The sequence below is a fragment of the Atractosteus spatula genome, chromosome 19 (assembly GCF_055471065.1).
Source record: "Atractosteus spatula isolate fAtrSpa1 chromosome 19, fAtrSpa1.hap1, whole genome shotgun sequence".
Lineage (NCBI taxonomy): Eukaryota > Metazoa > Chordata > Actinopteri > Semionotiformes > Lepisosteidae > Atractosteus > Atractosteus spatula.
In genome coordinates, this window is record NC_142724.1 from 11,741,810 (window position 1) to 11,885,988 (window position 144,179).

Here is a 144,179-nt window from a genome sequence, read left to right on the forward strand (position 1 = left end):
GTATCTTCAAGGCATATGTCTCTTATTCTGTTTACATCGTTTACAGAAACCTCTATAGAATGACCCCAAAGGGCCATTTCTCCCAGAAATGTCTAAGGTACTCGAGTATCCCAATGACAGAGTCAAAACATTGCTTGCAACTGCTAATTTTGAGGTAGGTGCAGAGAACATTAATTACATACAGTAAGCTTCACCAATGAGCTTTTGTAAGGAAACTAACAAAGCAATATTGCTGCCTCTCTTAGTATTTCCCATTTAGGTATGTGCAACCCCGTTATACTCTGCTTTGTAATTTTCTGTAATTAATGTTTATCATTGTTCATGCATGTCCATGTTCATGTCCAAACTGAAGCGTGTCTTCACTCCCAATGTTAGACATCCCTAAAGAAGCTGTGTCTGATTGAAAAGTAATTTGACATTGCATTAAAACAAAACCAATCAGGAGTAACAGAAATCTCAGGGGCACAGAAGCTATAGCATGGTGACGCAGTGGTTAGTGTTGCTGCCTTACAGCTCTGGAGCTCAGGGTTCAAATGCTTGGGTGCTATCTGTGGAGCTTGTATCTTCTCCCCATGTTTGTGTGGGTTTCCTCCCACTGCCCAAAGAAATACTGGTAGATTTAATTGGCTTCTGGAAGATTGGCCCTGGTGTGTGTGTATGTTTGTATCTGTGTGTGCCCCTCAATGGACTGGTGTAGTTTTTGGTAGATTACAGTAGTATTTTCTAACACTGTATTTTCTTAAAATTTATTATTATTTTTAAATGTATCCCTTCTCATTCTCCCCAGACTGGGGGGGATGTCTTGCTCATTAAAAAAAGAAATCAAAGTGCATTTTTTAAAGTTTGCCTGAACATAAGACATACAGTAAATACGCTTTCAATTCAGGAGTTTGTTAAAATAAACAAGATTCCTACCTTATGGTCAGATAGTACTGCATTCCATTAGAACTGTTTTGCGGTCAGATTTCAGTGTGAAAAGGCATCAAAAACTCTTTCTGTGAACTTTTATACACCTTTTCGTTCACGCATCCTCTCTCTTTTCAGTGTTAAACAAAAGGTCTCAAACTGACAGCTTGACACACAATTCCTCCTAACCTTAAAAAACAACAACAACAACAACAATAAATAATGCTAAAAAATGGGTTATCTTAACCTTATCTTTTCTTCATGAAAAAACTAGGAGGATACCTGTGAATGAATTTAGGCTCGGTTGTTCTATGTTATGATCATTAGGAGGCGTGTTCACGCTGCGTTTGTCTGTCGCTGTATATATTTACTTTATGAAAAGGGTACGCCTTATCAGCATGTGGTTGATTTGAAACAGGAAACTGCCACTGTAAGCCTTGTCAAATTCACACTTTTAATGTAGAAGGGAGTAGTTCAAGCCATTTAGCTGTACAAGACATTGCATTTGTCGGGAGACCAAAGCTAAAAAGGTTCTGTTATTAGTTGCGTTGACGATCTTTAAAGAAAGAACAAAAACAGATTCGGATTGCTCTCTTTTTTTTTAAAAAAAGGGATTTCTTTCTTAAAAAAACTTCCTCGTTTTAAGCTTGGGAAATAAGAGCAGATGACCTCCCTTTACGAAGACAAGGAACCTAACCCTAATACTTTAGGCATAACCGAAGACCTCAATCCTGTGAACTGTCAAGATGAGTTAGACTTCTCTATTCTGTTTGAATACGACCCACCTTGCAGTGAGTACCTTGAACAAGGTTTGTATTCTCCATGATGTCCAGTGCTGTCTGATGAAGACGGTTCTCCTGTTTAATTTGATTTATCATATAAATAATGTTCCTGCAAGATATGTGCTTTGTTATAGGGGTAAACACTACTACTGTACGTGTTTAAAGAATACATCTTTTTCAAATTACTTTGTAACAAGAAAAATGGTAATGTTTAAAGTTCCACAGTTACGAGGCGCTAACAGACATGTCCCGGTGCACCTGCGAATAAAAAAAAAACACTTTTAATTGCTTAATGTGCAGCCTGTGTTTATATTTATTCATGTTGTATTCCAGACACTTAAAAAAAGTTTTAGAAATTCCCATTTTGTAACCGCCGAGTTAATTTTAATATCAATTTCAGTTTGTCATCGACAGATTTAATTAATTCATAAGGACTGATTCAAAGGGTTTGAATTTTTTTTAGCAGTGCAATATTTGGATCCATCACGGCAAGGAATGCATTTGTTAAAAGAAAATCGTAAAAGTACGTTTATTCTAACAGATGTGTCGCTAGTAACTAGAGTTTAAACGTCACGCCGCTTGTTACTTATTACACCGGCTGAACTCATTAACTCTCGTTAATCCCAAGAGAGATGGAGACTGTCAATTTATGAGACTGTACAGTATGTCTAACATGATCTATTAAGTGTAGTAGATAGCGTTTGGAAAAGTATAGATCACTATACTTTCTCTTCTAGGTTTATATCTCTTCTAGGTTTATTGCACTCATTAGTTCTCCTATACGGTTGTAGAAATTTTCTGGCGGTTTAAACGAAAGTGTGTGACGAATTAATTCTATAGAAGTACAGTTTGTTGTGATGCCTTTGGCGACAACTAAAAGTGATATGAGAGGAGCTTTTTTCTTCGTGAAGTCTGCATATTTGTGTGTTTATTGGGAAGTCTGGGTCATATTGAATTTAAAAACCATATACTTACACAGTAGGTCAGGTTTGTTGACTGTCTATGGGCAGGACTGATTAAGTTTTTAATACAGTACTAATTTGAACTAAACTGGATTTGTTGATCAGACAGTTACTCATAAAAGGATCAGTATTTATTCTGAGGCCTGTTTGATTGTATTTACTTTTTTATTGAGTTTAGAAAACAGGACCTTGCTTTTTGCCTTAAAAAGTCTGGAAGTAAAACTGCACCAAAGTGCCTCTACATGTAAGGATCCTCAACTGCTGCCTGTTTTGTCGTTCAGAAATAAAAACACTGAGAGACTCCATGCTTTCCTTGCTAGATATTTGTATCACTTTGCATAAAAAAATAAAATTAAAAAATTTAACAAAATACATAGAATTTGCCAGATTACCTGATTCCCTACAACTTCAACTTCAGATCAGTGTTGTATTGGTTATCAGATTAAACATGATTTTGGTGTTTACATGAAGAAAATTTCAGCAAGTTTAAAGGGGATGGGTTGTCTAGGGATTCCTAGGGAAGAGAAAGCTGGATCTAAATCAGTGATGTGCCAAAAATGGCACAGCACATGGCGAAATTAGTTTTCTTGTCCTGTTTATGGCAGTGTCCCCAAATACTTTTTATCTGTTTATTGGATTGATGGTGGCAGTGGGCTGTGAAGGTCACTGAAATTTAAAGCAGGAAGGACAATAAAGAGTCACACGTGCGCCATGGAAAATAAATAACAAGATTTCTTTGTGTGCTCCTCCAAAGACAATGCAATCTTATCTCCACCATGTCATTTTCAATGTATCCATCAAAGTTTGAAATATTTCAGCTGGGGGCAGAAGCCAGTGTGATATTCACACTGTTGTGGAAGATTTGCTTTTCATGAATTAGTCTCCACCTCTTCTTTGTTCACTGTAGTTTCCTACTCTGATGACACAAGTCCATATATCATAGATGAGGAGTGCCCTACTATGGTGGTTTTCTGCAGGAAAACTGCAGAAGTAGCACTCTTTCATTTTTAGCCTTTCCAGGCATACTCTCTAATAGCTATTGATCATGTCTGTGAGAGCTGAGATATTGAGCTACAATGTGAGTCCACATGGAGGACATATTAATCAGGCCAGAGGCAGGAAAACCTGGTGAGGATTAGTTTGAGAAAAAAAGTTGATGGCACACTAATGCAACAAGGAATCTTTCCTGTGTCCTTCCTGTATTTTATATAATCTTTCTAGTGTTTAAAAAATGCAAGTACCTTGCTGGCAAAAAAAAAATTCTAACTGGTCCAGAAAATGAAGTGGAGCCTGTTTTGGGGCATCTTTTATCAGAGTGTGTTGGTTATTCTGTGTCAAAGGTGGCCTGAGATCCACAATCCTGTACGTCATAGGTTACACCACTAACTCCATCGCTAAAGACTTGGTACTTTTTTTATGTCAACTAGGTACTTGCATTTTTTGAGTTATTTAGTCATCATAAGCACTAAAATAAACCAACTGTATTAAATCACAATCTTCATTCAGTTCTTAGAAATTGATGATTTACGACAGGGCTGCTCAACTTGAAGCTCACTCCAATCCAGAATACTGATGCAACAACCTCCTTAATTCCTGTATTGAGCTTGCTGATTATCAGTTAAATAATTAAGCAGCTGGTTGAAGCTGAAATCTAAAATGGAGCAGATTGGAAGGGGCTCAAGTTGAATAGACCTGATTTAGGGTAAGCTAGGAACCCTGCTGGACTGTGTTGTCATGGATGTGCTGGCCATCTCTAAGTTGTAGCGCTTTCTCCATGTTTTTCTTGCAAACTCTATCCAGCCTTCAACAAGGGCATGCAGACCAAGTGTTCCCTATAATGATGATCATTTTCCCCTGAAAGTCTCTTATTTCCTTTCTTCAGATGAGCCAGATATTTCCTCTCAAAAAGCCATCAGCCATCCCTCTGGGGTTCCCTACCCCCACGAGGAGGCCTCTCACTACGCCATCAAGCCCTGCAGCCCATCCCATTATACTGAGCTTCCTCCAGAACACCTCGGTGGGTATGGACATTTGGAGAACAAAAACTACTTGGACCAAGGCAGGCCTGGGGGCCCCTCTGCCCTGAGCCCAAGAATCGAGATCACCCCATCCCATGAGTTCTATCACCAGGGCCGGGAGTCCTTACAGGGGCACCCATTCAACGCCAGCCCAAGGTCGACGTTACAAGTTGATAACGTAGTGTACCGGGAACCCCAGTGCCTGAGCCCAGCAAGCAGCAACTCCTCCACCAGCTGGCAATCGGAAAGCAACTACTCCCCCTGGGCATCCCCCTGCGTTTCCCCCAACAACGGGCAAGCGGAAGACCTCTGCCCTCGCTTCCAGAACATCCACACCAGCGGCTCTCCCCGGACCTCCCCCGGCACCTCGCCGCGGACCAGCATCATCGAGGAGAACTGCATGAGGCCGCGCTCCCCGTCTCCCCGCCCCGGCTCCCGCTCCACCTCCCCGCAGGGGAAACGGACCTACGACGAGTACAAGAACCCCAGCCTGACGGCCACCAAGCATCGCTCCAGAAGCCCGTCTCCCCAGAACTTCGCCGAGCTTACCCAGCCTCCCCCGACCGCGTCTTCGGCCTGGTCGGTCAGCCTCACTGACGCCATGAATGGCCTCAACATTCCCCACAAGATCGGCAAAACCAGCCAAGCTTACCAAGTTTACTCTCTGGACAACCTGCAGGAGGGATACCAGAATGTCTGCGAACAGGATGTGAAGAGAAAGCCTTGCTCAGATGTAAGCTATCTTGTTCCACCTACAAGCTGGACCAAACAGTTGGTGTCCGGAATCCCTTTTTACAGGTAACTACCCTGCCAAAACTCCTAAGCCATAACTTGCACTCCAGGCACATCATGCAATGGTCATTAGGATTCTGTAGTGAATGATCATAATAAGGCCATAGGTTTAGTGAATCCTTTGAGTAACAATTTAATTGTCTAAACCAGGGGTAGCCTGTTTCTGTTCGTACAGAAAATGAGTTCGTACACCAAATGAGGGCACTAGGTCAATTAAATAGTTTAGAAATCATTAAGAATGATTTAAATATTGAAAGCCGCAAGGCACTGGGGTGTTCATCTCACGTCCTTGTGGGTTCCACCAGATGCTCAAGTCTCTTCCTGCTTTACATAGAGAGGTTGACTAAGTTAACTGGTGTCTCTAAATTGTTGCTGTATGCGCGCCCTGTGCTGGACTGGAACTTCACGGCCAATGAAGCACTAAATGGATCCAAATAAACTGAATGAATAAGATTTTTCCCTTTTAGTTTTGCCTTTTGCCCTCAAACACCAGATATCGAAAGGTGCAAAGTGGGTTACTTATTAACAAAGACAGTTAAGGAAAATTCTAAGAGAGACAAAGCAGAATCTGAAAATGTTGCTAATGCTGTATGAACATAATTTTAAATTGATGGTAAAATACTTGTTTATAAATTGCAAAATTGACATTTGAAATTGCAAATTGTAAGAGATCATTCCTGCGGAAAATGAGTGAGAGGATTGTGGAGTTCAAGACTTCTGGCAAGCTGGACTAATTGTTGCAATCGTGTAACACAAAGGAGTAAGAATGTTAGAGCTGGTTTTAGTTTTCCTAGGAGATCTTCACATCTGTGATCTGGCTTTGCAGCATTCCTGTGGCTTCTCTGCCTCCTCTGGAGTGGCCTGTCCCCAGCCGATCAGACCAGTTTGAGCTACACATTGACGTCCAGCCCAAACCTCACCACCGTGCCCATTATGAAACTGAGGGCAGCAGGGGGGCAGTGAAGGCACCGACCGGAGGGCACCCTGTTGTACAGGTACATCTAATCCCAGATCTGCTGTCTGTGTGCCATCATACTTCCTAACATCTGCACAGTGTGTGGGAACACTTTCACCCACACGGTTGTACATACCATATGAAAAGGCTGTCTGCCATCTCCAGTCTCCCCCTTTGTTTCCTTTCCACATTTCAAATGTGCTCAGATCTCTGGTCAGGTTAACGAAGGATCTGTAGTCTAGAGCCTATTTTACTTTAAGGAGCAAGTACTCAGTGAGCAAGATATTGTACACTTCCAGGTGATGTTTCACTGTAAAAGAGTAAGGCTCCAGGAGACTGTGTAAACCTTCTGTTTAAGTGCTGCATGGAGGGTTAATGTTAAGGGTTAATGTAATATTTATGGTTAGGCATGATATTGGGATGTTTGGATAGTCCAGGAACCATGCGTGCACCTGGAAAAACTTTAAGTGGTCAAGTTGAGGATAGGTAAAGGGTTTTTTCCATTGTAGGAAGATATTGCAGATGCTCATACACAGTTCCTGCTGTTAGAAGAGTTTCTACCGAAGCCTTAGTTAAGAAAGGCGTTGGTTGAGTGAATTATTGTTCATTAAACTTCATTAAGTAACAATATTATCTATATCGGGGTAGCCACCACTGTTTTTACAAAAGAAAAACAAATTGTAAAGTGTATTTTCCTTTCTTGATAATACACTATAGTTTGATGACAGGGCTCCTCAGAGATGATCGTTGGGATCAGCTGCAGGTTCTGATAAAGTAACCATGGGAACAGCTACAATCTGTTGTCATGATGTTGGGGCTGTGTTTTATTTGACTTCTAATATTACAGCTACTGTAGCAATACACCGTGTTTACCAAAGCGGTTAGATTTAATCTATTAAAGAAAGCTAACCCTTTAATGAACTTCTATTGACCAAATCTGTGTGTCATTAGAACTTCATATTTGCTAGCATTAAAATAATTTGGCTTAGGAAATTAATTATGCTGTGGCAATTTAATTTATGTACAGTAGATGTAGGATGCTTTGATTGAATAACATTTTTTTCAATATGTTTCCTTCTGTGACAAGTATCCATAGTTTTGTTACAATTTCATTCAGTATTCAATAATGCAGAAGCTTTACAATGTTAATTATTCATGACAAAATACCAGATCTTTATTGTCGTACAGTTCTGTTCATATTACAGTTCTGAAGATGTCCTACGAAATGGGCTGCCGACAGATTTTTTTTTTTAATTAGCCTTCTGTAACTCAAAAAAAGTTGTCTGTCTCATCTCAAAATTGATCCACCTGTAAGGGAACAAGCTGCAGTTTCAGTATTTAAGGGTTGTGGCTAAAAAGTGATTTACCAATAAGTGAAGGAGGTATCATGTACTTCATGTGTGTACAAGCACTAATATGTGCTTTATGTAGATTTGAAAAATGTTTTGCTTGAAGGAGTTTGGAGTGTTTTTAATGTGATGTTTTTAAAGTCAAAACTCTCACTGTCTATTATCCAGGCACTTATGTAATACTGTATGTGGTGGGCTATGACTCAAAACTACACGCTCACTGTGTGATGCTCAACATGTATGTCTACTTAATACAATCCTGTAGGTCCATCTACCAACGGAAGAATTCCTGATAAAAAACTTCACAAAATATTCTAACAATGACACTGTATTTCCTTTTCTTTAATATTCCTATTGAAATAAGCATTGCAATAATTTATAAGACTCCCTTTCACTTCACATAACCTCGGGCGCAGATTTACAGCTGTAGAACAACCTTTTACAAAACAAAATCTTTGTTGCTGCTGTACTGTATGTAAAGTTTTTTTAATACAACAAAGAAAGAATGGCCTTGAGTATTCCTGCTTTCTGTTTGTAAATCTTTTATGTTGGAAAAGAATAATATTTTATAAGTTTTTTTGCTCAGGGCTATTTGTGCTTTTTGGGAATGTATACAGTATTCAGTTGAAACAAACACTTTGTAAACCTAGCTCTAAACTCTGTGCATTGATAAAAAAAAAATAGTTGTGCTCGCTTATCTGTTTTTGTAAATATAATTTTTAAAAAAATCTAAATTTAGAAGACTTTCTTTCATTTTCATTTTTTAGCCAAATAATACACTCAGATAGGTCCTAATTATTACAATTACAATATACAATCGTTTTAGTAAACAGCTTTGAAAAACAGCATTATTGTTTCAGACTAAGAGTAACATAACAACCCCATTTACAACTGGTCACGTAATTACTTGAAAAGATTTGAAAAATACTTAACATGACATACAGTATACTGTAGGTACTGTAAGTGTATAGGGGGTATTTCTTTGTTAATTAACATAGAGTATATCACTTTTAAACAGTTTCACATCATTCAGTTTTTTAAAGTTTACACCTTTTAAAATAAATTTCCAGAATACTTTCTATCTAAATAAACACCCCAAATTGGATTTTATTTATGTTGATGTCTCAAAATGTCTCAAAATACAAGGGGCATGGCCTTCACCTTACAGTATGTCTATTACCTGCATAGCCAAATGTATGCTTGGGTCTGTCATTAAAGGTAAGATTCCAGATATTGTTCACTAGGTGGGGAGATCTCCATTTAATTCCACCAATAAACAGACCATATTATACAAATGCTGCATTATTTCTAAGATAAAGAAGCAAATGTGCATTATTCATGTGATTTGTCTTTTCTGATCCCAAAAAGAACTGTTGACTCATGACAGTTACACAGTACATGACAGTATATTTCTAAAATGGATTTTAGCTACAGTTTCACAACACTTTGTCTTTATAGTCTTTACAATGTTTGTCCTGCTGTTTTTTGCCGAATCACTCCACTGCAGTGTGAACCTTTTTGGCAAAAGGGCTTATTTCTGAAGTCCAGTTCCCCTTTTCTCTTTGCAGACAATAGGAAACAGGTGGTGTGCTTTGTAAGCCTATGACAAGGTAGCAACTTTGCTTTCATATGCAAATTGGACAGAGAGGAGAAGTAAGAGCAATCTCTACCTCATCTCAGAATGGACTGCGAGCGTAGGTTCAGAAATGCTGTAAGCAGATACTCCTAATTCCAGTCGTTGGGTTTGTAGATTGTTTAGGAAACTGCCATTTCTTTAATATGCCAAATGAGACAAATATGACCAGAATCAAGTAGTTATTTTAAAAACGAAACATACTGTAGCCTGCCTTACACTTTATTAATTAGCATGGCTGTGGAAAACATCAGAGATGCTGTTCAAAGGTCACTTCCCCTGTGCTTGACTGTCTCCCAGGATATTGCACAGTGTGTGTCAGCAGTCAGAAAAGATTATTGTCGTGTTTCATTTTAATGTGTTTAAGAGTGTAATTCCAATGTGTAATAAGAGTCTCTCCCTCTGGCTATGCAAAGTGCTTTATCTCTGATTCCCATCAAGAGTGACCTTTGAGTGATTAGAAAAGGGCATTAGAAATTGGAAAGCTGCTAATTGCGCTCGTATCACATGTCAGAAAAGCTGTGATATGTGTCGGATGGTCTCTTGTTTGTAGTCTTTCTAAAGAAGGCATTTCTGATCCAGAGGTTGTCGTTTATGAACCACAAAGATGGGCTCAGGTTGGTAGTGAAAACAGCTGGGTTCTTGGGATTGGGGGTGAACAGTGAGCTTTGTGCCCAAATTCATTAGAAGCTCAGCGAGCTGAGTAAAGGAAGGGCAGATTTTTATTAACTATGATTAAATTCCTGCCCCTCCTGTCAGCTGGAAATGAATGCCTAGTTTTTAACGCGAGGCACGCGCTCTCCTGTCTTCCTCTTCTGCTCTGTCAGTGACAGCGACAGGCTTCACGGAGGCAGCGAGGGCTCAAGTCAGTCATTTACTTTTCCCTTGTGTGCGCAACCAGCAGTGACACATCTTGCGGCCCAGCCTTTCCAAATCCTCCTCCCTGACTTGAAAGTTAGGCTTTTAAAAATAGCTGCACACGCTAGCTGTCTGTGCCCTCAGGATAGGCCTAAACTTGGTTGCTGAATGGTTCTGTTGTAAACAATTGAAAGCCAGATGGATGTTAAGGTCTGCCTGTGACCTTTTTTTTTTTCCACAAAAACGGCCCCTGAAAAGACACCTGCTTATTGTGGTAACAGGGCTGGCAAAACATCGGCACTGTCATTTTGTTTGTGTTGCTCTTGAGATTTGCAGCTGAGGTCTGATGAAATGACTGGTAATGTTTGGGTTCCCTCACAAGCTGTGGTTTTGCTCATTGAAAAGCCACGCTGAGACTGGTAGTGACTGAATCCACAAGAGGACTTCAACATGAGAGAGTTTCACACATCTTCATGCAAAAGCTGAGCTGTGTTAGCCATGTCCAGTATTGACTGTGACACAAAACCAAGCAGAAACAAGCATCTGGTAATTAAACCTTGTTATGTAGCGTAGGGCCCAATACAGGTGCCCTTGCTCAATGCTGCTAATTACATCACAAATTGTGTAGGTGGTGTTGTAAAGTCAATTATTTCCTGCAATACAGGGACACCCATTTGAATATGTCAGAGACTTTGAATTGAGCTACAACCAACGAAAATAATGAAATAATGACAACCAGCTTTTACAATTAGGTGTTTTTACAAGATTTGACCACTTCCATACCATTATTACTCTGTTCTATTGTACCGTTTTGAGTGTATGTTAATGCACAATGGCTGTTTCTCTTTCTGTTTACTCAAAGTGTCTGAATAGTTTGGAGTGAATTGGTTAAAGAAAATCCACATCTTAAGGATGAGTTTTGAAAACTACCATATGTTCCAAGTTAAAACTACACACTGATCCAACAATCATGTGAAATCATGTTGCACACATCGTCAGATAATTATTTGAATATAAATAGGCATTATAAACCATTATGTTTAGATATTTTAAATTGATCTCATTCTGGTATAGCATGTTTCCTTGAATGCTGTAACACCATTGATGCACTGTTATTTTGTAATTTTAACTATGTTTTGGCCTCTTACTGATGAGAAAGTTACTATAATTACTGAAAACTTTCCAAGATTCAACTTTTCACGTCTCAATGTATGTGCGTGTGTTGTGTGAAAGCAGCCTAACTACTTTTCTCAGTGATCTTTTTTGTTTTCCAAATCTGTCATGGCTTGTCACCAAGGTAACGGAGTTTACAGATGTTATCTGGAAGCTCTATTGCTACCTGTTTGTTGTGTACTTCCTGCCTTAACTACTTGTCAGCTTACTCCCACAGACAGCTTCTTACCTGCTTCACATGTGCTTAAAAAATATCAATCCCGCCCTCACAGAGGACGATTCATTGAGAATAGGTTGGGAGAGGTTGTGAAGCTTGGATTTTCCTTCAGCAAAATCTTGTCTAAATCTTTTCTTTTTGCCCTTTTTCAAATCTGTCCAGGGATAGACAGACCTGAGAAAAAGTGTCAACTCACTTTCTGTTATTTTCACACTTCACTCAACTTTTCTGATGAGTGTGACTTTTCTTCATCTTGTTCTCAGATGGCCTCTATCATACTATAAAGTAACACAGGTGTGAACTGAGATGTGTTTCTTTCTAAGTTAATGGTAGCTCTTCCCTGTCTCTGGGTTTGGTGACCTGCTTTAAGCTTTCCCTATACTTGATTCTACTGGAATTCTTTGTATTGTACACGTACCTAGCCTAACTCTGACATTAAACAGTGTTTGCTAGATATATTGTGGAGAAATTAGACAGCACTGGTAATTGAGCATGACTGACAACAACAATTAATTGTAACATTTTCAGATAGCCATGAAATAAATCAAAACACAATTTTTAGAAAAATAGAGTGGTTGCTAACAAATCTTAGAGTTGAAATAAAGTAACTCATTCAATTATAATGATTAATAGTTTTAATCTACACTGTATGTGTTTGCCAGTGATGCCCATCCTAATTGATTTGAACTATCAGTTGTCCCAGCTAGGTAAAAGCATTGTAGTGAGTCGGCTGATTTCATTTGCAATACGTCTGGAGCTTAACTTTGGTCAGAGAGACAAATTTCACAATTAATGCTGTTGAACATGATGTGCTATCTATACTACACTGTGACAGCCCTCAAAACAATTGTCAGAATGTTGCATACTAGGTTAATATTGATTTGTGGGATTTGTTTTTTCTGTTTTCTCTGACATTCTGAGGTTAGAAATCCTTTGTGCACAGAATAGCAGAAGTTTACCTACAAAGCATGCAGTTTTTGCTATTTTTTGACTATTTCCTTCCGTTTTGAGTGTTTTGCCTTGCTGCACCCGAAATAATTAGAAGCTGTGTACTGACTGTCTGTCTACGGTTCACTTCTTTTTTCACATATAACCTGTGTGCTCTGGACAGGGGATTTTGTCATGTAACTGCACAGCTCAGAGACACCTGTAGCAAAGATTAAAGGATGGAAATTGAAACACTGCTAATGTTACACTACAAGTCAGGTTATTGACAACCTTGTTTTTTCTGTTTCTAGTTTGAGACTTTTGAGAAAGCCCTCATCCTTAAAAGGACAGCTAATGTACAGAGCAAAAGGCTGTCGAGGAAAAGATTATGTCAATGTTGTCTGTAGGGTCTTCAGACCTTTGATGTCTTAAGACCAGTATTTTGAAGCAGCAGCACAGGTTGGTTCTTAAGATAATATTACTCATGTCAGGTGCTGTGCCGTGCTTTGGGTAGGTTTTAAGTGATGCTGAGATAACGGTCTGAAACCAGTAATTTCCTTTTTTCAATCTCTCTTAATATACATAGTTATTTGTATAAGGTAATCAATTTAAAGCAAACTCAAAACTGTTTTCTTTAGTCAAGCAATTTGTCATGAGATTATCATAAATATATTCATATATATATATAGTTCAATATACATAGAATTTTAGAATATTTCCATTCATATTGTACTTGCTCATTTTGAGCTGCTTGTTACAGTTTAAGGCAATATATGGTTATATATCAGTTTGAGACAATTGAGGCAATTTGCTGGAGTAAATTTGAGTTTTTCCTTATTCTTGGGGTGCTCCAATTTTATTTTTTTCCTTTAGCATGTTTTGGATTTTTACAGGTTGAGATTGGTGTGACGAATCTAAGATTTCCCTTCCCTTTTTGTTTCTTCTGATGAACTCCTTGAATGCATCGGTATGTTTAGAGTGGCTGTCAGGCTGCGTGAAGCGCTGCCCAATAAGTACAGAAGCATTTTCTCTACAAAAGCAGGCAAAACGTTTCCGTAAGCTTCTGAATTCATTCTGCTGCTGCCATCATTTCTTACATCATCATTAATGATGATTGAGCCACATCCAGAGGTGGCCGCGCATGCCCAAGGAGAACAAGAATTGGGACGCCACAATTCCCTTAACAAGCCCTGCTGAGAACTTTCTTTATTATAGAGAAGAATTGCAAATCAGAAATAGTTTTGAAAACTGGGGATGATTCATGGTTTCTAATGTGCGTTTCTAGTGTGCGGATCAATGTCTTTCTGCCTCATGGGTACTAACCATTGCTCTTCCACTGTCATGACAGCTTCCTCTTGGACAGCTGCGTTCGGTTTTCTTTGGTTGATCGACATTACATTTTGGGGGTTACTTGGGTTTCTTGATTGCCATCACTTTAGTAATATCACCTGTATTTATAATTGTAGTGAACTCATAACTGCTCCAAACTGCTCCCCTCTCACCCAAGCCTTTGTTTCAACTGCTCCTCCTGTTAGAGTAATTGAACAAATAGTCATTGCAGTAGCAGATGAAGATCTAATACAGTTAACAATAGTTGTGAAAAATTAGGTTCTTCCCAAATGGTGTGCTGTTTTATACATTTGCAAGGACTTCCTTGGTCCTTAACCCAGCTGTTAGCTTTTTATATTACATTTCATACGTATTTCTTTAGCAGTCAATGCTGCAACTAGCATTTTGAGTGACTTGCCACATGCACACACAGCTACACAGACTGACACACACACCGCTGCTGTTTAATACCTTGTGGCTTCTGCATGCTTCCTTCAGGCTTTTATGGCCAGAGATGTCAAGCAATTTTGCAAGCAGACTGTGCAGTGAAAATGAAAGAAAAATAGCTTGTTTGTTCGAGGGCGGGCATGCCTTATATTTTACAATTAAATAACTTCTTGCTCTTTTTCAGACTGAACTGTATGTAGCTCTGCCAGATACTCTTCATAAAAACAGCTTTCACCAGTAGGAACCTAGAACTGCGCCCAAATCACATTCACAATCACAAGGTGGAGAAGTAATTTTCTTTTGCCTGTGTGTAACATAAAAATAAAAAGTTTAAAAACTTTTTGTCACATGCTCCTGCAGTTTTATGCCCTGGATTTCTGCAGAATATACAACCACAAGGATGTACAGTGAATATAATGGCATAATTATTAAAAGGTCAACAAATAAAAACATTCCAAGAGGTTATACTGTACATTTATTTAATATGAAACATCCTTCCGTATTTTAATTCTGAAAGCAGTGGGCTTGACCTTGATTTGAATTCTGCTCCAAATGCAAGTCAGAGCACAAGAGATGAAAACTCAAACGCTGATTGTCGATCAGTTTGGTCTGTCATGGTTTTGGACATGAACCGATGACAAATGTAGTCTAGTGTTGGAATAGTGATAGAGAGTGAGAGCATTGATAGCTGTGATTTGTCTAGCTGTTGTGTTAAAGTGGCAATACTAATCAAATCAAATCAAAGTTTATTTATCAAATGCACAACAATACAGCGTGCAGCAGTAGTTGCTGGCAATGAAATGTCTTTTCTGCGAGCTCACAAAAATCTCAAAACTATGGTGACGAAAATAAGGTTACATAATAATAGATAATAATGTAATAGAAATTGAATAAAACGCAATATGAATAGAGCTGCTATGTGTCCACGGTGTGTGCAATATGTTTGGTAGCTCACAGCCAGTAATGAGCTGCGCTGACTTCACCACCCTCTGCAGTACTTTGCAATCCCGGGTTGAGCAGCTCCAATACCAGGCAGTGATGCAACCATTCAGGTGCTCTCAATAGTGCACCTGTAGAAGTTGGCCTGGATATGTGATGGCATGCCAAACGTCTTTAGCCTATGGAGAAAGAATAGGCACTGCTGTGCTGGTTTTACCACGGTGTTGGTGTGGTGGGTCCAGGTTAAGTCCTCTGAGATGTTAACTCCCAGGAACATAAAACTGCTGACCCCCTCCACTGCAGTCCCATTGATATACAGTAGATAGGTGTGTGATCTTCTCCCTGGTGTTTCCTATAGTCCACAATCATCTCCTTAGTCTTACTGATGTTCAGAGAGAGGTTGTTCTCCTGGCACCATGCTGCCAGGGTTTCAACCTCCTCCCTGTACGCAGACTCTTCACCATCTGTGATCAGGCTGATGACTGTTGTATCGTCTGCAAACTTTTGCTTTTGCTTTTACTATTGCTTTGTTTACAAATCAGATAGATTAGATCTTTACTGTATATCATTTAATAATAATGAAATAGATAGATTAAATGGCCTCACCTCAATTATAACATTGTTTTTAGAGTATTCTAAAGCTAACAGCAATGCTACAAGGTAAAGCCATGGTATAAGCATGGTAAACTCATGGCAAAACTATAAAGCTCTGTGTCCATTTAAAGAGGTGGACTTCTATTAAGGTAGGGAATTTATTATACCTATTTCACTAATATCTCAGCACATTTATCAAGGGTCTCGATCGCTGTCTTCACCTTCATTGACTGTAGGTTCCCTGGTCAATGTTTTCCTCACACGTCTATATGCCTGCTCATGGTTTATATGCAGCTGGGGCTTCACATGTGTTTCATTCTGCCAGCTGCTCCGAGTGCACCGCCTATACATGGTGCGTTACTCTTTCTTTCAGGCTTTTAAAAATAAACCTGGCACTTTTCCATCTCCTTTGCATTTCTCTCTCACCCTCCACTCCTACTCATCGGGTTGGAGCTGTGAGGCGCCAATTGTCTCGTTTCGGAAGATCCACCACTGTAAAAGAATGATTTGTTTATGGAAATGTTTGCGCCTTTAGAGCTAATGAGAGGTGTGAAAAGAGACGAGAATATGAGACAACACGCTGCGTTGTTTTCTGGAGACTTTGAAGTTTTGAATCTGACTCCAAGCAGTGTAATACAAGAGCGCCAAGAAATTGAGTCAGAAAATGTATGAAGCTGAAGTTTAAGATTTACTTTTCACTAAACTCTGGGGATTAAATTGCTGGGTTATCTTTTATTTATTTATTTTTGTGGAAAACAACACAGGCTTTTGTCTTTTTGATAGCGTAAAATAAAAAGTAATCCCATCTTTCAATCCAAATGGAGCTGGCCAATAGTTACAAGTGACACACATTAGGTTTTAGGACTGAATGAAGGTGCACTTGCTGGAATTGGAATTCCATTTAAAACGGATAACAGGAGACATCTTTCTACTCATAAGGCCGTTGAACTGTGTAACAGGTGACAAAGCCATGTTGTTGAAGCCAGTTCCCTGGCTTCTTTCAAGAAACAATTGGATGAGATATTTGGATTAATTAGCCACTAACTACCAAATAGCCTAGGTGGGTCAAATGGCTTACTCTCGTTTGTAACCATCCTTATAGTCTCGTGTCTGCGCGAGTATTTTATGGATGTTTTAATAAAATTGCTTTTGTAGTTGCAGTATGTTCTTTCTTTCTGAAAGGTGAGAACTTGCAGTTTTATGCAGTGAATAATAGAATGGCAAAAAAATCCTCTAGTTCACACCAAAACTGTTTTGAAATAATCTCAGCCAGCAGTGAAAAGTCTGGCATCTGCCAATTAAATGTGAATGAAGAGCTGAATTGTTCATCCTTAGCTTGACATTTTTCTGTGAATGTTTCTGTGTGATTATTTTAGATTTCTGTTGCCTCCGTTAGTTCAGTTTCAGAAGCAGAATCTTTGCTCTCTGAATTACAAAAGATGCTAATGTCTTAGGTAGTGTCTATAGGACCAGGACTGAAAAGACTATCTAGACACCAAACTCAGATCTAGGCCAAAGATTGACAAGTATAGAACGCCTACATAAACATTACTTTCAAGGATTCACGTGTAACTTTACTTAAAGGGTTCTTGAGTTTGTAAGATGTTTTTACCAGGAGTCTCATTTGTGAGCCCTGACACACGTGGAATCTGTTGCACCTTCAGTTCTTTCACAAATTGTACATTAGCCATTTACCACAGGAATTGTCTCTTGAGCTGATGTGTTCTTATTGACCATTGATAACACATTTAGCAAAAATTATAGATTTATTTGGAGTAAAAGGAAATCAGTAATGAAGTCATACGTGTTGAAATGCGATTGAGATTTCTTGCAAAGTTAACAAAAAAAAGGTGCGTTAAATATATTCCGAAAATACTTCTTCGCATTTGGTGATGGTGGATTAGTGCTTACAAGGCTATCTGTTCCTGTAAACAATCAGTTGGGTACCACAATTACAGCACTTTTATTCAGAAATCTAAATGTTGAGCTCAACTCCAGACCAGACGCCAATACGAATCAGGCAGTAGAAAAGCAGAATGTTAGTTCTCATACAAAAAAGGCAGAAGTTAAAAAATGCACAAGCTGTAGATGCAAGCAAGATGTATTTTAAGAGGGCAACAGGTTCAGACAAGATAACAGCCCTTGAGTGAACCTGCTGCCTGTTTCCGGTATATATAGTATACAGTTTACACATTTTATGGCTTATTTGCGCATGCACTTTCACACATATTGCATATATATACACAGTATATTATTCACATGTATCAAATGAAATTGTGCAGAGTCGTTGCCTACCTTATTAGAAAATGTATTGTTTCCAGTTACATTCTGGCGGTATGGTGGCACAGTGGTTAGCATTACTGCCTCACGGCAATGGGGTTTAGGGTTCAATTCCACACCTGGGGTGCTGTCAGCGTGGAGTTTGTATATTCTCCTTGTGTTCATGTGGGTTTTCCTCCAGGTGCTCCAGTTTCTTCCCAGATTAATGGGCTTCTGGGAAAATTTGCCCTGTTGTGAGCGTGTATGTGACTGTGTCTTTGTGTGCCCTGTGATGGACTGGCATCCAGTCCAGGGTGTACCCTGCCTCATGCCCATTGCTTGCTGGGACAGGCTCTGTCTCCCCTGCAACCTGAATCAATCGAGATGGGTGAAATTCTCCTTATTATTAAATAAAATAATGGATGTGATCCCTGGACATAAGTTTAGAAGTTCTGTGGAAAATCCAGAAGTTGTGAATAAAGATGGTAGTGTTAAATCTTTTCCACCAGCAGTGCATCGCACTGTACACAGAGCACAGTGCCCTGTTTATTTACAGCCAGCGCTGTCCATAGACCACTGCTGTTTGCCTGTTGCTTCAGAGGCCTCTTGTGTGTCTCCAGCTTCATGGCTACAGGGGCAAGGAACCGCTGGGGCTTCAGATTTTCATCGGGACGGCAGACGAGCGGATCCTGAAACCACACGCCTTCTACCAGGTCCACCGCATCACCGGCAAGACCGTCACCACCACCAGCTACGAGAAGGTGATCGGCAGCACCAAGGTGCTGGAGATCCCGCTGGAGCCCAAGAACAACATGAAAGCAGTGTAAGGAAAGCGGCTCCAAAAAACCTTGGTCTGCAGGGGCACTCGGTTGCACGGGCTCAAATACTAAGCCAACCTGGGTTTACATTACAGCTCAGAGGAGAAGGAGCCCGAAATTTGCTTCGTGTGAATACTTTCCAGTATTTTAAAACCTCATGCCCGCCACCACTTGTGCAGCATCTGTGGAGGGGCTTTAATCTGATCAAAGGGGGTAGTTTAAGGCTTATGTGATATTTTGTGTGTCGGCATAGAACATTTCTTGTCCATTAAAATGGGGAAAGGTGCTGGAGGCAAAGTCAAGAATTAAATTAAAAGAGGTAATTGCTTTGCATACAAATGTCTGACTAATTTGGCCCGGCAAACTGAATGAAGTGAAAGGGTGGATTGTGTGTTGCAAGGAAAAGAATCGGTGTTCGCAAATAAGCCAAACTAAGCCTCCTGAAAGCCTTCTTTCAGGGTTATGAAGAAAAGGCCATACTTGCATTAATTTAGCAGATGTTTCAGGGTTTCACTGGGTAGATATGTTGTGGTGTTTGGGATTAGTACTGTATAAAAAATCAGCTTGATGATCTCATATACAGTAGCTTTGCAGTTGAGGTGGACAGCACTACATCTAGGATCCGCCAAGTCTGAGTTCAAAGTATTACCTTGGCCAACTCCTTTCCAGGCCCTTGACAGCTTCCTCCTAGTTCATGCCATGTTTCTCTGCAGAATTGACTGTGCCGGCATCCTCAAACTGCGAAATGCGGACATTGAGCTGAGAAAAGGGGAAACGGACATCGGCAGGAAGAACACAAGAGTGCGTCTGGTCTTCCGCGTCCATATACCCCAGCCGGGGGGCGCTGTGGTGTCTCTCCAAGTGGCCTCCAACCCCATAGAGTGCTGTAAGTCTTTCTAAAGCCTACCTCGTCTCTCTTACAAGCACATCTGTCATTGTAGGGCTTTGATGTACAGCCTTAAATTGTCCTCTTGTATTGTAAGCTGAATTGGATTGATATCAAGGCTTTTCCAGGGTATACAATTTCCATTGCAAAGCAGTTTTATCCATTTTTGTCTTTTTTTTTTCAGCCGCACACTGTCCCTCATGTTGTTGCTGACAAAGCAACAAAACGATGTGATTATGTAGCATTATTTGAGCTGCACACACCGGTCTCCATATTAGTCAGTACTCTAAAAATAAATGGGCTTAAAAATAACATCTGAGTAACAGGATCTTTGTGTGTTTCTTAATTCTGTCTTTCTCATAATAAGAACAGTAAGGATAGCATGATAAATAAAGGCAGGAGTAAATATATTTTTGTTACTTGCTTTGATATACAGTATCTATGGGAAAACACAGTTTATAAATAGATACTGTACACTCTGTAGTATTGGCTTGCTCACAGTATAGTCAGGATTTGACCGACTCAGACAAAGGTTTCTTCAGACTGCATTCAGCTGTGTGATAGTGGCTTTGTGATTCTTTAATTCTGTCAACTGAACAACCCTGAGAATTGAGAATATGAAACAGGTGAATCTTGAATTAACGCCACATTTGTTATATGGATAAACTTATTTGCTGGCATGGCATTATGGCACAGAGATTAGCACTGCTGCCTCACAGCGTTGGGGACCTGGGTTCAATGGAGTTTGTGTGTTCTCCCCATGTTTACATGGGTTTCCTCCTACAGTCCAAAGACAGGCTGGTAGGTGAACTATGTTCTGAGAAAACTGTACCTGGTGTGAATGTGTGCATGCCCTGCAATGGATTGGTGTCCTGTCCAGGGTGTATCCTGCCTTGCGCCCATAGCCTCTAGCCCCTCCACGACCCTGACTTTGAAAATGCAGAGAAAATATGATGAAAGGATTATTTTCAGGCCTTGCATGGCTTTTTGTCATAAATAATTTGCAGTCATTAATGAGATCTTCCGTGTCATTTTTGAAACAAGACCAATCCCTAAGTGTCCATCACAGGGGACTCATAGACACGCGCACACTCACACAGGGGCCACTTTTTCCAGGAGCCAATTAACCTACCAGCATGTCTTTGGACCGCGGGAGGAAACCAGAGAAGCTGGAGGAGGACATACAAACTTCATTCAGATAGCACCCCAAGAATTGAACACAAATAAGCCCCAAGTTAAATAAAGTCATCAGCGTGAAGCTTCATTAAATAAGTCCTGAATGTACTGTCCTGTGAGATCTGTTAGGAAGACACTTGTCGGTTGTTTGTGCAAGTGGTAGTTTTTATAAAGTGTCACTCAACACCTAAGAAAAGCTTTAAAATGTCTGACGGATTGTCTACAGTGTAGAGCTGTTTTATTACATTAGTGGCATTATTATGTCACTGAGCCTAACCTTAATATGTCTAATTCTGCCAGCATAATCCTGGACAATTCTTTCAAGGTCAGCCTTAGTTCCTCTTTCTTCGTTCGGTAAATGAACATTTCGTCACACACACGCCATTTCGAAATTCATGGTGGTAACTTTGTCTGCTTTGTCTGTTCCTAATCCCATTCTGGAAATGCAAGGATAGGACCTGACATAGCAGTGTGACTTCTGAATGACATGGATGAAAGATGCCAGATTTGGGATTGATGGCAGAACTCACAAAATATACTGTATACCTGTGACACTTTTAAAATTGATGTATTCAATTAATAAAGAAAGAAAAAGTCTGTGAGTAGAAAAGCTCACAAGATCTTAGGTCCTGCATTGAATGGATTTGTTAGGAAAATGCTGTATTCTTCTGAGTGTTTTGAATCCTTTAAGTTAAATCCAGCCTTTCATATTCTAATCTCGAGTCTTAGGCTGAAGTGACCACAAACATTTCAGTGATGTTTGACGGTTACTGATATTCAAAAACTGGCAAAGAATAACGTCAATCTTTTCTGTGCTTTTGGCATCCATGACCAAGTGCAGAAACTGCCATGTGTAGTTTAAGAATCAGGTTGTTTAATGGAAAGGCTGTTGAAAACCAAAAGCGCTGTCCTATATGGAAAGTGCTCAAGTTCTTAGAAAAGGTTGTCTGTGACGATGATGCACCTCTTAAATGAGTCACAAGGTAAAGAAGGTGCTAGTTAAAGAAGAGACATCAGCAACATTTGTCTGCTAATCAAATTCCATAACACCACTGATGTCACAAGCACAACTGCAAATGTGTATATGTGTGTATATAAACACGCCGTGCTTAAGCTGAATGCTTTGGTCTGTATTGGAAAAAACACTCCTGTTAAGTTAAAACCTATTTATTCCTTTTCAGAAAATAACCTGATACATACTCTACTAATTTCATAGTTTTTTTTTAACTTTTATTTTGTCCCATTGGGAGTTTGCATTTCCAAACATCTGGTGGTAAACTGAATACAGTGTCAAAGTTTAATGAATAATGTCCTGTGAAAGGAAATTATGGTGAGTTAAATTCTTTACAGCATAGTGTAAAGATAGTGTACAGTTCAACCAGAATTTTCCATTGGCTGCTCAGTTTATTTTCAGACCTATCTGCTGTTGCAAAATTCAGTTCTATAGCAAAATCAGTGAAAGGAAATTTAAAATTTGAGAAGTAATGAAATCACTTGTATTTCTGAGTAAAGCTATGTGAGTTGATTAACTCCATCAAAGTTTAGAGGAAGGAAAAAAGTAGAAACATACCATGATGAACAACTGCTAAAGTGCAAAGGCAGTTTGGCAAAGTTTTCGGTTTTCAAGGCCTCTTCTTGTATCTTTGCAAACATTTTCGTTACTAAGGCTGTGTTTCATTGAAGAGCCTTCACGGTTTCTCATCCCCTAGAGCAGAAGGCAATAAACATGGTTTAAATCCATTAACCTGTCATCGGCCATTAGGTTCTACTGCTCTATACTTTCCAGGGGTGGAAACACAGCCATGGGTTGTTGCAGGACTGAGGAGCACAGTATCCTCACAGGATAATGGACAGTGCAGCTCTGGGCAGAGCACTCCGAGGTTAACTCCATGGTGTATCCACCTCATAAACTGCCTTGAAGGATTTATGGTTGTTACCTTGGTTGGGAGAGTCAGCATTCGGTGAAAGATCTTAGTCAATGCAGAAAGAAAATCGTAACATCCCTGTTAAACATAGATTCTGTTGGTGTTAATTTACACCCTCGGTTTTGTTTATTTCTACATATTCAGGTAATTGGAAATGATTGTGATCTAACAAGACAAGAAACAGATATTAGTAGAAGTCTTGTCACTCAGTCTATACAGAAATACCTACAGCGTATGTGTTTTGCAGATAACCCTTGTGTCTCAATGCAAAGGAGTCCTAATAAATTCTGCTTCAGAAAAGTCCAGAATATTAAAAGAGGTTTTGAGTTTCACTATGGGCATTCTTTAAAAAAAATAATAAAGTACCATTTTTTATTGCCAGGTCAAAGACTCCTATTTGGATGACAGAGCATAAAATACGGAGTTCTTAAAAAATTATTAACTTCTTACTATACTTTCTGTGACATCGAATTAAATACGATAGAGTTTTTAGGATCCTAAAGTTGCAAGACTGGGGTATGAGCCGTCTTAAGGCATGAACATAGTAACAGCCAGTTGGTCCAAGGCTTTCTCTGGAGAAGAGTCTCAGGGAGCTCTTGCTATGGACTTTGCTTGGTCTCTTACCACTCTCTGGTCTGCGTTCACAGCTCAGAGATCTGCCCACGAGCTCCCTATGGTGGAGAAGCAGGATACAGAGAGCTGCTCCGTCCTTGGGGGCCAACAGATGATCCTGACGGGGCAGAATTTTACCTCGGATTCCAAGGTAGTCTTCACAGAGAAGACACATGGTGAGCCCCGTTTTTTTTTGTCTCGGGAAGCCCCTGCATTGAAGGAGACATTTTAGGGAAAAAAAATGCTTTTGAAACAAGACCCAAAAACAGTGGTCAAGTGATTTGCTGGTTGCTTTCCTTATGCTGAGTTAGAAAAGGCTATGCTGGAAATCATGCAAAGTGCACTACCACAGTGAAATCAATGTTCATATGGAGGTGTGTGTTATTCTGTTGACACAAGCAGTGGAAATCCATGGGTAAGTGCTGTAAAAACATTATTTAAACACGAGCATCAGAATGTGGTAGTGGTAAAATACAGCACAGGTCTTCCTAATTCTAATAAAACAAAAATATTTTAGATGCTGGTATTGCCACTCATAATCTCACTGAATTGTTGTCAAAGTAAAAACAGTGTATATCATTTTTTCGTCTTCATTAATTCTGTCCCAGGGGGAATGGTGGCATGGCAATTAGCCCTCCTGCCTCAAATCTCATGGTTTCAGTTCTGGACCAGGGATCCTTCTGTGTGGAGTTTGCACATTTTCTGTTGATAATGCTGCGTGCTGCGTCATTCACTTTCCTCCCACAGTCTAAACACACACTGCCTAGGCTCTCTGGCATCTCTAAAATTGTCCCCATCCTGTCTGTGTGTGTGAGTTCATGTAGGGGTGTATGCACTCTTACTTGTGCCCACTGTCTGCCAGGTGGGGATCCAACTCTCCTACATGCTGTATTGAACTACACAGTTATTGAAAATAGACGGGTTTAATTTGATCTTTCCCACAGTTATTGACAGCAGACTTGTGCAATCATTTCATGGCAATGCAATGTCATTGCTTCTCAGGTCGTTGAAGCAGTTAATAGTAATTTGTCACGATACTAAGTGTCTCATCATGTGCAACTTCTGCAGATAACACAATTTAGATGTGAAAAACACTGTAAAAAGTCAAGGTTCCAATGTTCCTTTACTTTACTGTGATACATATTCTCCATTTGAGCTCTGAATGTACTGCATTGCACTTGTCTTTGATCTGGCAAAGTGAACAAAGCAGGGAAAGAGGAAGCAGTGTTTAATGCAAATCTTATCAAAATCTACTTTTTCTGCAGCGCCTTCCTTTCACAAAAGATCTGTTTTGAGTTCAAATGATAGATTTGAGTTCTTTTCGATTTTTGATCCTGGTATGTTCTGCTGTGTCGCTTGGCAGTTTCCACAACCAGCTAGCTGATTTCTTTTTATCCCCTTAGAGGACGAATCCAGTGGTTTACCTCTAAGCTGACTTTTCATCCACATGAGGGGTGGAGTGGTGATTTGCGTTCTCTACAGTATATCAAAGGCCATCCCTGGTGGAGTGCTTAAGTGAACAAGGGTTGACAAGGTGCTTTGTGAGCCTGAGATTCGTTGGCATAGGACCTGAGCTTAGCCGGCTGTAGAAATCCACAGCACATGGTGCCACAAGCTGTGGTATTGGACAAGAGAAAAGAAAAGGCAGCAAACTGCAGATGATTCAAAGACACCGTTTCAAAGGGCAGAACGATTGTGAGTATAGGCCAGCATAAGTGAAACAAGCAGTTTCAGCGGGTTTGTTTTCACACATGCTGTATATCGGTGCTGGCTTGCACCGAAATCAATAGGTGATAAACTATTTTTTGTGTGTGGCTAGAATTAAATGAAAAAAAAAATGACTGTGCTGGGGGTGAATATCGCAAGCAAAATAAAGATCTGGCATGTCTGACATCACCTGCTGTATAAATTGCCTTGAGGCGGGATGTGTGACCAGCAAGTTTTCTCTCTTTCCTGCTCCTGTGCCTACACGTCTGTAACGGCTCAAAGAGGAATATTCAGCATTTCCACTTAAGCAAAGGGATAGAAAAGGCCAGGACACACAGTTTACGGCAGGATTTGCATACATCTGATATGAGTGAAGTTTCACTTTCCTTTGCCCTTTCAGTCCAGTCTGGATCCAGGCGTTATCATTGTCTCTTTAATTTTTTATCTTGAAATGAGTTGATAGTTGATAGCATGTCGTCTGCTCTTTATTGGATCGACACAATGTAAAACGAAGATATACATTAAAAAAAAAAGTTGTATAACAACTGTGATACAGCTATGGTCACTGCCAAATAAAAATGTGGCCAAAAAAATGAAGAAGTCTAACGCTAAAGTGTGGTAATAGAGAAGACATAAGGGGGTGACAGATTCGTCTATGTTGTGTCATTTCTCATTCATTCAGAAGCCATTGCTTTAGAGTGCCACATAGCTCTTGAGGGATGTACAGTAATCCGTGTACCAACTCCTTATGGGGATTTCTCTCAGAGAATACAGTTCACTAGCAAAGCTTATATCCAGTAAAGGAGGTTGACACTGAATCTGGGGGTGCAAACTTGCACAGAAGTTTAGTTATTGTCTTGTTTTATAAGCCACAATCTAGTAGATAGTCTAACAGCAGATGCTGGATATTGTTATACTACTGTACATACGTTTGCAGAAAAAGGCAGGTGATATACAGTATAGGGTACATATTAAATTCTTGAGCTGTTCTTCTTTATTAATGTAATTTGAATTTGCCTGCAGTTTTCAAAACTGCCACGTAAAAGGGAATCTCGTTCCCTTGGGTTGCTGAACAATAAATTAAACTAAGATGTCTGGCACCGCGCTTTAAAATTTGATCTGAGGCGTTCAGACATTTTTGGTTATCTCTGCGGTGGTGTGTGCTGCACAGAGAGCTTGGATGTGTATTTTATACATATCTGTTGAGTTCGATCTGCACAGAGATAATGACGGAAAAAAAATTGCTGAAAGCAACGTGAACACCATGGAGGGATGTTCAGTTTTACGAGAATCACAGATCTAATGCTTAGGCACGGTCAGGCTAGAGGGTCAGGCTAGAGGGTAATTGTGCAATGGGGATGAGATAAAAGTGGCACCATCTAAGGCTTTTGCATGTCCTTAATGTTGCTACATGGTGCACTTCAATGTCCTGGCCACGTGACAGCATGAGTCATATCTGGAAGTGTCAGACCAGTTAACTTGACAGGAAGAAAGGAAGGAAAGCAGACACAGGGTTGCGCAGCACAAGCACTTATCACTCGCTGTTTCACTTTCTGCAGTGGGCAGCCGCTCAGCGGAGCAATCGCAAGCCACCCGTGTCCCAGAGTGGCACAAGTGGCACCCACACGTTTTCACTTTTCACATCCACACTCGAATGACTTCCAGTCCCACGGATCTACTGTCGCCCTTGAGCACCGCGCCATCAAGTAGTGATCAGCCAAGTTGCATCTCTGTAGTCCCTTCATCAAGGAGATCAAAGGGATGTTTGATAGTGGATAGAAAAAGGAATGCCACGTTTCCTTTATGAGGAAGAAATAGACCTTTTTTTCTTCTTCTAAAAAATCATCCTGATCAGTTAAGCCACACTATGGACAGCGTGCCCAGTCCTAGTTCAAGAGAGCTGCCTGTTTGGTCTGTGATCTTTTGACATGCTAGTGGAAAAGGCAAGGCGTCTTCTAATCTAAATTCCATACGTTTGATGTGCATGAATTGCAGAAACTGGAATATGAGGGAGGCACTGCATTACAGTTCTTCTTCGTGAGGGAGTGCTTTCCACAGACAGGACCTTCAGAGGAGGAATTTCTGATCAAAAAGCATAAAATGTGACATTTTCAAAACAGCATAGAACAGATGTCAGTCTTTCAGCAGCTGAAATAAAGTTTGTCAGCGTGTTAACTATGGAAAAAATGATTTCATAGTTTCTCGCTTCACTCCCTATAGCAACCTAAGGAAGTGTATCACAATTTTTTGACACTTTCCTGCTTAATGTTTTTTTATAGCCAAAGCTGTCTCTAAAACCAGATCTGTATCTATAGCCAGATATCTAAACCCTTTAGAAGCTTGCGTGGCAGGTTGTTGTAATGCTAACTCTTTCACGATTAAGACATCGGTATAATTAGCCTTTTTCTTGGGAACTCCATGCAGCTGCTCCAGAGCTTGTAGAATAGGACACGCATGACTTGCTGCCTATTCAGACATGGCCAGATGTGGTGTGTTGCCTTTCTCTGGAGCATCACAGTTCACACCAGCTGCAATACGTACATGATATGAGAAAGTAAAAAGAATCTTTGCTGCTTTGTCACTACAATACCGTAATAGAAAAAAAACAACTATAACTGACAATTGACAAATTTGTGTAAGCAAATATTAACCTCTTTTTCAATATTGTAAAATAAACGCACATCAGTATACATCAGATTTCCATTTTCCCCCAGAATTACCCCATATTCTCTGATACATGTCTTTCTGGTCCTATGCTTTCCAGCAAAGTGTGAGTTAAATTGATTCCATTCATCTTTTCATTTGGATTTCAATGTATTTCCTAGCACTACATTTTAACACAAAGATTTACTGTATGCAGGTCTGGAACAAAATACCCAGCTCTGCTGCTAAAATTTACTCCATGTGATATTTTACGACATGGCTGGATGATTCCAGAATATTTAGATCCAGAAAAGTAGGATGAAAAGAATTGCTTTCTCTCCTTTTGTGACAATCCTTGTGTTCTTTTGTGATCTTTGGATATAAGTAAGGTAGAATGGTCAGATATCTCAACCTTCAATTAACAAGTCTTGGTTAACAAGTCAACTACCTCTTTGCTTTGTAAAACTTGTGAAACTGCTTTCATCCATTTGCTTCTGAGCTACCATGGCTTACAAGCTGGAGCTGGTCATGAGAAGCCAAAGCTGTTGCACAATCTCGATTTTTTGCTGTTTGTTTCTAATCCTCCATGGTTTCTCTACTGGTATCCCCAGCAGACCTGCGGGTTCCAATTCTCGGCACGGTTTCTGTTGTTTCTGTTGCTCCATGAGTGCCTTGAGTGACTCATAGGCCCGTTTGCGCGGCGTTGCTTGTGAATGACCCTGTCGGCTTAAGAAACTGGCTCCTGCAGGGAACAACTTGGTGCACTGGGTCTGCATACAGTGAGTCAGACGTGCTGGTCCGTCTCGGGGATCTTGTCCTGTTCTATTATGACATTCAGTAGTTAAGCTGGACAAGCTCTATTAAAGAAATAAGAAAAGGATTGCCATTGTTTTGGAAGGTTTCCCTGTGTGACACAGAGTTTTGGAACTGGAATACTGTGAAATCCTCTGGAAGGGAGACAGCTGCCTTTGGCTGGGATCCACCAGCTCTTCTCTAATTACCGTACGAGACGGAGAGCGGGCGCCAAGCTGGGCTTCATCGTCCCTTTCTTTGATGGCTAATTGCGAGGAGAGGGACTCCTCTGGACGATCCTGAAACAAAGCAAAACAATAATAAAAGCCAAAATAGAAGCCGACCACCTGTTGTTGCTGAAACGGAGCAAATTGATCATAAATTCTGAAGTAGAAAAAAGAATCCTGGCACACGGTACGGAATTCCCCTCTCCTGCTTACTCATATCATCCATATGCAATTCATTTCAATTTGACAAGGGGTTTCCCACATAATGTATAGCGGTTTTTTAAAAAAATTAAATGGCTTTCTGCCTCTTTTCTCCTAATCTCATGAGTAATGTTGCCAAGTTCTTTTTCGCAGTGCTCATGGTTACAAAGTATTGTGATTGAACACAGCCTCTAGATTTTGAATCTATGCTTCTGAAAGAAACAAACAAACAAAAGAAGCAAGGAAGCAATGGTCTGCTCTTGTTTCACACCTACATAAGAGTTAAACTGCTTCGCTCTCCAGCTGTGGTTTTGTGAAGCACACTTGTTCAGCCTGGTGAAGTGCAGAATCACTTAAAATGGGGTCAGTTGCAGAGAATGGAGAAGCTTCTGCACCTCTCTGTCACTGTTTTATGGTAAATGCTCCCAAGCACCCAAGGACTTGAGGTTAACGATGTCTTTCAAGAGTCCAGCCCCTTCAGCTGTTCTCGTACCTGTTCATGTACCTGGGTCGACTGAGTAAACACAGCAACAGCTCTATGTGTTTTGGGAACTGGAAACCCAAAACCATCTGGTAATGTGCCCCATAATAATTAGTCAGTAATGCCCACAGCCCACCGACATGGCAGAGAAATGAGGCGTACATTAAGTAGGCATTTCTTTATACCGAGAGTCCTGGGGATCATCATCAACCTCCCCAGCTGTGCTGTTAAATGACTCATAAAGTGAAAGGCCCTTATCTAGTTTGTAACATTACTTACCTCTTTGCATCCAAAAAGTTACCCAAAACCAGTTCAAATAAAACTTGTTCTTTTTCTGTCAACAACTCTAAATGTTCGCCTGTTGGAATGTGAAAAGGTTCTGTGTGGGTAATGTTGCTTGCTTTTTCTTAATGCAGAGTGTGTATCTGAGTACAGTATGTCAACATTCGATGTCTGTTTAATCTGTGATCTTAATTTGTTAGGTTAGTCCTGGCTATTTTTCTTATTTTTACTCTTTCGCTGTTTTAATCTAATTTTTGAGGGATGTTGTGAGCTGCTAACTACAGCTCCTGTCCAAACTTGGACCCTGAGGTCAACACCCGGGTTGTTGACGACCATACACCTAGGATCTCAATTTAACATCTCGACGGAGGATCGCACACACTACAGCACAGTGTCCCTGCTCATTGTTTTGGAAATTCTGGTCCAAACAGGACAGAGCGCCACCTATTAGTCCACCAGTACCTAGTCTTCTCAGACTAGATCAGCCCAGTAACCAAGGCAATGGGGTCTTTTTCTTTTTAAGCAAAAGGCCTAAATGAGGAATGTCTAACTGAGCCGTCTAACTGAGCCACGGTTACGGAAATAGCTGTTGAGAAGAGTGTGAGTGGTTGTCATAACGGTAGTGAAATAAAAAGTGGGGGAGGTGTGTCACCCCCCCCCCAAACCTCCCATAACAGCAGCGTTCACTCCCTTAGCTTAGGTTTGTGAAATTTTGACAACTGCGTTTCCTGTCTCAGGAAACCAATTGCATCGCTGCCTGCGCACTTTCAGGGAGATGACTCCAAGTTGCTGCTTCATACTTAAATGCAGCTGAACTTTTGCATGACATTGAAGGAGAGCACACGTTTAGGACTCTCAGAAACGTCTGCTACACCTTTCTCACCTGGACAGCTATATCTGAACCCCCCTACATACAGTACATGCAAAGCTATGGCTTAGTTTAAATTGCCTTTGTTATGTCTGACACCACGCACGAGTTTGAAGGAACAGGAAAGGAGTCTGTATTTTCTGAGGCTTGTAGATTTTACATTTTTTACATGGGTATTTTTGTATTCTGCTTATGACATCGAATTGTGTTGTTTGCTGCTTCTTTTTGAAGTAACATGCGCCCTCTCAATTTGTGATTGAGTTTAAGCAAACTGGTCCATGCATTTTTGCAAAAGAGAGAGAAGCAACAAACCACCCAGTTAAAATAAGTCATCTAAGCTGCAGAGGAATATTTTGAGCAGCAGTGTAGTGTAATTTGCTGAATACACCCACACTCTTACAAAAAGAGTGTATTTTGAAGCACATATTTCTCTATGGGGGCAAAGAAAGTTAATTTTAGTCACATCTTTTGCTGAAATGCTAACATTACCAGCATCTGTGGTGAAGTTAACCACAAAAAGTTCACGGTTCAGAAGAAGTAGACAAACTGTAGAATTTCCATCTTTTAATATTTACTTTTCTAACCCTACTCATGAGACGTTACAGTGTTGCTAGTCTTCCCACGCAGACTGCTTCAAGTGTGTTCTACAAGTTATAATTATAGTTTTTAGGAGAAATATTGCTAAGTGCAGAAAATAATTAAAATGTGTATGATGTCTCGAAAGCAAATGAAAAGTTCAGACTCCGAACACTAAAAAAAAGTCATGCATCATCCAGTTCAAATTAATTGGGGCACATTGACATGCTATACAAAATATTACATATTACAATATTACAAATACAAAATACAATATTGACTCTTTATTCATTACGTTACAGCAAATACTGTAGCTGCTGTTTTCCCAAAAGCAAGCTTTCACAAAGTGTCCTTGGCCTTTCAATAAGCATGAGTGCCCAGGAACGTGAAAACAAAATATTTTCTGAAAGTATTTCAATATTATCTGTTTTTGCAGAAGATTTTATGTTTAAAATATTTTTCGTAGATAAAATTATTATTCTTTAATGTATAAAAAGGTAAAAATATATATTTTCTAACTCTTTATTGCGTAATTTGTCCTCAGATGGGACATAAAAATATTTTAAAAATAAAGAAAACAGATGCTCGAATTTAATAGAAGCTGATAATAGGATATCTCCTCTGTACGATGTGCGTACCAAGGTATGCCTAGCTCAAGAGAACAGATTGGTTGTGTGACCGTTTAGGAGAAAGGACACGTTAAAAAACAAAGAAATAAAAATAAAAAGCATCATCCCAAATAGAAGCATCTTGTAAAGAAAAATAAACAAATTACTGTGAAATGTTCCTTTATCCATCATGGACTCACATATTATTTTGTAGTGTCAATGAATAGCCAAATTTTCAGTCCATTTAGCTTTGCTGACATGACTCAGTCTGTATTTCTGGAGTTCACAGAAAACAAGAGGTCCATTTAAAACACAGAAAACAGAGATGGCCTGTAGACTGGCTGCTCTTGACCACCTTGAGCCTGTGGAAAAAGGGAATTCCTCCACAAGGCTTTCAGTGCTTCTCCCACCTTCCCTTGTTATCACTGGCCTTGACCCAAAGGCTGCTTTTAAATAAATCATAGGACGGGCTCTCTTCTGTACACTGGAATTGCAGTGGCACAGACTGAGCGGAAAATGTGTAGCCGTGCTGTATTAGAATGTCCAGCTTTGATACAAAGATGGCGTGTGACACAATACCTAGCACAAAAGGGAACAGGCACAAACACAGCAACCTCCTCCCCTGGCCTTATGCATCAGGCAAGAACTGACCCAAACCCTGACACAGTATCCCTCTTCCAGAAACCCTTTTCACATATACTGAAGCAGATAATGTTTTCTTGTATAGGGAAATTTGCGATATTTTTTTCTGGATGCTTGGACTATAAAGGTAGTTTTTTTTTTTGGTTGCCTCCGGTGTAGAATGTTATCTCTCCAACAGATGCTTCAGTGTACAGTGTAGATTGTCAGGATCTTTAACATTAAAAAGTTGCCAGTCTTGGAAGCAGATGTATGCTAAGTGATAAACTGACCTTGATGCTCCCAAAAAGGTTTAAAGGGAGTTGGGCAGGAGAGATTTGGGGAAAACACAAGAGAGGGCTGGTTAGGCTTACAATCCTCATAAATTCACTAGCAGAGAGTGAAGCTTCTATTTGAAATCTGAGATTCAAGGTTACTCTGTGTGCTGTGAATTCAGGTCCCTATGACCGAGATAGATATATGTAAAGAGGATGTAGCAGAAAGTGAGATGGGATCATACAGTAGGTGATGATTTCAACCTCCCTGCTCAGGAATGGGGCAACAAAACATATTATGAAATAAAGTACACAATACAGAGACATAATTATGATTCCCAGTACATAAAAGTTTGGTCTATTTCACCTCTTATGGGCCTTTGTACGCACTTTAATAAGAAAGTTAGAAAATTAAATACAGTACACATGTACACATTTCAGTATCATTTTCAACTGCACATGCTTATGTACAGTTCATTTACCCATAAGTAAGATGAGTTTTAAACCGGGTGTGAGCTGATATTGTAATCCATAGTGAGCCTGAGTTCAGAACAGAAATTCAGAGTCTAGTAGCCCTCACATGACATTGTGGTCCTGAGGCTCTGCTACTGAGATGCTATGCAGAGATGCATAGTTCTGGATAATTGACAGTGGGAAATGACAATCAGCTGAGAATTGTGTTTGACCGATGCGTTTTGTCACATAATTACAGGAAATTGATTGAGCCTAGTAGTGTCAAGTCATATTTCCTATAGTCCTGCATTTCTGCCTTTGAAGTGTCAAAACTGTGTGGGGATTCGGTAATGAAAGGTTCCACAAGGATGCTGTTAATGTTTAAACTGAAAGACTGGCTCAATATATTCAGCAACAGAGATCACATACAGTATATCTTTGAGACTAGTTTTCCATGGGTTATCAAAGTTTATCAACTGGAGGTAAATACTTTCTAAAGATCGTGTGACTGAGTTCCCCTGAATGATCATAATAAAAGTTAATAGCTGCACAGGTTTTGAATATTTCTTTTGAATATGATTTGCATAAGCCCTGCAATATTTAGAAAAAAAAACACGTGAACAATAGTATCATACTTTTTCATGACATTTCAAACAATAGCTTTGTGTAATAAGCTTATTTTAAGAACACTAAAGAATGTCCAGCCTGGATTAGTTTAACTCAGTTTGATTAATTAATACTTTGAAACATTTCAAAGTTGGCTTGAGTTAATGTAATTTAATAGGAGATAAACTTGCACAATTATGGAGCCTTAATTGTGGCCCATTGTGTCATGGACTTTGTCTGTTACTTAACCTTCAGACAAAGTGTCATTTCTGCTCACAACACAAATTACAGAGCAAACGGCATCTTTTTGTAGCTCTGTCACTTTTGTTAATCTGAAGGGTTCACAGCGTCAAGCTAGCAAGCTTTCTTTTCTTTGTTGTGCATTTTGCACAACCGTGAGGATCTGACTTTCTTCAGACGAAGTCACCTACACAGGGGTACTTGAAGAAAATGGAAATCTATTCCCACACGCTTTCATAAGCTTGAAAACTGAAACCATTGCATGTTGCCAATACCAGTAACCAAAAATAGGCCAAATGTATTTTTAATGATGAATGTAATATCAAACAAAGTGCATGTTTGTCGTAGGTACTGTAGTTGGTACCCACGCACTTCCACCAGCATGCAAAGTTTTTTTGTGAATAAGTAGGCAGAAAGGTTAAATTAAGTTATTTAACAATTAATTCTCTATGCTAAGAAATACAACATTTGTGCATTGTTTTGTTTGCTTGTGGTAGTGTTTTTAGACATTTCAGTAAGCTTTGAGACCTCTGCAGTCAAAAACACAGATTGATTCTATGAGACCTTACAGAAAAGTTCAACTGCATTATCCTTCAGTCAGGATCGGCATGAGTCTATAAAAGCTGCTACAGAGCTGAGGACTGAAATGTTTAATCTTAAAGACAGCTATCTAAGATTGGTATGGTTTTTCATACCTGCAATCAGGGACTTTATTACCTGTTTCTACTGGTGGGTGTTTCATTCAGACACAGAAATATGCGTTCATCCTAGCTATACACCTTTATATTATTTGTTCTGTGAGTATCTCTGAGCTTTCAACAAATGCAAAAGGCATCCTCTTATTTCTCTCAGTTTGTGCTGAAAAGGTTCAGTCAGTTGTTTGCATCCATTAAGGCACTTTATCACAATACCACGCTTGTTTGTTTTTGTGCCCCTACATTAGGAAGACTCTGTTCCTATCAAACATGAGATCTGTGCTGTGATGAATTATTAACCTGTACTGAAAGCTGACTTAACTGCGTTTGTGCATTTGCAGAGGGCCAGCAGATTTGGGAAGTGGAAGCCACCGTTGACAAAGATAAAAGCCAGCCTGTAAGTGTCCAGTTATCTACCATATCTTCACCTTCTCATCTCCTATATATTCTACTCTACCACTCTTTCATGCAGAATGTCTCTAACTTTTTCAGCCTGCACTTGTGGTTTGCATTCTGAAGCTTTTTACCTCGAGACTAGTCTATAATGGCCTGTCTAGAACGATGATTTTCTAGACACACTTGACTTTCTTGATACATTTACAATATAATCGTTTCATCATTGAACTTTATGGAGGCTTTGTGTTGTTTTCCTAACACAATGTCTGTTTGTGACCAAGCTTGAGCTTCAGTAGAAAGTACCCATTTTGGGCTAAAATACTCTGGTAGATGTTAGACTCTTTGTTCTGGTTTTAGGACCAGATCTTGCAAAACAACCTAAAGCACAGAACAGTTCTCCACAGTAGAGGTGGCATTCATTTTCAACATGTGTTTCAGTCCTCGGTACATCATCCCTGTGAGACACCAGTTTGTGTTTCATTCAGCCACATCATGTTGTCCCATAGGTGCTATTTGGATAATTCGTGTCTTTGAATTAAATGTTCTGATGGAGCTCTGCCACACACACCAGATTCATGAGGTCAACTTCGAATAGTAGTCTTTGGGACATGCCAGAATTCTTTTAAGAATCACAATTGTTGACCTTGGTTGTGAGTTAGCTTCCCTAACCACTTTTCTGTTCACATAAAAAATATTTATTGGGTAAATATTTCATGTAAATGGGCACCAGGGTCATAGGTTTCTTATAGTTTTTACTAGAATTGTCATCAGACAATTCTCTGAATTTTCTCATTGCTGCGAATACCCAGTAACATTCAAGGGGACTTCCGAAAGTTTCAATAACATTTCTGAGGCTTTGTGAAACTACCAGATGATTGATTAACATTCAGCGTTAAAATTTACGGCTTGCAATTTCAACATCTATAGGGTATGGATAACAGTATATGAAGTACATGTATATTGAATTATATATATATACCTGTAATTATTTTTACATATATATTGTCCTTTTCATACATTTGTATCGCATTTGAATAAATGTTGGTACTGTATATGTTTAGGTTGTATATATTTGCATTGTTTCATAAATTAATATATAGCTACAGTTTACCAAGAGTAGGAATACATTTGGAGGTTACTGTACACCGTAGGTATTTTGTACACTGCCTCTTGCAATGGCTGTCATACTTTTAGTTAATTTGGACTGAAATGAAGGTAATACTTATGCGTGATTATACTTTTATTTCTACATAGCTGTTGGTATTGATATTAATAAAAATAAAAGCAAAATTCCCAAACAAAAAAAAATCTTTTGAGTTACAGAGGTTAAACAGTGTGTTGATGTTTCACTAATGATACACTAATCTTGAATGATTTACGAAATGTTATGAAATATGACATCATGAAATATTGTGGGTTTGAATTTTTTTTTTAAAGCAAGCGGACACATACCAAAATATAACACCAGCTATAGCATGTAACAAAATCATGTATCTGAGACTGTAAATGTTTAATATATTTATTTTCGTTATACCTTTGCTCATTTACTTCTGCGTCTCCATGAGTGCATTTAACAATGACGAAATTTGCCACTTCCAGAACATGCTGTTTGTAGAAGTTCCTCCATACAGAGATCCATCCATCTGTCGTACTGCCAAGGTGAACTTCTACGTCATTAATGGGAAGAGAAAACGCAGTCAGCCACAGCACTTTGCTTACACCCCTCTGGCAGGTAGGCATTTCCAACAGTGAGCTGGGAATACAACCTGTGTGTTACCTGGTTTTTAGGCTTTTTTGTTCCTCCCTGCAACCTTGTTTCTAACTAAAATACAAGATCATAAACATCATGCGTTCAAGTCAGTTCGTACTGACAGACATTATTTGTTGAAACATTTGTTTGACGCGAAATAGGTTTTTTGAATCGGGAATCCTCATCTCCGGTCTCTGGGATGTAAGAAAATGGCTTTAATGGGTCTGGTACTGTAAGTGACAAGGTCACAAAATGAAGAGCGGCAGGAGAGATGAAAACCAGGACACGGACAACGGGCTTTAAGTCGTTGATGAGCTGTATGAAATCCCTCAGTGGTCTTTTTTTATCAGTTCCAGCCATTAAAACGGAGCCCATCGACGACTATGAATCCCAGCAGATTAGGTTCACGGTGTCGCAGGCCCTGGGAGCAACGCAACAGCCTTACTACCACCACCGGGGCCTGATCAACCCCGATGGCTGTCTGGTGGCGAGCATGACGTCCTGCCAGCAGGTGCTCTCCGGCCTGTCCGCCCCCGACTCCCATTTCCAGCAGCAGAGCCCGGCCATTGTCTACCCCCGGAACAAGAGCCTGAGCAGCAGCCCTGTTCTGTACCAGCAAGTGGCCCACATGGGCTCTCCAGGCGGCGTCATGCCCGAGCCTCACCGTTCGGTGCTGGTCCACACCGGCTCACCGGCGCAGTCATCCGCCCTCGCCCACCACCAGTCGGCCTCTCCCAACCAGCACCCTTCCTCCATCATCCAGTTCTCGCCCACCAACCACCAGCTCCGCGGCGGGGGCGGCCTCCAGGACCACCAGCACATCATGTACTGCGAGAACTACCCCTCGACCGCCACTGCCCGCTCCCCTGCTCCGCCCGTCACCCACGCCCAGCAGGTGAGCCCGAGCCAGTACTCCACGGTGATCCAGCAGCAGCCCTACGTGCCCAAAATGCCCAAGAGCCGGTCCCCTCCCGGCCAGATTGACCCTCAGCGATGCCCGGCAGAGGATCAGAGAGAGACCCTGCCTGGACGGGTCACGGTGAAGCAGGAGAACCTGGATCAAGCTTATCTGGATGATGGTGAGCACATCTGAACTTTTACACAACATATACTGTTGCAGCTGTATAGAATTCCTGATTAGGGGAGATATATAGATCTTCAATGCCTTTTCGATAAAGAGATTGCCTAATATGCAGCCTGACAAAGTCTCCTGATTAGAGTGACAGGGTTTGAAATACATCTGGCTAGTCACATGTCAGTTTCTGTACTGTGCAGACACACTATAACTCTTAATCTGTGGATTTACAGAGGAATTGAACAACAAAATTTAGGTAAGCAGAGTACCTTTTTTCTTACTGTATATGTCATTGGGGCTTGGCTACAGATCTTTCCTACATGGGCAAGTTAAGGGCACACAGCATACTTCACCTTGGCTAATATCAGAAAGGTTCAGGGACGTATGGTATGTGTGCCACAATTAAGCAGCACCTACCTAAAATAGTTTTTGAGTGTCCCCGTAATCAAATAATATTCAGATGTCAGAATTATATTGTTTTTATATTTATATTTGGATGTATATAGATAAGCTGTAAAAGATTTTGGATGAATTGGAACGTTAGATGCTTGAAGTTTCTAATAATGAATGGTTTGTACTGCGTCATTTTGGTGACATCCTGTTTTGATCAGACTGGTGGCTTCTTTCTCTCATGGTTGTGGGTAACCAGTAGTTGACCAATCAGACACCCAGTGACCTTTTCCTGGGAAGTTCTGATCTGACTATTATGCAATATGACAATTAAAAAGAATAGCTTCATGGTTTTGTGTGCAGTAGTTTACTCTGTATTGTATGCAGTTTTATCCATCTGCAAATTATGTAGTAAAAATAACCCCTGTTTTCTGCTTGTTTAAAAAGCCTAAAAAATCTACGTTCTTTAACTGACACTTCTTTTTGATGAATCCTGAGTGAAATTGAATCTTTTGACCTTTGGGGCTGTTTTTTTTTTCAGAGTCCTAAGACCACTTTTACTTAACTATTGAATATTTGTGTTTAATAAAACTCAAATATCTGCACATTTCATGATTGAACATCCTGAAAGTTGTACATGTTGAATGAGACATACAATTGAGAGGTGCCTCTTTTGTAACTGAGCTCCAGGGACAAAGCAGTGAACTCTTCCCTATTCATGAATACATTTACAGTATTTGCGTAAATTGAGGAGGTGTAACACTTGAACTAACCTTTTCTGAATATTTTTTTGAATGAATTAAGGTTCCAGAGCTGCTGAAGAGAACAGAGAAACTCCTGACAATAACCTTTTAGATTTTAATGGTCTTTAATTATATTGCTATAGTATTATCGTACTGTTGATTTGCTTCTTAGATTTTCTGTTGTTAATAAAACAGACAACTTGTCATATAATAAAAATGTGTATGTGTATGTAGTATGTGATGTATTGTAGAACATTAAAGTTGTGAGTAGCTGTGACTCCTAGATCCAGTGTGAAGTGGCATAGTGTTTATAACGAACATTGTATTTTTCTATGACAGAATGTCCATCTTAATTTATGTAGAAAAACAGGGGAATTTTACTTTGGTACCAAGCATTTAAAATCAGCCCTTTTCCATGTTTTGCTTTGTCACGTATTTGTTGCCAGACCAAAAGTTATTTCAAGTTTGTGTGGTAATATTTGGAAAAACAATTGAAAGTCATTTTTTAATGAGGAAATATCGTTCTGCATTTGAGACCATGGCTCTGAGTAAATGTACTGTTTCTCAGCAGCATATATAGATTTAATTTGAGATATTGTACATCTAAAATAATACAATTTAAACTCGATGTGATCTAAAATGGCATTATTATACCTATATATCCTAGCAGTTTGCTTGCCTTTTTGATTGTTCTCCCACATTCTCAAAAATATGTACATTATATGTCAAAATCAACCAAATATGTCTTGAAAATAACGAAGCCAACTGAGAAAAAAAGAACAAAATGAAACAAAAGACAATCACTAAGACAGTGAAATGACTGGAAAAGTTTCAAAACTGTGAGACATGTCTTAGAAGCTATTAGTAAACAAAATAATCATATGAAATGCAACTTCTATTCCGGATCTTCTGTGCCACAGTGCCGTTGTGTTTGCAATGAAAGTGAGTGGTTGTGTAGCCCATAACCAGGACTGGTCTCGTCTGTCAGAGTCCTGCCATACAGACTCCAGAATGCAGTAATATAGTAGACAAGACTTCAGGAGCAGTGAGCATGGAAATGAAAGTCATTAACAATAATACAATTTAAACTTGTAAAGCGTAGTGCAGGAGCGTAGTGGTTCTTGAATGGGTCACCTGTGAAGTCTGGACAAATTCTTTACACAGGATCTCTATGGAGAAATGTTTATCCCTGGCATAAAATAACAATGTCTCCAATGGAATGAATGTAAAGCAGCCCATCATGTTTGTGCGGATGCTGGTAGCTTTTCCAGTCACTTTTTGAAAAGATGGCAGGACATCAACATTAATGATGTTGCTCTGGTGGGTTTCTCCAGATGGCCATGAGCTTTCTCTGTGAAGAAGAACCTCCTGTTTCTTGTCCTTAATGCGCTACCTCTCGATTTCCACTAATGTTGTCTGGCCTATGTACTTGCATGCATGTGGTTTTGTGGGGTTTATTCTAAACATTTCAAATCTGTTTGAAATACAGTATGCAAAACTTTTAGAATAGGAACCTGCCACGTTAGATTTGTGTATTAATATTAGTATACTCGTCAGGGTTTGTATATATTAGTTTATTTGGTTTCAATAATTGAATAAATGGTTTCATAATTGAGGTTGTCTTCATAATTCAAATTTAAATATTTCGGTTTCGGAGAATTTAAAGCAAATGTAAGAGTCTCTTACTCTTACTGTATATTATCATTATCACCTCTTTTAATAGAGGAAAATTGTGTTCCAAATCTAACCCTGTTAGGAGAAGCTGTAGGCAGTTTGACAAGTTCATTTTCAAGTCGGTCACTTTCTCGTGCATCAGAGACATATTTACAGCCATCTGCGCTGTCAGGTTGGGCTCTTGTGTGGAAAAGCTACCGTTATTTTTCCCTGGGATTTGTGTTAAGGCTTAGAGCTTATCAATTTGGATAGCTGCTGGGAAGTAATACTCGTTTGTCTCAAGTCTGTCTCATTAATATAGCAGCATCAACATTAGAAAATAAACCACGCAGAAGCCGGATGAAGTCTGGGTAGAGGATGTACATCAGTTTTTTTTTCTATAGCATCTAGTTTCGAGATGGCAGCAATGATAAAGCTTTATTTCAGATATGGGGGCGTGCGAAATGAGATTAGGACTTTTTTTGCACTAGAGTGTCTATAGGAGCTGGTTGAAGGAACAGAGGAAACTCACCTCTATCATAGGCGAGACATCAGACGTGAGTCTTCCATAATGAATGTTCCCAGTGTTTGATCTACAGCAGCTGCATTAGTCCAGTCCTTTAACTCAGCCAGGCGACAGGATGGCAGGCCCATTTTTATGGATCATGCTTGGGAATGCATAAGCAGGCCGCAGACTGTTGTCCAAATTTCATTGATGAACTCGAATAGCTGATAATTCACAATTGTTTTACCATCTGACATTGCAGTTTTACTTAACATGAGGAAATCAGCTTGACATTCCTCATTTCCAGGTTAATTTTGATAGTGATTATCATATGGAAATCTGTAAAATGGATGAATTTACTGAAAGCTGGATGGATTTGTTCTTTAATGAACTATTTATCACCTTTTAAAAACCAGGGTCTTAGTGTTGACTTGTATAAGAAGTTAACATCCATCCATTTCCTGATCACTTCTCCTAGTTGTAACCTTTCTTCCAAAGGGGGAGCTGGAGTCCATTCCGGCAGGCAGGGTATATCCTGGACAGCATGCCAGTCCATCACAGGGCACACACTCGCACCTAGAGCCAAATTTCCCAGAAGCCTATTAACCAGTATGCGTTTGGACTGTCAAAGGAAACTGTACCGGACTCAGGGGAAACCCACACAAATACAGGGAGAATATGGAGACTCCACACAAATAGCATCCCGGGTCCAGATTTTCAACCCCTACCCCAGTGCTGTCAGGCAGCAATACTAACCACTGCACCACCATGCCACCTTATATAAGAATTTGCAATTTGTAAGCCTAAATTGCAGCAATCTGCTAAGTAAAACAATTCCAGTTTTGGTACTAATTACAGTACCTAGTTTTTTCCTTGCCAACGCAAGAGTAAGTAGTAGCTTACTGTACACACAGTAGCAAACACGTTAAGTAAGAATGCAGGCTGTGTTTTGATATAAAGTAAGAGAATGAGATATTCCTGGGTGTTCTACAGTGCAGACAGTAAATTGTCTACTGCCATGACTTGGGTCAGCCCTAAATTGCAGTCTGGTTCATGACACAAGAGGAAATGACTTTATTCATTCGGTGTCATAACACTGGGAAACTTCTCTTGAAGTGGGATATTGAAAACAGGATAGTTCACAGACGGCACAAATGTGTGGCCCTTCCTGACCTAAAACCATGGAGAAAGTTCATGTGAAACGTTTTGTTTTTTTCCAGTTACACCGCAAATTAAAAAAAAAGAGAATGAAATGAGCGAGGAAAATAAGGGGTGTAGCTTTCAAATTTCTCTGAGGACAAGCATGTTCAGGGAGTCGTTTTCATAAACTGCCCACTGAATCCTACTTTAAAATCATCTGATTGTCCTTCCTTATCCTGTATCCACCAGCGCTGTATTTTTTCAAGATGATATCTTCCGATAGCATTGTCTTCTAGTGCCCCAGGGCTGTCATTATGGGGACCTCAGATTGTCCAGCCAGGCTTACAGTGCGGAGCAGAGCAAGGCTTGGCCCATGCTCGGAGTTCCCCAGTTTGTGGCACTCAGACAGAAGGGCCTTGGCAGACTGATAGAGCAGGAAATGAAATTTTCTTGTCTGCAGAAAGCAGCCGTTCTCCTTATTGCCTGGATATGTCGACACTGTTTACGATCTGGAAAACAAGTTCTATGGCAACCATTGTCAAACAGTGCACCCGGGTGCCTGGGAGAGTCGGGGATAGCCTCTGTGTTTGTTATGCTTGGCCGGAATTCCCTTGGATTTGAGCCCCCTCAATTCTGGGGGGGTGGGGGCGGAGGAGCAGGCGGGGGGGCCCGCGGGAGAATTTGTTTTTCCATACCAGAAATTCTGCCAATCTGGCACAAGGAGCTCCTTCTATTCACAGCTGTTCTCCTCCAAACAGTCAGATCTCCTAAAGATAGCGGCAGGGGTGGAGGCAAGTAGGATGGGTGGAGGCAGTCGGCGGTGGAGGAGAGGAAGGGGGGGGTTGTTAGGTGGGAAAATATGAAACTGGAATATGGGCTTTCATTGGAATTCTCTTGGAACACCTCATAGGGTTTCCCTCAGTAAACAGCAACAGTGTATTCGGCTGCCACGCTGTTCACAAATCAGCATCCAGCCACTGGGAATCCCTGGGTCTTCTCGTTTATTCTATTCATAAACGGTTTCTGGTGGGAACCCTGTGAGTTTCACAGGGTTTCCACCAGACCTTTTGCCACTTTTTTATTACCTCTGCTGCTTTTTATGTGTGTGATTGTTTCAGTTCTGCTTCTCGAGTTTTATATGTTTATGGAAATCTGTTTTAAACTTTTGTTTCTTAATGCCGTGGAATGTTAATTCAAGGAAACCAGGGAGTTGCACTCCTTTTGTTTTCCAGTGAGTGAAAGCAAGGGGCTGTAATATTATTTCTTAAAAGGAACAGTTATTGCTGCTCTGTGGTTTTTTATTATAAAGAGCAATTCACAAACACTGGACCCCCAGATGTTCTGGCACATTTAAGCTGTTATAAGATTTCTGTTCTCACCAGGTCATTATAAAAGCCAAAAAGAAGATACATAGGGCCCTCCAGATTTATTCATATCACAGGAACAATCACGTAACAGGGTTACAGATTGATAATGTGCTTTGCTTGTAAAACATCTAAAAATGGAATTGCACAGAGCAAAGTTATATTTGTCATACACAACTGAAGAAAATATGAGAGTCACATTTATTCATGTATAAGTATTCCTTAAAATGAAATCTGACAAAAACAAATCCGCAGTAACACACTGTTACAGTGCAGTGGAATCCTACAGAACTATATAATGACCTCAGAACCTTTCCTGTTTTCCTGGGGTTTTAAAAGAGCTTACACACGGAAGGCATTTGGCAGCTACTGTACCTGCATCTTGATGGTTAAGATCAGAGATGATTCATTGATGTCATTGACCTCCACAAGCTAGTAGAGTACAAAGTGTCAAAAACTGCTGTTTGATGTTTCTGGCCTGAATGTGGTGCTCATGGCTAAGTTATAAAGAAGAAGCCTCTTCTGAGGATGAAGCACAAAAACAGCCGACACATCAAACTACCTCTGAATGATAATTGGGAAGCATGCCTCGGAGTCAGATGAAATGGACATTGAGATTTTTGGACAAGCTCATCAACATTGTGTTTCACATAAAAAGGCGAAGTTTTCGTGCCCACTGCGAAAAATGGTCTGTTATGTTATGAAATTGTTCTAACAGAAAACAATGTGAAGGAGCCCTTGTAAAGATAGGGAGAATAATGAACTCCAAAGTGTTCCAGGACATTTTGCCAAAACACCTAGTCCCCCTCTGCCACAGGCCCCCTCACAAGAGGCATTTTGTCCATACCACAGGAGGATGTACAATATGCCAACTCCAGGGGTATGACTTTCATGTTTTTTAATTTATTAGATTATTTGTGACAAATATCACTGCACTCTGAGTAATGCTATTGAGATTACAGTGTTACATTTTTTTTCCTGTCCTGTCCTTAAATCTTTCTGTAACATGAAGTTACTTGTTCCTGGTTCATTGGGGTTATGAATAAATCTGGCAGTCAATATAGTTCATAAAGTAGAATTTAAATTTAGGGATGTTATGTAAAAATAGGACAATGCATACAATGCATAAAAGATACTGCTGTCTTGGCATCTGTCCAGAGATTAGAAAGCATTTTCAGGCTTCAAGAAATGTCCCAAACTGACTGGCCAAAAATGTTCTTTGGGGCAGGCATTAGCAAGGTCAATGGACATTTACAGAACTGAGTTTGAAACACAACTTAAAGGATGTAAGTAGAAATCAAGGGGAAGTTTATTTAAAACTGAGATCTGGAGGCTCTTTCTGTGTAGAGGGTTGTCTTCTTTCAGTAAATATCTGGATAAGATCCTGAGATCATTCAGCCACTCGTGACAAAATCACATTAGATGGGTCATTTGGCCTCCTCTCATTTTATAATTGTTCTTATACAGGGTATGTGTTAGTTTCCTTTTATATGGACAGAACCAAGCCCAGGCTTCCTGGTAAATGTAGTGTTTAGTAATATTGTTTAATTCAGGTAGGACTTAGATCTGTGGTCTGTGTTCTTGATTATTTTTAATTGGATTATACGCTTAACATTTTCACAGCAGTCAGGGTAATACAAAAATGACATGCTGTGTGAATAGGTTAGTTGTGACAGGTTTAAAACAAAAGAGGTATACAACTTGCCATTAAATATTACTGTTAATTGAAATAAATCAGTTTTGTTGATTTTACTTGAATCTCTTCCATATTTTGTGCCGTTGTATTCAGAAGAAGTGTTAGCTGTGTTATGGGTTTGAATTGAATATGTGCATATACAGTATGTCTGCGTACAAATATTCCTTTGCTGGGTTTGTTGGTTTGGAGCACTGCCATAGTCTAATTACTGCAATAAGCATGTTCCCAAACACTGCAGAATTGTCCTACTGCTTGTCTGCTTCCATGCTGAATTCATCCACATTAAACCTTGAAGGATGAACTAAGACAAGGTCCCAGATACTACTATAATTAGTGGCTGCTCTGCTTTCAGCTTGGGCTTGTGTCACATAAAACCTTGTCTTATATTTTGTTAAAACAGGTTTTTTTTTAATCTGCAAAATTGGGCATTGACAATGGGCAGCCGTTTGGGAAGCAAATGACAAAAGAGCACATTGCAATGGCATCACAAGGTACTTTCCCTCTCTTAGGGGGGAATACAATGTTTAACCACCACTTGCATTGATTATGCTCCTTAGCAGCATTTCAGTGAACAGATAGGGACCACCCCACACTGTGTAGAAGTACAGGAAGAAGAAGGTGTTTCACAAACAGTATTAAATAACAAAAAAAACTGTCCTATCTCCTCTACTGCTAGGCATGTAGGCAGATCTTACAGTTACACCCACAACCCCTGTTTGTGGTTACTGTGAAGCACTAAAGTGCAGTTTCACAGAAATTGCATTATTCAATGAGTAATCTTTGTTCGTTTCTTATTCATTATGAAAGCTGTGTGATTTTGGAGTAACAGGATTTTATGGCTGTTACTTTCATACTGCTCTGCCCTGGCCTGGTTAAAAAAAATGAAAAAGCTTGCCATGCTCCTGGGAACTCTGGGGAGCTGAGCTCCCTGTGTGGGGACCACTGACTGTGGGCCATGAGTAAATACTGACACTTGTTGCTGTTTCCCTTTGGTTGGTATGGCTGCAGCTGCAATTGGGAAGGAAGCCTGAAACTGAGTGGAAAATAGACAAAGACGTTTGAGGTTAAATCGAACAGCTTAGACACTGATAGAAACGACATGACAGAGCTGCATACTTCAGAAGCATGGCTGTGTGGTTCACACAGGGCCCTGTGCCCAAGCTAATTCATACCAGAGATGAAGAAGCACTAAAGAATCTGCTGTTTTGTTTACTTGATAGCGGCGGAAAGGGCTATCTCGCAGTATTTTAAAGAATTATTCACAAATTTCTGACTGTTGAGGCAATACGTTGGATGACAGCACAATGCAGATCCCAGACATATTCTGGCTTTTAAAGTACAACAGCTAGTGTGCTTTAAATTGAATGGCGCTAAATGTAAAAAAAAAGGGCCGCGGTTTAATTGAGGGTGGATTATTCCAACTAGTAGGAGAGCAATGAGATAAAGCACGTACAGCTGCCAGGACACAGCACAGGGTATTTCATTAGTCTCTGGTGAAACAGGTATTCTGCAAACCAGTTGAGTTGATAAGAGAAAAATAACAGACCAACATACACCTCCAGCTTTCTTTGTTTACGTGTGGCAAAGACACCTCATATGCAATGCAAATCTTGCCACACAAATGGATTATCTGCCATATAGTTCAAAGATATTTCGATTGTACACTTGCCAAGGTAATGCTCTGAGGTTGCTTAAGAAAAGTGTGCAGGTGAACTTTTTTTAGCATAATACAGCAATTCATGTTTTGATACCCTTTGTGAAACATGCATCAGTATCATGAAAAGGTACTGACCATGTTACAACAGAATTCAGAGAGCTGCATTGTTGTCCCGCCTTACCAATATTAGACATATTTCAGAATTAAATTACAATATTAGAATTTTGTATTGTACTCACTCACATTGCAATGCTAGTAGGTCTAGTGTATACAGTTCAGTCTCACGACCCATTATTCGGAGCATAGCAAATGTTTCAAAACCTGTTTCAGTCCTGTTCAATCCATTCCTGCTACTTGTAGCAGGGGCACAACACCTTATTTATGAAGACTTTTCATTACGATGGCCAGAGAGTGTTTCAGAGATGTGTGAGAAGTGAGTGTGGGGAAAAGTGGATGTCTTAAACACCTGCTCTGTAGTCGTCTTCTGTATAAAGGTAAGGGTGGAAGTTGCTCGCATTATCAGGCCGGCCTCTCCAGTAATCTTCGCTTTCTCTCTCAGTGGTGAGTGCTTTCTTGTTCAGCACAGAAGGGAAGCGGTCCCTGTGGTTTCAGCTCTTCCTGTCTGACATTGGCAGTCGGGAGAGTTTTTTTTTTTTAGAAGTGATAGGGGCCGATTGCAGGCACTGGAGTGGTCAGCATCACCATAAAGCTCTTGTGAGTGAATACCCCCTCCTCTTCCCCACTCTCACCCAACCGCTTGACATACACACCCCCCCCCCCGCCTCCGCTGGCCTGTAAACAAACACAGGCACACGAGACCAGCTTGAGTTTAGAAAACAGAAGTGCAGCACAACACACCCGTTGCACAGTTAGCCTGAGTGTTTCCCCCGGCCTCTGTACAAACAGGTCAGCCTCCAGATATGTCCAGTTAAGCATTCGTTGATGTGTTGTGTGTGTCGTTTGTGTAGTCTGTGAGAGTCAACTTATTCCACAAACACCGGAGGTAACCTGATTGTGCTTGAATCCTGGACATTTTTTCTTTTTTTTTTAAATAAATGAAGAGGTAGACAGGATTGATGTTTTTTTAGAGTGTAAGTGCTGTCACACCAGAACTCCAAAGCACTCAGCTCCTTTGTTGGACTTTTCTTTGGGCACAGTGTGTGCAGGGCAGGGTTGCAATATCAGGCTGATGTCAATTTAGTTTCAGTTTATCTCTTACGCCTGGTAAGGATCAGGTGCCCTTGCAGGATGAAACGTAAGCTAGCCGTGGTGAACTTACATTATAGGCACTCATATTATATAAAAAAACACCATTATCTCTGTATCTCACATACTGGATTTTTCCAGTTATCATCTGATATATGCTCTGGGGTAGGAAGTCCTCTGTAACGCATGTGTCCTTGTGTCAAAATAAATATTTGCTTGGTTTTAGAAGTAATTGAAACAGTGGTAGACGAGACTGACAAGTGTTGAGCTCATCCTGAAACTCAACAAGTGGTTAGGCTCCTCAGGGCTCAGGTGATTCATTATAATGTATCTTTGCCAGCTGCTTAAAACTAAATCTTAAAACTATTAGCTGTTAGACATCGTTAAGAAATCTTGAAGTCCCAATGAATACTATTCATTTGAGCTCCAAAAAGCATTGAAGATGTTTCTGATACTGTTTAAGGGGAGACTGTTAGGTTAATTGTGTTAATTAACACTGTTAATTGTTTCTTCTCTGTTTACCGATCTCTTTCTTCTGAAACATTGATTAACATCACCTACATATGGCTGTCAAAACTATGTAGCAGTTGTTTGTCATTTATTTTATTAATAAATGTTAAATTTACATTGAAATAAAGAAATCTCACATCTCATACTGAGTGATTCACAAAGCTGTTTTTTTTTTAATTTAATTGAAATAAACTCTGGAAATCACATATTAGTTATTGTTTCTACACTAGTAGAGTCTAAACAGTATGATTTTGTTTAACCTGTCTTGATCTAAATGTTTTGCAAGCAGAAAGGTAGTAAGGAAGGTTATTTGCCCTATTTCTATGAAATTGTGCTCTTGCTCATATCTGTCACATTTAATTATCCACTGTATCTGCTAAAAATCTGGGTTTATGCTTCGGATTTCCCCAAGAATTTCACCTATTTTTATGCTTCATTATACTGACACTTTCCTAGAAGAGCAGAATTGGTACCTAGGATTGGCACAGTGGCATGACGTCATCGCTGCCTCTCAGCTGCTGGAAATGATTCCATCTTTTAGTGCCTATCTGCGTGGAGATTGCATGTTCTCTTCTGTATCACATGGGTTTTCACCAGATGCTCTGCTTTTCCCCAGTCTCTTAGAGATGCAGGTTAGGTTTGATAATCCACTAGAATTGTGTCTTTCCGAAGGGCGCTGGTCCCAGAATGACCAGTACTGGTTATGTGACTAAACCTGAACCCAATGAGAAAGATGGCCATTCTTTCATTTGTAACTGTTTTTAATTAGATGTCTTTGTAACAGTGGTATTAGTGGCACCCAATCGTCTATACACTGATCACTAAATCATTCTGGGACAGTTTGTTCAAGGGAATTAAGCCCATGTAGAATATTTGATGTACATGCTTCTTTTAGTCATTCTAGGTGTATCTTTTTTTACAACTGTCTGTCTGATGTTCTTCTGACGCACTTTCACTTGGATAGTGATGACAGTGCATTTTTGAAATATCAAGGGATTTTGTATTCTTGTTTCTGCCGCTGTTTCAAATTTGGTGGGATTCTAAAATTGTTGATAGAAAACCTAATTTAAGCACATTATTGTAACCTGCTTTTTGACCTCTCACACACAGAGGATTTGGTCTGTTCTTGAAAGGCAGGCTTCATGAGAAAGAAGTTTTGAGAAAATCGTAGCACCTGGACGCATGTAACATCCAGAGATCACCGCACTTTTAACAAGTCAATTATTCAAATAATGTTTTGACCAGATTAGGTGTCCGATTTGATCAAACAGACAGTAAAATCATCATTAACCAGCTGAGATCAATGATATTACTCTTGGTCATTGTCCTCCGTTGTATCAGCAGCATTTTCCCTGTTTCCTGTTATTACAGTATGTAAGAATACCTGTGTTACTCTGAGGGATATTACGAAAATACTCTGAAATCAGTAAATCATTTTTTTGGCTTTTACACTTTTGAAGTGTGGTCTGCTGGTGCTCTTATTTCCTTTCTTCACACAGAGCTAAAAGGCAAAGTGATAAGATTAATTCAGGCTCTGCAGAGGAACTGAAAGATGTACACAGACCTCTTAAAAATGCTTCCCCACATGCTGCTTCATCTGCATAAATAACAGAATGTTTCTGTTCCTATTTGACATACTTCCAATAAAGGGTCTTTTAAGTTCAAAACTTGAGCCATATCCAAGGTGCAGTAGGTTTTGATATGGGGGAGGGTACCATCCAGGTTCTCTTGCTATACTGTTTTATCCAGCCCAAAAGAATGAATACAAAAAAAGCCACAAGTGGTTTGGTTTATAAGGCAACACCATAGCACAGTGGTTAGCATTGCTGCTGTACAGTGCTGGGGCCCTGGGTTCACTTCCTTGGGCACTGTCTGCGTGGAGTTTGTATGTTCTCCCCAGTTTTGCGTAGGTTCCATCCCACAGTTCAAAGACATACAGTTCTGGTAGGTTAATTGGCATCTGTAATACCCATATTTTCTGTGTTAGTTTTAAATAAGGACAGTGGTGGTCCAGGCTCTGTCCTGCCATGGGCCTATTGTTTGCCTGGATAAGCTTCAGCTCATAATTGTGTAGAGGACGAGAATGCCAAAATGATACCAGAGTAAACCATCCCAGTTATTTGTTGCAAAAAAAAATGGAACAGTTTTTATATCCATTTGCTGAATGAAAGTGCAACAGTAGGTCCAGCCCTTGTGTTAAAGAAGCTGTGCAGGCACTGTTGTACCCTGCCAATATTCTGTATGAGTTAAGTGCCATTTGTGCCTAACCTGCTTTATAATGATTACAACCTTTCTCTTCTCACACTATGTAGGTCAGGGCTTTAAATAGGCTTTTGAAAGCCAAATGAATATTGAGCTGCTTGCTGTACTGCTCTGCTAAATTGAGAGAAGGTCAAAAAGGAGAGGAACAGAGTATCTGATGTTCTGAAACAAGGGAGCAACTTGATGGCTTTTTCATTCTTTCATACTTCCTTGGGTTTCAGACCAGTGCTCATAAAAGAGAGACCGAAAAAATACATTTTTTTTCCAAATGCTTTTATTTTTTTATCTAGTTATTCTCCTGAATTTGCACTGACTTGCACTACCACTAGCAGAATAATACTACATATACTGTAGATGAATAAGATTGCCTCCTAGCTTATTCTTGAAACATACCATGATACTGCATTCACTAAAATGTTAAACATTATCAAGAAATCACACTCTTTACTTTCTTAAACGTATGAGGTTCATACAATTCAAATTTACCCTAGAACCAGTAGACATATGTTCATGTACCTCATTCTTATGAAATTTGTATTGATTATTTGAAAATATTAGTATAAAAAGTTACTCCCACATACTAGTGAAACAACACGTTCACAAAGATTATTTGTTATGCATAGCTTAATCAGTTTTGGGGTTTTGTATTGTCTACGGCATATGTCTTTCTTGACTTTGAAATGTTATATTTTAGGCATCAATTTCATAACCAGGGTGCAGGAGCCTTATCAAAAAAGAGTGATTTTGAGTAGCATACAGTACAAATGAAGTGTAGTGAATTTAACTATTTGTAGATCAGTCTCTGCAGAGTGGGAAGTGAAATTTGCTGGCCCTTCATGAGCCACTAACACACCCATTAAGATATTGTCTGCTGTGACTGGGTGTTCCACAAAAATAGGACAAACGCCAGCACCACAATATTTCCTGAAGCCTGCAGCTAGTATTTAAAGAGAAGAAACCATGCTGTGACCGGAAAGTCAAATGACAGTGAAAGGAACTCTTCAGTTCATATAAGCCCACAGGAGATGAAGGCAAGGAAAAGATATATGACATATATACTGTACATATCTGAACACCATTCCGAGTAAAGGTTTAGTCAGAGATTGCTTTGAGTCATGGGATACATAAATATTAATTAGCTATGACCTTTTCATAACTTGAAACTAATTCATATTCCTATGTCAGATACATTTATTTATAGGCCACAAACATCGCCCAGCACCTTTTTTATGTCTGGTGTAGTTTTATTGGCTGATTGCATTGTCTGTATTTGGCCTTATTCATAAACACCACACGGTATATTCGTTTGTAAAAACATTATGTATACACAGCATCTGAAACCGAAAAAATGTTTTATTTAATTGTATCATACAATTAAAATATAACTATAATGCATGTTTCCCTGCCATTAGCTGTATCTTAATGCTGACTGTATTTGCATTTTAACAAAACTTTCATTGCATAAAATAGAATTAGATTACAGTCTTGGTGGCACAGAAAGCTCACTGTTGAAGGCTGTGTACTAGTTTATGTAAAACTGTTTTACATTGAAAAAAACAGCATTACATTAAAAGAGTAAATTGAAAGAGTGCATGTCTTTATAATTAGTTTAGATCTGCAGAATGATAGGACGAGTTTCAAAATACAGACTGAAGTTGAAACGTTTGCCTAGTCAAGCAAAAGCACTTGCAGCTCATGAATGTTTCACTGATGATATACTGCAGGCTTTCCAGCTGCCCGGCTGAATCTCACAGTGATGGCAACAATGTCCTGCTAGGAAGCAATGATAATATAAGTCACCTCTCATGCAACAGAAATTGCAGGAAAAACATTATCCTGTGCATAACTTGCAGTGTGCATGAGCTGGCACATAATGTCCACATTGACATTACCTCTGCATTCTTTAATTAAGAGGTGACTTGCACTTTCAGTGTCTGAGTTTCTCAAAAAAAGCAGCTCACATTCGATTGTAATCAGCTATCTCCAACTTCTCCTTTATCTGCATATGAACTAAAACCTTGGTTTTATTAAATGAATTGAACATTTTCTATTTAATAATATCCATGCTGCCCCCCAAAAGGTATTGGGACAGCAAGGTCAAAACGTTTGTTATTTTTTGTTTTACATTCACAAAGTCTGTATTTGTGATCATGAGATAAATGGGAATGATAAGTACACTATAATGTACATTTTGTTTTTTTAGTAATTCCATGCATTTAATCAGATTAGAATAAAAACTCCCCTTTGTGTTCAATCGAGTGACTTCAGGTGACCATGGGTACTTTGACACATTCACTTAAAGCCCATTTTGCAGTGTAAAGTTCAGTTTTCAGCTGCATACTGTATCACTTTGAGGGAATAACTGCAAGATGACTTGACATATTGAGCTCACCAAACTCTTTGTATTGTGACTTTGCTGCCCCAGTACTTTTATACAGTATGGTCCTTTAATTATAGATATATAGACTGTGTGCCTGTACTGTAGGTACTGTAATTATATATATGCAAAAATTGAAGGTAACACATGAAGGAAGGCTCAACAGCCAAAACATTGCAGCCAATGCACACTTGCGCAGCTCCCAACTCGAACGAGTATATAAATGCATTGCATTTAAACACACATGTACACAAACACAATGTACCCTTAACATTTTAGGTTTTCATGTGAGCCATTACTGCACTTTCCTCTTGTTTTTCCTTTAGTTTTGTCACGTCTCTTGATGGACACCTCCCATTCGCTGAGAAAACGTTTTGCAATTGCACGATGCTTACGCGCTTGTCATGATTATCATATCATGTCCTTGAAACACGTGCTGACTTGTGCCAGGGCTGAGACCCTGCAACCAAGTATAGTTCCAAAATTGCTCTGCAGTGCCAATAATACCTTGCCTTTACAATAAGCTTGATAATCAAGTGCTACAGTAATACTCTGTTTGCCCTGCAGTGTTCAACTGCTAGAAGTCTGGTGATCAACGTCTTTTTCTTGCTGTTCGTACCTGTCACTTTAATTGACCCGGTTTCTACCGTACTAATTCTATTGATAACTCAGCATTTGTAGACGTTTCTACATATAATATTTGGTTTTTCATGCTTCTGCCATCTCAACACAAGCACTTTGGAGCACCTCTCGCCTTTCTGCAAAACCAAATGCCTTTCCAGAGCGGAACCTGTTTTTCCGGAAACACAAAGGTTTTAGGGTTGAAAATCGATTCTAACAACATTCCTCTGAGGAGTGTGCTACTGCCTTTATCAGGTGTACTGACTTATAAACAGGGACAGAATTTCTTGAAAAGGTAAAGCAGAGTAATCTGCATAGGCCGCATTATGTTTCTATATACAGTAAGTTTCTGACTGTGCTACATTTGTTTCTGGGGATGACGAGGCAGCTTTAAACAAAAAATGCTTGGAAGAAGCACTGTACTTCAGCCTGGGCTGCCCCTGTCCCTCAATTCTGCTGCTTGTTTGTTAACTTCAGGCTGACATCTGACAGGTATGTCTGCCCATGTCTTTGCTGGGCCGATCTGTGCTCCCAACATCATAGGTAGAGGAGCCAAAATACTGATGGTAATGATCCTGGTAACTGAATCTGTGGGTAGTTCATGATCATAAAATGTAAAACAGCACACGCAAACACTGTCATTGAAAGCACATCAAGGCAATAAGCAGTGATTATATTTCAAAGTGATTATATTTTTGCTATAGCCGCTCACACAGTGTGGGGCAATCTAATGTACACCCACTGAAAGACATGATGCGTTTTCCAGAGTCAAACCAGTGACTTTACAGAAAGTGCAAAGTGGTGGCCCATTTGAGTTTTTAGGTTAAAAGTTCAACATAGAAGTTCAAGCTTCTGAATAGCTCTGTGGTCAATTTACACCCTTAATTGACTATACATGTACCACCACTACAGCCTGTCAGTCCAACCTTAAGGGCAGTTTACGGCCCTGTCACCGAGTCTCAGATGATCAATCCGGTCATGAACATTTTTTTTTCTTCTTGCTCTGAGCGCGTTTGAGATGGTGTTCATGCTGCGCAATGTTAGAAGGCCATGTTGGACCAGCATGAAAGGATTTATACTTTAAATCCGACACAAACTGTTGCACTGTCAATGTCACTGATATACCATTATTACAAAATAAAATGAAGGTATCTCAGTCTTAGCTGACCAGTCTACTTATTCTAAATGACTAAAAGAAAAACCAGAAGCCCTCTTAGAAGATACAGTAATGTTTTGAAATGTATCTCTCTCATGCTTGGGCATTACATGTAGCTCAGAAACTCCTCTTAAAACCGTGAGTAAAAGACCATTCACACAGCATTTAATGAGCACTCTTTATTTTGCTGTAGTTGCCTTTTAATGTATTCAGTGTTTGTGCACCTGTCCTTAAAGGCCTGTAAGACTGTGTTATTCAGTCCGGACAATGTGTCTCCTTGTACTTGAGAAAGATCAGAAGGACCATAACTCATTTGGTGGCGCCAGCAAAATGACTCTGAGCCAGTGTACACTGAAAAACTGTTTCATTGTATGACGCCTGGGCGAGAAACATCCCATCTAGGATAAACAGAGTTCTCTTTCCCTGCCGGAAGCCAGGGAAGAGGAAGTGACTCTGGAAAGGTGACATGCTCAGCGTTCTGTGCATTCCATTCGGCTGAGGTTTCAGGCCTGACATCAAGTCAAATACAGCAGTGGCCAAACACCAGGAGAATATAAAACCCCAGAAACCGTCGGGCTCAGGCTTTTCATTTTGAATGCTCGGGGGTTATTATGGTTGGTACTTTTACATGAAAGTGACATGTAAAAATTGGGGGTTTTCAATGAGAATTAGACGTTTGCATTATGGTTCACAGTGGTCTTTATTCAATCTTGGTGGAACTGCTCATGGTGACCTCTGAGCTACAGTTCTAGACTGGAAATAGCAGTTGTTGAAACACTTTGCTGTCTTAATGTCATTTTAAGCCATTTCTTCTGGAATGGAGGAAGAAGAAAAGAATAAAAGGCATGAAAAACTTTGTAAGGAATCTCAAGAAAATGAGTTTTGACTGTTTCACTGTGACCTTTGGAAAGTCCTTAAAAAAGCAACATCCGCCACCCTGTAAACAGGTCTCAGTTTTATTATTCCTCACCAGAGCATTTAGTGTCATCCTGGCAGCGGCGAACCCTACAGAAGGAAGTGAATTAAGAATAAAAATAAAAAACAATAAAAATACGTCTGATCTGTAGTGCAGTTTACTTTTAACATGACCTCTGGACATTCATATATGTTTGAATTTTTAGCAAATACACGTTTTTTGAAGGAAATAATTAATCTGATTAGCATTAAAAAATTCAAAAGCTTTGCAGCTTTGGAGCAGGTTTTATCTAGACACAATATGAGAGTCGTGGTTTACAGTACATGCCTACATGCCGCCCACAGTGGGCTTTCTATTTTATATTCTACTGTCGTGTGAGTGGGCAGCACAGTGGTGCCGTGGATAGCATTGCTGTCTCAGAGAGGCCATAACGGGGCACTAGTTCAATTCAGGACTAGGGGTACTTTCTGCATGCAGTTTGTATGGTCCCTCTGTGTTTGTGTGGGTTTTCTCTGGGTGCTCTGGTTTATGGATGGATGTTTGCCCGTTATGCCTTCCAGCATTAGGGGCAGCAACATCCTGTCGCTGTTTCCATAACATAACTTTTGTTTTTTTACAAGACAGAGTTGTTAGCCTTGTACCCAACCTCCAACATGGAGGACCTGGCGCCCGCCATGAGATACGAACCCACTACCCTGAGATTTTGAGTCTGGTGCTCTACCAACAGAGCTAGTCGGGGGCCCGGGAGTCCCAGGATATGCTGGTAGCTTAATTGCCTTCTGGGAAAACTGGCCCTGGTGTGAGTGTGTGTGCGTGTCTGTGTCTCTGAGTGCCCCGCAACGGACTGGAGTCCTGTTGAGGGTGTACCCTGCCTTGCGCCAGATGCTTGTTGGGATAGGCTCTGATTCCCTTGTGACCTTGAATGGGAAGAAGCGGTTAGAAAATGGATGGATGAGTAGAATTGGAGTGCTGGTTTGCATAAACTGAGAATAGTCCTGCTGCCTTCTATAACCTTAAGAGGTGACCTGGATAAAGTGGTCAGAGAATGATTGAATATGTTGTTAGCATGTAAACATCAGTTGTATGGTTGCATTCCAGGTGCTTCCCTTGCCTTTGTAACAGTACTCTTGTGCTAAGTGGCTCATATCTTTGCTCATTTTTCGTGAAAGCAAAGCCTTAAAATAGCCAATGAGATCTGATCAATTTGCCTACCCCCCAACCCCCCTCCCTACTCTTCTTCCCACAGTTTAGATGAGAGATGAAGAAGAAAGAACCACCCCCACCCCTGTACCCAGCTTCTATTTTTAGAATGATGAGGCAGTAAAAGTTTCCATTTATACCCTCCTGACACTTACCTCAGTTGAACAACAGGAAGTGCAACCAAATAAAATGGGTGCCTGTGAGTGCCTGCGTGACAAGTGATTCTGAAAAACTGCACTCCTCCTCCTTGTGGACAGCAGCAGTCAGTGCACATGGTTTGTTCAAGATACTGTTGAACAAAAAGACAAGTGGTGGACAAGCTTCATGCACTACCCTCATTTTGATAAAACTATTGCTTTTTCTTCATTTTCATTTTGGAGACATGTCTCTGCAGGAGTGGCTGCCCTAATGGTCTGTGCTAGGCTTAAGTGACTGTCCAATAAGTGCAGAAATGGGCACCATAGCCACAGTATGCCTCTGCCCAGATCATACAGAGCAGGCTGACGTCTACAGTGAGGGATTCAGCTCCTGCTCATGAGCCAAAATACCAAGAGGATCCCACCTTTCTCAAGGTCTGAGGAATCAATCTAAAAATGCAGAAGGCATCTAAATTCTCCCAAAATGTAGGCAAGGATTTCTTATTTTTAAGAGTGGGGATGGAGTTGTTTTTTAAGATGCCCATGTCTGTACTTCTGTGATTTCTGATTACCAACGTGCTTTTTGTGTTCTAGAAGGGGAAATCTTGATGAAGTGTAGGCGAGCCATTCCCCAGCTGGGGGATGTGTTCACCTATATTTAATCTTGTGGTCTTTTGTTTATGTACCATATGTATTTTTTTCATAAAAAGCAGGAAAATCACCTCTTTGCCATTAATTAAGGTCAGATTTTGATTAATAAAAAGAGCTCTGGTAATCGGGAGAAAAGTAGACTTTTCAGTGAAAGAAAGAGGTCTTATATCCTGAAGTGACTGGATGGAAGGCTGTTCCTGATGGAACGTCCGCTCAGTCAAGGCCAGTTCACATAGCTGAAACTGACATGTCCGTCTGTGAAGGCCCCAGCGAGAAAATATCTGGAGAGCTCAGGGTCCCGCTTGTGAGTGAGGGCTTGTGGCCACTGTAATGTGCTCCTTTCATGTTACTTATTTCCTTCTCTTTTTTTTCTCTCTTCTCTCCCCCCCAGTTAATGAAATCATAAGGAAGGATCTGACTGGAGTGCATGGCAGAGGTCAATCATAGAGGGACGATCTGTCCGGAAATCTTTTCTCGGCGATGTTCCGCTGCACGCCACCTTGGGGACTGCCCTCGTGCCAGAGCTAGCTTCTGCCTTCTCTCCAGCTGCAAACAGCCCTGGCCTGGGACCACCGCTCAGAACAATGCATTGGCAAGGAAAAAAAAAATCGCTTCTGGCTGTGGCCGAGCTGTTCTGCGTGCCTCTTTCCTGCGATTATCACACAACTGCGCTCCATTGAGACATACCCATACCTGTCACGAACTGAGGTCAAGCAGTTTTTCCATACGATATCTATTGCTTTACAATACTGTGACGTCTTTGTGCATGTGTGACCCGGTGTTTAGCGTGTACTGTATATACAGTATGTGTATATATTTACACAGTACATATATACAATGAAAGCATAAGCACTCATCACAACAAAAGGCTATTGAGGTTTACTATTGAACAAGAAAGGTTATTGGGGCCACAGCACAGAATATGGTGGAAACTGAAACGTCAGAAAGCGAAAAGGAAAAAGCAGAATTTAAAAAGAATAAATTTGGTTGACTTCAAATTGAGTAACATATAGTACCGTCGGGGTGGGAAGGCGATATCATTCTTGCTATTTTAAAGTTGTAGTTTTTTTCATTAAGATGTTTGTTAACATAACTGGACAGCAAGCTACCGTTGCCTTCTCAGCTAAGTACATTCAGTGGACTTTGACAATTCATTCTTAATTGGCAACCTAGCGTTTTTATTTCTTCCCAGAATTTGCCATGATAAATGGAGTTAATAAGATAGATAGATAATACTTTATTAATCCCGTAGGGAAATTGATGATCAAAAAATAATGGAAGCTCTCCCATAGCCCATCTCCTCAACCCACACCCATCAATACCAAACTGCCAGTGCAGAAGACTTTTGGCTCATTGTATAAAAGAACTTCTGACTATCTGTAGTTTCTCAAGACCAGTGGCTAAAAAAACCCAAAACAAAACTGGCTCTTAAGTCTTAAAATAATTTAACACAAACAGCGTTTTGTCTATGTGTCCTGAATACCAGTTAAGGGAAGATTTGGATATGAAAGTTTAACTTATAAAGAGACTTATAAACACCTATTCTGTTTCCAGCAATCATTACAACACCAGCTGTACAAATAGTTGTTACAGACGCTTGATGGTATGGGTCTTTGGAACACATGAACAAAGATGTCACATGAATATGTCCTGTGCTCACTTTGATCACGCTTTAAAGTTCTCTCCGACGGTAACAAATGTAAAAACAGAATCATCGGTTTCTTTTAAAAGAAATATTTATCTGGACCTTAGTATTCAGCTTTGAAATTTATCCAGCTTTGGAAAGTCATTCAGTGGCCGTCTGAGAAACAGCGACGACAAACATTGTTAACACCTCTGAACACTCTGTCAGAAAAAAACCAGAGGACATCGAACACAGTGACATGAAATAAGAAGAAGGTAGAGGAAAACCTTTCTTTGGGTAAACTCTGTTTGAGTGCTTCTAGCGAATGAGAATTTTATCAGCTGTTGTAATTGATGACAAGCCACTTCCAAGCACAGCCACAACCAAAAAAAAGAAGAGAAACTGGATACTTCTGGCAGATTTGTTTATGATAGTGACTTGTACAAACATTCTTGGTAGATAATGCAGTTTATATATCAACCTTCTGCAGTGGACTATCACATGTCAGCAATTGCTTTGTGCTACCATATTAGAAGAGGAAAGATTGTGATTTTGTAACATTTTTTTTTATTTAACATTTCAAAGACTGAATAATAACTGATACTTCCACCAAACTTCCTTCCAAATAGTAAAATCCTGTCTTTCATTCTTAAACTTGAAGCTTTTTGAGTAACATGTACAGTAAGGTAACAGTACAGTGTTTTGGTGGGATTTTAATGTTTTCCTTTCTCAGAAAAGGTTTCATAACACATCTGTGTGGGCAAAATAATAATTGCTAAACTGGCAGTCCTCAAAAACAGTAGTAAAGCAATTTTAGATTTTATTTTTATAAATATTTACTATTATGTTTCAATTTCATAAGAAATTACACAAATTCATTTTCTGAGGAGGTTTCTTACACATTTTAACTAGAAGCCTGCTTTGACTTTCCAAACAAAACTGCAGAATTGTGACCTTACCTGACTGGGTTCCAAAATATTTAGAGTGAACTCATACTTTTAAGAAAGTGCCTTATTTGTAAAATGATTCCTTATTGTTGTGAATGTTTATATAAAACCAAACTCAATATTGTGACTCTGCTGTAGCAAAACAACACACATGCTTATGCAAATATGTACATGATACATGATTAGCAAAAAAATCCCTTAGGTCAGGTCTTATGCTAAAAAAAAAACCTTTTTCATTCAAGTGCTTGAAACAGAGAAAAATGAGCAAAGTGATTTTAGTCCTGCAACAAATGTTACAGTCAGCTATCTTCAGCAATACTCCCTGAAATTCTTTGCTTTTTATCTTACATCTGAGGGTCCAGTATGCTGGAAATAATCTAAATTGAAGCATTGTTTATTAACCACGAAGCTTCTTAATGTCTTTAATATGTTTTAACAGCCTGCATTTCTGTCATAAACTACAGATAATGAAAAAGTAAATGTCCTTCTAAGCTGCCTTTTATGTATTTTATTACACAGTTACTATTAATATTGCACATTGTATTATAGTGCTAGAACTGAATGAAAATTTGGAGCAATAATTTATTGATCAGCTAGATGCTGAAATTAAACTACCAGTTGCTTGCACCTTTACTTAGCGTTAATGCTAAATGCAATGCCATTGAATTGCAGTTTTTAATTGTAGCTGAGGTTTTTATTCCAGTGCCTTCAAATGTTCTTGAGAACAGTAGATAAAGATTAGAAGTTTCTTCATGTAGTCATATTTGAGGGTGAATCTAAACTGCCAAAGATTGTAATTATTTATTTTTTAATGTTCATTATTCCTGACAACTGAAATACTTTTTTTTTTAAAAAGACGCCTACTTTAGTGGCATTTTAAATATTTTATTTATGCCTGAATGTCTAGTATTGGCTGTTGGTTTGCTACATAAGCCTGGACAGAGAGTACTTTTAGAACTGCTTCTGATTTCTGAGGGGGCCTTGATGGAAAGATGTGTCAATCGCAAGTTCAGTCTGCACACCACTTGTCTTTCTCAAAGTTGAATATGAAAGAACCGTTTGCAGTGATAAACGGGATTCCTGTGACAATCTTACAGTTTGTGTTCATTCCTTCCAAACGTTCAGTTTTGGGTGAAATAATAAGCACATTGATATGCAGCTGATATATATGCCTTCGTAGAGTATATATATTGTAAATATGCATAAAGAAGTTTAAATTTAACATAGTAGTCACATTGGAAATATAGTTGTGGGGGCTTTCTGAGCAGCTCAGACAGCAAGGGTGCTTGGATGGGTGCAGGAAGAGCTCAGGGATCGTGGGATTGAGCCTTGGCTGAGCATTACTGAAAGTGCTGTGGAGTTAGTTGGGCAGGGCCTTGCAAACTCTCAGAAAAACAGCAGCCTCCTGCGCTTCGGAAGGCATGCAGTTTTTACCGAGGATAGCACCCCTCTTCCGATTGGTGCCGAACCTCCAGCATTGGGCGGTGTTGCTTGTGATACATGGCACAAAGGTGGACAGGTTGGAGGAGCCCTGTCTTCACTTCCTCATTGTCCCCTGTGTGCAGTCACAAGGTTCGTAGAGTGAAAAACACATTTTTCTCTTTCACATCAGGTGGGTGTGCCAAAAATATTCAGCTATTGTAATGAAAAAAGGCAAATTCATATTTCAGCAGATGCACTTGAACGTTTATTTCTAGCTTAATATATTACATTTATACTGCATTTTTCTGCTAATACCATTTTGCTGACAGTGTTATACTTGGTTTCAGGACACAAATTTGTTTATTTTGTTAGTCCAAAGACATCTTCAGCAATGTGTCCCTCACTTCATGTGGGTGATGGCCTCTCTTGAACTTGAGGAAGCAGTGTTTTTCCTTACATATCTAAATATTTTGCTCTGGTGCTTTCCTGCTATTGTAATGAAGGAGTTTCATAGCCATGGCCTGCCAACTGTATGTCTCGTATTTTCCATGCACTTCAAAAGAGTAAATTCCATTAAAGCCAGAGGTGTCCAGTGATAGTTCAGCAGTAGTAATAACAAAACATTTCTTTACTTTTTGATAAGACTTAATTTTCTGTAGGATGAAAACGTTTTTGATTAGAGATAAAATATCAGTAAGAATGTAATCAAATTGTTCAGTTGTTTTCAGAGGATATGTTTAATACCTGTTGTTCATTAGCCCTACTGTACATTCAAAGGTATTCTTCATCTTTCAAAAATCTTAGTAATAGTCTCTCTAGTTAATTAGTGGTAGGCCAGTCTTCATGTAAAACAATAACACCTCTTTGTACAATAACTGCCTTTAAAACAAATGTTTAAAAGACACATTCAGTACTGCACCACTCAATCTAAACTGAGGTTCAATCTGTAGGTCTGCTGGGCATGTTCCTTACATATCTGAACACTGCTAAAGTATGGTTTAGAAGAACCCATTTTACACACATTTCTGTTAGCTGAAGGAGATCGAAAACATATTTACCAAAGCATTCAAAGTAGAATTGGCGAATGTGCCAGAATTTTCTTTTTCTTTGAATTATTTGATTTAATAGTAGTAGATATAATATTTTTAAGTTGGGAGGGACAGGGGCTGAATGTAATTTTTCTATCATAGGAGTAAAGTCATTTAGGCATGTATTGTTGTTTGTGTTGTTCTTTTGTATTTCCTGTCTTAAATGACATTTCGTATATATACACGTTATATATATGTAAATGAGACCTTGAAAGCCAATACTGTGTGATTTCCAAATCCTTAGAGATTAAAAGAAGATGTGGTCTAGAGATTTATTTCTGTTTTTTTGCCATGGAGCCATTCTTTAAATGTACAGCATTTATTTTAATATACTAAGTGAGTCCCACCCTGAATGTAGACATTATCCATATACTGAATTTTGTTCCTTCTAGTGTAAATAGGTGGCTGCTTAACTTTGTATAAAAAAAGTTCTCAAATACCTGTTTTTTAGAAGTGTGTATGTAGTTAAAAGCAGAAAAGTGATATTTTTATAAACTGCATCAGTTGTCTGCATTTCTTTCGTAATCTTGGCCTTAATATTTTATATATACAGTATATACAGTATGCCAAAGCTAATAGCAATTTCACCAACTGTAATATTAATCAAAAGTGACATGTGGCTTAAATGTAACAGATTACATTTTTGTTTAAATTTAAAGAATGAGAATTGTTAGCAAGTACCTAGCAAGGTTTATATATTTCCTTTGATGCATTTATTTTGCTATGCAAACTATACAGTTACTGCAGTTTTTTTGTTCTAATGTATTTCTGTTCTTCTGACAATTTGGTGTTGTTGTTGCTGTTTTTTTTAACCTTATGACTATATAATTTAGCAAATAAAAGGAAATTATTAATTTTCATTTGCTGTCTGTTTCTATATCCGTTATTGTACACTAACACGACAGGGTAACTCTTGAGTATGCACAGAATCTTTTATGAAAACTGTACTGCTTGTTGTAATTACTGCAAACATACAATTAGGAGACAGCATGGATAAGTCTGACACAGTGTTTGTTGATTCAGATCATTAATGGTTTTCTCATTAATGATTGTTGTTGTATCCCGATTGCTCTGATCTCCTGTATTAACAGGAGGTATCAGCTTTGCTAGGGGTTAATTAATGATTCACGTTCTCTATCAGGCCATTTAATCCTACCGAAGCTGGGGAAGCAGGCTTTTAAAATGACTTCTAGCCCTTTCAATCCCACACCCAAACAACCTATTTATAACCAAAATATTATTTTTCGCCTCAGTGGCAAGCAACCTGTTAACCATGTGCTACGTGCAAAATATGACATCATATATGCAGTTCAGTACAACATTCGTAATGTAGCCACGAAGTTAACATTTTGTTTGTTCCATCAATATTTAGCATTTTGATTCCATCAACATTGCATGGTGGTTGCAGAGTGCCATGACTAATTGTCAGAGGTGCATGGACTGAGACAGTGGTGGAGGGATTAATGGCATCACCAGTGATCCTCCTTGTGCTTATCGATCCAGAGTTTAAGAACATACAGTAAGACATGTTACAGATAAGAGGTGTCCATTCAGCCTATCTAACCGATTTGGTAGTTAATTGATCCAAGAACCTCATCCAGGCCTGTTTTGAAGGGTGTCAGGGTATCAGCTTCAACAACAGCTTGTTCTATATTACCACAACACTTCTGGTGAAGTGGGGTCTTCTGTTCTTGGATTTAAACGCACATTGACGTACTGTTCCTGAAGATTCCACTTCTGTTGCCTGGATCATGCTTCTGAAGAAGACTGCGAAGTTGCCCTTGCCAATGTCTTTGCTTCTAATCCTTGGCAGGATTTCTGACAAGTCTGCATTCAACATTTCCCATTCTTCCAGGGGCTAAAACAGCTCCTGCTGCCTGTCCTACATGTGTTTACACTGCACGTTCTGTAAACCTTTTGATATGCAATTGCTGACATGATGGCATTCACCTCTGCTCAAACAGGTCACAAAAGAGGACGTTCAGCAGAGATACACCCTGGACAGGATACCAGTCCATCGTAGGGCAGACACAGACACAGACACGCACACACTCACAAAAGGGCCAGTTTTCCCACAAACCAATTCACCCACCAGTATGACTCTGGGCTGTGGGAGGGAAACCAGAGCACACAGAGGAAACCAATGTCAATACGGGGAGAACATGCAAACTCCACACAGACAGAACCCCAGGTCCAGAGTTGAACCCAACACTGCAAGGCAGCCATGCTAACCACTTGCACCACCAAGCTGTCCTCTTCTATTTTTGTTTGATTAAATTTGCTCGGTTTCATTTAGGCTATACCTTTATTCATGCAACATGATAACACACCAGCAAAGAACTTTAGGCAGGCGAGATTAAGAACAAAGAAAAATTTAGCCAAGGCACTGGTTTTACCACCCCTAGTCTGACAGTGCCATATAGCATCCTTAATGACCAAGTAGTCATAACTTGGGGTTAATGCCTCATCCGGACTGCAGATACAGAACAGTGGATCCCCAGGCTTGGTCATTCTGGTCAAGGGAAGGTCGCCAGCTATATACAGTATGTTGTCATTACATTTTCCGTTAGGTTTCAGTTTCCGTTTTTTTAAGTCACAGAATACTGGTGCATAATAATAATTATCACTTACACTTATATAGAGCTTTTCTGGCCACTCCACTCAGAGCGCTTTACAGGTAATGTGTGGCCCCCACCGGATGATGCAACGGCAGCCATAGTGCACCAGTCCACTCACCACACATCAGCGATCAGTGGGGAGGAGAACAGAGTGTTGAAGCCAATTCATAGTTGGGGATTATTAGGAGGACATGATTGGTAAGGGCCAATGGGAAATTTGGCCAGGATGCCTGGGTACCACCCCTACTCTTTTCAAGAAACACCCTGGGATTTTTAAAAACCACAGAGAGTCAGGACCTCAGTTTTAGAACAGCGCCTTTTTACAGTATAGTGTCCCCATCACTATATTGGGGCATTAGGACCCACACAGACCACAGCAACCTTAGTTTTTCCCAGGAGGTCTCCCATCCAGGTACTGAGCAGGCTCACATCTGAGCTGGGCTGCCAGTTCTGAGTTGCAGGATGATATGGCTGCTGGCATAGTGTCTCTCATGTCAAAATGTGTTTGTTTGTAAAGCTAATAAGGCTAACTAATAAGGATTGTTAGTGAAGAAATAAGTTTGAAAACAATAGATGGGAGATATTATTGCTGTTATCTCAAATTGTAAAGAAAATACATTATTATTATTTTGCTAATACTATTTTTGTTATATAATCATTGTCAGAACTGACAAACACTATTTCACCTTTGCTCCCTTCTCATTTTATATCGAATACCCTACTGTACGTCTGATTCTGTCACAGAATGTGATTTGTTGTACGTTGGAGCAACGATGTGTAAAACTTGCCTTTTTTCTAGCATCTTGCCATATCTTTCTGGAAATAGAAACCATATTCTGCCTTTGGAATGCATCAAATATTTCTATGGGAACCATAATTTGTGATTCTCAAATAGTGCTGTGACATGTTCGCGAGGAATTGTGGCATGCAGTCCATCAGAGAAATACTTTCATTCTGTCAGCATGAGCGCCTTTTTTTGTTTAGGAAAACAGGCCTCTGTAGACGTCAGAGGCAGTGACTCAGAGAGCTCTCTAGTGCCCTGCTTCTGGGGGAGCTCTCACAGCTGGAGACGTTCACTTTTTTTTTTTAAAGAAACCACAAAACCTTTTTTATCATGGCCAGAGCCAGAGCCAGCAATTTTTCCTCAAACAAATAACAACAAGGAGGTCGCAGTTCTTCCCGGTTGCTTAGCGATGGCTTGTTTGGATCCTAACTCTAGTGGCTAGCTGAAGACTTTGTGAATGAAGCCTGTGTTCAGGAAGTCTCTTAGTATTACATCACCGGTTATGAAAAAAGAGGGTTGCTTGGGTGAACATTTTTTCTCCCTGCATTTACAAATATGCTGTGAGTCATGTGACCTTTCTTCAAGATTGGATCATAATATCAGCAATATAAGGCATGAACCGACCTCTTACAGCTAACTGTAGAACAAAAACTCCAATGTGGAGCTTAAGTCATTGATTTCGCTTGTATTGTATAAGTGCTTCTGTTTCTTGACATCGCTGATGCACAGCAGAAGCATCTTCTTCAAGCCAAGTTTGCTCTCGTTCTTAAATGTCGTCTTGGAAGCTGTAGGGATTTTGAATTACATCAGCCGAGGAGTCAGGTCAGTGTTGTATCAGCTGGAAGTAACACATTGACAAAAACAACAACACGCAACATTTCTACAGTCATTGACAGAGATTTGCCACAACTTCCTCTCTATTATACAAAATACTTCCATGCAATCTTAAATTATCTCCTAAAATGCCTCTATATGCACAATATACTGTATATGAAAACACTGTAGTTCTCAATTTTGCTACCCAATACTCAGTAATTAAATATGAATAAAAGTGAATTAAATATAAAAATAAAGTATAAAAAGCTGACACAACTTGCAAATTGTTATACAACTGGTATCCTACCTGACTCATTTTTTAGGAAGAGCTTTAGTTCAAAACTGCTGAGGAGAACATACAGTAGATATCTATTCATAGTCATATATTTTTACGGTATTTCTAAGCCCACAAACCCTTGTCAACCATTGTAGAATGTGGAAATGTCTAAATCTAAACACCCCAGTAGCTTTAGATATTATGTAGCTGTTCGATATCTTAATTTTAATTCGAAATTTTAATTCATTTAGCGTTTTCCTATTCACCTTTGTAGAGACACAGATCTTCAGTGGTGTAAAACAATTTTAAATAATTCACAAACCAGAACAGATCTCTGACAACTGCTTCGTAAAAAAAAACAACAGATAATACAAATCGTACTGATCAAATCTTTTGTGGGTGTTTGTTTTATACTGTATGTGGACGACAGCTACCAAACCTCTGTAATGATAATGGGGGAACATTTTAAATATTTTGGGACTGTTCTGACAAATGGAATATAGTGTACTGTAGCATATATATCATCATAAAAAATAAATGTTAACACTCAATGTATAATTTTACTCTGAAAGACGAATTTAATAGCGAATGCTGATAGCCGTCACACCTCGCAAGTTTTCTAAGCTTAATGAATGAAAGCTTACCAACAGCTGTAATTAAGTAATTAGTAATTAATTAAATGACGTCATGAAAAGCTCAGGTCAAGAAGAGTCAAGAAGAATGTCATCACGTTTACACCTAGAGTTAAGAATCACAGGTTCACAATATTTAATAATTATTAGTCTGTGAATATAGTTTAATGAGATCTGAACTGATTGGTTACTGGTGAAGAAGCAGAATAGTTTCAGCTGTGCTTATTCTGGGAGGAAATAAAACAACACCTGTAGAGGCTGTTTCACCAGAATAGCTTCAATCTTAGCTAACTTTATGGCAGTTTGATTATTTAAAAAAAAAAAACTTTGCAGGTTCATTTTTGTTTGTTTTATTTACTGTTTAACCTTTACACATATTCGGAGACAGGCTTGGTGATTTGACATTGCTGTGTGAGTTTCAGTGGAACAACATAGTACAACAGGTAAATTGTAATTTGATTAATGGGTTTTTCATATTGGTTCTTTGTTTTTAAAAAAAAATTAACAGAGGGAAAAATAAGATTTGGTCATGGAGGATGCAATCTTGAAATTAACTTTCCCATGTGTGTAGCTGTTTCTTTTACCTGATAGTGCTCAGTTCAAGATGTTTTTTTTTTTTTTACAGCATATCAATGGTGGTTACGACTGATTTTCTTTATTTTCCAGATGAAAAGCTCTATGTATTGACAAAATAAATGCTTTGTTTTGTGAGTTCTGTAACTATGCCCATCTGTGCCACTTTGGCCTTGAGAGGTACAACAGGAGGGAACACTGTGGACTGTACTCTGTAAGACACTCTTTAAGCCTTCACAGATCTGTACCTGTTATTTGTGACAATGTTAAGGGAACTCCTCAAGCCTGTGTTGTTTTAATAGAGATTGTGGGACATACTGTGTGTGTTGCTAATGGAGTCTCCAGGATTCTCTTGCTCCCAATTTACAGGAACTGGTACATGGCTAGGTAAGATGCTTAGATCTCTGTAGTATGAACTAATCCCTGGAAACATCAATACTATTAATTCCTGATCTTGAAGGATGATAAATAAGAAACACTTTACATCTAAGTATTGCTTGTAAATTTGACATTTGACGGCCACTGACAGACTCGGGCAGGAGCTGTCTGTGGCTGTAAAGACTGTAATTCTCACAAACTAGATCCCCAGTTGAGGGTTTGAAAAATTGCGTTCCTGTTGCATTATGGGGCTCTGCACTTATTCCTTATCTGATGTGCCTCTTTCTTAGACTGCTGCCTGCTCTGTGGTAGCCCCTGCCTCTCCTTACAGCACTGAAAATGCAGAGCCATAAGACACTGACCAATAGTGGTGACTTGTTGGTGTGGAATAAGGTCTTGCTTGTTTGGAAGTAGACATGCTGTCTGAAACGCAACACTAGTTTCTCAGAGACATTAGTCAGTTTCCTGGGGTTTAGATGGGCTGTTCCTGGGGACTGGAGAACGAGACTGAACTGCAGTGTAAAGAAGCAAGCCAGTCACCGGACAGCCGTCTCTGTTTGTGTGGCTTTTGGTCAGCAGTAGTTGCAGTACAACCCCATACCTTCCTGTGGCTGAACGAGTGCTTCTGTCAAACTAGTCTCGCTCGCAGTGGGATTTGTTTTCCCTTATAAGTGCCAACGTTGGCTTGCGTTAATCGTTTGTTTTCTCCTGCTGAAGGGAAGTACTTCTTGTTTTGTTTTAGACTTGAGGTTTATTCAGTAATGATTTCAAAATGCGTACCCATAAGAGAATGTCTTTCAACTATGCGTGCACGTGATTCTTTTTAATAGCTACAGGTACTGGTACAGTATATCAAAATACCTCCAGTGACCTTTTACTGACTATAAAAAATATTCTATTAAATGACATTCTCTTGCAAAATGGATACAGATTTCAGCACAACAATGCACTTTTTCTTTTCTACTATATGTGCAAAAGTAAAATACCTGCATCATTATTCTGCCTCTAAAGTGTAACAGATGGTTTTCTTTGCTCTAAAGCATCTACACTGTATTGATGACTATTCAATAACTTCAATTTGAAATTGAAGAGAATACCCCTTTTATTTTTCAGACAAATGTAAGTTGTACTGGCTGCTTCTTTCAAGGGTGTCATCAGAAGGTTGTTAATATTACTCAGCCGTGCTCATACGGTGAGGCTTTTCTGACCAAGTGTGATTGCAAGGCAGTCTTATTTCAGCTTTTTCGACTGAGCCCTTTTGAGACGTCGGAATAACAAGCTGTAAAGAAGGCCCCACAGTCAAAATGTTTCTGACTTTGTTGTATACTTCAGTATTCTATGTTTGTGTTTTACAGAGATATTGAGTGCCTATGAAAGGTATTATATTTCCATATGCAATTTATCTGCTCTCTGTCAGTTGCTCATTGGTGACACAGAGCATCAGGAAATGTTAAGTCACTTTAACTGCAATTAAACCCCGTGAGCATATTTGTCTGTAACAACTGCAAGAATACTGAAATACATTCTAAATTCATATTTCTAAAATACACTTTTTTTTAGGCTAAACTAATACACCTCTAAAACACAGTGAGTGTATAGCAAGGGATGGGACTTTATCCTAGGTTAGGAACTAAAGCCTTAACTGCTCCTTGCTAAGATGAATGATTATGCAGTAAATACAATTTAGCAGAAGATTAAAAGAGCATTGGGGTGAGTCAGAACCTAACCTGACACTTATCTTTTCCATATTTATTCCTGTGCATAAAAAGTACAATATTTATCTGTCATATAGAATCGGTTCTGATTCTGCTCCTAACCCTCATGTTTCATACAGCACTGCTGTGTAATTGAACATCACAGGCTCTGAAAAGACTACTTTGGTACAGTATGTTACATTCATACATGCAATTTTTTTCCCACTTATATAGCACTTTTCGGGACAATCAACTTGAAGTGCTTTATGGGTAATGGGGTCTCCCCTCCACCACCACCAGTGCGCAGCCCCTATCTGGACGATGCAAAAGCAGTTAAAGTGCACCAGTACACTTGCCACACACCAGCTACCGGTGGGGAGGAGAACGGAGTGATTAAGCCAATTGATATATGAGGATTATTAGGAGGCCATGATTGGTAAATGGCAGGGGAGAATTTGGCCAGGACATCGGAGTTAACACCCTTAGTGTTTTCCAGAGATTTGGGATTTTCAATGACCATGGAGAGTCATGGTCATGACCACAGCACCTTTTTTTACAGTTAAAAAAAATAATCCCGTCTTTATCACTGGGATAATTTCACCCTGTGGAGATAAGGAGGGTGTACAGACGTCTGCTCATAACTGTTCAAGAGTAGGTGTACTGATCTTGGCTTTTTTTTCTTGCGAAGTTCAGTGTTCTTTGCAGAGGGGAGCAGTAGTTGCTGAGTAATGCACTGTTGTGGCCTGCCATCTACAGGCCAGTAGATGCAAACAATTCTCTCAACAAGAAATCTACAGATTGGTGCTGACTTGTTCCCTTGCCTCTCAGATCTCTTCATTCAGAGCGATACATTATTAACTCACAAAGGGGGGTATGTTTGGTGTTCAGCTTTGTGCCTGCCTGCCTGACAGTTGAGCAGGTCAAGGGACAATGTGATATCAATTTACTGGATAGGTATGCCCTGTCTGTGTGAGATACAGCATGGTGTTGATTCTGGGATAGGCTACAGGTACCCATTCCTGTTACAGTTCAAGTAACCTTTCCCATACTGACTTCTGATGGGGGGGATATAATTCTACTGTTCTGGATTATTTTTCAATTTTCTAAACTGTGTATGCACTTGATAAGAATTTTTTCATTTCTGCTAAGCAATATCCTTTTTTAATGAGATGTTGATTAATCTTCATGAATGTTCTCAAATCATTAAATGTTTGTTTTTTGGGATAATGTTCTGGAGGATTTTGATCTCTTTGTACCTGGTTTTTATTTGCAGAAGTTTTTTCAACTTTCTTTTAGGGTCCATCTGCAGAATACAATGCTTTAAAAATACAAAATATGGGCTGGTTACTTTCATACATCCACCATAGATCCTGATTGATTAAGACAATTACCTCTTGTTTTTCCTTCTATATTCGGATCATAACTTCTCAGAATGTCTGTTTTAGATCCAAAGATGGAGCCATTAAACAGTAGCTTTCCGTTGCACTGTTTTGGAGAGAGAACTGCTTTTTTTGTGCCTTGTCCAACATGGACAGGATAGGGTGTTACTCTTTCCTGCAGAATACTGGAATCAGACAGAATAAAAGGCCTCTGACTGCATACTCCAGATAACGCACTCCCCTGTCCCCAGAAGACTTACTCATACTCTGTTTGGTCCAGCTTGTACATAGCTGTTGAATTAATAAATAATCATGTTTGTCTTGGCTTCTTTTAAATGGGAGTTCTTGTTTTCTGCAGTCTCTAACCTTTACGAACATCTCATGCAGTTTAGCTCCATAATGGTCATCATATCTAGCTTTACTCCAGTCAGTTACACACAGCAGGCTAGTGTGCAGGAGAATTTACAGTATATTTTGTTTTGGGCGTGTAATGAAAACCAGTATCTGCCAGGCCAATTTTGACCCTAGTCATATTTAACTTCTCGCTCACTTGAAAGATGGGAATATTTCCTGTCCCTTTTTTTGAAAATATTGGTTTTCAAATTTACTTCTCCCTGACGTGGTAGAATTTGGAAAAAGATCATCAATTTTGCACATGATGAGCAGCCAGATCACTCTTGATCTCCACTATTCACAGTGATCTCTTCTAGCCTGGAGATGACTAGCTTGATCTTGGAGTCGGGGGGGACCACAATATTGAAGAATATTTTTCCTGTTTGGTTTTGTATTTAGTTAAATCTGTCCTGCATTCCAGGACATGTAAGAATAATGCTTTTAAATCTTTTACACAGAGTCTTTATTGACATTATGGAGTACTTTGTGTGGATCTGTGACAAAAAATTCCATATAAATGAATCTACTGTATATGCAACATAAATCACGCATATGACTGTTTCTTGTAGTCTACTGCTTTCTCAGACAGGTAATATTCTACCCTTACAGGAAGAAAGCAGATCACAAAATAAGTCACCCCCTTATTTTATTCCAAATTGTAATTCTCCAGTTTTTGGGAAGAATCGCCTTTTTTTTTTTTCAGAACTCCTGGAATTGCACAGAGAATGACTTAGAGGTTACAAATGAGAGGAGGTCATTCAGCCAAGCATCTCATCCTGCCGTTTCGTGAACAAAGTCAGTATATCGGCTTCAGAAACATTATTTATTGCTTGTTCCATATGCCCACCAGCCTTTGAAGTCTCCTGTTCTTGGACATAAATGCACTTCCATGCTGTGTCCACTAGTGCCTGAAGCTTGTCTGATGTGCCCGTTATTAATTTGGCATGCTCTACAGTGCCTTAGAGTGGAGTGAGCAGCAGATCTCCCATTGCCATCACAGCAAGCTTGCAGGCCACAGGTGTTGGTGCTTTCCTGACAGCCGAGAATTCTGTTGACCAGTGTTCTCTGGTCAATAGGTCTATGAAGGCTTGCATTGTCAGAAGCAAGCTGCCCAGACATGTTAAAGCAAGCTTTGTAGGATCCTTTAGGAAATATTTGGATGAGATCAATAAGCTCATAGGAACGTATACTATATACAGTCCAGTCTGTGTAAGTTTTGTAAGTGTTCTGGCTGTTCTTGAACTAAAACATGCATTGAATTAAATTGTCTGACTGAGACCACATCTGTGGACAAGGTCTTGTCAAAATAAATATTATGTATTTGACAGACAAGATACATTTCAGAATCAGTAACGGTTACCATACATTACCATTTTTAAAACCCTTAGAGCCATATATGGTATACTGTATAGTGTGAAGGTTAGGTTTTTAAGAGATTTTACCAATATTTTTGCCTTTGCGTTATTTCTTTAGTCTTTAGAATTTCTGAATCGGTAGGGATCTTTTCTGATTCCAGTCAATGGTGGTGTCTGTTTGTCCCCCCTAGCATCTCCTTGAATTTTCATAACTCCAACATCCGATTAGGTTTTGTAGTTGACCATGATCAGGTCCTTTTTAAAAACACTGTTCATGTTTGGAGTGATATTATAGACTGGAATCCATGGGAAAAACTTATAGTACATGTGATAGTTAGAAATTCACACTTGCACAACTGAGATGTATTTTAATAGTAAGACAAAATGATACTGCCAGTCTGAGTTAGGGAGTTTTAGCTTGTAGACAATCTCAGAAGATGCCATTGTTCCATGGTGTATGATTTTCACAGTACTGTAAGAACAGTGTAAATTGGTACATTGAACTTGTTGAAACGTGACTTTACTGAGATCTTGTGTCTCTGTGTGGGGAAAGAGAAATAATAATTACAAATCTCAGTATGTCTGTACTGTGTCCAGCTTCTGGACATGCTGACAGTGTAAAAGCAGCAGGACAGGCCAGGCCTGATGACTATCTGACTGGTAGGATGCACAAGGAAATGGGCCAAAAATGGTTTCTTGTACTCCCTACGAGGTACAAAGTTTAAATGGCTGCTAAGCTGAACTCCACACATTCGCAATATTATGAAGAAATATATAGTTTCACATGGTGAGCAAGGGAAAAAATCACCATAAAAGACTAATATTGGAAAAATATCTTATCATGTGGTTGCTAGGAAACCACATTTTCTCTCCAGGCACATGTTTGCTTAAAAATACCTATCAGATGTAAGTCATTGGGGGAACCACATTGATACAGTAGGGGACAGAATTAAGTGCAAAAAAGTGGGGATATTTGCAAGTATGAGTCTGATGCTTCACGTTACAAGGGAAAAGTACTGAGATGTTCTTGTTATTCCTATAGGGAATTTTAAAAAACCAACAATGTGCAATGTAGCATGTTAAAAGTCTAGTAATGTACTGTATGTCTCTTTAAACAATTTTGTTGTGTGTATTCTGCTACTCACAGTAACCATTATAGATTGTTACACATTGCTTTAAAGTCTTTAGTAACATTCTTATTTTAGCCTAAATTTAACGCACAGAGACTGCATTGAAATGCTGTGTAATATCTCAAGCTTCACACTGCAGGTACAGTATGCAAGTATTTTCACTAAATAGGTAAGTCAGTCATGCAGTGTGAATGTCTGTTTCACAGGGTCCTGGTTCTTACAACACATTTTTAAATATCCTGAAAGTAACGGGAACTAACTTGCAAGGAGAAAAAAAAGGTTGGGCAAACTACAGAAGAGTCAACAGATCTGGATAGCTGGTTGACTTCTGGAAACTATAGTGGAGAAGCAGCATGTACAATACATCTTGTGTTATCCTTTCTCTTTAAACTGTTCCAGTACTGTTTAGGAAATACATGTTTTATTATGAAATCGCCACACCTTGGTGTTCTCGTCATGAATGATATACAGTATCTAGGAGTTGTCTATCCTTTTAGTTTGGTATTTGAAGGCCATGGTCATAAGTGATCATTTTCCAGTAAAGGTATTTAAGAAATCAAAAGGTCAAATAAAATGACATTTGAGTTTTAAAAACCGGGCAAGGAATCTTAAGAGTTATTTGCATGTGTACAATGTACTTCTTCATGTTAACTACTGTAAGTCTACCACCAGAGGGTGTATTGTAACAAACTTGAAGTTCAGATGGTCTTTAGGAAATTCGAAAGCCCAACTAAATGTTAAATCCACACTGAAATGTTGCATATTTTCTACATTTCAGCTGTTTAATCTCTTCTAATCTGAAGAAGGCTTAACAGTTGAATTTTTTTTTTCTGTTTTTCAAAGTTGAATTCACCTTTACTTGCTTCTTTGCAGCCAATGTTCATGTGGGAAACTACGTCAGTGAACATATTTACAGTACAGTAAGAGCCTTTTAATGTCCTAGACATGGTAATCTTACAGTGGGTGTCCACACCCCCTAGTTTAGTGTTCATGATGGTCACTTTTCCTGCAGCAGATGGTCATGGCAAACAATATCTTGTTACATCTCAGACACTGGGCCTTGGAAACTAAGAAAAGCCAGGGTGTTAAATGTGAATAGGTTACTCTCGGCAATAATTCCAAAGCACGACATGCTGTTGTGTAGATGCTAGCCCTTAGATGAGATGCTAAACCAGTGTCTGACTAAGGCTTTAAAGATCCCAAGGCACTGTTTGTACTGTAAATTGACTTTAGTAAGGTTTAGTAAGATACCTCATACAGTGAATTCTTTCTCTTTTTTTTTATTTACTTCTTCATGTTCTGTTTTTGCCATAGATTTGAAACACTTCTACTGGCCTCCTCTGGGACAGTTGACAAGAGTAAGTGGAGAGAATAGAAACTTTTCTTGAAGCCTGAAATATGACCTCCTAATGGCTTGACCAACCGAGCTGATGGTCATTGACTTTGAATTTACTTTAAGTTTAAGTGATAGTCTGAACCTTTGAACTGTTTATGAAACATTTTTTCCTTGATTAGCCACATTTGCCTTTTTGTTTGTAATGGAACACATTTTTATACAGTGTTTGGTGGTAAGGATTTTCTCGATTACACAAAATATGCAATGCAGAGTGATGGAGTAACCCATCACGGTCAACTAATTGCCCTTCATATTAACCTGTCCTCACTTGAAACTTTTGTCATCTAGAGCTAATTTACAGACAACATTGGTTACAATATCATTTCCCCTGAGACTGTCAGTTAAATCAGTGGAATATAGGTCCCACAGCCCTGATCCAGACAGTGATACTGTCTAGAAGTGAACCTGGAGCCTTTAGGCTATAGAACCTGACTGAATCTCTAGGATACCTTTTCTGAGGACCAAAGTGCTGACAGATCTTGTCCCAGAGTTGTGACTCTTAAATATTAAAGTCTTTCAATTTACAGTAACCTGGCTGACCTCCCTGCAAACTACATTGTTTGATTTGATCCGTTTTGATTTCTAAGAAATATTCATGGCTGTGTGCTATGCTCATAGGACACAAGAAACCTTTCCATTTCCAGTGGCTAGTGTTTTCATTTTACTATACAATGTGTATATATATATATTAATTGACCATATACTGATCTCTAGGAACACTTTCACACAAATTAATTTTCTTTGCAATGTCATAGATGAATCTTCATGGAAACCCTTTTGCGATTCTCCTCAGTGTTGACTTAACTGAATTTATGACCCACGTTCAAATGTATTCACATTTGTCTGTCCCTCTTTTAAAAATCAAATCACTTTTTGTTGCCTCTGGCTTCAGTTGGAATGAGCTATGGATCTGCACAGCAGAGTGCCTTCTTAAAACCTGCAGGGCAAAATTATTTCAGAGAACTACAACTAATTTACCGAAGACCCATGCTCTTAATATTGATAATTGCGTTTGCCGTTTCTGTAATAAAGCTTTCGGCTGAACAAGAAATGTCTGTTGTAAAATAAAAGTGCTGTCTGGTACCCTTGAAAGCATCCTTCAGCAGTGAATACGAAGTCTTTTTATGTGCTTCTGAACACTACAACAAATGGAAAAAGTAAAAGAAACAGAAAAAACTCCAACCAGTCCAACCTTTTCACTAATAACTCTCATATTCTTTTGTAGTTTGTAAATCCTAGGTTTTTTTTTTATTGTATCCGAGATGTGTACAAAGCCTGGTCATTAAAGTTAAGTCTCCAAATATCTGCAGGAAATATGCAAGTATTTGTTTTAATGGATATCATCAATTTCTTTGTCTTAACTTGATTTATTTTTTTTGTTTTCTAATACAGTGCTTGTTGTATTAAAATGAGCACTCTCAAAGTGTAATTGTACACTTTCCTACAGTATGTAGAAACTCTACATTGATATTGTGTCATTGAAAATTTGTAGCCATATGGTAGTTATTTTATGGTTTGTGATTTGGAAATATACAATATTAACCAGTTGTACTCAAAATGTACTACCCCTGTGGCAAGGCTGCTTATATTAAAGTCAAAGTTCGGTAAAATAAAAATAATGGGAGAGAAAAAAACTCGGATCAGGGCAGGAGCTCAAACAGACCAAGAATGTAGTTTATTTTTATATGAGGTTTAATGGGCAGTTCTATTCCTCGGGGAGGTGTGTACTGCAGATTGCTAGGAGATGTCTATGCGTGTATAGATCAGATTGCAAATAGGTCTATTCATCAGGACAAGTGTGTGTTCAGGCTGCATGTCTTGATAAACAAAAAAACAATTTAAGAGGCCTCTTTGAATCATTTACCCAAATTACTTTAGTTTTTACTTTATCTTGGCTCCTATGAAATTTTCTTGGGATATGGTGCAATACATATGACCTTATCTTCAGGTGCTGGAACCGGAGGTGTCGCTGTTAACAGTGAATTGTTTTACAATCAAGGAGACTAAGCTTGCCGAATCTGGAAGTACTGAGAGGCATAATCGTACATAAAAGCAAAGAAAGCCTTGAGCTTAATTACATACAATGCTGACTGGAGTTAAACAGCACTTAAAAAATCAAGAACTAATGATGTAAACCCTTCCATATGGGATTGTGTATTTATAATTGATATTCAGGCACCAGTTATCCAGTTAGGAGCTATCATGGCAGTAATTATCAATATTGTTTTTTGACGAGTATTCTGTTAATTGAAATTTTGGGCTCAATGGTGTTCTCAATGAGCATGGTTCAGGCTTAACTAGGCTAAGGGTCAGGAATACCTAATACATTTTGGCTTTATTTGTTAATATGCCCGTGCACTCAATGCCAGATGCTACAGAGTCAAAGTATAATCACTTTCTTTCAAGCTGTTACTTTTAGGTCCGGTTAGACAACAGTCCCTTTTAGGGCCAGATGTTTCAGAACAGAAGCCAAGATAACCTTGACATACTGTATCACTTTTCCGAAATTTCATGTCTTTCCTAAAAGACAGCTATGCTATCACAAATAGTCTGTTTTGTGGGAATCCTAACCCTTACCCTAGCTGAGGATTTTGGGTGCGATCTTATCTTTCAAGCTTTTGCTTTTTGTGCAGTTTAGACAACATTCCAGCAGGTTGTATTATGTACAGTAATTCACAGGCCGAAGGAGATTGATATGTGTCACTTGTGGTGCATTAGATTTTAGTGAAATGATTAATTGCTTCATTTAATCAGTTTCTTTACTGTGCATGTTTAAATCCAGTTAATATGTAATATGAAATTTTCCAACTAAAGGGAAATTTTGGTAGATGACACTAAAAACAGAAGGATAAAGTAATATATTCCTAATGTACAAACAGTAGATGGTGGTACAGTAGCTACAGGAAATAAAACAAACACAACTGTATTCTAGCTTCTTCATAAACATTTTGATGCATTAAATCTTTAATCTGGTAACTTTCGGTGGTTATTTTGGAAAAGTTGAACACTGCATTATCTATTGCAGCAGCATTGACAGCAAAATGTAGTTTAAAATGTTTCCAAAATAACCCCAAGTGAACAAGTTAAGGAATTTGATGCACATGTGTCACGAAGAAAGTACCCTACCACAACCAGCTAAATAAATACAGTATATCTATATCCATCATTTAATATTGTTCATGACACTCAAACTTATGGGCAACGGATGCTTCAAAAACTATGAAGCTTAATATCTTGGAAATATCATAATTGTTACACAAGAGAGTAAAACCTGACATTTGTTACTTGTGATTTTTAATCAATATGATTTCTCCATTGTCCTAATCAGGAGACAAATGTTTATTTGTGGCTGCTGCTGTTCATAGCACCCTTTACAATGACTGGATAGTTAACGCTTCCAAATGACTTTGTCAATCTGTCCGGGGTGGGGCCATCTCGCTGATATCTGATACTCCTCAGTACCGCTTTGGGCTTAAGTGATTGTGCATGTAAAGTGAATATTTGATGTACTGTGACGTATAAAATAAATGTCAGTGTAAAAGTTTCTCACACCGGAAGAAGGCTCCACGGTCTTTTCTTCTCTTTTCAGCATGGTATAAACCTTTACTTGTTCCTCTGCAGCCTATGCATGTTGACGCAGCTACAGTACCTACTTCTACTACTATACCATAATCTACTACTGTACACAGCCTGGAAAATTTAACATTTGTTCAGGGAAATAGGATACAGTACATCCCAAAATAAATGCTAAATTCACTCTGGATCTAACATTTCTTTACTTAAATCTGATCCCTAATAAAATCCTTGCAAGTCTTCATTTGTTAGGAGAGAAAAATAACTTCTCCTATGCTATCTAAACTCTCTGCGGTTCATATTGCTGCTACTACTACTTCCTTGAAGTGCAGGAATTTAGTTACAGGTGCTACCTACAGTAGACATGCCTGACCACTAATATACCCTGAAAGTTAATCCTGTGGAATGTCTACATTACAAACAAGACCGATCAAATTCTTTTTTTTTCCCCCTACAGTGGCATTCCAGTCACACAGGACACTACTCGGGTAATCAAGCCAGCTGCATCCAGTTTTCACTCCCTCACCAGGTAAATGGGTTTTTACTGATGGATAAAACCCCATAGAAAGAAGCCTTAAATAAAGTGGGCATTCTGAGAAGGCTCAGCAGCACAGCAGCAAGAGATGTATCAGAGATGTACAGTATATCTTAAATTTAATTGATTCTTGTTCTACATGGGATTCCTTTCCTATTAAGTTACTGTTTCTCAGTTGTTGTTTGTTGAGGGAAGAAAATAATCTACCTAACATTTTTGGATGATGATCTGAATTCAAAACATTTCTAATTTACCCCAGTGCTCTGTGTCACATTTCAGTTAAAATCAAGCTTTTTCACTTTTTTTAAACATTTTGTTACTTCCCATTTCAGAGATATGCATCACTTCTCTCCCCACATCAGCAGAACAGATGAAAAGAATGTAGGATGAACTGAAAATCTATATTTGTGGCTGAGCAGTTCATGACTGTTAAATGAAGGTACACTTCCACCAAGGTTAAAATGTGCGTCTACATTTGAAATGATAGCTACCGGTTGCAGTGCTCAACATGAAGATTCAGCCAACGAAACTCCCACAAAATGTTCCAGACGCCCACTATTCTTTTCCTCTTCAATGAGAAAACGTTCTTTGGATTACATAATGCCGGATATTCTCGCCATTTGAATTCTAATATTTGGCAGTACAAGCAAATGACCCTTTATTTTTTCCAAGTTGAACTCTCCTATAATACAGAGCTACATACTGTAGCTTATGCCAAGACATCCAAAATATTCTTCTGAATTTTTCATACAGTATACTTGTACAATTATTTAGAAGCAGAAGGAAACTGCCTTGGGGTCTTTTATTTTTGCAAATGTATTGGTGCAATTATTTTATTTGCACTACCTCTAAAACGCATGGTTTCCGTAAAGTACAGCAAATACTGTTGAGGTTCCTGTGGTATGATACGGTTCTCTGGGTCTTGGTAGTGTATGCATTCAGGACATCTGTCTTTAAACAAAGTATTCATTTTATTTACTGTGATCATAACATTATCCCCTGATAAGTCAGTGTTCTATGTTCTAAAAGTCATTATTCAATAGCTATGAAGTTATTAGTTAGTCCCATCAATAGTTAGAAAAAGGGGAGCTTTATAAAAATTTGGACCAGTTTAGTTTTTTTTTTTGGTGATAACTGTGCAAAGGTGGAAGACAAGTCCTTTCCCTTTGTCTGTCAAGCTGCCCCTTGGTTGCTAATTGATCCCAGTGCTCCTGGCTCACAGGAAAATCTTTTTTTTTCCCCACTCTTTCTAAAATTCCTTTGAAAAGTTAAAATGCCAAGAAAAAGATATGTGAAACTCAAGTTGGTCCATATTTTTTGTTTTAGACCTGAAACTTGTTCAATTAATTTATTATTTCAACTTTACAGAAATACTATAGCTTTACAGAGATTAGGAATTGCAGTTCCAGACCTTTAATGAGTCTATATTACAAAATACAGTTTTCTCAAGATTTAAGAACAGTTACACATATCCTCTGGAGTCTCTAACCACCATTTTACTTCAGATCATGCAGTAGATAATGTAGATACTTCCTAATTGAAGTCATACGTTAGTGGGAAAGCACTTTACACAGTGTCAGCCAAAACTCTGAACCAAGTGATGACAACATGCTTAAATAATCCCTTTAATATGAACTGTTACGGTTGCCTTTAAACTTTTTATTTCTCTTTTTGTGAAAAGCAGGAAGATCAAAGTAATAACTGAGGCATTGAATAAACTGTTGAAAAGTTGACATGGAATGTTTTAAAACATTGCAGGGCAAATGATTATAGGAATTGTCTGGTTTAAACAGATTTTTGCCAGATATATAGCCAAAGTAACTCATTTTGTTTTTTTTGGGGGGGAAACGTGGACAAAAATGGGGAGAAGGTGGAATGAAAAAAAGTGCCAGTATTTCATGGAAAATCGCTGTCTGTGGAACACCAACTGTGATTTGCAGTACAGTAATTTACTTTTTGAAATCTGTTGACATTTATGCTAACTAAGTGTCTGAAAAAACATGGAAGATGCAGAAAAGGGGGACGAGAATCAGAAGGTTGTGATCGTGTTGTGACAACAGTGCAGTGGTACAGAAAACCACTATAAGTGTCTTGCAGAAGTAATGGAGAATTGTGGCAAAGCTAGTACTAGTGAAAATGCATTATGAAGATTTTTGACGTGGCTCAGGGAGGGTGGAAAGGAATGGCCAGTTTGCTCTAACTCGCACTGCAATGTTGCTGAAATATTCGGTTAACACGCGTGGTCTGCCAAAGCCACAGGGGGAAGCAAGAAGAGCGTCGGATTGCACCGCTGTGCTTTGGTGGTCCTCTGCTGTGGTCTCAAGGCCTCTAGATCCATCTGGCCTTCATTGTGCCCCAGCCTCTAATCAGCTGGGCAAATAAACGATGGGTGAAATCGGGACTCCACAAATCTAAAACGGCAATTCAGCGAGTTTTCTACGGTAATTTAAATTTAAAAAAGAGGCCAAAGCAGGAGCTTACTTTGGTTCTTATATTTGATTTATCCACAGCAATTTAATGGGTGCTGGTGTATTTTACTGAAACAATTCAGATGAAGTACCTTGCTCGAGGGTATAACAAAAGTGAGAAAAATACCGTATTCAACAGTCAGACATGGATCCAAGGTCACACTGTTGTGTGCGCTCAAGAATCATCAAATATATAATGGACAGGTAACCTATTATCTGTGTTGTTTATTACCAAAAACCACAGGCTTTTATTCTAAAGGAATAAAAACAAAACAAACATTCTTAAATGAGTAAAACTTTTTTTTTCTCAAAAACATAGATGTCAAGATTATTGGATCCCATATGATTTTTCTAAGAAAATCAAATCGGCAATGAAACTATTTTAAAACATCTCAGTCCTGAGGAATGTTTTTTTGATTTCCTGTTTCCCCAAGGTATAAAGAGGTACAGGTAGCATGGGGAAAAGCAGAGAACTCACAGACCGAGACAAAAACGGTTGTTAATCTTCCCAAATCAGGTAATAGATACAAAAAATAAATAAACTTTAATAAAAAATAAATAAACTTAGCACAATGACGGCAATAATCAAGAAGTTCAAAACCACTAAACAGTGGTTAACTTACCAGGAAAAGAATGCAAGTGTGTCTTGTCCTCAGGCACAGTGATGGAGATTGATTAGTTTTTGCCTCCCTCACAAAGGGTCACAGCTGGTGAACTGCAGTGTCTGGTTGCATCTTGGGGTCACCAAGTCTCCAAATCAACAATTAGAAAGCACATCAACAGGCTGTTTGGAAGGGTTGATGTTTTCTTTCTTCTAAGAAACAGTTTGAAGCAGCTGGAGTTTGCCAGATGCCGATGAACTTTGATTGGAACTGGGTGTGACGGTCAGTTTATTGCGACAGGGTGCTCTTGGCCACGCACACCGTCTGTACATTTGGCTTCAGGGAGGGATGCGTACAAAGAAAAGAACCTCATCCTTTCTGTGGAAGGGGCAGGTGGATTGTTGATGTTGTGGGACTGCTGCCCCAGGGCCCTTGTTAAGATCAATGACATCATGAACTCTATTAAATATCGGGTCGGGATATTCAGGCAAAAACAAGCAGCGTCTGCCAGAAAGCTGCAACTTGGTCACAGGTGGACCTTCCAGGTTGACAATGACTGTAAACGCACCTCAAAATCAACAAATGGATAGCTGACTGAAAAATAAATCAGCATTTTGCAATGACCCCGTCATTCTCCATACTTAAACCCAAATGAAAAACCTGTGTTCTGAATTGGAGGCGGTCCATGAGGACATTGAGAATTTCTGCATAGAAGAATGGTCCAGGAGACCTCCCAATGTGTTCTCCAACATAGGAACAGGCTTTGTGCTGTTATCTGTGCCAGAGGTTGTACCAGGTGCCAGAAATAGGGGATCCAATAATTTTGACACCTATGTTTTTGAGAAAAAAATAGTATTACTAATTTAGAATAAATTAATTAGAATGTAGTTTTCACATTTTGGGGGGCATAAACTATAAGTCTATCTTAGCTATTTTGGTTTTTGGTTAATCTTTATTAAAGGTGTCAATAATTCTTGAGCCCATTGTACATATTGTAGTTTATCACTCAGTCAACACCATCCCTACTGTTAAACTGTGGCAGCAGTGTGCTACAGTATAGTTCTATATAGCTGTATAGTCTGCTTCAGATGTAAAACTAGAACAAAATGTTAGCTTTCAGTGGGACAATGATCCAAAGCATAAGACCCAAGATGCATTGAGGTGACGTAAAACTAAGAAAGAGAATGTCCTTAAATGGCCCAGTTCAAGTTCCCACTTGAATCCTACTGAGAATCTGAGACCTCCAAGCAACTCAAGAGAGTTTAAACCAGAAAGGCTATAATTACTGCCTGGCTATAACATACTTCCACCACATATTGACTTCATGGGTCTGAATACTTACAGTATGTAATCAACATAATTCAGTTTATTTTCCTTAGTTTTTTTCTGTAACCTATCTGATCCTTAGAAAGTCTTCAGATGTTGAATAAAATATTTCATTAAAAAAAAGTATGCATCCATTTGTAATTTCTCAAAATGGGATGCCATAGCATGGATTACTTTTGCTAAGGCATTGTATATGCTTCATCACACTAAATTATACTCTCGAGTCTTGGGTCAGGGATTTCAGCTTCAGATATTTCAGTAATAGAAGAAGCACTCTTCACTGTACTGTTAAACTGCATTATTTTGCATATGACCTTTTAAAAGATATTATGCAGTGGTTAATAGAAAAAGTGGAATAAATTACTGCAAGACTCGGGGACTAAAAAACTAAATTCTAAAACTTAAGGATATTTTTTTTTAAACATGCATCTTTATGCAGGATTCTAATGTAACCATGGATAGATCAGAAAAAGCAAACCTGTTTCCCCTCAGGTTTCTCACTTAGTAAGTGATGAAGAAAGGGTTAAAAGGTTGTTGTCACTATTTTTCACTTCTTTTTGTGACTATTCAGCAAAGTGTGGATGTGATCTTATTTGCAGTTGTGAGGCTGTCAGGACACTTTGCACCACTGATGTCAGAAATTCTTTATTGGATGTTCAATGTGGTGTCTTCCTTTGAATTAGACAGGTGTTGTATTATATGTTAATATACTTGCCAATCATACTGTAGCTACTGGACATAGCTCAGATTTGGTTAATTTATGCCAAGTTCTATAAATAGCAGTTTTCATACAATGGGTTTACTGCTGGTTTAAGCTTTAATTAAATCAATTTTCCTATTCCCCACCATTTCCAGTATAAACTAGAAATGGATGAAAATGGAAATTGAAAACCAGCTGAAATGCGACTCGTAAGGACCAGCTTTGGGAACTCCTGTGCCAAACTGTCCAGGTTGTTCCTTTGGGTACTCTTGGGTGTGTCTGAAGTTGTAACATGCCACAGGTGTTTTGAAATGCCGACAGAAATGTTGTTGCAATGATTTTAAACAAGCAGTTTTTCTGTTCTCCCGCACATGGTACACTATAAATATAGCTTCCAGAAGGTCTTTCTAAGAACTCTGAACATCTTCTTTTTAAGCACTTTTGAAATTCCACTTTTCTTAGTTAAAGGGAAGGAATGGTGTGTCTTGCCAAACCGGGACAAATTTGTTGTCATGGGGGTTTCGTGCACAAGCTTCCTTTGTGTGGAAAGGTTTTCAGAAGGAGGAGGCCTGACAGCACTGCCCCTACTCCCCTTTTTCTGGTGTTAATCATCAAGTAAATGGAAATGGCCTCTCAGCCTCCAATTAAAAGTCATTATTCTCCTGTCGTGAGCAAGATCTGGCCTTGATTGTAATCTCATATATATATATCTCTAAAAATCTTACAGGCTGGGCAGAGAAGACAAAAAGACAGAAAGATGTTATTACGGTCTGTGCAGTTTTTCCCCCCACAGCTGCGTAATTGTCGGGTGAAGCTTTCAAGGGGTTGAACACTCGGTGATGTGCAGAGTTTTAAAAGACACATTGCAGCTTGCACACAAAGGGGCAGTCCCGCAGTGCTACTGTAGAGGTCTCCAGCATGGATCAGAATAAGCGACTGCAGCGTCCTAGATGGATGGTTTCTCATCAGTAGCAAAGACTTTTTAGAGAGCTGAGAACTGTAGCTCATTCTTAAAGCATTCTCTGCAGCATTCCCATGTACAGGATAATATATTGCATTTATACGCAGACATTCAGCATTTCTTGATTGAGAGTTATCTGGGGTCGAGTGAAGTCAGAAACCAAATGGGACATAAAATTTCTCACATTAAACAATCAAGGATATAATAATCACACCTGTATTTGCACTTCAAGTGGAAGAGATCCTGTGTCTCTTTGATGTGAGAACACAAAGCATACCTTCTGACACACCCAAGGGATCAGAATTCTTTTTATTAACATATGGTGATGGTATGCACAGTGAATATATCCATATCTGTAAAAAGATCTCATTACAGACATCTCCTTTATCAGCGAAATAGTGTCAAGGCCAAATACGCATGGAATTATCTCTGGGAGTCTGAAGGCTAATCTCATTTCAACACTTTAAAATAATATCCATCTTTATTAAAAATGCAGGCTTCACGGTCATCGGCGCATAAAGCTGTGAATACTTCAGGGATGACGGGGTGAGTAGCACTGCTGTCTTGCAGTTTTGGCTTCCTGGATTTGGTTACAGTCTTTGAGGGCCTGTCTGTATGGAGTCTGCATGTTCTCCTCTATTCACGTGGGGTTATGTCATGTGCTTCAGATTCTGTTCAACTTCTAAAGACAAACGGGATAGGTTTGATCTATTCTATTCTCTAGTGTTCCTGTTCCTTATAATATTACACCCAGACTGAAGCGATATTACTCTACTTCAGAGACGAACCTTTTCTGGTCATTAAATTAGCAACTCTGCTATTTCCTAAATTTGCTAGCGTCTCCACTTCTGGCTTTTATTTAAAAAACCAACGCAACACCCAAAAGTGCTAGATTACTTGCAGATTTCAGCATACAGATTCCAAACTCCCAGTGCTGGACTGTGATCCAGAAGAATAATGATACAAGAGAATTGACTATGCAGATTAAATCTGAGGGTGATAAAAGGTTTGAGGTAGCAGATGTCCTTTTATTTATTTCTAATGCCAGAAGGCTGATAAAATGCATTCTATGCTGTCACAAACTGCACTTACGTATTGGTCTTTTATCATGAGTTTCATTCAGGTTATGTTAACATGATTTAAGTAATATCTAGCGTGATTTTGTGTGAAGAGGGCAGAAGGACGTTTTTCTGGTTTTCTGTTTGTTCTGGCTCAGGGGTATCTGACTGATGAAGTTTTATAAGAGATCACTGTGGCGAATTTTTTTCCTTTCTAATTTTTAAGCTATTTGACAACAGAATCAATATAAAGATCTGACCTAGAACTTTATCCTGATGTTCTCCTTGTTGTACTGTATACCGAAATCTGCACTAATCTCAGAGGTATGAATTGTAAATGAGAACCAGAATGGAGTACTGAAACAATGACGTATATCAATGTAAAGAAGATAATCCAAATGATTATCTTTAAGACCTTTTCTCATTGAAGAGTTTGCTTGATTGTAGACAAAAACGGCTACTGTGCATGATTTGGATTGCATATGAATTCATTACCTCTAGTTTTTAAAGTTCTGCTTGTTTTCAGTACAGTAGGAGCGAAAAACGTATGCAAAGCAGCTAAGAGTTGCTTAGCTAAGAGGATCTGCTATTAACTTGTGTAAATCTGGATTTTATTCCTTTTTTATTTACTAAGACATTTTTGCTTAAATCTGGATTTGAGAAGTACTGTAAAATATTCCATTAAAAAATCCTCCTCGGTTAGCACCAGTTGCCAGTTTTTTTTTTGTTATACGCAGCTTGGGTTATGCTCTTTTGTGTTTTGTGCCTGGAATATCCATTACCTGCAATTATCAGTATAATCTTCAAAACTTTCATAGCTACTATAAGCAATGACATTCACAGTCTAAAAGCTCATTTGGTAAAAGAAGGCCCTTGTAACACAAATATTCTTCCCCACTGCTCTTAAAATATTGCAGTTTGCAACAGCCGTCATTTATCCTGTTTTTGTGTTCTTTGCAGTACTGTGCAATACTAATTTGCTTCCCCTTGTCAATTCCATACAGCCAGCTTTGAGAATCCTTTACCATAGCCGTTTTTAGGTAATTAGTAAATGGCACACAAGGAAAAGCAGCAGGGAAAGCCACTTGTGATATAAAGTTAAACCCATGAGGCACTAGACAAAATGAAGAGGAGAGTAGGCATTTAATTTAGTTTTCATGCAGTGGCTATACTGTACTTCATTCAGCCAACTTGACGTGGAATACGCCTGTGATTTGTAAATGAACTACACACAAGAAATAATAACATTGTGCAAAACACTAAGTTGAAACCATAGAGAGGATTTGAGGGTACTGGAATGGAAACCCGGGAGCAGTGATTTCTAGTCTGTCCTCGGTGTAACTTTTATGCTTGCTGGACTGCTGTCAATCAATTCCTTAAAGTTTCAACATTAAATTTGCTTAATGGGTTTTCATTGTCTGCAACTTTAGATGACGCAGGTTGCGAGACAGTTACAAGCTTGTTGCAGTTAACCAGAAATCTGCAAATTTCCTACGATGTGTGTGTCAGCTTACATCTATCTGTTAACTTTTTTCCACATTTATCTGACCACCTGAGTCTGTTTTATGTTCAGTTAACAATGCATATGATTGAGCCCACAATGTAATTTGCACTCTAGAATGAATGTGCTTGTGATAGTGACATTGTGTGAATAGTGACGTAGTGTGAATATCCTTGTTCATGGTTAGAAAGCTTAAACAAATCGGTTAAGACAAATCTCCTGTCTTCCAGTTCTTAACCATGTATTAATTCTAAAGTGATTATTAATCTGTAGAAACCCAGGAAAAGCTTCATTAACCAGGTCTACCTCCTCCAGGACCGAAACTATGAAAGTGAACCCAAAATAAATAGGCACCATTTATTTTTAAAATGAATGTTTATAAACATCTTGTTAGTTTAATTTATTAAACCAACTTTTGTGATAAGAATCCTACATCAGTCAATATACAGTACCAAAACAGCTATTTACTATACAGCTTAATATTTTTTTTAATACTGGGGCTGAAGCTTGTTTGATAAAATCAGACATCATACTCATTTGCAATGAATAATTGTGCAATAGAAGTTTTTTCTCATTTTTTCTTTATGAAAAGCTACAATTTTGGTGCACGTTAATTCCTCACCTATTAATGTGAAAATATATTAAATGTACAGTATGTATACTGCATATAGTCACTTATTAATATGTGAAAAATGTTTAAAATATTTCTCCTTCTTAGTGAACATTACCTTAAGAGGACTCCCAGACAGTATCAGGTTAAGCCATTAAAGTCTGAGATGGAATGAAGCAGTCCAGGACCAGAGTGACCTACCCTTGCCGTAGACCAATTGTGCAAAAAGAAAGTAATATGAAATATTTCTGTTGTGCTGCCATGATGGCCACATTTGGTTTTACTGTGGCTCCTGCTCTTCACTGTAGAGTAAGATTCCTTGTGTGCATTTTAAATAAAGCAGTTTTTGTCTGGGAGCTCCAGTATCCTCCTCCTCCCTCCTGTAGACAAGCCAGCTAGTGACAATCAAGTGACAATTATCGGGAGTGATATGCCACCTGCTGGTCAAGCAAGCATGCACGGGTTAGATGACATACTGCACATGCATGCAAGAAGTCGCAAGTGAAATGAATCGCACTGTTGTTTTCGGTTTCCTAAAATGTAGGTTGTTGTAAAAATACCACTGTGACGCCCGAAGCAGCATAACTGTAGGACTTTTTCTTTCATTCTGGGGTTCTTCGTGACTCAATTCAAAAGTAACATCCAATGTCAAATACAGTATGCTGCTTAACTTTAGATCCAGTGTAGTACTTGCACAAGACAAAACTGATTAATTTTTCTTTTTCTTATAATATACACAGAGGAATACAAATTCATTTGAGTCCAACCTAGACAGGCTCTATATATGCACCATAAGCAGAACTGCAGGTTACTCCACTTATCCCAGTTTCAAAAATCAAAGATGCTTTTTGCTGTTTACATAAGATACAATATTGGATTGTTTGTCCTTTAAAGCATATTATTAGAAACAATATTGAAGTATTAAACAGTCTTGAGCTGAACACGAAGCTTCCAATTGATTTTTTTTTCAGAATTTCTAGGTTAATGTTTGAAAAGGTTAGGTTAGATTTTTTTTTAGGTTCATATTCATGTATGAAAACTGAAATTGTTCACGTTTAACCTCCAAATTCTTGAAATGGTTGCCTTCAGCTTTTGAAAACAAAACTTGTACGAGATATTTTGATTATTCGGACAGAATTTTGAAGAGGGCTTTTAGAAAAGGGTTATTTTGCACTTCAAACTGAAACAAATGTGTATAAATGAAAACCTAAGAGTGTACTTATTCTTGTTAAAACATTTTATGTCTTCCTACAAAACCAATGGAAACAGCAGTCTAATTGGTTCATGCTGTGCTATTATAACTGGATTTGCTCGTAGGTAAACCTGAAAGGCCTGTGTGATAACCGAGTCATGTGTGGCATGTTATTTGTTACTGTTTTTCATCACCACAAAAACTTTGATTTTATTGTACTGTCAATACATAGTGTGTGTGTAAAACCGTTTAATCTTATCTTTGTCGATCTATATTGTAGTCATCACAAAACCAAACAGGAAAGTGCAATGTGATGGTTTAGTGACAGACAACTGAATTTTAATGTTGCACTCTTGGAGGCTTTGGATATTCCCTGAGATTATTGTAAGGCTGCTGCAGTGCTACGTGATCACTTTTGCAGCAACTTCTTCCCATCTTTCCAAAACTGCGTTAATCATTTTCTATCCGGCTAGTTGGTATTTAAGGGACAAATCTGTTTACATCTTGGTAAAACTGACAGAACAGTGATAAAGGGAAAAAAACAATCCATTCTGTAATTGCTTAATGTCTGAATTTGTGCCATAGCAACCAGGGACTAGCTCACGCAGATTGCTTTGAGGCAGAGAATGCCATTTTGCATACTGATGATCAATAGCCACAGAGCTCCTTTCTGGCACCGTGCCTGTTTCAAACTGCAGAAAACGCATACCCAGACATTTGGAATAGCAGACTTCTAGGCTCAGTGCCTCGTTCTTAATGATCAGGCTTTGGAAGCGGTCGTGTTAATCATGACAGAGTCCATTTTGCTAATCAAGACATTGTCGCCTTTTCATTGCTTCTAAGACATACCTTTAATGAATTCCATTTTGTGTACCATTCCTAAGACAGCCAGAAATCAAATTCACTTTCTTATTAAACCCTTCTCATAGGTGTGCTATAAGAGGCCTCGGGCTGTTCCTTTGGTATATCCCCGACTATAGAGAAACGCAGAACCCCAACAGCCTTTTGATAAGAGCGGTCTGATTCATCCCTTCTGCTTCAAGCCAGAAGGGATGTCTGGCCTTAAGCTTTGTATTGTTTAATGAGTGGTACACTGTATAATTATTGATCTTCCATTGCCGTTACTTTTAGTTGAAGAGTAAGGAAGTTGGGATGGTACCCGAGCACCGATCAGCACTGTTAGCTCAAAAGACAATTGGTTCTCATCAGCACCATTTTGGAACCTGAAGTTACGATAAATGTAAGATCGCAGAGGTAACTTATTCATCCAGTGTTGAGAAGCCAACTCCCTAGCTGGTGTGCTGTTAATGTTTCTATGAAACCGATTGTATTCAGAAAAATGAGGTGTGCAAACTCTTGACAGCAGTATTCTTCTGAGTGCTTGGTCAATTCTAAAGGCCTGTAGTAGGGTTTTACTGCATCTTATACTGGGACTGCATTGGAGAAAAATTCAGTAAAAAGACCATTTCTGTATATTTCCACAAAGATCAAAAACAATGGAATCTGACTCATTGCTTAATGGAGTGTTCTAATACAGCTGGCTAAGAGGTTATTTAAATCCTTGATTGAAGGGGAGTTAAGTGGCTTGAAGACACAATAATGCATTAGTGCCATGAGGGCTGGAAAGACACTCAGCAGCTGAAGACTGTATGCAGCTGGGAGATGTCAAAAGCATATCGCATCGACACTTTTAAAATGATACAGGAACCTCAGCTGCTCGGAGAGGTTAGAACTGGCCGGCAAAGAAAGTATCTCATCCAAGGCTGAAGAGCTCAGAAGAGAGCCGTTGGCTCAAGAGGGGGGCATTAAAAAGCACATTACCATTTAAATGCTATTTCGACAGTGGCCTTCAGGTCGAGATCTAGAGTGTATGATGCACTCCGCTTCCAGACCAGTTACACAAATGCATATTCAAAAAGATGTTATTAGCTCTCACTAATGTTACAGTTCCCTAATGTTGAGGTGGAGGGAATGGTAACTTAAAGCTGTGGCCCCAAGCTGATCTCAGATGGCGCTGTTGCTTACAGCCATTAAAAAAAAAACGAATCACTTTCCTGGCTTCTAATGTGTACTACTCGGCAGACTGAATATTATCAGCCAATTTACTGATCAAGATGCCCTTGTAGAACAGATCGTAATGTCAGAACCATTTATTTATCTGTAGAACAGATCGTAAATTTTGTCTTACTGTAAATTCCTGAGCAGGAATGTTGGCTTTGTAGCCTCCTTTTTGCCTCAGTTTCAAATAGTATCAAGTGAAATGTGTAATTGGTGGGACCCAAGTGAGTAGAAGAGGCTTAAAATGGGCTGAAATGTCTTTCCTGAGTTAGCGGTCGGGGTAGAAGAGGAGTTCTTTGGAGAATTAATGTAGAGATAGTTGGAGAGTTATTGAATGGTCAGGGCTCTTGTTTTGTTTTGACAAGCTCCAAATAGTTCATTTTCCCTGCGTTTCAAATCTCGTGACAGCTCTTGTCTGCATGTGCCAGCTTCGCTGCCAAAGCGTTATTAGAGTTTTTCGTGCTTTCAGAAGAGCAGCCTCATTCTAATGCACTTGTATATCACTGCATAAAAACACTCACTGCCATCTAACCTTCCAGTGGAAGGTTGTCCTTGTAAGAATAAATGAAGCAGACAGCTGCACTAGTTCCAATTATCTAATACAATGGGCCCACTAGAGCATCATACAACTGTTGTATTCAAATGTTTAGAAAGATGTGCCACTTGAAATGTTGCCCTCAGTTCAATTGATTCTTCAGCAGAAAAGAGAATTCCTTTACTTTTGTACTATATTATCATATTATTATTATCATATCACCTAATTTGAATTACTGTATTTGCTTGCGTTGGTTTATTTGCTGCTTTATCATTTTCTCAGAGCTTAGTGAAATCCTTATCTGGGATAGGGCGGATTGCTCATATACAGATTGAACTATAGCAGGAATTCCAGGTTTCATAGCATCTTTAATCACCATGTAGTCAGGACCTCAGTTTAATGTCTGATCAAACTGACAAAAGCTCTTATGGGATTTGGGTACAGCATGTCTACAGGCAAGAGTGCCACCTATTGGTCTGCTGACGCAATTTAGAGCAGCATCTTGAATAAAGTAAAAAGTTTTTATCTTAAAGTGGAATGACACCAGGAACACACTGTGGCCCTCCAGGAAATGCTTTGAACTTTGATCTGTCCTCCTGTATAAAAGACCTGTGTGGTGTTTTCTCCAAGTTTCACATGCAAAGATATTTGCACCCTGAACCATAACTGAAGGGGGTAATGCTGGAGCAATCACAGATGCACTGTAGGTGCCAAGTGCAATGCAGGGAAATGTCTGATGGGGGGAAACCAATTAAACAAGCCCAAGAAATAAAAGCTGCCAAATTCCGACTTGTATCGCATATCCGTTGAAAGGCTATTTTATCGTGTTGTGCAACACAATAATTATACTGCCACTTTCAGTGCCGCAAATTAACGTTTTGGTGGTAAGAGACGCATTATTATGCATAAACACGCTTTGTCAGTGTATGTGCCATGCAGAATGTTAATCCATTTCCAGTTATATCCTGTGTCTCGGTGTGCCTTCATGCTTGTGAGAAAGATACTTTAATTTTTTAATATGTGCATTCTGCTTATGGGGACTCCTTGTCAGAGTACAGTATATGTCATTCTGACACACCATAAGGTAATTGGATTAAGTATATGAGAAACTATGCTGTGAAACGTTATGGGCGAAATGAGATATGATTAGCCTTTTCTCTGTAGCCTGTGCTACCTGGAGGCAAATGTAACAAAGGTGACTGAAATTGAAATGTTGGGGTGCCTTAACTGTCCTTGACTTCCTGCGAGATTCACAAAGTTTGAACTTCTGTAGTGTTTTTGACACCTGTTAAAGCAAATTTCCCATAATTCAGGCGTCACTCATTTTACAAAGGCTAAGCTTTCATAAACCCATTAAAGACAGTAGATTGTGATATCACCAGTCAAATCACTACAGTATAAAAGCTGTAATGACACATTCTTATCAACAATTCATTTGGCTGATGCTTTTATCGAGAACAACTTCCTGGAGCAATTGAATTACCTTGTTCAAGGGTGCAACAGCAGTAGCTTGGAATTTGAACTTACAATCATAAAAACAAATGTCTTGAACCCTAACTGCTGCTGGCCATGATTATTTTACACAGCAAAAAAAAAAAATCGGCTTTACCTCATGCTTCCCTTAGAAAACAGACTAGCATTGTTGATTTCTTCTAAAGATGTATAAAGACATTTTATTTTCTGAATGCAGGCAAAACGGCTACCATTGCTTGAATAAATATTTCTCTGAATGACTAATGTTACCAAATTAAATATTTTGGAACCAGCAGCATGAGTTTACATTGGACTATTCTACTCTGTTCCTTTTGTCTTTCTTGGACTCAGTTTTAAATTCAATTTTGCCTCCTTAACGAATATACATCTCATTAGTAGGAAAAGAAAAACAAAATTTCTTAAAAATGAATTAAGAAATGTTCTAAACCTGTCTTGTTTAGAGCAATTTGCAAACAATTAACATTTCATACATGTTAGATAATTGTGCTCCAAGCAAACAAGCGAAAGGACATGGTCCTGTAATCTTCTTGTTTGACTTCATGTCTCAATTATTGTAAAGACCAGACACTGTTCCTTTCGGTTTTCAGTCCTTGTACTGTTAAGCATCTTCCACCTCCCAGCCCAAACTGAACACTGACATTGTTGATGAGATTAAATTTGAATTGCAAATATGGCAGTTCGGCCTGTGTTTGTTCTGAATTAATTTCGATCCATCTTGCCTGTTTGTTTAGTGTGCAGGAGGGAATAGGCAAGCAGCACAGAGACCGCTGATCAGGAAGATCCTGTTCGTAATCAACAGCAGCAAATTAATATCGACTGCTTCGACAATACCTGCCACGGCTTCTGCTTAGATTTGGCGTTGCTAATTATTATTCATTTTGAAGGCACGCTTCCCTGTTTAGCCACTGAAGAGAAACGGCGAAGGCCTGCAATTCATCTGGTTCTTGTCATTCTCAAATTACATGTACGTTATCGCACAGAGAAGTAATTAATTTTGGCTCTGCAAGAGAAAGCATCATTATTTTGCATGCCTTTTGGTTGAAAAATGATCAGTCTTGTAATGTAGAATTGCAGCACCCTGCTACTGGTGACTTTAATTAAATATGGCATAAGATTCTACTGTTAGCTTATGTTCCAGTGTAATTTTGTCATAATATTTTTGTCTTTCTCAGGAGGTGATTTGTTAAGAAAATTAATTAATTAATTAAATTATGTCCAGAGATAATGTTATTGGGTTTTGGGCCATATGTTTTCAGCAAAGTTTAAGTGATAACTGTACAGTACATTTTGTCCCTGACTTTAAGGCATTATTTAGACTTTTCGTTTCGAATGAAGCGATGGAGAGACTGACGTTAGAAGTAATCCAAAGGCACATGATGCACCAAGTATGGTTGTAAGAATAAAAGCTGAGTATTTTTAAAGAAATTGAAGTGGTAGGGATGCATGGTGAAAGAAAATGCACAGCACTCTGAAGGGCTATGTACTGCAGTACACATGAATGACATGAAAAGAAAAGGAAAAGTATTTTCATCTCAGTCTATCTAAGCCATTTATTGAGAGTTTTTAACACTTTCGTTTCAGCACAGTTGAAAACAACTCTAAGAACTATTTGAACACATTTAAACAGCAGGAGATACAGTATAAGCCAATGTTAAGAAACATTCTATTGAACACTTTTATTTTAATTTTTTTTAGCATTACCAAGGGATCAAGGGAGTTAGTAATAGTGCCCCCAAAGTCTGAGGGAATCTTAAAAACTTGCAAAAGAAATACCGTATGTGCTGTTTGTTGGTACTTTCTAATTGGTTTTTAAACAGTGTTCTCCTGTTGGCTTGTATTCAGGCCTTCTATTGTGGTGGATAATAAACTAGACACCTCTGCAGCCTGCATACCACAGCTCAACAGCCCCTCTCTCCTCACCTGGGCTTCTAATAATGATAAAGAACCATCCTCAAAGATGGTAGACCCTTCAGATTGGATTCATAGCTCAAACATTGAGGTCAATGTCACGGGCCACTGTGGAAGCAGGCACTGTTTTCATCCCCCCAAGAACAAAGCATCCAATTTGGCCGGGTTCATTGAAGTCTAGCTCTTGAGAAAGCCGAAGTGGGAGCAAACCGGAAAAAGCACAAGGTCACGGATGTAAGCCGTAATTACTGCGCTTTTCCTAAAGCCCGGCAGGGCTCTTCAGAGGACACGTTCTCCCTCTCTATTTCTGCTGAAAAAGGTTTCAAATTCACCTTGGCTGAGGCATGCAGTTTGTCAAAGATGACAGGGAATCGGCGTATTATCAGACTTGTACAAGGGTTGGGCCCTGAATTCAAGAAACCATGCTCGCATTGTTTGTGTTCCATCTTCTGAGAAATGGAACGTAAGCCGTTTAGCACCCATCCTGAAATATCTTTGCATACTGAAGTTATACTGTATTATCTCTCTTTATGGTACATTAACTTCCTTTTATTTTCTCAATGTCTTTTGAAAAATATAGAAGTGGCAGGTGTGCAAATGTCGTTAGCCATGACAAGATGCAGTTTTCAGATGGTCAGCTGTACATCTATAATTTATATCCTTAACAGCATTTGTACAAATGCCAAACAATATCCCTGTTTCAAAGAGCCCTTCCTTTTGAAGTCTCTCTAGCCTTCTAGTCAACTCTACTTAAATTCATTACACTAAAAGCCCAGAATCAAAAGGGAAGACCCTGCTTTGTACATGTGACATCCGATTAATGTCCCTTTCTGTTCTACAAAGGGAAGAAACATCTTTGATCAGATTAGTGTGGAGTCCTTGCTCGTACAAGATAAACTTTTTATAAAGGGTACCAGGAAGGTTAATGACAAGAGCATATAATACATTTTTAATTGAGAAATAGCTGTATAAAAGATTCTTGCTTCTATATCCTAACAGCCTCATCTCTGTTTCATCAGTGTTTTACAAATATTCTGTTAACCATATACTATAATGCATTTAAAATATGGATATAATTTTTAAGAAGCTCTTATGGTCTTTCCAGATTTCTATTGCTGTTTATATACCAAATCTTAATAGTCTGATGTTAGTCTGTCCATCAATCACTATATACACTATACCGATATGTCCTCAGTTTTATTAAAGACTGGGAGCAATGCACATATACTGTAAGGCTATATTGACAGAACAGGGTTCTATACAGATCATTTAGCAACTCTGCTTGAATAAAAATAGTATATTGTAATGTATATTATCACAGAAAGGCAAACTCTGAGAATTTCAAATTCCTTAAGAAACTCTCTGCATAGAGTTTTAGCAGTGAAGTTCATAGTTTAACAAGCTTATCATTCTTAATTTAATTTATCCTCTTTTTACATGTTTAGCAGGATAGAGGCAGGCTAAATAAGAGCAATCTCAGGTAATGAAGAATAAGACAGACATACTGTAATTATACAGGATGATAGAGGTTGACCTTGCTGAGAAACCTGGGGACCAAAGTTCGCAATACTAAGATTTGAACCCAGTACTCCTTAATCCTGCACCCGATCCACCAGAACTGCTATTTTAGACTCATTACCTCGTCTGATCTATATACCAATTTTAGATATAATTGGCAAACGATTTAAACTTGCAGGTGATACAAAAATAAGGGGTGTGTATGGCATAGAAAGAAACGACAATGAAGGTATTCCATCGACACAAAATCATGGATTGGGCTTTAATAAGTGCAAGAATGACCCACACAGAAAATAGGAATATACACCATAATACTGCTTTCAAACCTACAGAAAGCTATTTGTGAAGTGGATCTGTGTGTTTGTGTAGATTCTCTTACATCCTAATCACAAAAATATGAAGAAAAAATTAAAAAGCAAACAAAATGCTTGGGTAAATAGCAGAACATGTGAAATATGAAAACAAAGTGTCCAAGCTTTGTAACATTCTAAAATGACCTCATTTACAATATTGTTTAGTTTTGGACACCATGCAACAAAAAGATATTCTAAGCCTTTGAAAGAGTTCAAAGAAGATCAGAATGAATGATTCATAGTCTCAGGGGTCTGTCTCATACAGGCAAGCTAAAGGAGCTAAATCTTCTCGGTCTAAAAGAAGACTAAGGAGATTTGTCTAAAATCTATAAGAGCCTAAGAGGTATAGATTGAGTCTTATCAGGGGACTATTTCACATTCATTACTGGAGCAAGGACACAGGATCATTCATCACTGGAAATAAAGAGAATTCAATTATGACAGAATAGGAAACACCCAAAACAATGGGTAAAAAAAGTATCTAAAATTGGCTTTCCTGCTAGGTAGCTGACTTCAAATAATCTCTAGACAAATTTGTAGTTGGGCCTGCATCACCACTTGTTTACAAATTGTCTGCACTTCTTGTATTCTTATCAATCACAAAGTGAATCTATTTCTGTAAGATTCACCTGATTAAATAAGTAACAGTACCTGGCTTCTGCTGCATAATCTTTGTGCAGAATACATACTGCATAATTCATTTGGCATAGACGTACAGTATGAGGTTTTAGAGAAGCAGGCTTTTGAATGATGCTTGTTATATGCCCAGTTGCCTGTGTACAGCGAAGAAACTAAAGCAGAACGATTCACATTTCAAATGCCTAATGGAACTGTATGCATTTAAACTGCTAATAGTGAATGTATTCAAAGTACAAAGTGAGCTTGAATGTCAGCATGAAGATGTGATATTATTCCTGATAGGTCTCCAGTCTTTTTAACCCAGTTTTTCTTAAGATCTTATGCCTTCTCTTTTGTCCCTAATGAATGTATGACTTCCGTGCATTAACCAGCACAGAATTACACCCTATTGAAAGCACTTTGTTTTTCTACCAGAAACCATCATGTGGAGATGAGTTAAAATGACACTGGATTTGTATGAATGTAACAGGGGCACTGTTTTGACCCTCCTTGTATAGGTGGGTAATATGAATCTCATTTTGACACAAGCTGTCTTCCTGTATGATACAATACACACGATTTTCCAGCTAGTTTTTCAAAGTGAAGAGAGGAAAAAAAAAGCTTTGAGTCCAATTATCCATCCCAATCTATAATCTATTTAGCTTTCAAGTACTAATTGATTTTGCCACCTTTGATCCTATTCTGTAGAAATGCTTTTTGAATCTGAAGTATCTTCCTGGAATTACAATTCATCACAAGAAGCTGCTGTTCAGCTTCCAAACATGAACCCTTTCATTTTATAGTACATGCAACTGGTGAAACACTCTCACTCACAGGTATCTTATAATTCTGATTTGATTATAAATAAACTCCGATTTCTCAATTCAAACAAATAACCCAACCCCATGAATAGGATAGATTTATGAAAAGGCAAATGCGTACCAAGTAAAAATACTTTGTGGAATTAGTTTGAGCTAAAACCAGGGATGTCAGCAGCTGAAACTGAAATAGTGGACATACCTGACAAAGTGAGTAATTAAGTGATTGTTAATTACCTACAGTACCAGAAGGTGTACCTGTATTGACGTTTAAGATAAGGAGAACAGAAGCAAGAAAAATATTAGGGAACTATAATTTTATGGCCAGGAGAGCAAAACTAACACGGCACCAGAGGCTAAATTGTTTTTTCAGTATTATAATGGTAAAAGAACAGTAAATTGTGAAACAGTGTCTCAGAGATACAGTAATGTACTAATTTAGCTGATGGAAGGGAAATGGCAGATGTAGTTAATTAGAATTTCACTCAAGGAAGAAACTGACAACATGCCTCGGGCTGAGCTAAGACAATGTTCTACAGTATGTTACACAAAATTCATGAAAAAACAAATCCCGGGGGCCTAATGGTATTTTGGTGACTGCACTTAAGAAAACAAATGTTATTCATAAGCCATTAACAACACTCTTCTAGCAATCACCAAAGACCAAGGCAATGCCTGTGTTGACTGGAAAACTACTAACTTAGGATCCATTCGAAAGAACTGTGACAAAACTTAACCTTGTCTTGCGATGCCAATAGGTCTTCTGTTCCTCACTGTTGGTTTGTGGAACCCCTCCGGGCTGCTATAATATAGGGGTGGTCCCCATTTGGAAAAGCCTACTCAGTCCCAAAAAACTAGTTCATCACAGGAGCTATTGATTGGAAAAATCTTCAGTTCCTTTTCATGTCCTGTAGATGTACTGTACTCTTCAGGTTTTCTATAATCCCCCTAGAACAGTCAAATGCCTGATGCCTCTTTTCCTCTTCCTCAAAAACTATTCATAACATACTGTAGCCAGAGAGACTGACACACTGAACTGGGCTTACTCAATATATGGCCAGGCTTCCTCCTTAATGTGAGCATTTAATGTTCCCTTTCTCCTCTAAACCCAGAAATACAAAATAGAGAAAAATAAACTAAATTCACTTTGGATTTATCATTTATTAGCCAAGCCCAATAACAGAATATTTGCAAGCATTTTTCCATTAACTTTTAAATCCTTCAAATTGTCTGGAATGAGGACTGTAGGCTGGGCTGCTGATGTTAAAGCACAGAAGTAAAATATGTACCCCTGTGCTACGGTATCTTAACTTCTTACAGTTTATAATTCTCCTGACTCCCTCCCTTAACTGCAGGAGCTTAGACAGTCCCAGCCCTCTCTTCCTGACTGCTGTTACATCTTAATTGCTGGTCCTATTGAATGGTCCATTATCCAAAGGTCAATCACACAAACCACTTTTTCAGCCTGTTTCCACAGGAAACAAATCAGTCAATCAAGGTAGGGGTGTCCAATTTACACTCTAAAAGCAACAGGAAGCAACAAAGCCTCAGCTTGCTCCATCACACAGCTCTCAACAAAACAGTGATTCCCATGATTAGTGTGTATGCATTGTGGAAGATGATCTTAGACATGGAAACACTGACAAAAAAGATCAGATGTTCAGATGACCACTAGGCAGAACCGGAAGATGAGGTGTTGGTAATGAGACACATTTCTGCGAGTGATTAAAGTACAGTAACTTATTTGTACATGCATTTTTTTAATGGGGTAACGGTTGAAGCATTGCAGCTGTGAAGTGGGCATGAGGTACCAGACATAAAGACCACTTCAAGACTTGACATGCGACCGCCCTACTGTAGCTCTTGCACATGTACAGAAAAATTGGCGCTAGCACCTGTTTTGCTCCTTTGAAGACAAGTTGCGTGTTAAAAAAGATGGGGAAATAAAAATGGAATCCCGCGGTTTACCAACTATTAATCATTGCAGTTAAGTGCCGTAGAAAAGGAGTGCTATAGAAATGGTATCCAACTGGAGACATTAGTTAAGGTCTAGCCTTTCATGTATCGCCAAATTCATGTGCACCTCCATGCTTCTGGGAAATTTCACAGCATGTGCTGTATCGGCTTGGAGTTGTGCTTCTGAAAAGTAAATTGAACTTCTGTATGATCAATCCATTAGGTGGACACCCCAGAATTGAAATTGTAATAATGCACAGCAATTACAAATGGTCACAAACCAACAATGTATGAGGATACAGACAATAGCTTGCAGCAACAGATGAGTGCAGGTGCCCAGTAGTTCAGCACTTCATGCACTCAATAAAAAAAGCACAGTAAATGAATACAGTGGGAGGGAAAATTCATCCCATTGTACTGCATCTATGCACTGCAGGGTAGAGGATGTGTAATGGAGAAGCAGTTCAAGCTGTGCCACCAATAAGAGTGTGCTGGAGCGGGGGTGCAGCTTCCAAGTGCAGGGTGACCTTAGTGTAGTTATTTGGAAACAATTTACTGATCACAGGGAGTAACAGCAGGTGTGTTGTTAATGTTTCAGAACAAAGTGCATTGAATGTGACTGAAAACAAACATAAATCCACTCAATGTAAAAGTTTGTATATATTTTACAACTATCAGATCATTTTAGTCAAAGTATAAACAGTGGGCTCAAGAATTATTGGCACGATAAAGATGAACAAAGAATAAAATAAACTGCACAGATAATGAGCAATATTTTATTACCCAAAAATGGGGAAAACTATGGGCTTTTATTCTCATACATTATTTCAAAACAAATGTTTTTAAATGAGTAATACTATTTTTTCCCCCCCCTCAAAAACATACAATAGGTGTCAAAATTAGGTCAACTGCTTTCAACTTCTTTAAATTAAGCTGGTTAATGTTTGTGAACTGTCTTATATGAAGCTTATTTAGTTTTTGTTGGTCAGAAGGCATTTGCTACAAGGAAACCAGGAGCTTTCCCTTCAATCCTCCACTCCAGTATACCACTGCAAAAGGAATGGGAAGTGAATAAGAGTCCATTTCCTCTCTTTCTCACATAGCTGAAGACAATGGCCTCTGAAGTCCTTTTGTGTTGAAAGTTACTGGGAATCAATACAATGGTGAATCTCCAAGCTGTAACCAGGACTGTAGATCGTTAAACCGATTTGAGAGCAAAATTCAGATTTATTCTTATTTAATATTATCGTCGAACCAATTGCATGGAGAACTGATCATTATATATTTGAAATAGTGTTGCTTGAGCTTTATCAATGTAGTATTTACTCAGCTATTAATACATTGAGACCACATATGCAACTAAAATTAAGGGTGAGTATGAAAATAAAAAATATAGAACGTTGGCCCTCCTCAGTTTGAATGAAATATCGTCTATTAAGACAGATTTTGCAGCATGGTGTCCTATTTGTCCAAGTAATATTACAAAATGCTTTAACAGTTTTGTCTGAATCTTCAGGGGGTATGTCTGTATATATTAAATTCAGTAAATCCTCAGTCTTCGCTACCAAACGTTTTTTTCCGTCAGGATGAATCTCACTGAAGCTGTTATGTTTTTGTTGCATACAGTAATTAACAATAAGCTACGGAAGGATTAATAGAGTTGTTAAAGGTTTTTGTTGATTATGCCAAGGCACTTTATACTTTCCTTCAGTAGCTGCATCACGTTTCTATGCCTGTGTAACTTCTAACAGTAGGAGCTCACATTTCTCCAGATTATGGAACAAACCAGAAATTTCTGAAAATATTTTAATTGCCTTGATGACTCCTGCTGTTTGTGATTTACCCCCTTAGGATGTGTGTTGTATCTTCTGCAAACTGACTGATTGAGATTATTCTGTTGGGTAATTGAAATTCCTTGAATTGTGCTCCCCTTGATATGACATGCTTGGAGCTGAATGTACTGTATAGTAAGCATAAATATGGAGAAACAGGACAGGCCAGTTAATACCTTGGTATGTTTTAAATCTGTGTACTTTAGGTACATGCACCCTGTGTGTTTCAGAGAAATGTAAGCCAAGCTAAAAAAATGTCCACATAAAGATCAGTGTTTGTGTCATTAATTGACCTGAGGGGAAAGTCAAATAAGAGTATAAGACAGGAAGGGAAAGAAGTTTTGTGTTTGTAGAACCCTGAACAAGTAACTGTTCTATAGACCATACTTGTTTTATTTTTAGCTGATTTTATTTTGGAAAAGGACTTTGGATGTGTCATTTTACAGAGAGGCTTTGGACACTGTGTAATGGTTTTATTTTTTTTCCACTTAGTAGGTTTTCTTAAGCATGTTGACTTTCTGAAAGGCAGCACATATCCTCTGGATCATTGGTACCCAAGACCTCGCCTGTTGAAATGTTCCCGATATCACAAACCTTAGAAATAAGTGGGTGCTCACCAGTGTCCCAGGTTTATAAAAATTCAAACATTTCCAGTTTTTATGATAAATGTATGGAATCAGATTACTTTCCCATTTTTTCTGCATACATTTTATTCTTTGGATGAAACAATTGAATTCAAGCTTTTAGCCTAAAGAGATAATTTAATTCATTTCAACCCCCTGTGCATTGAAAGAAATAATGGAAATGGTAGAAACTGTAAGTAACAACCATACTATAACATTAAACTAACAAATCTTGTGACTTCTTCCTGCTTGCAGTGACCTCACTACTTGACATGTTGATACTTTAATCAGCACTAACTCTCCTGTAAGGCACTGTGGAGCTCACAGCATACCAAAGTACTAGAGCATGATGTATTGCTACTGTTGGGCAAGACGTACTGCAACATAGCCAGTCCAGACTGATAGGCTTTGAAATGAGAAATCCAAATCAGTTCCATCAATAAAATGATTTGATTTTTTTTCTCTTGATTGCCATTGCAAATAGGATTCACAGGTTTTACATAAAGAAAACTTGAGGATGTTTGCACTGAAACGGAAAAGGCTCTGACCTTACACTCCTGAACATCTCTCACTTTAGGAAGCTGCACAATTGGAGTACAGCTATATTTGTATACATTGTCACAGTGTCATCTACTGTAAAAAGCTTGAAGACCTCTCGTGAAATTCAAAACAGTGTGGCAGAATTAAATATGGTCGCAAGTTTTTGTGACACTATGCACATTGTTCTAAGTTTTACATCTTTTTAAAAGAAAACTGTTATTTCTAAAGCACAAAAGCAAGAGAACATTTAAATCTGTGGATTTGGCTCGGGAAAACTCAGTTTCACTCTGTGTAAAATGTTTAATTTTTCTTTAGTAAGATGACCCTCTTTAAAAATTTTAAAAGAATTTTAAAAATTCTTTATCTGCACTTCATGCTCTATTTTGTTCTCATGTACAGCCGGTTTTAATGGTTACAACCCTTTTCATAATGTTTGGGTGTATATGTGTGCAAAAACAGTAACAAAACTATCCATCCATCCATTTTGTGCAACCACTTTATCCAATACAGGAGCTGTGGTAGCTCAAACGGCAAAGGCCCAGGTTCAATCCCAGGTAAGAGCAAGCGATGTAGCTTGCTCTAATTTCTACCAGATGGCCCCCAGGTCCACTCAGTCTGCTTTCCAAATGAGTACCGGGGGTAATAGGCTGGCCGGAGCGTGATGCTGACCCCATCACCTCCACTTCCAGTGTCGGATGGTCAAGAAAAATGGTGGCCCTTGCCCCCCCCCCATTCCCCCATGGGTCTTTATGGCCAGAAAAGGGGACCTACCTTATCCAATACAAGGGTCATGCTGGAGCTGGTGATTGTGTATGTCCCGTCGCACCCATTGCATGTGGGACAAACACTCACACTAGGGCCAGTTTGCCTAGAACCTAATTAATCTACCAATATGTCTTTGGGAGCATGGGGAGAACATATAAAATCCATGCAGATACTGTACAGTAACACCTCAGGTCAGGAATTAAGTCCACGCCTCTTGAGATGGAACAACCTTAGTCAAGTAGTTTACATACAGTATATGTACATAGTGTACTTACTCTGCTGGGGAATTGGAACAATATTATCTATTTTAAAAATAATGGTAAAAATATAAACAAATAGTAATTGTACAGTCATTAAACTGCTGTGGCCGTTCTGTGTATTTTCAGGTGGATAACTTCATAATGGAGTACTTCATGCAGGAGCAGAAAAAAAAATGAATTTTACAGTATAAACAGTTTTTTCAACATCTTGCCAACCTAATCTGCAGTCACATACTCATTATCAAAAGTGGGGGAGAGTACACTGACATCTTCTGCCATCTACTGCAAAATACTCTGCAGCTCCTGTTTGTCAGGAGTCTGACTAATTCTTAATTTTTTGCAAGGAGCAAGATGTCTTCTCATTTCAGCGGATGGATGTGCCTCAGTAAGACTGCTGCCAGAGACAACTCCTGTGTGCAAGCACATACCGTAGTTTTCCAGCTGGTTGAAATTTTGAAAGTAAACAAGTAAAAGTCTTTTGTTGCCTTCAAAGATATGGGATAGTAAAACAAGCTGCCTGTAGCTACTGTGATGCAGTCTGACCTCATTCAGTCTAATGCATCACTTTGTGGTACATCCTCTTTGTACGTCGGGTTGAGTAAGCTGGCAATCATTTTCAAATGTCAGCTATTTATGAACCTCCAGAACTTATTCTCCTCCCACCATATAGATTTCTTGAATTTCATACAAGAATATTAATGCTTTTAGGAGCTCATTTTATATTAATAAATACAATGTGTATATATACTGTATAATACATTATGTTGATATTTTTACAGAAAGTAAACCATTTAAAAATACAATACACAGCCCAGCATGGCTAAAAAGTAATAATGAACTGATTTTATTCTTCTTTACTCCAGTTTAGCATTATGAGACATCTTAGTAAAAGTCATACTGATTTTTGGTCTTTTTTTGTCCTGGTCAGAAATCCTAAAAGTGTTAAATTTCTGGTTTGTGTCTGCCTTGCCATAACTTCATGTTGTATGGTATTAATTTAATTCTTTAACAGTGAGTGTCTTAGAAATGAGATAACGGATCTTGAATTCTAAGGAATGATGTATGGGGAATTTAAAAATTCTGGAAAATACATTGCCTTTGGTGATTTGGGACATAAATTAACAAAACTCTAAAAATAGATATGGAGGACTGAACAAGTCTATCCCAGCAGGAAATGTCTTTCTTTGTTGTTTGTTTTGAAGTGTGCTGCCATAAACCCAAGATATTTAATGAGTAAAAGAGTCAACTCGAACCGTTTCTTAGCTGGCACAGCATGAATTATATACATAGAGGGGAAAAAAGGTTCTTTCCCTCTGGTTACCTTACTCATGTTTTCTTTTGAGACAATTCTTTAACTCGGTTCCTGCAGAGCCACTGGGGTTTTCCTATCAGCTTGAGAAGCCAGTGCTTTAATTAATACTGTGATTCATTCTTTACATTGTATTTTTTGCATGGAGAAATTAATTCCTCTATAACTTTTTAAACTTAGTGAATAGAGTAAGCAACATCTTATAGGATCATATGTAGGGTAAGATTACTACACTTACAACCAGTGCTTTTACAAACAGAAAATCAGTGCTATGGGATCTTTAATTGCCAGGTAGTCAGGATCTCGTATCTTTCCTCTGATGGATAGCACTTCCTATAGTGTGTACTATGGTGTGGATGTTCTCTTGTCCAGAGCAAAGAGCATCACCAACTGGTCCATCACCATCACTGCTCCCAGTACTGACGCAGCCTTGCTCAGCTTCTTGGAACTGACCAGCCCGCCGTGTTTTTAAGCCCTCAGCCCAGATTTTGCAGTACAGATCACATCTGACGCAGCATGAGAAGGTGGGGTACAGTAGATGAGCCCCCATGCGACTGAACTGCATTCAAGTGGGGCCGAGCGGAAAGTCGCACCCCGAGGAAGATACAGTAAGTCCATGAGCATTATCCCTCTCTCAGCTGGTGGCTGTCATGGTACAGAGAGATGCCACAAGGGCATTACTGATGCAAGGAGGAAGAAGAAGAAAAAAGGGTGGGCAAAGACTAAGCTTGCGAGATTGTCAAAAACAAGTTCTGTTTCTTGCGGAATCTCTGAAGTTCGCTACCTCCTAGCGCACTTAATTAACACTTAACGGCAGCATGTCGCATCAGCCCTCACTGCGTTCCCTCTTAACCACGCTGATCCGCAGGGCTACATGGAAAAATTATTTCAAGTTATGGAAGAAATATTAGCCCTCGAAGGAAAGTAGTTTGGTTCAATATATTAAAAGAGTGGATATATGACGGGTGTATGTGCTGTATGCATACTATATAACATCTATGTCTTAAATATTAAAACCCATAATAAGATATGTTAATTTCCATTGTATTATTGTTATTATGAAGTGCTTTGAATGGTTCATCATTATTAAATTTATCTATGCACTGTCAGTGCAAGTATATGTCCCTAGAAAAAAAGGCAGTGACAGTGGGAGTTTGGCAATTGTTTTAGAAGGATGATAATGGAAGAAGCAAGTGGTATGATAAAGTGTGCAGCGTCTCTTAAAGTCAGGCATTTGTCTTATCTTGCTCACCAGACAAGGGTCTTTCAATCCCTCTGTGACTCGTCACTAGACAATGATATAGAAATTATCATCCTTACTGTAACAGAATAATTAGTAATGAAATGGTCATTAGTTAATTAAATAAATCAAAAATGATTATAAAGTACACTTAATTCTACTCCCACATTTCATGCTAATGCTCACTGCTAAAAAATGAACAGCTAAATAATGAATCCACTCACGGATGTACAGGTAATAGAAACCCTTTTTTTTTAATCCTCAAAGGTTAGAGGTAAAACACTTTAACACAGAAGTCTCTTTGACTGTTGGTCTGTGTATTATATCAAAATAGTTACAGTACTTCATGACTTTTTGTGAAGACAGTTACTTGCACTCCACTATATCATATCTCTCTTTTAAATACCAACTTTAAATTATTATAACAATTTCAATTAAGCATAAGCAGCTGAGAAAGGTAAACACTGCTGGTAAATTAAGAGACTACTCTCATCAGTAAAATCAGCATCATCTCTTGCTCAGTTTAAGCACAGTCCTCCAGGGGCTGTGAATAAACTTGCCTGCAGTGTCTTCCTGCAGGGTGCGAGTTTTCCCTCTGAGAATGCTGGCCGATTTGTCCACATGATTGTTGTGCAATATACTATACTTAATTATTGGGGGGGGCTTTCATTACCTACTTTCAATAACATTACCTGGTTTGCTAATTGAAAATCAGGATAGAACACCTCATTAGCCTCGAGTACCCTTTTAATTACCACAGTTATTACCAAGAGACGTGCATACATAGTGAAGCTGCTGTAACTCACATAGTCAGCAGAACTTTAAGCAAATGGCTGTATTTTTGTTTCCTTAATAGAAAAATATCTGCTGTACTTTGCAAACGGATTACATGCATTGATGAAACTGGAAAAAGCACCTGTTTGCGAATCTTGTCTGTCAGTCTGTGAAAGAGAAACAAGAAACATTTAAAAGGTGTGATTTTACCTCGGTTGTCACAACAGGAGCACTAGGTACAAAAGTGAAAACAAGAGTGAGGAGATGACTTATACTGCACATTGATGCAGTGAATTATTGACCTTTTGTGACCTTCAGATATTTGGTTTGATTTTAGTAAACCTTTTTCTATGGACTTGACTGCTTAACCACTGTAAATTTTAAGGACATCACAACAGCAGTACTTTCTCAGGTCAGAGAGAGCAAAAGCATTGTGTTTAACAGCCCTAATGGAGGTTCGTTTTATCAGTCTGCCCCTTCTGACTCGGCACATAAGGGTGAAATTCAACCCAAAATGGAGAACTCCTGCATTCCATCAATAGCAGCAGATAATTTAAAACCAAGCTCCAGTGTGTTTCAGTATGAGTTCATTCACTGTCTGACCCTTCCTATCTTCACTGTGGAGCTCCAAGGGGACTCATTATTTTGCTTAATGTGCTATATAAGCTCAGGGCTCAATACACTACCAAGCACAATCATTAGGCTATTTTATACTGTATGTTCTCTATTAAAATAGTGTTCTACTTTCTTCCATGTATGAGCATTTTTAAATGTGGGGGCAAAAACATGTTTCAGACACTTTTGCCCCTATAAACTTTTAGCATAGTAAACTTATCCATATTTTGCATCATACAAAAGTTTTACTGTGGTTTGGCAATGGCTTTTTTGTGCTTTGCTGTGGTTTCACCATGCTTTTATATACTGAGTTATAAGCACACTGAATCCATAGTAAATATACTACAGCGATCTATCATAAAGGTGACATTATATACAGTAACTGATTTGAAAAAGGGTCTTGGAGCTTTGTCTGGATTTATTTCTTTGAAAATGCCATGTTGACAGACAACAATTGCAATAAACAAAGGGGGAGATTAAAAATAAGTGAAAAACATTCTCATGAATTCATCATAAAACATAAAGAAAGCTAAAGCATTTCAAGAACACTAAAGGCATTCTGAGTTTCATTCAGAAAGCTCTTGTAACTTATTTTGTTGATTTAGTTGGATTAGGAGTTTTGTGTTAACCTGGGCTCTTTCTGTAAGTTGAAAGAATGGTGTGATCATCGGCCATTGCAATTTCACAAGGAATAACAACACTGAGGAACGGGATGCCTGCAAGGCTGTTTGAGTAGGCAGAGTGAAACTTTATTCAACTTAGCCCTGGCCCTTGGACGAGATGGCTTGGACTGCCATGCTGAGTGAGGAGTTGACTAAAGTGGATCAGCAAAGGTGGAGATATGGAGGAGGAGTGATGCATGAGGTGAAATGCAAAAAAAGCAGGATTTGCAAATGATGTGTACTGTACATAGCGAGCACCGCAGTGGCAAAGTGGTTAGCATGCAGTAGCTGCCTTGCAGAGTTGGGCACCCCAGGTTGACTGGGGGTGTCATCTGCATGGAGTTTGTATGTTCTCCGTGTTTGTGTGAGTGCTCCGATTTCTTCTCACGGTCCAAAGACTGGTAGGCTAATCAGATTTAGGTCAAATTACTAACCAGATGCAAGTGTGAGCATGTCTGTGTTTGTGTCTGCCCTCTGGACTGGTGTCCCATCCAGGGTGTATCCTGCCTTGTGGCTCCGGCTCCCCTGCAAACTGGAATTGAAAGTAAATTAGCAGTTTGAAAATAGATGGCGAGAAATACTTTATACTGTATATAGTATCTTTGAAAGCAGTTGGGGCAAAATGCTTGGTTGTTGTCATCCCTTTTGAATGTCTCTGAAATGCTTTGGAAATTTCCTGAATTTCTTTACAATTCTCACTGTCATCTATCTTCCCCATGCCCGTGTGCATTTTCCTTCAAGAACGTAGAGAACTGAACAGTGTTTTTAATGGCATAAGTTACGCCTTTATCATTCATCACTGTCTCCTTCTTCCTGTTTAACAAGTTCTATAAGTGATGAGTCCATGTATGTTTCATCCAATACTCTCTTCAATACCAGCTAAAAGGCTCCAGAATTCCTCTGAGGCTATCTAAGGCGCTTTAAGTGTGTCCTGGTCTTTCAACACATTAGGGCATGAGATTGGAAATAAAAAGGACGACCATTAAGCATTGAGGTCATCCTAATGCTTTTCCACGTTCTTCGGCATGAGATGTGTTTTTGCCTGACATAAGCATTAGTAAGCAGTTCTGTGGCTTCTGCAGTCCATAGCAAAGCTTCCCACAAAGCAAGCGTATTAGCAATGAAGCAATGAATTAGCTCCTATGAAGCAAGTTTCTTTGAAGGCTTGAGAATTATATAGCTTGTGCACACCATCCCACTTTTCTGCACAGAACAGAAGCAAAAAGAACAAAACCAAAAAAACACACACGCACTGATGAGCTCCTGGAGCACTGTTTTCATATCTTCATAAGTTCAGTCACGCTCGGCTGTCAGTAATTCGCAATCACTCCTGACATAATTTCCTCTCCAATAAATAGCGAACGTGATCCCCTTCTCTCCCTCGAGTACATCTTCTGCATCCCATTTCCACCCGATCCCCACCTCTACAGCTGCCCCTTGGTCACTTCTCACTCTGGAGGGGGGTCCCAGCCTCTTGTCCTCTGGCCAGGAGGTCAGCCGTCAGCCAAGCGGGTTCAGCCTAATCTTCACTCCATATTCTACATAGTCGTTTCAGGACACTGAATTCTTGGGCTGTTATTTCTAGTGAATTCATTTATATTTTTCTGGCAGGAAGCTACAGTGACACTGTGAAGGACAAAAGGAGAAAGATGAAGGGCAGCTGCATTTCTATTGATTAATCAGTAATGTGCAAAATGGTGGCAGAGGGAGGCTTCTCATACATGGCCTTGGTTGAACTGGGGGAACTGTTATAAAATGAAATAATGCAATGCTTATAAAGCAAGGTTTGCTTTAGCGAAAATAAAAATGTAACTATAGACCCAAGGAAAGTAATGGTGAACATCTTCTGTGATCAAACTGGTGCTTTAAAGTTGAATCACAACAGCTCAATCAGCGGTCATAATGCTGTTCCTTGACATCATGATCATGTACAGTTCACTCAGTCCCTCTCTGTTGTAAAGGTATCCTACAGTATGTGTTGCTCTTATAGTATTTTGACCTTTGGCTGGGGATTTTCTTGGTTTGACACTGGAATGAAGGAGATGTCTGGGGCAGTAGGTGGCATGATTCTTAATACTTAACTGGTCAAGAACCTTTTCATGAACCAGTTTAACATCAGTCTGTGGATGTTTTTAATTTAACTTCAAAGAGTCCTATAATTGGTGAGGATATGTACTGTATATGTTGGTTTGTAAACTAAACAATAGACTTTTTCAGTTTGCGAGTTGAGAATGCCAATGCCTTGCATCTCTCAGATTGCAAAAGTTCAGTTACTTGTACCTCCTTACAAACATACTCTCTAAATCGCAACTCATGTCTGCAGAGATGGGAGTGAACAGTTGAAGTTCAGGTCATGTCACTGTCCTGCAAATGAAAAACAAAATGTCTGAATGTAGGTTATTACTTTGTTTTGTTTTTTTAATGGGATCTTTCCTCCTGCTGTGTTGGAAATGTCATTTCAGGAACAGTGTAATCCAGCAGCAATTTAGAAAAAGACATTTTGAATGGAGCCAGTGATCTGTGATGAACCAAACCTTTCTCTCTTTAAGTGCTTAATGAATAGGATGTCTCATCAGAGAGCCTCTGTGGAGAGCTGGTGTAGACATTTCACGATCCTCTGAGGCTCACTGCTGCACCTCCACACAGACATCTGTGGAGACGGAACTCAGGGTGCACTTATAGAAAAAAAAAACTGTTTCATAGCTCGTGACATTGCTTCTTATTTCTCACTCACAACTGGAAAATAAATCACTGCAGTCTGAAACCTGAAACTCCCTGACAAGCAGTGGAAGTTTTCCCAGAGGGCTACAAACATGAACATGAAGAATAAAGCTGAGTTTTATTAAATAGCTCTAGTGCTCTGAGACTGAGGGGAAAGAATTAGCTGCTGTATATAGATTACCAGTGTTGCATATTGTGTGAATTACAGTTTCCTGGCATAGACTATGCATTGCAATAAATAATATAGCAAATGAAAAGCAAATCTTTGTTGTTAAAAATCAACACTGTGGTTTTGAACTTTTTGTTTCTTATTTTCTGTATTTCATCCTGCTTTGCCACTCTTCGAAATGAAATCCCGATTTCTTCCAATTTTGTAATCCTATTGAATGGTAGCAGCTTGTCTGTAAGAAAAAGGATACACATTACACAAAGGATGCACATTTTTACACACTACAAATTTGAGAAAGAAGGAAGTAAATTTCAGAGGCTTGCTTCTGTTTTCATGCTTGTAACCTTACTGTAGTGCTTCCACTTTGAGTCCCAATCCCATTAGAACTCAAAAACTACCAAGGCTGGGCTTGTTCAGCTCTGAAATAGGAGACGTCTAAGGAAAACTAGCTTTAAAATGCAGGTATTGTTGGAAAAGTAAACCAGTCTTAAGCTCCACTCACCATCTAATCTGGAACTGGGTGCACCCCACTCCTGCAGGGACTTCTGACTAATGGAAAAAAGTAGGGCACTAAAGGAGTTCAGTGGGATCATTGATCAGTCATGGCAAATTTAATTTAATCAAAAATCATATTTGTACCATAAATGCAATCATTACAATTGTGGAATGATCCACTGTAATTAGGCCCTGTACTGCCATTTAGTAAGAACACCAATTTAACATGACTTACTTGTAGGTTTATGGTACATTAACACCTTTTCAAAAGCTGTTTAATATTAATTAATTTATTAATATTAATATGTGTTGAATATTGATGCCATTTAAGACATTAGTTTTTAAGCCAGATTTATTATGATGGACACCATTTGAAGGATGTAACCACTTTGCCACTATGTCTTATGCAGCTATTGGTTTTTACAGCTTAAGATATTCTGTGAGTTTATTTTAGATTAGGGCAAAATGGGGTCAAAAAAGCAATAATACTGTAATTGGAACATTTGATATCAAGCCATTATTTTTCTGGTTTTTTTTAGATAAGGCTGTACCAACCTTGCACACAGAGACGGATGCAATTATCATCCATTTTTCTTGTCAAATGTAAGAATTTTGAAGCTTCAATGAATTTCACCTTTCAGCAGGATGATGGCTAAAGTGCAGGGCCAAAGCTAAAGAGAAATTGCTTCTTAGTTTTCAGTTTTTAGCACACTGAATCAGGTTTCCCTTTAAGACTTGTCTGTATGTTACTACATCCATTTTCCTTCCAGTCTATACCAGCTGATGAGAAAGGTTATGTACTGTGTTGGGATTGTGTTAGACAATAACTTTGCATTTAAACCAAAAAGTTCCAAATTTTGTCTTGAATGAAGACAAAAACATTTTTCCACCTGTAAGCAGTGTAGCGTAAATGCTTTATTGCAGATTCACTGTGGGATCTCTATCATTCTGAACTCCTGCTCTTTCAAGCTTCTCCCAGTCTCTGCTTCCCATTTTTCACCTAGTGTGACATCTCGTACACTGGCTTCCCAGTGTGCCTGCCTGAACCAGCTCTTCAATTTCTCTGCCTCATTTCCCTCAATCTTTCTCATCCATTGCCCCCACACTCCTCCTCTCTCGCTGTCTCTCTCTCCTGTTCCAAAGTCGTAGCGTGCCTGAGATCACTTCCTCAGCGTCTGCGGGGGAGTTAAATCCCTATCAACTTTATTTCCATTTGTTGCGGAAGCTACACAAGGCTTCCCAAACTATGCCGTCTTTGTGGAGACATTCCAGGTGCCCTTGAATCCCGTCATCTGTGTTGTCAGTCATCTCCACTTACGTGGCTATTGTATTGTGCAACCACTGCACAAACAATATAATTGATCATGGTAGCAATTCCTAGATTGCACAATTGACATGACTGATGCCTGTTGTATCTTATCTCTGGCATCTCTTCTGAGTTCTGAAACCAACATGATCTCCCAATCTGCCTTTGCAGTAGGTTGTGTGTCCTACAGTGAAAAATGCCCATGTTCCCCACTAGTAGAATCCTGACCCAAGGATTCTCTCACCTCCCCCTTTCAGATTGCTCTGCTGCATTTGTGACCTCTGCTACATTGACATCATTACCCAACTGGGGTTTCCACACCTCAGAAACTCTCCTCATTCACGATATACACTAAATAAGGACACTCTAAATCTTCACACATTTATGACCTCTACATCTGTGACCAATTCACAATTGGTGCCGGTCATATTACTGGTTTTCTGCCTAATTTGTCGATCCACTATAATTTCCAAAAGGAAAATGCCTAACACTTCTCCAAGAACGGAGGTCAAAGCTCCATTTCTGCTTCCTTAGTTCTGCATTTGTGTGTCGGGGGTCCTGCTTGGTTCTTTGGGGTCCCAACTTCCTCCTTCTATGGCCAAGCGGTTGAGCCCCAGTCATGCAGGTTAAGCCACATTTTCTTATGCCTAACTCCTCAAACATGGCTTGATGAAGCCAGTCAAGGTCTCCCTCATCTCTACTCTGTCATAATTCTCCAAGATGTCACTTCCCAGTAATCTATAAATACCACAGTAAGACTACTATTCCGATTTGTCAAGCTGCATCCCTCTTCCACTACACCTCTCTGTGTAGGGGGGTCCTAACATCCGTGTCTTGCAGCCAAGTGGGTTAAGCCAAAGCTGGTTATGGAACAAGTAAAGGTTAATTCCATGCTGATAAGAGAAGAAAAACACCACGTTTTGGCTGTGGAGCCTCCTTCAGGTGCACACCTCACAGTACAGTCGCAGCTGAAGAAGGCTCCACAGCCAAAACATTGTGTTGCTTTTATTCCATGCTGAAAAGCAAAAAAAACTATTCTTGTGCCTTGGCATGCTGACACAGCTATCTATTGAAATTCTTCAAAGCTTGTTATGCCCAACTCCCTGATAAATATTCAGATATCAATAAATCATTGTGAATATTTTAGCAGCAAGATGTTCGCCTTCATTTTGGATTAAAGAAGACAAGGTTTTAGACTCGCACAATATACCAGGTTATTCTGTGTGATCAAACCCTTGTTCCTGCTAGCATTTCCCACATACAGTAACATCAACCACCCATTCGTCACAGTTTAAAGTAAAATCTTGCTACACTGAATGACTAGTTCTTGCTGCAAGGAGATTAATTACCCTAGAGTGATTGACCTCTTCAATCTTTTAGACTAGTTTAGATCTTTGTCTTGAAGCTCTTTCTGCAGATAGGTATGCAAAAGACATTAACTATCAGACTAAAAGATGATAACCACCAGCCAGAGATATACTGTACATTCATTGGGTACAGAGTCACTGTGAGCAAATCTTTGGGGTGTTGGATTAATGTTAATACTTTGTATCTGTATGCATATATTTCTTTTAATTTGCTAGAAAAAGGCAACAAATGGAATTTTGGTGCAGTTTCCCGATTAATACCTAGGATGTGTCATCACGCCAACCTCTACAGCAGGAGAGAAATTTCTCTTTTAAATGTGTGAGGTGGTGCGTGTGTTACTTTGAGAAGCCAGCGTGTATCGTTTTGTCAGCAACGAAAATAAAGTTAGTGCATTATATCATGCATCCCCCGATAATTCACAGGTGTCAGAATGTGTCATTAAAGAGCTAGAGATGCCACACGAATGAGGATTTTGTTCAAGTGTGAGTTTACAGGTTTTTTGTGTCTTTATTCAACACAAAAGAGCCCACAAAACCATAAAACCCTTAATTTTAAAATTTATACTGGACAACTCTCAGCTACTGTCCTGCTTTACAAATCACTTCTCCTTAAAAAGACTATAAAAGAAGTGCTGGCAGAGAAGAATTTAATTTAACTTAGGACAAAGGAAAAAGACAGCAGAATGGCACAGTGCTTATCATGGTACCTCACAGTACAGGGGCCCCAAGTTCAATTCTGGACCTGGGTACTACTTGTGTGGAGTTTGTACATTCTCCCCTTGTTCACTTGGGTTTCTTCTGTGTGCTTCAGTTTCCTACCACAGTCCAAAAACATACTGGTTATTTAAGTGGCTTCTGGGCAAATTGGCCCTGGTGTGAGTTTGTGCACTTCTGGGTCAGTGTCTGCCCTGTGATGGACTGGCGTCCCAGCCGAAGTGTATCCTGCTTTGCACCTGTGCCTTGCCGGGACAGACTCTGGCTCCCTCAAAGCCCTGTATTGGATAACGCAGTTAGAAAATAGCAGAATGGAAGAAGTAAAATCTGGTAAACCACCAATTAGAAGTATTTTTTCATAACGGACACAGCAAAATATTGAATCTGTGGAAAAAATAGTCAGTTTACAAAATAGTTTCAGTTATTTTATGCAATCTTGTAGGACAAACTAACCAACAGCAAATGTAGCCATTGTGGAATTCTGTCTTTTTAAGGTAATTTAAAAAGGTAAAAAAGGTAAAAAGGTTCCGTGTGACAGAAAGACCAAACCTGTTGAAGAATGTGTCTCTCTAACGCAGAGGATGCAATGTGTGGAGCTGAACAGGCTAGCATGATTTCTGTTGGCCAGACAATGTTTGCATAGTCTCTCTGGGGACTTCCAGAGACCAGCCAGACTACAGATAAGCACAGGGAATCTGCTCTGCTGAATTCATCATGTATTTCCCTATCAAGTCCTCATGTAGTCATTGCTTTCAGTTGATGGATAAGCAGGGAATTAAACAGAGACAGACAAGACCCCTTCCCTGTTACTCATTCCCTGTTACTGGGAATAAACCCTGTCTCTCCAGTTACTTCGTCAGGGCTTCTTGGTAAAACTGAGAACGTGGGTCCTTGTGGGGCTTGGGCTTTCTTCTTTTCATCCAAAAGATCAGTTATCTTATCTAATAACTTGTTGATAGTTATTGGTTAACATTAAGAATTGGTAACTTGGTAAAATTAAAATGGGACTGCACTGACAGTTGGGAATGAAGTAAATAAGCTACAGCCTGTAGTGACCACTAAAACAATATATTCAGCTGTGTTGTGGAGCTCAAGATCAGACATGCTTGAGGCAAAGTTAAGATAAATGTACTCTTCCATCAAAGTAATGGTTGACATTGAATTACTGAAGAACAGTAGATTACCGACATGGTATAGTGTATTTGTCTGACCTTCAGTATTTATTTGAGATAAGGGATTTGTCAGAATTTGAAATCGAGCCCCTTTCGAAGACGGAAATTCTGATCAATCAAACTCCAGTATTCATATTAGTTTACCTTATAATGGTACTTCAGAACCCTACCTCTAGCTCAGGCATTAGTCATTTCAACATGTGGCCTAAACATCCTTACAGGTATGCCTGTTGCTGTGGACCACCACACCTGTCTCAGGTAGCTCAAGACTGCTTCAGCTGTGGTCTGGCAGTGCTCAGCTGCTCTGTCGAGTCCGTTTTGTTCCTAACTTGGCTCCGAGTTCTCTCTGTGTCCGATTTTCTGGTTAGCGGGCCTTTGTTTCACCGGATTTCCGCCTTGTACTTTGTATTGTCTCTTGTTGTCAGACTCTGCTCTTTTCCCTCGGCTCTGAGTTTTGGATTTCCCTTGGCGCTGTGCGTCTGTCTTTATCCAGCTTGGACCTGTTTTTGAATATTGCTCTGGACTGCGTTTGTCTGTACGCCAGTCTGTCTCTGCTGCTTGCTGAAAGCAGTGTGCTGCGTGCTGACACAGAAGCTTACTTGCTGGTGCTTATCTGCCTGCATTGTGCTACTGTATATTGAACAATAAAGTGTAGTAAACTGTCTTTGTCAGTGAGACATTACAACACCTCAAAGGAGAAATAATTTTAAAACATGTCCCTACCATCAATTTAAAGTTGATGGTTTTATCCCAATTCATTCATTTGTCCATCCCGGTTATCCTCCTTGTCTGGTATAGGTTCTTGAGGGGAGCCAGAGTCTAACACAGCAAACAGGGATACACTGGGGATGCCAGCCCATCACAGGGCACACAAAAACATGGACACACACTCACACCAGGCTGATGTTACAGAAAATAATGAACCTACCAGTACAGTAGACTGTGGGAGGAAACCACAGCACCCAGAGGAAACCCACGTGAACACAGGGAGAACATGCAAACTCCACACAGACAGGCACCCCAGGTCCAGAATTGAATCCAGGGCCCAAGTGCTGCAAGGCAGCAATGCTAAGCACTGCGCTACTGTGCCACCCACCTTAGACATTGCATATGTCACAATTTACACCTAAGCCTACTCTAGGCTTACACATAAAAAGCAATGTTCTTTGCACCCCAGACAGTTTAATTTTAGCAGTTAATACCATGTGCAGGAAAACAAAATCTGTCTCTGTGTAGGTCTAATTGCACTATTAACTTGTTTACTACAACAGAAAAACTGTTGAGAATTTAAAGAGGTCTGTGAATCCTTTTGAGTACAGTAAACTGATATGGTAAGCCTACTATCAGTAGAAACTGCTCCTAAAACGTGTGAAGTCTGATGTGGGTTTGACACTACCAGATAATAAAAAGACTGATGAACTGAACATGCAATCAAAAACCAATTGAGGTGATTATCAAGTGATGTAAAGAATTTCCTGTAATCCAGACACCTCCAATTTGAGTTTTGATTCTGCCTTTTACTTTCTTTGACCTGGATTCGCATAGTATACCTAAGAAAGTGGGTAATTGCTTATTGAATTTTCTGAAGCTATCCCTGAGAGCTGTTGGAAACCTGTGAACTTGCAGTTTTGTCAGTTAGAGAAACATCGCTCCAATCGATGCTAACTTTGATGTGGGTGCTGTGAGACCCGCAGAGTGAAAACTAGTAGGCAGCACTGTCAGGACATGTTCCAGAGCATGCACTGTCCTCAACCCTCCTCAACTTGTGCTGCTTGAGTTGCATTACAATTGCCAGTTCAAATTTGATAGCGTTAAAAAAATACTATAGACAATAACACAATTAATAGACAGTGAACATGCAACAAATTCTATTGGCTTCTAACTTCATGGGCTTTTTTTAAAGCTTTTCAGTATGTAAATATATATGCTACTATATTTATAGCTTATTTTCTGAGCAACTCTCATTGTGTACCATACAATTCCTTATATCTTCAAGCGCATTTGCTATTTATTTGTCTTGAAACCACTTAAGAGTTTGAATTTTCTCAGCAACTCCACTGTTTTTCTGTAAAACCCCAAACATTTACAGTATGCAGTCATTCCTACCCTCTGGCACAGACTTTGTTGGAAGTCTCACGATGGGAGTTGCTGGCTCCTCTCTCTTTGTGCGTTACTGCTCATTTGCTTCGGGAGGCCGACATTAATTTCCTGTGAATTATGTGATTCCAAATGCGTAAAAAGAGACACGGCAATTCATCTGTCGTTGCTCCATTAGATTCCATCTTTACATGCCAGATACAGTAAAAGGAGGCAATCGGTCTGTCAGGAAAAAGATAAATAAATTGATTTTCATTCTATTCTCCGGCTGTCAGTTTGACTGATTATTCCTTGTGGAGGCCTGGAAATCAACAGTTACGTGAAAAGACCCCCAGCCTTATGCGTACATGGCTCACATTCAGTAGCATGTCAAACTTTCACTTGTACACACAGTCGAAACGCATTGTCTGCAGTATTAGCGGCAATGATCCTTGAGAAACTCATTTCTGGATCTTCACACATGGGCTTTTATTGCAGAGCTATGCACCTTTGTGGCAATGGCAAAGTTCAATTTTGAACAATTGCAAAATTTCATATCTAGGTATTAAGTTCAAATGTTTCTGTATGCAGTTAATATTTCTTTGTTTCCCAGAGCGTGCCTCAGACCTACATAAATGTGACATCTACTAAAGACTAACTAAGTTATCGCTGTGCTTAACCTGATCAAACAGAATGAACTTCCCTTAGTAGCTCTGGAGCGGAATACAGCTCAAAATGAAGCACCTGAGCAAAGAGCTTTAGAGGCACGTTGTGACAAGAAAGAATCTGAATATGACAGCTCTTTTCCTTAGATATTCTGGCTCCTTCAAGATACAGATGCAAAGGAGAATGAATGAGATATGTGGGAGATGGAGTGTGGAAGCCATTGTTCTTTGGAGAATTGAATTTTCAGAAATATTTCTCGAATATTATATTTTTTAAAATGATATTCTGGGTATCACTGTGCTTTAGACATTGGACCTTTCTACTTCTCTGTAATAATGGTGCCTTTGTCTCTGTGCTTCCAATTTCAGATGAACCACTGCACTGAATAGCAGCCTTCCATAAGAAGAACAGTTCATTACATCTGCTTTGGATCCGTGCAAACATGCGCTCAAGTTAGTAGCAACCTGTTAGAATTATAGCTAGAAGACTTTGTGAATACTTCAATATGTGGATATTATTAACCTCATTATTTCTATCTTTCCATATTATTTATATGTACAGTATTAGCTTATGTTCAGGAAATTCAGTACAGTATGTGCAAATTTACACCTCAGTCTTTATACATGTGGTTCAGGTGGGGGGCTGCGTCAGCATGTGTAGGCTGCAAAGGAACAAGTCATAGGTTTATTCCCTGCTGAAAAGAGAAGAAAGAAAACACAACGTTTCGGCCGTGGAGCCTTTTTCAGGTGTCAAGAGCCTTCTTCCTGATATTTTGGCTTTGAAATTTGGGATTGCCCAATTTTCATCAGTCTGACTACAGTCTTTTACCACAGTTCTGATTGATGTGCTTTACTCAATCTAAAGCTACTTCTCCTGTGTGAGCACAGTGGAATGCAAACATCCTCCAAAATGTTTACTGGGCCATTCTTCTGTTACAGTATGTCTGCTAATAATCCCACAATCCCAATAATGTACCTAGAGAGTTGAAGGAACAGACAGGTCTCGTCTCTGTCATGCTTGCTGTCACTGTCAGTTCACAGGTTCTTAATAAAGCCAGGATCTCCGGTTAACAGCAATCTGGGGATGTATTGATTGACTTCTATTCAGCCACCTCAAAGAACCCCTTTAACAATTGGTCAGTGACTGTTTTTAATAGATCATCGGACCATTGATATCTGGACAATGGAGCTAAATTGGTATGTTTTGAAGCTTTCTGTAGTCTGATATTGGTAGAAATAGTAGTTTCCCTATTATTAATTAAATCACAGATTAGATGTTGCTTTTCCTTTAGCTTAGTTGTTTTGAGCCCTGCAAATAGTGGAAATGTTGAGAGAAAATCGGTTTCCTAAGGTCTTCAGATAAAAGCCATTTCCTGAAGACAAAGATGGCTTAAAATAATGGATATAATAAACTTGCTGCCACTAGTTGAGTGATCTGATTTGAAATGGTGCTAAAAAAAAAGCTTTGCAGAAATAACTATTTTGCAGTCATTTGTAGTATGCACTGTAACTATCTCAAAGAGTAAAGGTGCATGTGGTTATTCTCAGTCATAGACACTCAGCCAGAGAGTCAGAGAAGCCTCCCCTGCAGAGACAGGGAAGCAGACAAGAGAGTTCGATGTGTCATGCAGATAACATGGAACAGCTTATTTAACTGCTTCAGATGTGGTCAGAAACATTCCCGCCACGCACAAGAACAGAATTTCTCTGCAGGCATTCTTCTGGGATGAGCTTACATGCAGATACTAAAGACTATAATCGCACAAATTAAAAAAGTCATCCAGGTTTATATCCGTTTGAATTCAAATCTAAATCAGTACTGCAGTACTGCTACAGTACTCAGCAGCTTACTTGAGTAAGTACCAGATCACAATGGCTGGTTATATTACATCCATTGTACTGTAGTACACATTGGTGTTTCTTGCTTTTGATCTGAAATATACAGTAGGATGTTTATCCATAATCATCATTCCCAACACATCCCTCCTCTGCTACAGCTATTTCACTGACTTCTGAATTGATTTTTTAAAAATGGTCTTCAGAGGCACAGCATGATTTTACGTCATTGTATCTGCAGTAAAAGTGTCTTTCAGGTATTTATAGGTACTACACAGCATTTTGAAATATCAAAAAAATGTTCCCTGGCTTGAACTTGTGTAGAGATTTTGAATTGTTGGTACAAGTTAACTGTAATGATCTAGATTTTGTCAATTATAATTGCGAAATCAGATTGAGAAAAATAGTTATTTCCATATATTGATCAAGTAAGAGCTTCCTGACTTGAATGAGCTGCATAACATTTGATTTAAAAAAAAACAAATGATCAATAGTCTGATTTTAGAGAGAGTTTGTGTCTAATTATCAGTTATACCTCCACTGTGGGAGTTTTATATTCTTAAATACAGCTTTATATGATGTATAATTTTTGTTCTAATCATGCAATTACTTGGTTTATGATCTGTACTGCCCAATCTGTAATTGTGATTGATTTACTTGCCTTAACTGTTGAAAACCTGAACAGACTGTACCTGAAAATTTGAGTGTTCATCAGAGTAATGAGAACTACAAGATCTGTTTTGAATTACTGAGCCAAGTTTGTAAATTCTGCTTTTCTATTTGATACATCTCTGTGATTTTCTGAAGTAGTTCCTGATTTTTCTTCAGTTTTGGAATTTTGGGTTTCAAAGGAACGTCACGTTTTGTCATTGGCCTGTCTGTGGCTGAATAAGGCAGTGGTGCATTTGTCTTCACAGAAAAACCTTAGAATGTCTTGGCATGAAGGACACAGCTTAAAGTAAATTGCTTTATGATGTTCGCTGGTCTTCAGCAAGAATAATGGTCACAGTCTCAGTTGTACAGGATCCTTAGAAACCTTGTCAGAATGCCATTGTTCATGTGCCTCAGTCATACAGTATCTGTGAAAATGTCACCAGTTACACTGCCAGTGGAATAATAATGGCTGATTGAAAGCATTGGTACCTGCCTTAGTGACAAAATGACAAATTGGTTGACACAGGAAACCTAGACATTCATTTGTGGTTGACCAGTGTAGATTGCTGGGCCTTAAAACCTAATAGCTGCTGCTCCTGTTAAATTAGTTCTTGCTGTTATACTGTTTGGTTTTGTCCAATTTGGCAAATGGTGGGATTAATTAGGTGAATATTAGAAGGGAGAGGATTACTGTGTCTTGTTCTGTAAGACCACAATCGCTCTTTAGGAACGCTTCAAACAGTGCTTTTACCAACTAAACTGAACTAATTGTTTGTTTTTTTAATTTAGCATTTTTCCTGGGTGACTAATACAGAGTTCATTTCAACATCCATCAAAACAGGTCTGAAAGTCACACCACAGTTTGGTCCAGTGTCCAGGTAACATTTACTGTGCAAATTTGTAGAAGTTTTCAGTTGCTTTTTTTTCCTCTTTGTTGTGTTGCAGCTTTGAAAGAAAAGCCTGTAAGATGGGTGGCAGTATTTCAGTGTTGCACATTCCTACCAAATACAGGGTCTCCACCTTTTGGTGTTAAGTTACTTTTTTTTCCACTTCTTAACCTCCAGATTCAGTGCATGTCTTAGTGAGGCTGCTTTTGCTTGAAGAGTTTAAAAATAGTCAACAGAGCTGAAACTGTAAAGCTGAATCACACAGAATGTGTGTAGCAAGAGACGCCAGTGAAGGATTACAATCATCAGAAAAGGCAGGCAATAAAAACGTCTGTTCCTTCAAAAGCTATGGAGCAGCCTGGTTCGGGTATAGTCTTTTCAATTTCGTAGAAAAGGCACAAACTCAAAGGCAAACTACAGATTCCAACCTTGAAGCCTTCATTGCATATGTAATATTTTCTTCTATTTATAGCATTGTCTTTTGGCCCGAGATATTGAAGGTGTGCAGTGGTTGGCAGGCTTCTCTTGCTTTCAGTCATTCTTTCATTGTTTGCAGTTTTATTGCTTCCCCTTGTGCCTTCTTTGCACATGTGACGTGACCTCTTTTCCTTCTGCAGAGCCTCGAAAGGCTTAAGAAAGAATATTAAATATGATTATGAAATATGAAAGAAGTGAGGGTCATTGTGTTTTATTGATTTACTTCTTGTTGTTGGGGTTTTTTTCCTTTACTGGTGCAAGGACATTAAAATGAACAATTTCACTAGGGGAGTTTCGAGATGTTTTGAGTGCAATGCAGAAGGAGAAACTAGAAAAAACTTCCTTGCAGTCTATGCTCAGCAGAGGCAAGCAGCCAACACACTTTTTTTTTGTTTGTTTTTGCCTTGAAATTTCCCTTGTAAATATAATTTAATATTTAACGATCGACACAGGACTTCATCAATCTAGAGATCACAACTGAAGGACCTGAACTGAATCAAGGAACATTAAGTTATAATATGATGTTATTGCAGTTGTATAACGCACTACTAATCCCTCATTTAGGATATTGTGCACAGTTTTGTTCTGGAGTCCATCCAGAGAAGAGCAACCAGATAACATTCTGTTGTTTAAGAGAACATCTTACACTGACAGGCTATAGGAACTGAACCTTTTTAGTCTCGAACAAAGAAGACTGCAAGGGGACGTGACACAAGTATTTAAAGGCACAAAGTCAACCCTGTGGATTTCTTCACAATGAACAGAAAAACAAACCAGATGGCACAGTGGGAACTATGTGAAAGTGTATTTAAAACCTTGAACAGGAGGCATCTCTTTACCAATCCAGCTTGATGAGATCCTTCGATCAATTAACTACTAACAACCATATGGGCACCATTTGGAATCTTGCTTATGTTCTTATCTAAAAGAGTAAAACCAAGGACCTCCTGTGCAGCTAACCCCTCTATAAGGTATTGCCGAACCCTTAGCATGTCAAATGATGACTGGCTCTGATGGGAGAAAGAAATTTGGTGGTTATAAAACAGAATATAGTTGTGAGCACAAGATGTTTTTATCATTTGGTATTTACAATACCAACTGTATATATACTGCACATGTATTGACCAAAGCTCAAGATATTTTCAGTTATAAATATGCATAAATTCCAACTTGAAAACAGTTATCCATGCAATCTGAGACTACATTGGACACTCTAAGTGAAATTAGGGGTCTCAAAGGAACTTGCTGTATTAAGTGTTTTCTACAGAGCACCAGGAAGGTACTGTATGGATACAACAGAGTCTACTATATTGTGGTGTAAACACTGATCTGCTTAGCAAGAGAGAAAGTTCAGTAGAGAAGGAAGTTTGTCAGGGAAATTCACACTCAAGCAGTACTGTGTCTCAAAGCATTTTGTTTAATGAACCAGACTTTATGGAGATTTGACAGAAAAAGTGTTTTTTTTCCAGTCATTTTCTTCTGTCATTTTTGAGCAATTAGAATTCAGTCAACCCCGGTGTTGAATCAAGTCCTATTTCTTTTCTTTCATGGCAAACTGCGCATTCTTTTAGTTGAAAAGAAATCTGTCACCCACAAAAAGAAATGATAATTTAGGCCTGATGTCATGTTTCAAGGCAAACTGTTGAATGTCGGAGGTGACACTCCTCCTTGTTGTCAACATCTCATTCATTTTGTCCTATTACATAAAATGAAGGGCAAAAAATCCCACAGAAGCCCACACAGGAAGAAAGTGCCCTTACTTTTAGACTGGATGCCATCTGATTAGACCAGCTCCGCAGGAGCCGCCAACGATCACCTCAGGACTGGCATCCAGACACTATAACGCATTAATACTAGCGCAGTCATTCTCTTTCCTGATTTTTAATGGCGGTCCCTTAAGCCACAATTAAAACCAACGGTGAATGAAACATGAGGTGCTGGTCAGACTGGGGCCAATTAAATTACCTTGCATATTCCTCCCTGCTACAACAGGAGCAGTGGCGTTTGAACTGGAGTGTACCCAGAGGGTAATGTTGTAAAAACAACACATATGCCAGATCCTGCAGTTCTTACACAGCAGAATAATAAGTAGGACCATGGAGAATGTGTACATGTGCACACAGAGTGGAGGCAAGAGCCACAGAAACTAATTCTGACCATTGCACTTCTTTTCAGCTGTTGCTGTGCAGTACGCTCAGCTTTCCAAAAGGCCAACATTACAAATACCATGTTCAGTCCCCAGACTTACAACTTATTTTTATTGTCCTATTCTTGTAGTGATGGATTGTTTCCTTTTTCTAAAAAAAAAGGACACTCCTGCTTATTCACATTAAACAGAAGCGATTAGTTAGAGCAGTGATTATTAATTAACAAACGTAATTTACTTTATTGATTGCAAATGACTGGAATCTGCTCACCCATTTAATTATTGTGAGAATACCTTAAGGAGGACTGCAGGATTATTAAATTGTGTCCCAGCTAATCAAAATGTCATAAGGGAGTGTTTCATTTGAAAGCTGAAGAGCTGTGATGAGACTTATTTGGAAGAGAATAGAAAGGGAGAGAATAGGAAGACAAAGCAGGGAGCAAAAGGAAGAATTAAGGAGGACAGCCTGTGGGACATGACTACCCAGCAGGGCAGGGAAGCTTGTTAAAAACTCCTAGAACCCTTTTTAACTCTACTCTACCCCTTAATTTCCAGTTGTATCCTACAGATGAACTTTGTCAGAACTGCAGCTTGCAGAATTTTGATTTGTTTTTCCTATCAAGTGCCCCTAAATCTCTTCTGTTCAATACTGAGTTTTCTTCTAAGCAGCAATCTCCTTTTTCGCAATGCCACAACCTGAATGGGAGCCATGAGCTTCACTGCTCCGGATGAAAAGGGGTCAGCATTCTGGAACGCTGAGAAGTCGGTGGATTGTTCTTAAGGAAAAATGTATTTGAAGAGAACCTTTCTTTGTTGTGGCATTAAAATAATGCAGCTCCGGTATGATTTCATTCCCCTACCCTCAGGGGAAAGGTGTAAAATTGATAAAAGGAAATGCCACTATTAAGTCGACACATTACAGAGCTTTTAAAAGCAGTCTTGCTGTCACCCATCACAGGCTTTCTTTCTCCTGAACATCGAGATGCAACCTAATAGTTCCATTACAACAGAGCTCAGTGTTGCATCGGAGCTCTCAAGGATGGCCAACTACAGTACCTCCATACTAAACAGCAAGTTTTGCATCACATCGGTGTTGGTAGGTTCCATTCTTTACTTGCCCATAACTCGGTTCTTTATGAAAAGCAATTCTGTCTCTTCCCTCTGGGCTACAAAGTGCTACCGAGACCTCCTCTGGTGTCAGATGGGGTCGTTAAAAATAGCAATAAAGAAGATAAAGGCAACCAAAGTGAGGATAACTCACAGGGAGACAGGTTTATCATGTGTGATGAATTTTTATGCTTCGGGAGTTTGGCTAAATAAAAAAAGTTTAGTTTTTGAAGTACAATAGCATAAAAAGCCAAATGTTTATTCTGCTTGTTTTGAATAGCTGTGTCCAATGTATTGACGCTCCTTTCATGCAAGTACTTCCTGATTTAATTTGTGTATTCGGGGAATGTTAGAGAAATTGAAATTCATCCACAGACACAGCTAGAAATCAGTAGTGCATAATGGTTATCATTCACGCTTTACACACATTTAGAAGATCAATTTGCCTGGAAGAGGAATGGCAAAATCCGTTATAGTCAAGTCAAAGTGCATTTCACTGTAAATCCCACTTGTCTAATATTCACCAAAAATATCTCGACCAAAATATTACTTTAGCCTTTTATTGCTTAGCTGCCCCCTGTAAAAAGAGCTTGGCCCCAATGTGGTTTTATTAAAGTAATATTACTGTGGAAACTCTACTGTATACTTAAATAGATATTCTAACATGTACTGTAATATTAATTAATATTGATATTAATGCCCTTTACCTGGAACACATACGGATGGAAGACCAGAATGCATGCAAGTGGTATTTATTTGAAAATAAACTATCTCCTTTATTAATGCAGCAATTGAACGGCATTTTTAAAGTAAAGCCTAATTTCAGAAAAAGAACAATTCTCCCCCGTGTGCTGATTTTGTGTATCAGATGGATGCTTTTTAACTTTAGTCTAAAATAATCTTTCCTGTGATGGAAATAAATAGTCTTTAAGCTTCTCCAGTTGGATGGCTTAACAATTCATAAAGGGAAGTGAGCACACACACACAAACGTGTTGGAATACACAAGGAACCGTGCAGTTTCAGAAACGGTAAAATGAAAAATGTTTCTCACTAACACTGTAAGGGCTCAGCTATTGAAACTATTGAAGTCAGGCATCCCGAACTTTCAACTTTTCAGCAGGTGTAAACCTCAAGAAATCGTCCTTCCTCTCTTCAAAACTCTTGGCAAGACTCCTGGTCTTGGGACCAGGCAATCCCAGTTCAACAGACTTCCATCAGTTAGTTGAGGAGGCTGATTGATGTTAAAACAGAAAACTGAACAGGTGCTCATTTAAATTGACCTCCTTGGTGCTGTGTGGTAGCTCTGTGGCTATGGATCTGCGCCTGGGGCTGGAAGGTTGCTGGTTCCTATCCCACAGCTGGCAGAGGAATCCTACTCCCTTGGGCCCCTGAACAAGGCCCTTAACCCCAGCTGCTGCAGGAGTGCTGTACAATGGCTGACCCTGTGCTCTGACCCCAAGCTTCTCTCCCTGTCTGTGTGTCTAATGGAGAGCAAGCTGGGGTATGTGAAAAGACAAATCACTAACACAAGAAATTGTACTAATAAAGTGATCTTATCTCTCTCTTTTCTTTATGCTTTGAAATGGTGCCTTTCAGGTTTTCTTTACTTTAAAAAATTGGAAGTGCCGATATGGTGGCAGGGGGGTGCAGTGGTTGGCATTGCTACCTTGCAACTTTGAGGTTCTGCATTCAATTCCAAACCTGGGGGTGCTGTGTGCATGCAGTTTGAATGTTCTCCCTGTGCTCATGTGGGTTTCCTATAAATGCTCCAGGTTTCCTCCCACAGTCCAAAATCATACTAGTAAGTTAATGGGCTTCTGGGAAAACTGACCCTGGTGTGAGTGTTGTGGTGGACAGGCATCCCCTCTGAGGTTTATTTTGCCTGCTTGTGCCTGTTGCTTATCAGGATAGGCTTCCCCGAGACCCTGAATTGGAAGAAGTAGTTTAACAATGGATGGAAGGAATCAGCAGTATGATTTTTGCTATGTGCCCAGCTCTGATCTATAATCTGCAGTTATTTAAAGACCTGGAATTCCAGCATGAATGAACTGTACTTCCCAGGGAAGATGAGAAACCGCATAGATTTTCCTTTGTCATTGATCTTTTCGTGCAGTGCAAACCCTGCAGTGCCTTACAGAAGGAGTGGTGCAGCTCTCGCTGCTGTCTTTGCAAGCCTGCTAGCGGCCTGCCAGTCACTGTTGTGCTGAAATCAAACATGATGCTGGCAGAGTAACGCTTGCCCTGTCCTGGTGTTGCTCGGCTAGTTCAATGCCACTCCTGCGGGGGCACCAGTCACAGTCGGCTAGTGACATGTCCCTGTCTCCAACCTGTGACATTGTGATTACTTTATGTGATAAGCTCAGCTCTCTTCGCCCCGGCTGGGATTCGATCCTGGTGGCTTGCAGGCTTTTGAGCATACACAGTGTCGCCCCCTAGACGGCAAAAACCTAACTGCCGCAAAAAGACCAGGCCTTCCACCATAGGTTTTACATGGTGAAGTCATTTCTCTAACTCGCTCATGTTCACCAGCTTTTTTTTTGCAAATACATAAACAAAACCTTAAGGTTGTAAGGTATCGAGATCGCGTTAAACTGCCAAGAAGGAACTAATTGACATGTACTTATGAGTAAAGCTTAGGATTCCAGATATCTACTAGAACCGGATTTAAAACAGTTCTGTTTACTGTCTGATGAAATGCTTAATAAAAAAAAAAGAATACATTTAAGTTAATAAAAAAAGCTGGATAATGTCCCCCTCCATCGTCACATACTTTTGGGCGGGAGGTTCCTGTTTTGTAAATACATGCTGGCTGCAGTAACTGGTGTCTCTGAATTGACCCTGTTCTGTGTTTCTGCATTCTGTGTGTCTTGGCTTGTGCCCTGTGAGTACAGAACAGAATCCAATTAGTTCAGACTTCTTGGATGGACAAAAGAACAAATTCCTGACCTCTGTCATCACTTTTTCCAAGAACATGCAGATTTCACAAATATACATGAACTTTTATATTAGTCTACTGCAGGCGAACAACGTACACTGTGACACAACAGTACTGTGTGAGTTTATCTGTCAGTATATAGTATTTGTGTTTCATTTTTTCTTTCCTCACATGTTGCTCTCTCTAAGGTCAAGCTCTAGCTTATTTTTAGCTGCCTTAATTAGCTATAATTTCCAGCTTTGTCCCTGCAAGCCAAAGGACAGAAAAAAATGTTCAGATTCCTTTGAAGGAACATAAAATCATTACATTTAAAGGTTCTTTTTTTCCACAGAGTTAAGTAAAGGTACCAATTACCTTTTTTATACTGAGACTAATGCCATAGATTGGCAGACCATTTTGGAGTTCTCCAGAATCAATCCCCATTCACAGTTCATTCACTGGGTAGCAGTGAGTGTGTGATAATGAAAGTCAGGGCCATATAAAAAGGTGATTTTTGTCTTTTGACATGAAAGCCTCATTCTCTTTGTCATTCAACACATAAATGTTAAAGAGTAATATATCATTGATCTCGTGTTATACTTCTACATACAGCAGAAAATCTGTATTTTTGGCAGTTTAATTTTTTTCTTAATACACATTCTAGTTTAAGTCCTAAATACTATGAAAATGCATTTCCCTGCAAAAAAATGTTAGAACAGTAGTTCCAATTACAAACAGGAATTCTAGTTAATGAAAAACATTATTTATTATCGCTGTACTGTATTTGGTTTCTTTTCTATTTTCTTTAATGCTTCCTTAAGGGTTTTTCTGAAAAGAGATGACAGCACTGTAAGAAGAAGCTACTGATAAATAAGTGGTACAAATAAGCCAGATAATCTCCTCTCATTTGTAACCTTATTCTAAAAATCCTTAGGGATCAACAGTAAGATTCAGTTCACAGGACACAATGATATACATGCAAAATTGTGGATTGGATGCATCAAATACACAAACACTTACTGGAGTCTAGAAGAAACTCGCAAACTCCAGGCAGTTCACATAGAATGGAAACACCAATGTAGAATAATTAAATAAGATATTGGGCTTCCACACGAACCCAGAACAGTTGGTATACACCATTGAATAGAGTTGATCAGTGTCAAAAATACTGCAATAGGGATTCGTCCACAAAAATGTTAGTCAACTCGTGCCTGATGGAGGTGAAAAATGCTACCTTAGATCAGGTGGGTGACGAGATCTAAGGATGACATATTGACCTATTGATTTTAGAAAAAATCATTCATGTTTTAATCATACCGCTGGGCAACCACACAAGAGGGCATTGTCATCCTGGAAGAAATACCTATCAGAAGGAATGAAATATTGCAACATAGTGTGAAGATGGTGACCCAGTACCACTAAGCAGTGATTAGCCTCTTAAGGGAATGAGTGCATCCATCCATCTATTTTCTAAATGTTTTATCCAATTCAGAGCTTAAGGAAGGAGACCGCATGGAAAGATACAACCCGGACAGGACACCGGTCCAACACAGAGCGCACACATACTGTACACAAACATGCACACTCTCACACTAGAGCCAGTTTGGGGAGAATGCACAAACTCGACACAGACAGCACCCCAGGAGTTGAACCCAGGGCCACAGCGCCATAAGGCAGCAATGCCCATCACCATGCCACCTAGCACCAAAACCATCCCAGGAAAATGGGATTGTGTTCCTCATGATCCCAATGGTACCTGTATATGTTCAAAATTTCATTGCTCCAAACTTCGGTGTCCATGTTAAGGTTTAAGCAGTTCAATCAATTTCAATTGGCCTGTACCTTTTCTTCCTGTTGCTTAAGTATGATTTGCTTTGCTTCGGTTCATTTCATCAGAATCTGTTGTATATATTTTACCAATGCAAATAGTGACAGCAAATAAAACCTTCTACTGTGGACAGACATCACAACCTCCTCTACTGTAACTTCCTAAAAACAAACCTGTTACAATAGGCAGTGTAAAATCAGAGTAATAGGAAGTGTTGTAGGAAACCGGATCATTTTGAAGAGAAGGACAGAGAGAAACGGAAAGCTAGGATAGACCAAGAACTTCAGAATTCTCTGGCAGACTTAGCCAACTTGCTAATCACCTGTCAAGAAAATGTATCTGTGCTCCCCTCTAATGTCAAAGTTTCAGAAGCAGAACTTGTCCTGCGAGTTTCATATTTACAGTGTGCAAAAGGGTAGTGTGTGGAGCATGAGAAAACCAACACAGCTCTGTTATATTTCGAACCGAAATAAAAACTGTCCTTCAATCTAGAGATTGAAACTGAACCATGATTACCTATAAAATTAATGTTTAATGACACTGGCATTTGTGTACAAATTTCCTCTCTTTGAAACCAATTGAGGTTTTAATATTTCAGTGAACTCATTTATCACTGGGGAAAAAAATCTCTGACTACATGGGGACTGAGGCCTCAATAAAAAAAAATGCAATTTTGTAAAGTCTGTTCAAGAATAAAATTAAGAGGAGAAGAAATGCAAATCCCACCAGAGCCGAAGAAGCTGGAGTGTTTTGAATGCTGTATAATTGACGTTCTAAAGATTGAGTACAGGCCATGGATGAATAATCCTGTAAACAACTGTCTCGGAAAACATGCCCCTTTGAGCAAGAAAAATGTTAACTTTCAAAATTCTTTTGTATTCCCACATGTAGTGTCCCATCACCGCTGTACAGTATGTGCAGTAAATAAATCTACTGCTTTCTCAATTAAAATTAGTGTTGTTTTATTCATTGTGTGCAGATGCTGTCACAGTCATCAAAAAATTAAGCATTATTAGCAACATAATAAATCTGAGACTCTCACCCAGCATCACTGATTAGAGAAGTGAAACAGAACAGATATGCAGCATGAATCTGTACTTCTCTGATATTTTGACAAAGCTTTGACGGTAAATTTAGAGTAAATGAGCTGTTTTATTGTGAAGTTTTGAGTTAATTTGTGAATGCGTGTTAAGGTTGGAAGGTATGGGTGGCATGGTAATGGCATTGCAGCCCTGGGTTCAATTCTGGACCTGGGGTGCTATCTTTGTTGTATGCCCTTCCCTTGTTTGTGTGGGTTTTCTCTGAGTTTTCAGATATCCTCCCAGTCCAAATACTGAATGTACTGATACGTTAATAAATGGCTTCTGGGAAAATCATCTGTGGTGTGAATGTATGTGTCGTAGCCTGTGTTTGTGTCACGATCCTAAGTCCCTCCTCTTAAGGGCACTCCGGCTCTTTCACGTTTTTGTTGATTTCGTGCACCTGACCCCCTCCCTTTATAAGCCAGACGCTCCTACCATTCTGGGTTCAGCTTTCAGGCCTCGTTATCCCTTTTTATTCCTCCATCCCTGCACTGGATCCCGCTCCGCCTTGTCGGTTGTGGAAGGATTACCCGGTTCTGGACTCTTGCTTTCACCCTGGATTTCCCTTTGGACTTATTCGCCTGTACCAAGCCCCCCCGAGCACCAGTGCACTGTCGACACGCCCCCCTGTTACCAGCCCAGTTCCTAGTCTCCTCTCCCCTGTCTGTTTCACTCCCTTCCGGATTCTACCGTCTGCATAGGGTCCTGATTAACGCTTCGTGACAGTTTGTCTGTGCTACGGGGGACTGGATGTGCTCCTGTTGCTTGCCAAGATAGGCTCCTGGTCCACCTGACCCTGAAATGGAACAACAGGTTAGAATATGGACGGGTATTACAAACTCTGATCCAGAAGCTGCGGCTATTTAAAGACTTGATATTACTGCAGGAATAACTGCTCTTCCCAGAAGACAAGAAACAGCAGATATTTTCCCCCAAATTGGAAAATGGATGGATGAAAGTTTGCCCAAAAATGTATGCCTTTAAAACTCTGCTGAACTTCTCTGTCTGTCTTAGCATTATGTTTCTCACTCCTTCTCTTCAAAATGGAGCAGTTTTCTAGAACTCTTTCCAGACCTCGGATGTTTTACAGTACTTAATTTGTAGGATAAAATCTGCAGTAATTCCAACTACATTGTTTTTGGGATAATCAGGACACTGCGTAGAAAGCCGGTCTGAGACAAGTGTTTTTTTTTATTACAAGCAAAGATGGATTTGATAACTTCACCTCCGGCCTCTGTATTGGAATTCAATTGATTTAAATGCAGTTTAGGGACAAAAGTAATGGTCCTCAAAAAGAATAATGTCAATTCACACTTTCACAAAATTACAGTTAAGTGGTCGCATCATTAAATGCCCAGTGCTTCAGCAGAACTCATAACAATGTGAATAAAATGTCTATGATATGCAAGGGAAAAATGCCACTATTATCTCTCCCCAAAAAGAATATTCAAGTATCGCATTAGAAATCTTGAGTTAATGTATACTATTAAACCAGCACTAAAGAAAAAGCACTTCTACTTAAGATGTATGCTCACTCAAAGTTTAGCTATTACATTTAAGTGATGAAATTTCCATTCTACAACAATGTGAAGGGAAAAAAAACTATGTAAATGATCATGCCAGACTATGCTTTAGTATTTAGGAATTCAAGTCAGCTGCACGAAGTGGGATTTAGGGGTCAGGACTCTTGACTGGAGGTCTATGGATAAAGTCCTTGGTGGGACCCTGTACCCTTGAGGAAAGTACTTCATTCAAATTACCTCAGTGTCCCGCTGCATGAATGCATCTCCAGGTGATCATTGTGCATGAGAATGTGTTCAAAACTGACTTATCTGGTTACATAAAGGGTGAAACACAAATACGCAAATGAAATGACTTCCATGTGCTTGAATGCGAGGAGAATTGTAAGAACTCAGTACTGATTCAACTTTAAGTGCTACTTCTATTACACATTAGGTTATGGAGATGATAAATAGACCTAGAACTTTGTCTCTATGGCAGTTGGATTCTAGAAGAAAGGTTGAAATAATGTAGGTTTTATCTAAATGTAGAAATCTTTGAACAAGCAACAGCAGTAATTGATTCAAACAAAGCATATGCAGATTTTCGCAAAGCCTTTGACAAAGTTCCTAACTCATGAATTGTAGGCAGTCGGCTTTCAATGAGCAGATTTGGATTGAGAGCTGGTTTAAAACAATAGAAATCAGAGAGTCATTGCTCAAACTGGGATGCTGTAATTATAAGAGTACTACAGGAAACTGTATTGGGACCCCACTGCTCTTCCTAGTTATCAAAGGTCTATATTCTATAGATGATAACCGAGGAGGAGGATTAGCAAACACAAGCAAAAGGAATTCAACTAGCCCTCACAGCATCAATCACAGCAATAGTGTAATTAATGATGTAATTGGGCTTTTGCTCCCAGCCACTTTAAAGAACTCTTGCAAAGAAAAGTGTATTTTCAAATTCTGTATAACATGTAAAAAATCAAGCTAGAGCATCATATCATAAATCTCCTGCTGTAACTGATACTGTATGTCAGTAATGGACTACCATAGACATGTATTTACACCACGTTTAATCAGACTGCACTATTGTTAATGTGTCGATATCAAAGCTTGTACAGTTCATATTCATTAGAGTGAGAAAATGTTACTGCAGTTGTGTAAGTGTGATAATGCACACCGAGAAACACAACTGTTATCACTTGTAACTCCAATACGCTGGTCTTCTCTCAAATCAGTTCTCAAGACTTTTCTCAAGTTAAAGAACTTTGCGATTGTTGTGAACTGGGATTTGAAAGCCCTAATGGTTAAAGATAGGCAATAGCAGGAAATGTAATATTGCTTAATGTTATTTGCTGAAGGGGGGGAGTAATGTGTGTGTGTATTGGGCAGGAGGGGTTCGTTTTCAGATATTAGGGATGAGATAGCTGTCTTGAACCTGAAGGTGATAGCTGGTGGTGAAAATGAACTGTGATGGCAAGCATCAGTCAGCGCAGACAGAAAGCAATAGAAAGCAACAGGGATCTGTTCGTGATTTGAGCATTTAGTCATATCAGTAGCAGAAACTGTCAGCATTGAACAGAAAAAAGTTCATCCAAACAATGGAGCACTGTGACACATAATCTTCTGTAATCTGCCTGTTTTTCGGGTTGTTTTTCAGCAGCAATGCAAGCTTGCATAGCCTGTGCATTTTTTAAAATTTGCACGGTGTGTTGATGTACGGTAATTCGAGAAGGGGAAAAAAACAAGATGGTGTTTTATTCTTCCATATTCGATTAAACAAACGGAGCACATCATCATGGAAGAAATCAAGTTAGAACACAGTGGTTAATTAGATTCACAGTTTTAAAAATATTTCTTTCAAATCTAATGACCACATTATCAGGTTTTTAGTTTCTCTGTACCATTTGGAAATAATCGCCAAGCACAGTAAACATTTGAAGAATACAACAATTGCAGTGGCATTATTTTGAGAAATAAGTGCTATGACTTAAAGTATTGTGCTTTTCAAAAGAAAAACCACTGCAGTATGTATTATGCCACCTTTCTTGTTTTTGTATCTTTTTTTGTGTACTAGTTAATGGCATGGCATTCAATGGTATAGAATTCAAGTTCTGTGTCAGTTCCCACACACTGAGGTTTGCTGTTACTGAAAAAAAAATGGTCTTCACATATTTCTCCAAGGAATTATGCAGTGGTATAATAAAAGGGCGGTAGAGTGATGTGACCATTAGCACATTCGATTCCAGACTGGGGTGCTTTCTGCATCTTTGCATGCTCTCCCATTTATCACAGGGAATTTCTCTGTGCGCTCCAGTTTTGTTCTGACTTCAGAAGGAATGCTGGCCAGGTTAAGGGTCTGTAGATCATCCTGGGCCAAGTGAGATTATATATCTTCCAATGGACTGCTGTCCAGGATGAAGTCACACTCTTGGCCTTCGGTCCAGGTTTCAACAGCCCATATCTGGAATAAATGGCTGTCTAATGGATGTGCAATATACTTTATATCATTCTAAATCGGCAATTTATATATCATTTAATTGTAGAGTTTGATGTATACAGCTGTATATAAGGGTATACATATTACATTGCACAATAGTATTTTCTCGTTTGATCATTTCTATTTTATATGTGTATAATTCCCAAGAATTGCAGCCATGGAACTGAGGACAAATACAGATTTGGGGTGCAAACTCAAGGAAACATACATTTTCTGTTTTGTTTAAAATTTGCTGACTTTCCTTCCAGCTGTCAGAGCCGTTGAATATTATCCCACCCAGTAATTCTCCGCAGCTGGCAGACAGCCATACAAGGGTTAATAATATTTATATGTTATATGAGCCTTTACAAACATATTGTAGTGCAGTGCTACACTGCTCTAGCTGCAGCAAACAATTTGAAGGAGGGGGTCAGCAGCTCATCAATTCAAAGAAAATGAGTGGACGTTTGGTCTCAGTTCCCCTGAAGTATTAAGTTAAAGAGACATTGTATAGGATCTATTATTAGAAGTATTCAGATTTCTTCTATGAGCAATTTGTTGGATGATGTTTATTAATACCTTTAGCTGGCTTTTGATAGATTAGACCTGATTTGAGTTCTTACTGGCTGCTCTTATGTGATTGATGTTCCATGCAGCTCTGGGATCATTTTGACTTGGGATAAAATTATTTTGTGGATTCTCAGATCTCTGTGGCAGTGCTTGCTCAGGAGGGAAGGAGACATGTCATTTTTGTTCATTGCAGGCTCCATAGCTCCTGACAGGAGAATTAGTTTTGATTGGAGATGAGGCTTCTCCCCCAGTGACCTCACATCCAGTCTGTTGTCCTCAGGACTGAGAAAACGCAGTCAAATAATTGCAGCCCTTCACTGGCACTGTTTAGCCAGTTGTGTGTTCAGGCTGGGGAAATCCAGTCTTGGTCAGATAGTAACTTTGAAATAGCAACAGCTGGGTCATACAGCTTCAAGCCTGCAGGTGCCTTTTTTCAGCTTTTAACTGAACCCTCCGCAATGTGTAATTTCACCACATTAAATGCCCTTTTTAATCTCTATTTGACATTTCACTTCTTTTATATAGCAGCACATATGCAGCTATGCAGGTCCTCACCTTACTTTCATAAACTGGTGCAGCAAGATAAAGAGTTTGAACTTCACGGATAACAATCCCAATTACAAAGACAGCCACACTCTCCATATCGTTATGCGTCTCATTACCATTGCAGAAGATGATATGAGGAAATGTAGAGAGGTCAGGTCTGAGCTTCAGACCTTATACAGTAGGTTAATATAATTAAGCGATTGCGCAAAAGGTTTTTGGACACGGGGAGAACAGAGGAACCCACACTCAACAGGACATGAATTAGTTTCCTTTAGGAAGATGGGTTAAGAATAATACCATCAGCTCTCAAGCCCCCTTCGTAGGATAAGAAAAATAGTTTATTATCTACAGTTACTCGACTTACATGGTTATGTAAACCTTTCATGAACTGTTGACATATGCATACAAGAAATGTTAAAGTCCTGGAAGGTCATTAGAAATCTCTTTAAACAAGAATGTCAAATAATGTGGCTTTTCTTCTTTCACAAAATGACTTTACCATTTTAAAATGTCTTTCATTTACAGTTATTGCGGTCATGACTTTGTCCTGGAGTGCATTAATAGACTTCTTAGTTTACAGGTACTGTATATGTCTTTGTTTTCATCACAAGCACTATTCTCAATCTTTCCCTAACTGGTCAGCTGAGTTCTGAGATTCCCTTGAAGAGCAATGTGTTCCAATTTATGTTTTATGAGCCACAGGATCTTGGGCCAACTGTAGAGAAAAAGCAGTTCCAGGTGTGTACTCTTCAAAATTGGATACTTCGGGAATCAAATACTCAGTTCCTTGTTCTGACTTATGTACAGGAGCCCTATGCTTGTACAGGAAATTAATCTGACTGCTATGCAATGTGATTCCTATTTGCTTCCCTGCAATGTCTGTAGTTTGCACATTCCCTTCAGTTTAGCAAAGGTTGAATTTGTCAGCCTATGCTATCCCCTACCCTGACTCATTAAAGTACCCAATGAGATTAATTATACTGAGCTCTGCGTAACACAATAGATTGTTCAATCTATAACAAGGTTAGATAATACAGTGAGTTTTCAGATATGTAATATTTATAGGGTTTCCTTATTTACTTAGAGACCTTCAAAGGGCTGAGTTACAGGAGGGTGGATGACGAATGCTGGAGAACAGACTGAACAGACGTCATGCATTCAGTAGCGCAGCCAATTCAATAACATGGGTCAGACATAAATAGTATACAGGCATGAAAAAACAGCTAATTACAGCAGCAAAATGAGGCAGATTTTTTACTTTTGATCATCCGTAAAATAACCAACAACCTGGAAAGCTGAAAATCTCAATTTAATTTTCAAATTCTTTTTTTCAATTCCTCATGTAGTCACTGTCAAAAAAAAAACACAATACCAGCCATGGAAGCCTCTTTTCTGCATTTTTCCACAGTCTTTTTGAGGAGATAGTGTGGCCTGGGAGTGGTTACATTTTACGCAAAATAAAAAAAAAATATTTGAAATTGAATAATAGACATGACAAAGAGTACAAAAGGAATGAGAACAGTAAAAACAATTGCATGGAAATTTTCAGGCATTTTTCTGGACTACAGTTTTCTCCTCGTTTTATTGAAAATCGTTGACATCATGGTAAAGTACAAGTCTAGTGAGAGGCAAATAAAATTTAGAGCAAATAAGAGAAATAATGGATTTTTGAACATGCTGAATTACCTATTGTACTAGTATTATATACCCACCTAATTTGAAATTGCTAAGTGTTTTAAGGCTCTCCTGCAGTGTATCTTGATCATAAAAAGATCACAGTGATCATAAAAGATCGTAACAAGCAGACATCCTTGTCATGTGCCTGCTTCCTGAGAACATCGAGACATTCACAAGCTGACGCAATGCAGGCTCTAGTGAGCTTGAGGGAAAGGTTAGCGCCAATTGGAAAATGGCAAGACTCAAACAGATGTCACTTCAAGACTGTGGGCTTCTGGGAAGTGACAGGACTAACTGTTTTGCCACAACACTGGAAGACCTTGGCCAACCCTGTGCCATTTTTTTTCGAACCTTGGTCATGTAATAATGCTGTGTCTCCTGCTTTTTGCTGCAGCCGAGTTCATAATCCAAGACTAATTGATTGGAGTTTTCTGTGTGGAGCACACACTGTAAATTTCTGAATCTTAACAGGTCAAATGGGATTTGTTTCAGAACTGCCCTTATATGGGGTGTCTTGTCTGAAACGTTACCAACTGCAAATTTTACAGGAGGAAAAAATGTTCATTTTGTGAGTGTGTGAAACACTAACATTCCAGACCTGTGTCTGCTTAACATCTATTGATCAACGAGGAAGAACTGTTCAGTCGGAAAGAGTGGAAAGCAAGTTGCAGAAGCTGATGTAATCATTACTGCATCCGGATTTGAAAGATCTGATCATACAAGCAATTCAGTTTGATCAATTGTCTGACTAATTAAGATGGAGCAGGGGTATTGCTGGACCAGGGCTGTTCCCTGTAACAAGCTTGCGCTGTCACAGAGATCCAGACTCAATTCCTAGACTACCTTCCCCTCTAGCTCTACACTGCTGTCAGAAACTGGAAACTGGAAGCATCTTGTTTGGTTGCTGAGGGGCAAATCAAAGGAGACAGGCTGCAGCCGAGATAGTAAAAACAGCACGTTGGCCATTTAGTACAATTCCAATGAAGCGCATATAATAGTAGCCAGTTTTTCCACTTGTCATGCAGTCCTGGTTTGATCATCAGTGTAGAATGCCGTTATTATTTCTGGGGAATTCTCCATTGATGGAATTGCTTTGAATGTAACATAAATTTGGAATTTGGAAGGAATATTTTAGACCTGGTTTAAAGCAGGCAGCCCTGCAAGTGTTTTACGCTAGAAGCTCCAATGACTAAAGACTTGGAAACAGGTGCAGGTAAGTCAATAATGCATTCGATTAAGGGGTTAGGAGTTCTGGTCAATGAAAACTAGGAGATCTCTTGGCTTTCCAGAGGAAACAAGGAGCCAGATCCTCACTTAACAATCACCTGTGATAGTTTCTCTTCTTTTCTTGGCCTGGCCCGCTCAGTTAGCATGGCAAACAGCACCCTACTTACAAACAGTTACAGAAGGTCACTTCAGAACAGATATAACTGTATGCTCAGCAGCTACAAAATCAAATAATGAGGAAATGCAAGTGATGCAGAGCACTATTTTAAGTGACTTCCTTTGCTGATTACCCTGGTGTCATTCGAGACCAAATATTTTTACTGCCTTTACTTTGTGAAATATTAGATTGCCACATGCACAGATTAATGAGAACCTATTTCAATTTCAAGTAGTAAGGCAGTTGATTTCATAATGAATCTCATAGCTGTAATATAGTTTCTCAATGTGCTTGAGTTTCCACAAGTTTCCTCTTGAAAGGAGATGTAATTAAAATCCTATCTGTGTCGTCTTCAGGCCGCAGGATGAGAGAAAAAAAGGTTGTAATGGAGACTTTAGTCACAGTGAACCCTTTCAGCAGCTCCAAAAGGTTGCTCTGAATAGAAAGTTCATGAGAGAAAGAAGGAGGTTTTCAGGCCAACAATCAAATAAAAAAGGCTGGTAGTTCCAAACAGGTTCCCTCACAGTGATGTTCTAAGAAGACTTTGTTTAAAATTAAATTACCTACTTTACTGAAGTAGAAAAAGCAGACTGGTTATGGTAGATCCCAGGGTGTCATAAGCATAATTACATAACGCAAAATCTAATCCCCCCCCCAAATGATGTCACACAAAAGTGCAATCTTCTTTGTCACTTCCTTTACCCCTCACCATATTTTGACACTCCTCTAAAAATATCTCATTAATAATGGCCACCCTCTCCACTCCACCCACCTCAAATTACTTGGCTAGAAATCCTATTGGTCTACAGCACACTCTTTCAGGGGATAGCTGAAATGAAATTGAACATTGAAAACAATACTTCAGCTGGGGCACAGAAATAGCTTGCTTGGAGCAATACTGTACCCACAGCTGTTTTTTTTTTTTCGTTTTAAGTGACCAGATGGTTCCATTGAATCACTGTCACTGAATCTATGCAAGAGACTCTGTAACAGCATGAGTAAAAGCAAATGACATGCAGACACTGAACTGGTGAGACCTTTTTATACACCTAAAGTAAAATAAACAGGGCAAAATATTGCCTTCTCACTGTTGCATCACAGAAAATAAGACAATCTATCCTCCTCGTTCATTGTCACACACAAATCACTTTCCCTTCAAAAAGATCATGAGACTATTTTTATTGATTTCTTATTCACTACCTACTCAATTCGGAATAACTTCCGGTTTTAAGACAATCGCACTCTGGGATTTAAGAA

At 39.1% G+C, this 144,179-nt stretch overlaps 1 protein-coding gene across 1 annotated transcript; it reads left to right on the forward strand.

The window, feature by feature from the left end:
* Window positions 1–1,333: 1,333 nt before the first annotated feature.
* Window positions 1,334–59,195, forward strand: nfatc2a (nuclear factor of activated T cells 2a). The gene is made up of 10 exons (XM_088937644.1): window positions 1,334–1,715; window positions 4,533–5,466; window positions 6,287–6,455; window positions 18,761–18,963; window positions 19,672–19,844; window positions 23,593–23,733; window positions 35,171–35,226; window positions 36,825–36,957; window positions 37,326–38,054; window positions 58,626–59,195. The coding sequence occupies exons 1-10, from the start codon at window positions 1,571–1,573 to the stop codon at window positions 58,679–58,681; spliced, it is 2,739 nt and encodes a 912-aa protein (XP_088793770.1). The 5' UTR covers window positions 1,334–1,570; the 3' UTR covers window positions 58,682–59,195.
* Window positions 59,196–144,179: the final 84,984 nt, after the last annotated feature.

Bases quoted from the DNA above. Each gene is read 5' to 3' on its own strand.
- nfatc2a (XM_088937644.1), top strand. From the start codon at position 1,571: ATGACCTCCCTTTACGAAGACAAGGAACCTAACCCTAATACTTTAGGC. The intron at 19,845-23,592 runs GTAAGTCTTTCT...CTGCGTTCACAG, and splicing joins CTCCAACCCCATAGAGTGCT to CTCAGAGATCTGCCCACGAG. The intron at 36,958-37,325 runs GTAGGCATTTCC...TTTTTTTATCAG, and splicing joins TGCTTACACCCCTCTGGCAG to TTCCAGCCATTAAAACGGAG.